This window comes from Danio aesculapii, chromosome 10 (assembly GCF_903798145.1).
Source record: "Danio aesculapii chromosome 10, fDanAes4.1, whole genome shotgun sequence".
Classification (NCBI taxonomy): Eukaryota; Metazoa; Chordata; class Actinopteri; order Cypriniformes; family Danionidae; genus Danio; species Danio aesculapii.
The window spans coordinates 33,944,451-34,088,629 of record NC_079444.1 but is presented as its reverse complement, the minus strand read 5'-3'; the positions used below and the strand labels follow the sequence as shown (position 1 = coordinate 34,088,629).

Here is a 144,179-nt window from a genome sequence, read left to right as displayed (position 1 = left end):
TAATATTTCATACCGAACTCTATGGAGTCACATGACCCGCCAGCCAGGAACACATCGACCGTCTCTCCACTGCGAAGCTGCGCTAAACTCTATAGTCTCTCCAGTTTACATCGCGCTGGCTCGGGGTTTCAGAGCACATCACCACTGCAGCAACCCCCACCCTCCTCCTCCTCCGCCACCTGCTTCCACATGCACGGCTACAGGAGCTCTGCATCCCTGCGCATAGAGCAACCGCTGCAGCATCCCTTCAGCTCAATCACTGCTGACTCTAAACTAATGATCCATTGCAAACTCATGACCGACCGATGCCTCCTATTAAAGAGTAAACGACCTTATCGCTGCAGCAAACACCGGTTGTGACCGTAAATTGAACGCTTATGGTGTATATAGTGAATGTAATTAGCAAGTAAGCGTTGTAAACACGTTTTGCTAATTCGTGGAACGGTTGCGATAGATGTGATCTCACGACGGACACAGTATGGGTTTACACAACGAAAAATTATTGAAGATGTAATGTTAATTAACTGACAGCCTACACCTACATGTTAAAATATTTCTGAAGCTAATATTTGTCATGAGGTAGAAGTGCATTACCTCAGAAAACCCGACCCCAGAGCGCATGCGCGCAGTAACGTTCCGTTTATTTCGTTCACTTAAACGCTCTTCCATCTACAACGATGATATATCAATAACCACAATTTTTAGGTGAACAATAGTAGTCATAGTAGCTGGTTGACAGATATTTGACATCATGCTATGCTTGTTTTGTTTGTAAACCAGTATAAATATAATAATACAGTATATATATATATATATATATATATATATATATATATATATATATATATATATATATATATATATTAGTAAAAAATAAATAAATCTAGTTTTAAAACTGAGATTCCAAGTTCATAGTGACCTGTGGTTTCTATAATAAAGCACATAAAGGTTTCTTGTTTTCTGGGCACCTGCTTCCAGTACAGCTTTAAGAAGGCCTGCTCGGCCGATTGTGATTATTGATAAGGACGTCGGCTATAAAAACTCCATCTCTTCCCTCATAAACAACGGTCCTCCCAGCATCCCATGCAGCGGGTATTATTGAATCTGTGTTAATACGTTTTCTAAGCCGTTTCATAACAAGAATTCAGTTAAAGCCCGCTTTAATCCAGCTCGCTCACCAGCCTGTGGCCTCCATGAGCAAAAACAGCAGCAGCCATATCTAACAGTGCACAGATGAGGAGATAACAGGTGCTAAAACACTCTTAAAACACACTATTAAAGCGTAAAAATAACGAGACGACACGTTAACTCGCTCTGAATATTAATTACACCCACACTACTGTACATCTGAGAATTAATCTACATACCCCTGCCTGTGTCGCGTAACATCAGTCATATTTACATATCAAAAACGGAACCTGCATTCAGAAATATGGTTTAATAGCATAAAGCAGCGCTTAGTACACCGTCTGGGCGAGAATAATTCATCCAACAGCCTTTTGGGCAAAAAGAAAGGATGCACTCCCTTATTTGGCGAGTCATTGTTGCAGGCCGGCGTGTTGATACACTGTCAGTTTTGCACAGCGAATAAATGCAGCGATCACCGAGTAACGGTGCTCTGGGAAAATGAATCATGACGTTATGTGCAGGATATTTTGTCGCCCTAAAGCGAAGCTGGTAGTAATGAATCTCACTGAGATGTCAACAAAAGACAGGGTGACATTCCTCCAGGGAATGGTTCTGGCTTTAATGCATTTGATCAAGAAATCAATTCTCATATGACATCATCTTATAACACCAAGCGCGCTAAATAAAACATGCGTTCAAGAGAATGTATGCAGATGCTTACCAGATTTAAAACGGTCTCCACGATGTCTCTGTTGCTAACCTCCCCGACCTGGATCAAACCGATGAGCACTGCGAATTTCATCTTGATATTCCGGATCGGAACCGAAGGGTTTATCACCCCGGCCGGTAGAACCACGGCGCCCGATCCAGACACCATCATGTCCCCGGTAACAGAGCCCGTTACGACTTGCTGCCCCGAACCCGGTGGTGCTGCTGCTGGTGGTGGGGCTTCTCGGTCCGTGAGCGAGGCGGAACCCGGTGCTAAAACCGGTCTCTCGCTCGACATTTCCGATCCGAATCCCAGAAAAGGAGCGGTCGCCTCGGTCTCACCTGCTTTTGTATCACCGAGCGCTGAGCAGCAGCATCAAATACAGATGAAAACGGAAAATTCTCGGTCAGGTGTCAAAAGCTGTCCTCCTCCTCTTCCTCCGAGACCTGCACATCCAAAGCCGATGCTTGCAGCCGTTCAGAGGGATGCACAGGACGAAATCACGTCTACACGGTCCCTCTCTCCTCCCGATGTCAGCCGAAGATCGGTGCGGCGTCGGGCTGTGTTGTCTTTCTCAGGACGCCATATTGACGCCCCCTGTCTGCGGGAGCGCTCACCACGCCTGCGTGCTGCTGCCCGACTGTCAATCAAAATCCAGAGCACGTGCGCGCGCGTCCCGTCCGTAGGTGTCCCGGCATTTGGAAAATCAGATTAATGTTATGTTAACGATAACCATCAGAGGGGCATTATTTTGGAGGGTTAGACAATTGTAAATGTAGTCCAATGATGTAATCGTGAGATTCTTTCGCACAGACCTAAATACAACTTCGAGAACAACTTGTTTTTAGCTCAATTTGTGTGTCAAGAGACAATGTGTAGACACAGACGAAAGACATGGCACAGGCTTTCACAAGTTATTTTACATTTTATTATTTGATTATTATTTATACTTAGATAATAAGCTTAGGGATCCAGGAAATCTGAAGGCCCCCAAATAAATACCTATAAGTATAAATTATACCTATAAATTATATATAACATCATTTTCTGTGATGTTTTGTATGATGAGGGTCTAAAAAAAATGTTTAATGTTTATTCCATCTGCGCAAATGCATCCCCCACCCTCGATCATGGAGAAGTCCAGCAGTTAAATTAGGTAAAGATTTAGTTTTAAAAACAAATTATTTTATATATAATTTTAGTTGTGAATTCATTTTAAGAAAACAAATCATTTAAAAAGTTTTATAAGCTGCTTTACATGTTCTTATCATTATTTTGCATTAAGACAAGTGATTGAGTGATATAAGAAAAAAAAAACAGCAAAATAAATCAATTAAAAATAAATTATTATTGAAAAGTTGCGTTTTAGAACTTTTGGGCCTCATGACTGGAATTGCTTAGGGTCCCCAATTCACTAAATCCCCCCCTGTACATATATACATATTATTAATGATAATGATATACATATTAATATAATCTTCAGAATTTATTTGTGTGTTTAAAATGTGTTTATGAACAGAGACTAGTAACTTTTGACCATTGGGATTTGAATACATTTCAAAACAAATCCAGTTGGAGTAAATACTCATGTGTATTTGGACTTTTGACCCTCATCACAAAAGGCACCGTGAAAAAATACATAAATCATTCATTCATTTTCCTTTGGCTTAGTCCCTTTATTCATCATGGATTGCCACACCGGAATGAACCGCCAACTTATCCAGCATGTTTTACACAGCGGATGCCCTTCCAGCTGCAACTCAGTACTGGGAAACACCCATACACTCTCACATGCACACACATGCACTACGGCCAATTAGTTTATTCAATTCACCTGTACCATGTCTTTGGACTGTGAGGGAAACCGGAGCACCAGAAGGAAGTCCGGAGAACATGCAAAATAGATAACTTTAATGGGTAAAATAAGCACAGTTCTGGGTTCATTAACAGTTTACAGTTCATTATTCTTAATATTATCAGTCACCCTGCTCTATTGAAGTAATCTGCTGAAGTCTGCACACAAATATGTCCACCCAATCACAAAGACTCGTAGTTTTTCTTCACTCTGCCATTGAAGAGAACCTTGCTATTGTGATGTTTTAATTTTAGCACTGCAGCAGAGAGCTGTGAATGGGGACGTGAGCTCTCCTTCACTCAGAAGGACACAAGTCCTGCCTCATTTTGCCACAAACCCGGATAGCGGTTTACAATCTTTCTGAATGAAAGTGAGCTTATCTTAAGCCCTCTCTTCTCCCTCCCTTTACTTCTTTATTTCTAGTGTCTCTTTCACTATCACACTCACTCGTTCGCCTTCTCTCAACATAGAACAGATTGCTGACACGCTAAATTCTTAAATAAGGTTTCGCTACTGCAAAATATTCCTTGAGCTCAAACTTTCCAAACAGCTTTTCATTTGGAATCTGTTTAAAAGCTGATGTGCAGATGCATAAAACCGTACATGAGTATATTAACAGTTTTAGATACGGAGTTCTGCTTATACAGTCATTTCCTTATAGGATCTCTCAAGGATAAAAAAGGGGGTAAAGAAAGAGGTACAATTCTTTATTCTGAGGTGGGTAGATGAATATGTGGAGGGAGGAGGGGTGGAGAGGGGGATGGGCTCTGTCACAGGAGGAGGGGAACAGAAGGGACCGGCAGCTGGATAGTGAGGAAGAGTCTCGAGCTGATACAATGGCTGACAGCAGGCTGAGTCTGCATTCGGAGCTTTACGTTCAGTCAACAGACTAAAAACCTGCTAAACTCTGACAAACCGAAGCAGCACCTACTGTAACATACAAGAGATTGAATGTAATTCAGTGCTTCAATATACTCACAACAAAGTTCTTTTCGTCAATGAAAATAAGGGTGAGGATTGTTTGTTGATGTCTTTTTTCTTCCAAAACAAAAGCCCTGTTCAGAATACACTATATTTATTGTTGTTTCCGACAATCAATGTGTCAGATTATGTGATTCATTCATTTTCCTTTGGATTAGTCCCTTATTTATCAGGGGTTGCCACAGTGGAATGAACCGCCAACTATTCTGGCATATGTTTTTGGCCCAATCCCAATTCTACCTATTAGCCCTTACCCCTACCCCTTGGTTTGCTCATTCACGTCAAGGGGTAGGGGTGTCCCAATTCTCTTTAGTTTATAGGGCTAAGGGGAAGGGGCAAATACCCCTTTGAACGAAGATTTTTCAGGACCACACTCGAAACCAAGGGGTAAGAAAATTTCCCAGAATACACCAGCCACAACAGCAGTATTGCTGAACCCGGAAGTAAGGAGATTTTTTGTCATTATTACGAATTTTTACAACAAACAAGCACATGTTTTAATATATTCATAAACACTTTTGTCTTTTACCATCATGATTAAAAAAAAAAAAAAAACTAAAATAAAAATCGCTAAGTTTCGTGATCTATAATCCATAATAATAACTCCTGTGTAGCAGTTCCACAACATTCTGACACTCAAATCCCCTGTTAGAAAAGTCTAGTGGCTGAGAATGAGCTTTTTACAGTGTCTGCTATAATATTAATGTTGTTTTTGTATTTACATAGATGAACATGGCCACCGTGTTAAATGCACAGTAAAGTTTTGATCTTATTGCCACATTAGATCGTTATGAGAACATAATATATGCCTTCAGTGATTTCCTGATGATAAATAATAAAAAATAAAGCAGTCGTGATTGTCTGATCTCATATGAAGCAAGAGATCGCGATGACATGATGACGTGTGCAGGTGCTGTCCCAATTCTTAGGGGTTAATTTTGAAGCCCTTGCCCTTAACCCTCGGTTTTAAGGGCCAAGGGGAAGGGGTAGGGGTACAAAATATAATTGGAATTAGGCCATACATACACCCATATGCCACATACACCCATACACTTTCTGTCATTCACACACACAATCATACACTACAGCTAATTTTGTTTACCCAATTAACCTATAGGGCGTCATGGTGGCACAGTGGGTAGCACAATCACCTGACAGCAAGAAGGTCACTGGTTCGAGCCTCGGTTGGGTCAGTTGGCATTTCTGTGTGGAGTTTGCATGTTCACGTGGGTTTTCTCCAGGGTGCTCCGGTTTCCCCCATTGTCCAAAGACAAGCGCTATAGGTGAATTGGCAGTGGTATGACTGTGTGTGTATGGGTGTTTCTCGGTACTGGGTTGTGGCTGGAAGGACATCCGCTATTCTGTGCCGGAATAATTGGTGGTTCATTCCACTGTGCCGACCCCTGATAAATAAGGGACGAAGGAAAATGAATGAACAAACAAAAATGACAATGATCAGAAAACAGCTGTTATAATTGAGACTTTAAATATAAGTTTCCAAGTTTGAAAAAATTTCTCTCTTTGTACGACACGAGTATACATTAACTCTTTAGGCATTATTTTAAGCATTGCTTTCTTGTTGGGCGAGAGGTTGTCATGAGCATTTTCTTAGCAAACATATATAAAGATCAGTCCACAGTCACAGACAGCATATAGAGGAAGTCTGGGAAAGACTCCATTTTTACATTTAGCTACAAGCTGTTCATACATTAGCATTAAAAGAGCAACTAATCCATGTAGCCTCTCTAATAAACAAATAAGTTTTCAGCACACTCCAAGAACATCCAGCCAAATCTCACAAGGAAATCTAATGCATGGTCAGAAAAGTGGCTAATTCAAAAATTATTCAAGTGGCTAAAATATACCATTTTTAAAAGGACCCCAAACCACACCCCTACTGCTCATTGGGGGATCAGTAAAACACACAAAAACATACAAATAAGATTGTAGAAACTAACACAAAATTAGTCACTAAATTGCTGTGACATTGCATTGGAACATCGGTCCTCATCTGACAGGACTGTCAAAAGTTAAATGAAGCTCTGTTTTCAACCCATTTCCCAATCTGAATCTTTTGTAATGGCCCGTTTCCACTGAGTGGTACGGTACGGTTCGGTACGCTTTTATGGCCGTTTCCACAGTCAAAAGGTACCAAAAAGCAAACTGACTGTACCACTTTTTGGGTACCCTTTCGAAAGGGTACCTAGCATGACAAAAGTGTACCAAAAGGCACAGCTAAACATGAAGCTGTACTCTAGTGCTTTACAGAGAAACGTCAGCAGCGCGTGCACAAGCCAGAAGAATGAAAACAAAGGAAGCGCCTATTTTAAATACACAGCAGAGACATTACACCGTACATATTTTAACACGTTTACATATAATAACAAACCTTGTAGTCGTCGTGATGAACAGCCACAAAGCCAAGTACAAAATCTGCCGCGTCCTGTTTTATGTTTTACGAGGCCGTCTAAAAGTGTGAGTGGTTTCACTTTCTCCAGAGAGCTCGCATGCACTCGCCGTGTGTATATTGGAAATTACAAACTTGAGCTATAGATAATAACTTGTGCATGATTATTGAAGTGCTCAGAATTACATTACTTTCTATCAGAGGTTACATGTGCTGGTGAAGATTAAAAATACAGATGAGAGGTTTGCACTGACCGTGGGCTACGTTGCCTGTTTTAAGGGCTAATAAGGACTGAATGTATGCTGTGTGTAGTTTTTTCTGTAATTGGTAACATATCGGAGACTGTAAGGGGCTGTATGTGTTCGTGTATTTTGCATTCATTTATTTATTTTATATAATTGCAGACGTTACAGTAGGCTGTTTCATTGATCTGCAGTTATAATCAACTCTTTATAATGAACATTTATACTCAAGTATTTATGTGTATAAAGCATCTGTTTTGTGAGAAGTGCTTCTCATATGATATGTGAACGACCCCTACAGCTTTACTTTGACATTTCCTCGAGCGAGAATGACGTAGACTGAAACTTTCTGTCGTACACCACAAACACCAAAAGGGTACCATTGGTACATTTTTGGCAGTGGAAATGCAAGCCTGATAAAGGTGACCCGTACCGACCCGTACCATACCACTCAGTGGAAACGAGCCATAAGTGAAATGTGAACAAAGGACTGCACTTTATCCATCAAGAATTGACTGGCTTGATAATAGTGGCTGGTTTATACCATAACAGATCCAAGTGGTTGAAAAGGAGAGGTTAAAAAAACAAAAGGAGAGATTTATCAGCTGAAAAGATTAAAACATTCTAAAACTTTAACTTCTGAAATGCTGCCTCAATTATTCAACGAGAAACAAAAAGTCACACCAGTTTGGAGAAAGTAAATGCCAGATTGTATCCCTTTAAAACTCTCAAAAGTGCAGAAGAACTGCTTTCCTGTTTAGGAACACTTTGAAACTTGGAGTACAAACACACTTGAATGGCGGAGGGAATGTCATAAACATGGCACTGTTCTGCTCCACATCTTCTGTCACCGGAGAGTAAAAGCCCCTTTATGGCCATATCAGGGATGAAAGAGCAATTCAGAAAGGAGGAGGGAGCGTTCACGTTTAAAATAGCGGCACCGTTCAGCACTCGCCCACATCTCCCTGCTCCTGCAGAGTGCGTGGGTTTGACAGACACGTCTGTTCTCAACTGGACTCAGAGCACAACAACGGGGGAAAACACAAGTTCATGACTTACACATTCACAATTTTACACTTATTCCTGCCAAACACTTTTGCACCATTTCAACAAGCCAGAAAGTTTTATGAACTACTCCAGTCTATAAGTGTCACATGATCATTCAGAAATCTGGCCTGTGCTGATGGTGCTCGATAGAAACATTTATTCTTACATGCATTTACTCATTTAGAAGATGCCTTTATCCAAAGCGACTTACAAATTAGGATAAAAGAATCACAAGAGAGAAGAAATTACCCAGCAGGCACAGAACATCAACATGACGTCAGATTGACGTTGTACCTCAATGTCGTGGGGATGTTGCATTTTGTTTGGAAATGAAAATCGGGTTGCCGTCAGAACCCAATGTGCAACCTAAAACCAACTAAATATCAATGTTTAATGATGTTACAGCTTGAGGTTGTATGGACGTTACCACTATGACGTCTATCAGACATTGGATTTTGGTGACCATACCTGACGAACAAGTATCAGTATTTGGATTAAGATGGTGGATCGACATTTAGTCACTTTCCAATACAACCTAAAATCAACCAAATATCAACTCCATTTGACGTCATTATTGGACGTCAAAATAACATTGTCCTTAGACGCTGGCTTTATATTGAATTTTGGCCACTTGACATCACGACCTAAATCTAACCTAATATTAACGCCTTATGACGTTGTGTGCCTGCTGGGTAGTGATGTTCAATACCACAGATTTCCTTTCCGATCTGATACAGAGTAAAATTTAGGCTAGTATTGGCAATACCGTTCCGACACTTGCAAATACACCTTGTGTGTCTAATAAATGTTAAAAAAATCTTAGCGTATTTCAAATCATAGCTTCAAAACAGAGGGATTTTTCAAATTTGCACTGTAAAACTCAAAAACTTAAGGTAACTCAAACCATTTGAGAAAATCGATTGCTACAAACCATTTAAGTTCAAAAACTAATCCTAATGAGTACTGTGAACTTAATCCATTTGAGTAAACAAAGCAATTTGAGCATAGTAAAATCCAATAAATAAAGAGAACTCAAACCAACTGAGTACTGTAAAACCCAATAGTTTAAGGCAACTCAAACCATTTGAGAAAACCGACTGCAACAAACCATTCATTCATTCATTCTCTTTACGGCTTAGTCCCTTTATTAATCCGGGGTCACCACAGCAGAATGAACCGCCAACTTATCCAGCACGTTTTACACAGCGGATGCCCTTCCAGCTGCAACCCATCTCTGGGAAACATCCATACACAATCACTCACACTCATACGGACAATTGAGCCTACCCAATTCACCTGTACCGTATGTCTTTGGACTGTGGAAACCCACGCCAACATGGGGAGAACTTGAACCAGTGACTTTCTTGCTGTGAGGCAATGATGCTAACCACTGAGACACCACGCCACGCCAACATGGGGAGAACTTGCGGAGGACTTGAACCAGTGACTTTCTTGCTGTGAGGCAACGGTGCTAACCACTGAGACACAATACCACCCATAAATCATATCATAATATGAATTTTTGCTTGACCAGTGCATTTAAGACTTAACAGTAGGGTAAAAAAGAAGTCTGTTTGTTAATCAAACTCCATCCAAACATTTCAGTTTTCCAGCAAATATTAAGAGCTTATTTTGTACATTTTCAAAGTTGTGCCTGTCCATGCAAAACCAGATATTGCTATGTGGTTTCTAGATAGTTTCTAACTGGCCCTATAATCAAACATTCCCATCCCCAGTCTCCATGATAATGTTTTCCTTGCATATGGAAATGCAAAGACACTGATGACATATTTGTGGTGTAATTTAGTAGAATTAATCATCAGGGTGTCTTTTTGCTGCTTGTTTTTAATTCGCCCTCTCTTATACTTGTAAACTGTAAAATGCTTTTGCCCAGAGGCAGTAAAACAAGAAGTATTAGCATCAAGGGCTTCTAACCTGGCAAAATTTATCTCTGGAAAATTAAAAATCTGCGTGAGCAAATCTAAACAATAAACCACTAAGCAAAGCATCTCGAAAGTAAATTCTTAATGAAGATCCAAATCGGAACTCTAAATGAAGTAATTTTAACATTTAATGAGGAGATAATCATTTTATGCGAGTGTTTATTTATTTGTTTATTACAAAACGATTTGTTATTTTTATTTTTTTTACTTATTGCTTGTTTTATCAATCAATCACATTTATTTTGGTATCATGAACATCTGTTGGCTATCATGGGTCAACAAAGTCCCAGTGGGCACAGCACTAATGTGTGTGTGTGTTTTAAACACTGTGTGAACAGCAGGGTCCCAGCTGCTGTTGTACGGCTTCATTTGGTATGTGAAAAGGAAGTGAATTGCCTTGTGCAGACACAGACGTTCATCATATATTTGTTTTGTATGCAACATTACGGCAAGAATATCATTTGCGGGTTTCTAGCAGTTGATAAAGAAGCTTTAAGAAAGCGTCTGTCAGCATAAAATAACACATCAGCTCTGAAAACCAAAAGTGAGAAAACGCAGTGACCAACGAGATATCTATCCTGGAGGAGAATAAAAGAGAGAGATTCAGACATGGGTGGGGGAGAGGGAGCGGGAGAGGACGGAGCGCTGTCACTTCGCCTTTTCACCCTGTCCCTGTGTGTGAGATGCTGAACACTGCAGGAGGAATGAACAGGCATGTAAGATTAAAAGTGACGGACTGCCACCACACACACACACACCAATTTGTTTCACTTTATTACTGAGAACATTACATTGACTTGTACTGAACATATTATATAAAACCATATGTAATACTTTATGAAATGATAATTATATTCTAGTTTTATTACACGGAATACTTAATTGATCACCACATTCTAAAGTATTTTATTCCCTGATAACAACCAACTGAACTTATAATCTTCTTTCTACAGTTTTGTGTTTACAGAGCTTTTATTGCATTTTTACAGCTAATTATTAATTATTACAGGTGAGATCATTATTTTGACTCTAATAATTTATTTTTGTTGCTAGTAGCCTTGTAATAATGCAGAATAAATGTACACCCAGCTGGCAGTTTCTCAGAAAAAACCCTTTAGTCTTATCCTGTCCGGCTTTATTCTGCAATAACAACCGGCGGGATGTACTTTATCCCTTACATATTAGATCCTTAAATTTTTTACAAAGGCATTATTTTGACCTTTTATGAACTGTTTTGTTACTTGTGACCTATTCAAACCTCACAGTATTAATAAATAACTGTACATGGTGATTTTGTTGTATTATAACTAGAGGTGTGAACCTACACTGATCTCACGGTTCCGTTCGGTTACGATTATCATGCCATCGATTCGGTTCAATTCGATATCTTGGTGCATCACGGTGCATTGACGATGCTTTCCATACAGTTTACATTTTACTTCACAGTCGCTGTTCACCGATGAGTGACACTGATAAACGGCAGCGGCGCAGTGTTTCCAGATTGGGTAGTTTTCGATAGGCATTTCGGCAAGTTTTGGATATTTTTTGGCCTGGAATCAGTCAGCTACATCTGGCAACACTGCAGCGGCGATCACAGCTGATCCATGATAGACGTGGTGGAGAAAACTCGCGCGCTCGTGTCTGTATTCAGAAGTGTAACAGCCGAGAGAAGAGGAAAAGTCACGCAGCCGGTCAAATGAGCCACAGTGAGAGAAATGGAGTTTACATTCATTTTCTCAATCGCAGTGAAATAGGGGCTTCTGCTGTTCAGTGTCAGTGAAAGACACACACACGCAGTGAAACTGTGCAGAGTTTCTGAGTTTTTAAGTTGTTGGAGCGTTGGTAATACTCTCGCTCACCTCCCTCGCCATAGTAAGCTACGGCGACATAGCGCATATGAGATCAGTACACAGTATATCAGTACACAATAACCGGTTATGATCATTACTGAACCGATACCGAATTGTACGCGTCTGCATCGTGGTGCACTGAAGAAACAATTAATTTTGACACCCCTAATTATAATCCTGAACTGAATATTTTATTAAGGCATTATAATAATTTTAGAATAGAACTTAAAATGAGGGCGACACGGTGGCTTAGTGGTTAGCACTGTCGCCCCATGGCAAGAAGGTCGCTGGTCTGAGTCCCGACTGGGTCAGCTGGCATTCTGTGTGGGGTTTGCATGTTCTCACCGTGTTTGCGTGGGTTTCCTCAGGGTTTCCCTCACAGTCCAAAGACATGCGCTATAGGTGAATTGAATAAACTAAATTGGCTGTAGTGTATGTGTGTGAATGAGGGTCCCCCTTTTGCCTTCATAACTGCATTAATCCTTTGTGGCATAGATTCAACACGGTACTGGATACATTCCTCAGACAATTTGGTCCATATTGACATGATAGCATCATGTTACAGATTTGTCAGCTGCACATCCATGATGCAAATCTCCCATTCCACCACATTCCAAAGGTGCTCTATTTGATTGAGCTCTGGTGACTGTGGAGGCCATTTGATTACAGTGAACTCATTGTCATGTACAAGAAACCAGTCTGAGATGACTCGCGGTTTATGACATGGCACGTTATCCTGTGGTGTTGACACGATGCTCAGTTGGTACTAATGGGCCCAAAGTGTGCCAAGACAATATCCCCAACACCATTACACCACCACCAACCTGAACCGTTGATATAAGGCAGGATGGACCCATGCTTTCATGTTGTTGATGCCAAATTCTGACCCCATCATTTGAATGTGGCAGCAGAAATTGAGACTCATCAGACTAGGCAACGTTTTTCCAATCTTCTGTTGTCTAATTTTGGTGAGCCTGTGCAACAAAGCATTTGCGCCTACAGAACTGCCGCTCACTTCTCTTTTTCTAACCATTCTCTGTAATCCCTAGAGATGGTTGTGCGTGAAAATCCCAGTAGATTAGCAGTTTCTGAAATACTCAGACCAGCCTGTCTGGCACCAACAACCATGCTAAAGTCACTTAAATCCCCTTTCTTCCTCATTCTAATGCTCGGTTTGAACTGCAGCAGATCGTCTTGACCATGTCTACATACATGCTTAAATGCATTGAGTTGCGGCCATGTGACTGGCTGATTAGAAATTTGCGTTAATGCACACACATGATATTCAGTACCTGTTGTTTACAACAATCAACCAACCCTCATTCAGAAATACTCTCATACACCATCATATTTCTGTCAAACATGAAGCAACGTCACTTTTAAAAATCCTAAATAAAAGTTTCATCTGCTTTCGGATGTGATATTGTACATATGAAATAATTCACTCAGGATTATATTAACTACTTTTAGAATGTTCTCACTTCAGAACTTGACAGACAGTCCGAGTTTTTTAAATATACAAAATAGCCACAATATATCGTAAAAAAAAGCTGCTTCTCCCCCAAAAGTCAGTCAGTTGGTCATACAGGTTTGGATTGACATGTGGAGATCAGTCCCAATGTATTTTGATATATGTCATTGATTAGGAAGACTTGTAAATGGTCTCAAACCGACTGAATAACAAAATGTACTAAAAGTACCCGTTAAACACCACATCACATGTATATTGGGAGTCATTGTAGACCCTTTGAATCCCATCATTGCCCATGTCAACATATTTTTTATGATGGCAATAACAAGCGCATCTTCTCTGAGCAGTCATGACAGCTGCATATATCCTCACATAATAGAGAGTGTAAAGCCGGTGAAAGTGGCATGCATACGTACAGAACACATGTGCGCGCACACACACATCTCTGTAGACTAAAGTACCTGCTCTGACAGCAGCTCACAGATGAAACCCGTCTGACTGACGGTGGGGAAGGTTTGTGCTGATGAGAGGTCGAAGTAATTGGTCACACAGCAGAGTGGATGCGATTCCCAGTATGTGTGTGTGTGTGTGATCCAGACTGAAAGCCAGTAATCAGAGAAACCGGCACAAGATGAAAGATGCTTCTGTGATGTACTTAAAATGGATGGACCGTTCCTAGAATAACACAGCCATTTCCGATAATGCACATTGTATCATTCTGAAATTGAAAGCATAGGGTCACACTGAATGAGGATTCTGATTCAAGATCTGTCACTGCTCAAGTATAATAGGTATTGTATATGTTCTAAAGCTTCCTAAAATGATTTGGAGACAGCCCACAGCCGTACAGGCCAGCGCTAAAGCTTGTATTACAATCAGCAAATAGCTTTACATTTCCTAGAAAATGATTTAATATTCGTCTTGCGTCACTGACAGCGTACAGCCAGAGTGTGAGAGACAGCGTGACTGTTTTTATCGAAGGGAGAAAAGTGTGTTCACACATACGCACACGAGCAGAGAGAAAGAGAGAGAGAGAGAGAGAGAGAGAGAGAGAGAGAGAGAGAGAGAGAGAGGAGAGAGAGAGTGTGTATTGTCTATTGAAGATTAGCCATCAGATGGAGAAAAAGGAGAGAGGACAGTGAGTCATAGGGCAGCAGATGAGATGAATCCTGAATTCAGTCAAATCACCACATCAGAACCATGTTCAGCAGACATGACTGGAGACCACAATAAGACGTGGTTTGGTTTTATTTAGCTGGAATAGCCCTGGCTACAGGTGAATCTCATTGGTCCACAATGCTGCATCTTAAAGGGCGTCTATTTTGCTGCTTTCACAAGATACTTCAGATAAAAACCACAGAGACAGACACGAATGAAGCCAGTTTGTGGGTCAAAAACATCACAGTAAGACTAAACCAGGAACTTTCCCGATGGTTATTTGCTGCATTTGTTGTGGAGTTTATTCAAGCCTTTCTGCAACGATGAGTCACACACAAGTGCCAAAGTTGATGCTTGGTTTCTTCGTGTTTTTTGGGGTATTTGACGTGCCCTCTGGCCTTCGTAAAAAATTACTGCAATTGTGCTTGACTTACAAGATGTGCATGGCAATCATAACTTTGCTCAGTAGAGATCCAGAGTCAAAAACACCACGGTAAGATTGAACCAGGAAGTTTCCAGATGGTTATTTGATGCATTTGTTGTGTAATTTAAGCCTTTCTGCAACGATGATGGTCGGTCCTAAGTTGATGGTTGGTTTCTTTTTGGGGGTATTTGACGTTTTCGTAAGAGCGCCCTCTGGCCTTCAGAAAAGTCTTACTGTACGTTCACACTGAAAGCGGTGAAAGCGTCAAATGTCGCTCTGGCGACAACACGGTCTCCCTTAAGCTCCAGCAGTGAGAGCGTTAAAATTCGCTACATTGATCTCGTATTTAAAGGGGCAGTTGCAGCATACCAGTTACATTCCTGCATACAACATGCTTTCTATCGTGAAAATGTTGCGCCTTTTTTATCAAATTCAATTAACAATGGAAGATCAAGTTGCATGTGGTGTGGGTTTGCTCCACTTAATTATCCAATGAGTCCATATGTCTAAAATATTCTGAAGCAGGAATACTGTTACAGTCTTGTGGACATGATTATACGCGTTAATAATAATAATAATTCCTTATATATGAGTGTTTTTCTGGACACTCAGAGCACTTTACACATTGGGGGAATCTCCTCATCTGCCACCAGTGTGCAGCATCCACCTGGATGACACAACAGCAGCCATATTGCACCAGATCGCACACCACACACCAGCTGATTGGTGGAGAGGGATGAAGCCAATTGGTGGAGAGAGTGATGAAGCCAATTATAATATGGGGACGGTTAGGACGCCATGATAGACAGAGGCCAGTGGGCAAGTTTGGCCAGGATTCCTACTCTTTATCGAAGGACATCCTGGGATTTTTAATTACCACAGAGAGTCAGGACCTAGGTTTAACATCTCATCCAAAAGACAGCACTCACTGAGCAGTATAGAGTGTCCGTCAATATACTGGGGCGTTAGGACCCACACAGACTGCAGGTTGAGTGTCCCCTGCTGGTCTTACTAACACCACTTCTGGCAGCAACCTAGCTTTCCGATGTAGTCTCCCATCCAGGTACAGCCCTGCTCAGCTTCAGGGGACGATCACGTGAGAGTTGCAGAGAGCGAGCTGCTGGCTTTACTACGAAGACATAATAATATGTGCCTATCAATCAAATCAGCGGACGGGGAAGCACTGCTACATCCCGTTGTGGTGGGCCTCAAAATCACTGGGATTTGAATCCTATTTTAATGGCAGGAAATTAAAAAAAAGAGACTTGTTGTGTTATATAACTCCAGTATGACTTAGGACACCTATACCTATACAGTTCAGTCCAAACAGCTTACAAAAGTTGATGGTCCCATTTATGTCCTTCTCATTTTTGATGACTTTTTTTAACAGCGCACCATCATTGCCACAGAACAGCATGACCGAACAGGACATACACCAGGGTATTTTCATATACGTATTTGTTTCAAATCAACATTTATAATGTTATAATTCACATCGTAGGTGGTTGGTTTTGTTCGATAGTGACTTGCTTGAAATCTTATTGGTTATAAAAAAGCAAAAACAAATTAAATCATCATTTTATTAAAGCAAACACCTGTAAAATAAGGCTTATTCTATGAGATACAAAACAACAAACCACTGTAAACAAGAAAAGCGATACAACAAGAGAGGTTGTGGGGTTCAGACTGGAAGAATAAAAAAAGATTCCGTGGGTTTTATCCAACTGCTGAAGAAAAAAAATGGACACTGAGCTTCCCTGCAATCCTGTCATCCAGATCGCTCATGTATTGTGTGGGAAATGGAAGAAGTAACAAAGAAAAGAAGAAAAGGCGATAGAGGAGAGTGCTAGAGGGGCCAGCAGATAGTGAGGAAGTCAGTGACATGAACAAAATGGTAGCCAAGGCAACTGTATTTCTCTCTTTTTCGTCTGTCTGTCTCTGTGGGACTATACGCAACTCGTGTAGTGTTTTTTTCTTCTATGTATGCATCTTTGATTCTCTGCATGTACACAGACATTATGGCCATATCCAGACACTCTAAAAGACTGAAAATAAACATGAGCTTTCAGAAGAAGGGAAAGGTGGAGAGTAATTAGCTGAAGGTTGCAGCTCCGCATTGCTAATTGCTGGCCGGAATTGTTCCCACGAGAATCAATCTGTCTGATTCCAGCTAAAGGTGCGCTTTATGAAATGTTTCACGCAGGTTTGGCTTTGCTAAAAGACTAGACCAGACCTCATCCTCTCCTGAGCCCAAAAACACACATAGTCTCTTTTTCTGTCTCAGACACAAACATCAATGATTCATGCATTTGATCTTTTATTTATTAATGACCTTATTGCTGCGCTTGGGTTTGTCAGAGCTATAGAAAGTGATTTTTTTTTTAGCTTTTATGTTTTGAGGCCAATCACCTTTGGAATTCAGTCTGGCAGACTTTGTAGGTCTGCGCTGAATCTGGAATGAAGTGAAAAATTTAGTCAGATGTCAACTGAGAAAACAAGTCTGGACGACATGAAGGTGTTATAAAATGATGATACGGTCAACATACAGCATTCTTGTCTGTATTTTTTTTTTGTTAGATGCACAAACGCATCCACTGCACCCGCTGTGTCATGCCTGCAGAGCAGTGGTCGATTAATGTGGGTTTTTCAATGGCTGATGCTAATGCAAGCCTCTAGAGAGCCGGTTGGAGGACGGATGATTTATGTGTGATATTACACAAATTAATGATGACAAGTGAGATGTGTGTGAAAATTATGTTCTAGTTAAATTAAACATTTTTATAAAAACTTTGGGCAAGATTTATATTTTTATATTGAAAGAGGTCAGTGTTTCCTCTAGGATTTTTTCCAGCTCCGGCGACAGACTCTGTTGGGCATTTTACACAGATCTACCAACTACATGTGGCGTAATTTCATTGACAAATGTCGTAAGCGTAGTATTACAAGTCGAGATCGCATTCATGTAATAGCCTACGAGCATGTCAGTCTCTGTGCTTGAGCGCCGATTTCCTCTGCTTGTGCAAAACTTCTTGCACTCCCTCGAATTCACACTGCTCAAGTGCAGATTTTCTTGCGCGCCCTCAAATAAACGCTGCTGAAGTGCGATTAAGCGCGTTTATGTAACAAATATGTCTCCAACATTTATTACATTTGCTAGGAATATTTATGAATGTCTCCAACAGACATACAGATGTGCATTAAAGTGAAACGGCTATACACTCCAGCAAGATAAAGTCATTGTATGCAGAACCACAGACCTTTATCTATGAATAAAGTATAATTATGGAAACTGTGTTCATCTTATCTGAAAGCTACGCCATGTTTGCTGGCCTCACACATCACGCAGCCCTGTCAGTCAGTCAGTACGTCACCTTAAAGGGTTAAACAAATAACGCACAGCACTACTACGGTTACAGAAAGGTTTGCACTGTTATAATTCATTCATCTTTTAATATGTTTTGGTGTGATTACTACCCGCTATTAAAAAAACGCGACCAAATGTTTTGAATGAGAAGCTGTAATGTAGCCGTGGCGGGATGAATGTGTGGCGCCCCGCCACAGACGAATGAATGTAGCGGAAACCATGGAGGTGTCTAATGCTTCAGACTTTGTGCGTAATTGATTAAAAATAAAGTCATTTTAGGAAATGGTCATGACATTTAAAGCAACTCTTTTTCTATTTTACTTTATATATAAGTGAAGTTTCACAAACTAATTTCGAGAGGAGCACGTGATATGATTGACTGCAGCTGGCCACCCATCTACATTCATTAGTTAGCCAATCAGATTAATCCCAACTCACTATAAGTAGCCTAGCTAGAACTACTCTCTTATCTTCGTTTTCCGAAGAAACCCCCCATCCACCCCTTCTCCTGCTTTATCACGGGGAGCTCTCGAGAACCACTTGATCTCGTACTCCCCTCACATGCTCTATGGACCAAGCAGGAGCCCTGGGCTCAACTATCTCCGAGCTCAGGGTTCTCTCCCGGGACAGCATGCCAAACCTGCTAACAGTTGTCAAACAATATCTAAGTGTGAACTCTTAAAAGTAATTCATATGATTTAAATCTGATTTTTCAGCATCATTACTCCAGCTTTGACATGATCCCTCCAGAAAAAAAAGAGAGAACTAAACTACTCAGAACAAAGGGAACATAGTTATTTCCAACATAGGTTCATCCTGAAAATGTAGCTCTATATAGATTTCTGGAGATCACGATTTATGCAGCCAGAGCTACGTATGGCTGCATTTCATCTTTAAAATGACCACTACGGGGCAGTATGATGCTGTTCCTTTTCTCGCTTAGGGAAGGGGGAGGGTGGGTCAGTCGATTGGTCAGTCAGTCAGTCATTTGGTCAGTAGACAGTCAGTTGACAGTAGCCTCTGATGGATTTACGTGAGAACAGCAGATGCAAATGAGAGAAATTTGAGATCTGAAAAAGCATACACAGCTGCCTCTGTTGGCTTTAAGAAAACAAAAACTACAAAAAAATGTAGCTCCTGGGATGTATTTTGCTCTTTCCAAAAATGTATATTGGGGTACGTAGTCAGAATGAGCCTGGGTTGGTTATTTAAAGGGATAGTTCGCCCAAAATTAAAATTCCGTCATAATTTACTCATCCTCCACTTGTTTCCAACTTGTTTGAGTTTCTTTCTTCTGTTTAACACTACAATATACTAAAAGAATATACTGAAGTAAAAAAAACACCTCTCGACTAACTATGGAAGTCAATAATTGAATTTTTCAATAGTATGTGGATGCAGCCTTGATGATGCAAGCTGAGACTGCATATCTCAGTGATGCAATGCAATGCAGAGACAAAATGCAATCAATGGGGCTAATGACATTACTGTGAGGGGTAGGCTTAGGGATGGGGTGGGTTGAGGCGAGCGCATTAAAAAGCATTGGACGCAGCTCAGTCTGCACTGCACCAGGTCTGCATCCAGACTGGGACAATGACCGGTTTCAAGGTTTACCGTGGTTTGGAAAAGTCAAGGTTTTAAAAACACTTACATTTTCGCTATACTGTTCCTATGGTATATGTAAGTTTTAAGTGTGTAAGTGTTTTTACGACTACTTCATTTAGCCCACAATTCATGAAACATTTAAAAAACCTGAACAGTGCAGTTGCTTACTTTATATCAACAGAAAAGAAAGATATCCGAAAATACCTTTCCAAAATCTGTATTTTTTTAACTATTGAAGACAGCAAAAGTCAATGTTTCATTTGAATTATGTAGCCTGACATGTTTTCTGTTCCGAAATACTTTAAATGTTTCTTAATATAAAATGTATTGTGTTCAAATGGGAGAAAACTTAACATTTAAAAAAAGCACATATTTTAGAGCAGTAATCACAATACCGTTATACCATGATATTTTTATCCAAGGTTATCATACCATCAGAACATTATATTGGCCCATGCCTAATCCAGACACCTCTCTTTTTTTTAACTTCTTCAGTTTATTCTTTCAGTATAGTGTATTGTTCAAAAGAAGAAAGAAACTCAAACAGGTTTGAAACTTACTATGGATATCAATGGCTCAGTCACCAAAATTCTTCATAATGTCTTGTTATGTGCAGTGGTGTAAAGTAAACTTACAAATACACAAAGTACTGTAATTGAGCAGTTTTCTTCTCAGAAATTATAATTTACCAAGTAGTTTTAAAAATGTCTACTTTTACTTTCCCTTGAATATATTTTAGTGCTGTATCTGTATTTTTACTCCACTACTTTCCTTCAACCTGCAGTCACTATTTTTTATTGTTAGACAAATCACTCCTGTGATTCCTGTCCAATCAAATCGCACATAGAAGATAACCCGCATCATAATGAACTACCTCAAGACATGGGCGCTTTATAATTGCACCAAACTGTTTAGAAGCATTAAAAGTGTCCAAGAAGATGTCCAAAACCTTTACACGCAATGACCCAGAGACTGTTTAGATGCATGAGAAGATTTTGGATGTTTACTATATGATACCGAAATAGTCTTAAACACCCAGCAGGTACAAGAGGTCAACATGATGTCAGATTGACGTTGTACCCCAACATTGTGGGATGTTACATTTTGTTTGGAAATGAAAATCGGGTTGATGTCAGAAGCAAACATCAGGCAGACGTCAAAGTCCATCCTAAAATCAACCAATTATCAATGTACTGTATAATTATGTTACAGCTTGACGTTACCACTATGACGTCTATCAGATGTTGGATTTTGGTTGTCATAACTGATGAATAAATGTCAGAATTTGACGTAAATATGACGTTGGTTTAAGATGTTGGCTCGACTTTGGATTTTGGTCACTTTCCAACACAACTTAAAATCAACCAAATATCAATGTCATTTGATTCCATTATTGGACTTCAAAATAACATTGTCCTTAGACACTGGCTAGACATTGAATTTTGTTCACCTGACATCACAACCTAAATATAACCTAATATTAATGTCATATGACGCTGTGGGGCTGCTGGGCAATAACTAAATGCACTACAGAATGTTACGTTTACACACTTCCACAAAATGTAAATGCATCAGTTTTTTACAGTGTATTACTCATTACCCTAGAGTACTTTAAAAAGGAGTAAAACTTTGAGTAATATTTATAACAGATACTTTTACTCTACTTGCACTACATTTTAGGCAAGTAATGGTACTTTTACTTGAGTATGATTTTTCAGTACTCTGGTTATGTGTTCAACTCATGAAGGAAATTCATGTTTTTGAACCACTTTAGTGTGAGTGAATTGTGAGAAATTCTTTTGAGGAAAATGTTCCTTTAAAACAACACAGAACATAGTTCTTGGTCACAAAGTAGCCTACTTATGAAAAGTTAGCATCTAAAAACGTTCATTCATGTAGTAGTAGATAAGGACGCTTCAAATAAAGGACGAAACCATAATACAAACAACTTCATAAACCGCAACATCTGAGAAGAAACCCTCAGAGCGAATCAAAAGGGACGGCTTGTAGTTGATAATATGCTTATGAAATCTGACCTTCTTTGGGATAAAGACATGCCACTGCTTTCTTGCTCCCTAATGATGATGTATGGACCGCAGCGAGTGTCCTCTGTGTATAAAGACGGCTTATTCAAATAGTGTGGATCAATAGTTCCCTGGAGACTCTCTCGGGTTCTGCAGACACAGGAAGAAAACACAACCACTGCTGATTACTAGCCATGTTGTTCAGAAGCAAATGAATAGTTCTGTGACCTCTACATTACGAAGTTTGTTTGTTAATATTACTGTAAACGCACCTGCACCCCTTCACACGACGCCACGCTCCCACAGTGTTGTTGCCTATACACTGCCATCTGCTGGTTAGAAGCGGACATTCTCTCTTCTTCTCTGCCTGTTTGCCTGTGTGAATCTTTTTCTTTTTTGTAGTTTCTAGCTGTTCGTTTTTGGGTAAAGATAAAAAAAAACGTGTTTGTTTCGGTTCCAGTTTTGTGTATAGATAATGTATATCAATTAAACCGTGTTTACCTGCAGCGACGTCGTTTTACAAGACGCAATAGCCATAAAATGTCTTTAAAAAACGACGACACATTTGGAAGTTTAATTAAAGACGATAGAATAAAAAGGGACTTTGGCTTAATTTAATTCCTGCAATCATTTGCGAATAGCCTAAATGTCCAACTGCTCGTTGTATTATTATTATTATTTTTATATTATTATCATTATGTTTAATGAAATTATTAGAATTGTAAGTATTGATTTATTTATTTGGCATACAGATTGTATAATATTGTGAAATTACGGTTAGTCAACCAAAAACCGTTTAACATGATTTAACTAGGCCTATTCAAACAGTATATCCTATGGTTTATTTAAACTGCGGTTAACTTTTGCAAGAGATGTAAATATCACTGTACAGTATACTGAAATAATTGAGTGAAGTGAGATTTGTGATTCCAATATCCCTGCTAAAAACACCAGCCTAAGCTGGTTGGCTGGTTTTAGCTGGTCAACCTACCTGTTTTAGATGGGGTTTGGCCATTACAGCCTGGTCTTCAGGCTGGAAAATGACCAGCTAAAACCAGCTTGACCAGCCTGGTTTAAGCTAGACGTAGCTGATTTGTAGCTGATCATCTTATATCTGGTCATATGAACAACTTTGTTACAGAAACATTCAAGAAAAAGATTTTTTAGGTTGTGCCAATGACATTGATATAAGGATTTAGCAGCAATTTTAGTGCATCATAGCATTTCTGCCAGGTTAATGTCCTGCTTAAAAAAAGGCTCTAGCTACACTCATGGATCCCACTGTTGACTTACAAACAATGTTTTGTGAAACTTATAAAGACTTCTCTATTTTCTACCAAATAGGCACGATTGTTACATATAGTTTATAGGTATAAGTTACACTTCTAGAAATTTATTGAAGTCCCCCAGCGGCAGCTTACCTTGCTTTTTGGTTAAATCCACCCCTGCTTCTTCTCAATGTGATCACGACTGAATCCAGTGGTCGACCGTGGCGTAATAAAGGCTTTGCTGTTTTCATGCTACGTCGCTCAATGGCTTTCAGCTTTGCTCTTCTTCATACTTCAATGGTAATAACTCTTGAATACCTTAGCTCATCCATGAAGACTATTTCTGCAGTCCCAGGATGTAACGAAGACACCACTGCCGTTGAAAATTACATACTGTGCCTTTAACTGTGCTGCAAAAACAAAAATCCTTGCCCAAATTGATGAATAAATTCTGTGAACAACAATGTCACATTCAAAGCGAACCATACATATAACAATTGACGACAGGTATCGCATTGAGGTTTTATTTTCCACATTTCCAAAAGATTGGAACTTCATTCACCCCGTTTACTGTTGAAAAACAGACACAACATCGCTTTTCCCTGCCTCTGAGCTCAAGTCAAAAACCAAACACACTGTTCCCATCAAAACAGCACTGAATAAGCCAGACCATCAAACTGGCCTGTGATGATATTTCAAGCAAATTATTGATATGATGAGGAGAAAAACATAACATAAAAGCAGATAAACCTGCCAGTAAGCCTGATTTATGTACAAAATATACAACCTGGAATTTATCTACACATTTACACACAAAACACACAAATGTACAGCTTTGTGAATACAATAGACATGCTTCTCAGAAGCAGTGAAATGAATTCATGTCCTAGACATTGTAGAGTGACACCGCAACATATAACAATGACAATAATAATATTAATAATAATACATATCTGCAACAATCATTGGCATTGTCTATATTATTTATATTTTTGATTTTCAATCTTAACTAATTAATTTAGCATTGCTGGAAGAGCACAATACTGGTGCATTTATAATAATGATAATACATTATTGCTTTCCTGGGACGAAGAAATCAATGAGAACAATGATAAACATTAAAATAATATGGGCTTTTCAGTAAATACTTTACATTAATACAACACCAGGGTACAACCTAATTTAAAACAACAGTCACTGTAACACTAGCGTCATTCAAATGAGGATAAACACCTAAATACAGAGTTTTAAATAATGTTTAGACACAGTAACGTACCTACATTTATTTGCAGAATGCAGTACTTTAGCTTGAAGTGCTCGATAAAAGTAAACCAGACCTGCTGTGTTTGGATTAGTGTGAGGTTGCTTGTCATTCACATCTGTTTGCCGTAAGCGAAGCTAGTTAAAACTGCGCTAAACATTGACAAAAGGAAGTAGTGTTACGGCTTTTTTTTTTAACAGGCATGGCTTCGTCGAAGTCTGTCTCCACTTCTCTGTCCATCTTTTAGTTACAGCGGGGGAAATAAGTATTGAACAAGTCACCGTTTTTCTCAAAAACTTATTTCTCAAGGTGCTGTTGACTTGAAATTTTCCCCAGATGTTGGTAACCACCAAAGAAATTCTGATATGCAAAGAAACCAAATCGAATTAGTTTAGAAATGAAGATATGTGTAATAAAATGAAATGATAGAGGGAAAAAGTATTGAACACATGAAGAAAGGGAGGTGTAGAAAGGCAGTGAACGCCCAGACAGCAGCTGAAAATCTCTCAGTAGTTCTTCAGCAACCCTCTGCCCTCCCCTCCTTCAGGCCAACATCTACATTATCAGGATGATGAAATGAAACCATAGTGGACATTTCAGCAAGACAATGATCCAAAACACAGCCAAAGAAACTCTCAAATGCTTTTAGAGAGAAAAAAAAGCAAGCTGTAGAATGGCCCAGCCAATCACCTGACTTGAATCCAACAGAAAATAATAACTAAAGATCAGATTTGATAGACAATATCTACAGAACCATCAAGATTTTTACACTCTGTTGAAGTCTGTGAAAAACCCACACCTGAGCAATTTATATGACTTCATTCTCCATATGAGATGCGTCTTTAAGCTGCCATTAACAAAAAAGCCTTTTATATAAAGTATTATGTATGTTTCAGTAGTTTAGTACTTTCTGCTTGTGTCATTCCATTGTTATTACACAACTCATTTTTCAGGTTTTTTTGTTTTGTGTTATTTTTATGTTTGTATCGTTTGGGTTTTTACCAAAATCTGATTCAATTCCATGTCAACAGCTCCTTTAGAAATATTATTCCCAAAAAAAAAACATGACGTGTTCAATACTTATTTTCCCTGCTGTATACCTCATCACATGCCCCAAAAACAACAAATGCCATCTCAAAAGTGGCAGTTTTGAACAGCTGCATACATTTATAGGAAATAAACCGGCTCAATCAAATGCCCTTTAAGGGGTAAAACACTAAAATGATCCACAGTTCATGAAACTAATATGACATGGCAGTTTGTTGTTCTCTAGGGGCTAAAAACGTTCATTTTATCTCTTTTTTTTTTACTCCAAAGTTCATTTTTTGGTGACCACCTGCCCTGATGATGAACTAAATCCCGGTTCCCGCTGCTCAGATTTTGGTCTCGGGGCCCTCAGGATCCAGAGTCTGGAAAGAGTTACGGATGCGGATGGCTTCGCTCGCACAGACGTTGCCGAACGCTTTGTTGTACCACTCTGGAGACTTTCCTCTGAAACCACAAGCAAACACACTCATCAATACAACATTCAGCTTATTTTTTCAGGATAATTTGTAGCATTCATTACACATGCTTTGAGGAAGCACTTAACAAAAAGAAATTTGTAATGAAATTGAGGAATAATTATCTTAAAATCCGGGTTATACTAGGAAATTAAAACCATGAAACTAAAATAAAAATTTTATGAAAAAAAAAATAAAACAAACTTATATTTTTCCACTAGTTTGCCAAAAAATATCTCTAATTTTCATTCATTAATTTTTCTTCAGCTTAGTTCCTTATTTATCAGGGATCGCCACAGTGGAATGAACTGCCTATTTCTAATTTTTAACCCCTAAAACTAAAATAAAATAAATAAATAAAAATAACAAAAACTAAACAATTAATAAAATGTAATAATAAATAAAAACTTATTAAAACTAATAAAAACTACAATAATGTGATACAGACAATGGTTCAATTATAACATCGAACAATTAAAGTACAACAAATTTACAAAACTGTAACGTACTTGAGGTCAGCTCTGCAGATGTGCGTGAGTCTGGATTTTCCAGATCCGCAGGGCTCCAGCAAATACTGAGACTCCAGCAGAACTGCTCTCACTCCGGCCAGATGTGGGCTTTCCTCATGCTCGATGGACACCGACACCAGCGCACACACACCTTTCGCTAGATCTGTCCTCCACGTCCTGAACAGAGGACAACAACATCAATCACATGAGGAAATCAGAGGAATCAACACACAACATGCAATGTTCCTGCCAACAGAACACTGCAATCTGACGGTGAACTGCAATCTTGCAGAGGCATTATCGGAATAACACAGATAACCTCATTTACTAGTTTAAAGTCTGCGTGAAATCAAAATTTACAACGTTTATTTTGCTAGCTTATATTATTATTCTTAAAGTGAATAATTAATTCATCAAATTAATCCACTGGAGGTTTTTTGGTAATCTACAACAAAAGTCTGGCCATTTGCTTCGACGTTTGTGGCGGTGATCCTTCTGCTGACGTCAACCTGAGGGCTTCCATAGCAACTGCATATTAATACCCTTAGTTTGCAATAAGGCAACAATGCACAAAATGAAAGCCCCTCCCTCTGTTCAATATTTAGTTTCAATTGGAGTCAAACATCAACAAATTAAAATAAAATTCTGATTCACATGGACTTTTAAACATTTTATGTTAAAGATCCTCTGAAGATACTGATATTCCCCTTGAAATGCACAGCTTTGTTTCAAAAAGTTTCAGTTAAAAGTTGGTTTGACTTCATCAATTTCATGAGCTTTCTTTTTGTTAATAAATTTTAAATAATTAAAAATCTGAGTCAAATTTATAACAAATTATATGAAGAAAATTTGAAACAATTTAGATTAAAATAAATGACAAAATGTGTTGATGGATGGATGAATGGATGGATGGTTGGTTGATTGGTTTGGTTGGTTGGAAAAATGGATGGATGGATACGTCCAATAAAGATGCTTTTTAGATTTTAGGATTAAAGTCTGTGAAAATGATCATATTCGGGAGTCTGTTACTTGTAAATAACTGAAAACCCCTGGATTAGACTGTAATAAAACATTTGTAAATGCTGTTTTTCTTTATTCCATTCATATGGCAAATGTAAAGCATTTCCCAAAATATGTTAAAATAGGATTTGCCACCAAAAAATCATTCCATTTGCTGAAACACAGAGAAAGTTGTGGCCAAATTAAGACTCAACAGCACCCCAGAGTGGATGAAAACGTAAGGGTTAATACTGCTATTTAAATGTCAGGCTCATAGCTTGTAGCACAATAGTGGGTAACCTTTTTTCAGCCATTTCTGATATTTTTGGCAAATACATTTTTTTAAAGAGAAATCGGGGTGTGTGTGTATATATATATATTATATATATATATATATATATATATATATATATATATATATATATATATATATATATATATATATACCCCGATTTCTCTTTTAAAAAATGCATTTGCCAAAAATATCAGAATAATATATATATATATGTTCATGCACAACTCAAAATAAACAAATATGAAGCATCACATGTTGAGCAAGTCTATAAATGAAGAAAGAACATTTATTTAAATTCTGGTAAATAAACTCCCTTTTATCGGAAAAGCAATACAATTTAAAATAAACATTTTTACTAATATAAAATTACATAGTTGCTTGAAATTATTCAAAATAAAGCATGCGGCAGTCATTTTTGCTAGTTTTAAAGAACATATATTATTGTTATTATATTAATTTTCACTTGTTTTGAAGAACAAAGTAATATTTTACAATTATTGAGTAAACAAAGGGCAAAACAATGTACATTTATGGTAACCACACACACGTTTGCCCTTTTTTGGTGTCACGATTAAAGTTATCCACAACATTGCACATGCATTGGTCGAAACATAAAATTGTAATTGTATTTTCAATAGGAAACTGATTTCTAGTGATGGTTATAATTTTTTAAACTGTAAAATATTATTGAAGTGAGAAAGCTGAAGAGCCACGTATTTTTGGTTGAAGAGCCACATGATAGGTTCCCTATCACTGCTGTAGCACAAGAGAAATGGATATGCAAATGGACTATGCGTTTTCATTTACAATGTGGCAGCCACTGCGCATTCGTGAAAGCGAAAATGCAAATGATAATGCAGGATTTGCAAGTACATTGTGATCATATTACAATTTATGCATCCACATACTGAAAATATATTGAAATACAATTTGCAATTGATTTTGAGAATTGTCTGAAAAACTGTAGCCAGTAGGTACTGTTTCAAAGGCCTCAAAACAGTGAATAATTCTGCAGAGCAGCTGATTGAATTGATTGAGAGACTGTAAAAGCTAGTTTTGACTGACCTGAGCACTACAAAGTCTCTGCTGGGATGCGGAGCCATGCTCTTCAGCTCATACTGATAAACCTCAGTCTGCTTGTCCAGAGTCTCCAGAAGCTTCCACTGTAGCAGGTCAGTGTCCCACAGGTGGCGCTCTCTCAGAATTCGGTTCAGCACCACTGACGGAGGAGCCTCCACCTCGGCAGACACTCTCCAGCGCCTCAGCGGTGTCCCGTCTCCAACCTGAGGACAACACACTACACTCAGACTCATTTACTGCAGGGGCTGGCGGACTTTTATTGGACAGAAGTGTCAGAGCTGATCGAATCACACTTCCACATTATTAGTAATAATATTATTATCATTATTACTACAACTACTACTTATAATAAAAAATATTATTAGCAATGTTATTATTATAAAAGCTAATACTAGATATTACTGGATTTTAATACTGGGCATTATTATGATAAATTATATATTCCATAAGGGTGTCACGGTGGCGCAGTGGGTGGCACGATACCTCACAGCAAGAAGGTCGCTGGTTCGAGCTCAGGCTGGGTCAGTTGTGTGGAGTTTGCATGTTCTCCCCATTTTGCCTGGGTTTCTCCGGGTGCTCCGGTTTCCCCCACAGTCCAAAGACATGCGGTACAGGTGAACTGAATAAACTAAATTGTCTGTGATGTATGTGTGTGGCAGTGATGGGTTTGCAGCTGGAAGGACATCCGCTGCGTAAAACATGTGCTGGATAAGTTGGCGGTTCATTTCGCTCTGGCAACCCCAGATTAATGAATGGACTAAGCCGAAAAAAAAAGAATGAATGAATAAATATATTCCATATAAGATGAATGAATGAAGTGTTTAAATTTATAGTAAAATTTTATGGAACTACTTTTATGGAACTAATGGATACTATCATTAACATTTTATTCCATTTAACATGAATGAATAAATCAAATGTTAAAATTTTATATGCTACTAATCAATGGTTAGTGCGTCGACACATAGCACTGAGGTGCTCAATGCGACCCGTGTTTAATTCCCGACTCGAGGTCTCTGCTCCCCACACTTTCAATATCTCTACTGTCCTATTCAAATAAGGTGAAAAACCCTAAAAAAGTAATAATTAAAAATTTAATTATATGCTACTGATACTACTACTAATAATAATTATATAAAATAAATAAATATAATTAATATATAATTAAAATAATAAATATATTGATAATGATGATGAGGATGATGAAATTAATAATAATATTAATAACAACAACAACAACAATAATAATAATTATTATTATAATTATAATTATTATTATTACAGCTAACACTAGATATTTGTGGATTTTTTACTAGGACATTGAAATAATAGAGAATGATGAATGATTGAATAAATGAAGTGTTTAAATGTACAGTAAAATTTTATGTGAAACTACTTTTATGTTAACTAAATGGATTTTATTATAATGAATAATATATATATATATATATATATATATATATATATATATATATATATATATACTATATACATACTATAAGCCATAGTACAGAATAAATGAATGAATGAAATTTTTTAAATTTATAATATAGTTTTACTTAACTAACACTGGATATTATTATAATGAAAATACATATTTAAAAAAAACATTTTATTCCAAACAACAAGAATTTAATGAATAAATGTTAAAGGGCACCTAGGTTAGCCCTTTTTTCAGATTTAATATAAGTGTTTTGCGTCTCCAGAATGTGTCTGTAAAGTTTCAGCTCAAAACAACCATCAGATTTTTTCATTATCCCTTTTACAAGATTCAATTTTATACATTTTTGCACTGGGGGCTGTTTTGTCGTACTGCGCCTTTAAGGCTAGTCCTCCCCACCCACTGTTTCTACGTGCCTTTCTGTCTCTCTGTACACACACAGACAGACAAGCGTGTAGCTTTGCACTCTTTGTGCACGCAAATGTGACAGGAGACAGGTTAATCTCCACTGCTGTATGGATATTGTTATGTTAATGTACAAAATAAACCTGATTTAACGTCCACAAACCGGGATTGAAGTGTCTTCCTTTATAATTGTTCTGACACGCGGCTGTGCTGATGAAGTAATGCTAAAGTAAATCGCTGTAATTATTACACACATGCACTGTTTTTAAAACATGTTAAATTTGTAAAACTCACTCTTGATCACGTTGATGATGATGATGATCCTAGCGAACTGAACAGACTTTTATTCCCGGTTTGCTTTGCCGCACGTCTGGTCTTGTTGATATGATTATACACGTGACTACCGGGACATGCTAATATGCAGCTGTCAATCAATTCGGTGGGTTGGGGGGACCGCACTTCCTACGTAAAGTTGCCGTCGGTCTGAACTGCTCTAATTGGTCCATCGTTTTATGTTGCTAAATGAAAAAAAAAAAAGGACTGGGTGTGTTTTATTTCACCCCAATATAACGGTCTATACACTATATCTATACATATGTCTGTCCAAACAGCTTGAAAAGTAGATTTTCACCATAGGTGCCCTTTAACATTTATTAATTACAGTTTTTTTTACAGACGCTAGGACACATTTCCCAATACTTAAGTTACTTTTGCAAAAACTCTTCACACAGTGAGCACAACAGAAGTCCTATGTGGGCTAAACTGAGGATCAATTCTCATTGTTTTGGCACAAAATGCATTAAATGACTACATCTCTCATTTCATGAATTCTTTTCTCACTCAGAGACCACCAACTGCCAAAATCTTTGTACGTACAGGACATTTTGCACATGCTTACATTACTGTTTTCAGAACTGTTAAACTTCTGTTCAAAACAATAAATCATGCAAACTGAATAAGACAACAAAATTCAACAGCAGTATTTATTGAAACATATTTCACATCTAAAACTGCAGTTAACCAGCCAGATAAGCATTACTGTTGTATCTGTATCAGTGGATGGTGTGTATACAAATTCTTATATTTTGGAATTACTAGTGCAAAAAATAAATAATAAGGACATAAAATATTGACGAATTCTACATCATGTCTTATTCATTCCATAACACAAAATGTGTTTGTCGGCTGGACACTTCGCTAGTTTTCTGAAAGAATGAGTTTTATTTGAGACCTGAATGAAGTGTTTAGGTAGTTGTAATGCCTTTGAATGTGAAATGAACTGCTTTGCCAAGCTGAAAGTCAGTTAGGAGAATTGTGCGAAGAGTTTTACAAAAGTGACCCAAGTATTGAGAAATGTGTCCTAGTGTCTGTCAAAAAACTGTAATAATTATTACTATTATAATTATAAATAACCATTTAAATGATATGATCCATATAACTACAAATGAATCAATATATAAAACAGTTTCTATCAGTAGTATATTTTCTATCAGTAGCATTCAAACCCCAGTACTCATGTCACACAAATCTTTCAACTTTAATTCATTCACTCATTTTCTTTTCGGCTTTATTAATCTGGAGTCACCACAGTGGAATGAACCGCCAACTCTTCCAGAATATGGTTTACGCAGCGGACCCCTTCTAGCTGCAATTCAACACTGGGAAAAACACCTATAGGACTCTTGCATTCACACACATACACTACAGACCATTTAGCTTATTCAATTCACCTATAGCGCATGTCTTTGAACTTGTGGGGGAAACCGGAGCACCCGGAGGAAAACACACGCCAACACGGGGTGAACATGCAAACTCCACACAGAAATGCCAACCTGACCCAGCCGGGGCTCAAACCAGTGACTTTCTCGCTGTGAGGCGATTGTGCTACCCACTGCACCCCGTGACACCCTTTCAACTTTCAGTATCTAATATATCTTCTCACCTTTTTGAAGGATAGCTCAGTGTTGTCAATGTTTGGTCGAGTCACCCAGCCTTTGGTCTTGTCTTGCTCTCCTTCATCAGATTCTGAATCAGGCTGTCCAGAAAAGATCGACATGTGCCTTCCTCTTCTTCCTCCTCCTCCTCATCCTGCTGAGGCTGTTTTTTACACAGCTCATCCATAGAGGGAGCCAGCAGCTCAGCCTCCATGTACGAGTTCCTGGACTGAGACACCATCTCCTGAGGAATCTGCACAACACAACAATTCAACAGTTCATTTTTTACCTTGTTTATTAACAGGGACAATACAATGGACATTGTCATACAAAAACAACCGCTGCTGCATACACAGGGCATACACCCCCTGCTCTCCCCACACTGAGCATCATGGACAGCATTGTGGCCAGCAGTGGAGTCATTCAGGTTCCTGGGCACCACCATCCTCTCAGGACCTGAAGTGGGACACTCACATTGACTCCATTGTCAAAAAAGCTCAACAGAGGTTCTACTTCCTTCGCCAGCTAAGGAAGTTCAACCTTCCAAAGGAGCTGCTGAGACAGTTCTACAATTCCATCATTGAATCAGTCATTGCACATCAATAAGTGTCTGGTTTAGATCAGCAACCAAATCTGACCTCCGAAGACTACGACGAATTGTTCGGACTGCTGAGCGAATCACTGGTACAACCCTCCCTACTCTTCAAGAACTGTACTTGGGGGGCTACCAAAATCCACTCCATATGGACCCTCACACCCAGCACACTGCCTATTTGAACTTGTACCCTCTGGTCGACGCTACAGAGCACTGTACACCAGAACAGCTGACACTGAGCCAGTTTTTTCCTTCAGGCAATCCATCTCATGACACTTGATGATAGTAATTATGAAACAACATCACTACTTTTTATACACATTACACTTATTTAACAACACACTTCACATGCCCATTTGCACATAACAGCTGCACATATTACATTGTATATAGTAATATACCTGTGCATACACTTGTCAATTAGTATAATTGCATTCACTATTTTAATTCTATTTTTAAAATATATTTATTATCTGTTTTTTGTCCTGTCTCTGTCATTCTGTTGCACTGTAGAGTCCTGTCATGAAAATAAATTTCTCGTATGTACGAAAATGCCTGGCAATAAAGCTCTTTCTGATTCTAATTTACAGTATTAAAACTGAAGCCTTCAAACACTGAAAGGGTTTACTGGTGCAAATATTGCATATTATTGCACATAAAGGTCTCCTACATTCACAAAGAGTGCATTTATTCATTCATTCATTTTCTTTTCGCTTAGTCCCTTATTAATCAGGGTCGAAACAGAGAAATGAACCGCCAACTATCCAGCAAATGTTTTTACGAAGCGGATGCCCTTCCAACCGCAAACCATCACTGGGAATAGAGTGCTTTATTTAAAAATAACAGAGTAAAATGTCATAATGTAAAGTGTTCTTACAAAATTTGTAATTACAAAAAAAGGAAAATCCAATAAATAATGTATAAAATAATTGTAAACAGTACATTACAGCTGTTAAAGGTGTAATTCAGAATATTCAAGATCATTTCTCCAGTCTTTAGTGTCAATTTATCCTCCAGGAATTATTGTAATATAATGACATAAGTTCAATATTTCTTTTCCAGTTTATGAGATCTTGTATTAAAAGCAGAAATCTTTTCTAACAATATAAAAACCTTTACTGTATTTTTTCATCAGTTTAATGCATACTGCACTTGCAGAATTAAAAAAAAATCCATTATAATGATCAGCTCAATGGTTTGCACTGGTTTCGAACACACTGAAAAATGATTCATTGGATTTACTAACATTTTTAAGGTAAGTGGTTGCAAACAATTTATATGGGCCAAACTTAAACATTCATTCATTTTCCTTCAGTTTAGTCCCTTTATTCATCAGGGGTCTCCACAGCAGAATGAATCGCCAACTTATGCCAACTTCCAGCATACATTTACACAGCAGATGGCCTTCCAGCTGCAACCCAGTACTAGGAAACATCCATACACACTCATTCACACTCATACACTACAGACATGCAGTTTAGTTCTATTTAATTCACCTATAGCGCATGTTATTGGACTGTGGGGGAACCGGAGCAACCACAGGAAACCCACGCCAACGGGGATAACATGCAAAGTCCACACAGAAATGCCAACTGACCCAGCTGGGGCTCGAACCAGCAACCTTCTTGCTGTGAGGCATCAGTGCTAACCACTCAGCCACCGTGTTGCCCGTATTAAGCTCATGTAAATTGTTTGCAACCACTTACCTTAAAAAATTAGTGAATCCAATGAATCTTTTTTCCCGTGCAGGATCTTACATAAAATCACAAATTTCTCATGGCATGCAGATTTATTGCAAACATGACAGAACATGCATCTCATACCTCAAATAGGTGATTGCACTCAGCAATCATGTGCGCTAGCCCTTGAGTGGCTGCAAGGTTCTCATTCAGGTCCTTTTGGTCTGGCCGCCAGTGGCATATTTCCTTTGAATAGACCTGAAACAATAGAAGGCATTATGGACATAATCTTCTATGTGATCCATGATATTTTCTTTATTTTTTTTACTTTAATACAGTAGCAATATTTTCCAGCAATCTGTAGTTTGAGTATTTTTGTTTTAAAGTTGCATACCAAAATGTTATATTTTTTACAGCTCTACATTTCATAAAAAACAAACAAACAAACAAACAATCAACATTAGTTCTTTGTAATCTTGAACCTGGAGAAACTGTCAATCTTTTTAATGGTGACGCTGAACAAGCTGGAAAGTCTCAAGGTAACAATTGGCTGATTCAAATGATCAAGTCAGAACAAATCTACAGTTAACGATTCACTGATTGAACTCTATTAATCCAATAGCAATGAAAACTGTATATTTATATTCTTTCTTGTGTCTCTTTATGATGGATTTTTTATTTTTGTTAATCTGGCGTTAATTTGGTTGTCTTATTTGTCTCTGTGTATGTAATTATTACTGTAATTGCTCTACCGATTTACATTAAAAAAAACAATTTCCTGATTCAAATGATCATGTCAGAGCAAGTATCCAGTTTAGAATTTCCTGATTCAAATGATCAAGTCAGAGCGAATCTCCAGTTAACGATTCACTGATTCAAATGATTTGCTCAGAGCGAACAGTGGGTTCCATTTGGAGGAGCTCATCATTGCTAAAATTTAATGCAATATGTGACACTAAACACCTTTTACTGCTCTAAGGATCATGGCCTGAAATGTCCAATCAGTTATATCCTTCAAAATTCATCATTTCAAAAAAACCTTCAAAGTGGCCACTTCAGTTTGGAAGGGCACTTCAATATGGTGGCATGATTGTTTTCACTCTTCGGAAGACAATCTCTCTTTGGAACACACAGCAAATCTCCAGTTAATAACTCATTGATTCAAATGATCCAGTCAAAGCCAATCTCCAGTTAGTGATTCACTGATTCAAACGATCCAGTCAGAACCACTCTCCAGTTAGTGATTCACTGATTCAAATGATCCAGTCAGAGCCACTCTCGTTAGTGATGCACTGCTTTAAATGATCCAGCCTGAGCCATTCTCAAGTTAATGACTCACTGATTCAAATGATCAGTCAGAGTCAAACTCCAGGTAATGATTCACTGATTTAAATGATCAAGTCTGAGCAAATGTTTAGCAAACTACTGATTCAAATGATCCAGTCAGAGAGAATCTCCAGTTAACGATTAACTGATTCAAACGATCAGGTCAGGGTAAATTTCTAGTTAAATACTATGGCATTTTTATTAAAACGCTGCCAGATTTTGCCCTGTAACAATTTTAGTGTGTTAGATCACAGAGATTTTGTTCTTAATATAATATTTTTTAAACATTATACTGTATGGTATGTTTTGATATACAGTATTTGCACAATTATCAGTATTATAAGCAGTACTTCAATGTTTTCTTGCTAAATAAGCATTAATCAGTTAGTACTTTGTAATTTTATTACTAAATACATTTTTAAAGTAACTACTTGTTATACTTCTATTATATTTAGACTACATAGTATATTTGGATATTTTCACTTGTTTTCAGAGTTAAATTGTTATCATTATCAGCAATAAAATATTTTTCTTGGTAAATAAACATCAGTCAGTAATGTTTAATCATTTTAATAATTAAATACATCAAAAAATCCAGCACTTTTACTGAAGTAAAATAAAAAGGCATAGTTTTACTCAAGTACTTGATTTGTGCATTTGTAATCTGTAAGATCACACCAATGAAAAAAACAATGTCTCAATGCACATTTTATACATTCACATGAAACTGCAGAACATCTGATGATTCTCGTGACGGCTCCAGCCTTCCGGCCAGCCTGTGTATGTCTGAGGTAAGCTAAACGGCCCCCTTTATTAAAAGCTCTCCACAGCTCCTCATGTCTATCGCCCTTAGGGCAGCGTGTCTGCTGCATGTCCAGCTCCCTAATGAACACAATGATGGGGGAGTTGTTTGTACACCAAGTTAATAAAATACTTCACACCTTCTCACGATACCTCGCGGTCCTGCAGTCATAATGACAAAGCACAGGTTTAATTCTACATAGTTCAAACACTTTTAAGTCTCATTACAAGATGTCAGTGTACTACAAAACATCCATTCATTTTTAAAACGTGTTAATCTAAAAACAGCATATATTGAAGTCGTTCTGCCAAACAGACAGACTGTGAAAGGTGGCTTTTTATTGTGTGGCTAAACCCCGCCTCCACAGAAAAACATCAACACAAGCAATTACATCATTTCCCCCTAAACCCAACCATAACTGTAATCAGAGGGGAATAATAGTTAGATAACTATCATGTAGAAGTATAAACCTAACCGTAAGGCTAAACTAAACATAAACTGCAAACATATCCCTTAATTCTGATTGGCTGATTGGAATGTTGCTCCAGGATCAACATAGATGTTAATTCAGGAATATGTCCTACTTGATGAAATCAGGTTGGCCCTTCCTTCTGTTAGAAAAAAAGTGGATGAATTTATTTAATTTATTTATTTTTTTTACTTTTAAACAACCCAGCATTAACTATAAAAATAATGTCAAACACAGATGTAAAGTTTACACCAACACTTTGGCACCTAATCTTGGAGTGCGCTCGCACTAGGCTACCCGAACTGTGGCAGGGTTGTTTTTTTTTTTTTGACAAGTGTGAGTGCTTGAATCGGGCCCATGCGCGGTTCAGTTGGCCAGTTGGTTGGGGTTTGGTGCGGTATGCTTGTAGTGTGAGTGCAAAGCGCGCATGAGTGCAAAACTGAAGATGCGACGTGACTTTTAAGAAACTGTACATATGGATTTATTAATCATTCTTCTTTTTCAATAAATGCAAACTGTCATAGTTGATTAATATGCAAACCCACCGCTGCACATCAGCTGCACCTTCAGCAAACCTCAAGCACGAGGATTTTTATGATAATTTATGAGCATCAAAAATTGTGGATCTGTTCGGCAAAATATTTGACGGTGTCACTGCATCCCAAACGACAAAAAATACAAAATGATATAACTAAAGCAATCTCCATTGTGCTGAGTGAGAGTGCTTCTCTTCCCGTTAAACTGAACAGCCGCATTATCAATGATGCAGCGTGCGCCGACTCTGAAGGTAAAAGTAGTGTGAGTGCAGGTGGTCATGGGAGAGGGGAAGGGGGACAAGGGTGCTTCAGCACATTTAAAGGCAACTGTGCCTGCTGTGAGCATGCCCTTAGAAGCAAAGAAAGGCTGGGTGATATATGGCAAAACTCTCATATCACATATGTCATCTCATATCCTGATAATGTTATATGTATTATGACCAGGGCCAGACGGATTCTGCGGACGTTTTTTTTGCTGTTTCTGCTGAGAATTTTGGTAAAAATCTGCGGATTTTTGCGGAATTATTTGGGGGTCATAACTAAAACCTTAATATGTGAAATAAAAAATTATACCTTTTAACTTTTATTTAATGTTTAAATTGCAAATCCAATTAGACTCACTTTATTTGGTAAACAAAGCAAGTCTCTCATATAATACATCTACAAAAAGACAGAAAATATTACTTTACAAACTGCATTGTACATAAATCAGATGAACATTTTTATATTAGACAATAATATTACTGAAATTAATTTAAAAACTGAATAAATATAGATTTACACACATTTACTCAGGTAAATAAACAGAATTAATGATGGGCTAAAAATCTGCAGAAATCTACTCAATTCTGCACGCGCAGATTCCGTGTGGGCCTAATTATGACACAGTATAATTTCTGTAAAATCAATCAATTATATATATATATATATATATATATATATATATATATATATATATATATATATATATATATATATATATATATATATATTGAACCACATGTAAAGGACTATTTCTTTTTTACTTCAAAATATTCTCATTCATATTTGATCATATTTCTCACAATATTTAGAACTTCAGGGCAAATGTTTGATTAAAAATGTAGAGATATAAAATAACCAAATATAAAACCCTTTTCAAAACTAATGATTACCGGTTTAACATAAAAATTCTACTTTAGTTTCTGTCTGCATCCTAGCATGTAATATTGAGCTCATATAAATTGTGAAAAATTTATTACTGCAAACAATATATTTTCTGGGACCACAAAATAAAATAAAGAGCATAATATGAAACTGTATTTTGTCCATACAATGTATATTGTCATATTGCACTGACATAAAGCAAAGCAATACGATTTTTAGATATGCTAAAGCTTGTATTCAATAATGAACATTAAGTTTAAAATCTTAAATCCACTACACCTTTTCATAGAGCTTGAAGGAGGTTAAAAATAACATATTACTTCTAAATTTGATGTATCTTGAAAACATAATAAGTGAACCTCAGAGAACAGTGATAAATAAACAAAAAGGCAGTTCATGACCTCTTAAATGAAACACTAGTTTCCATTCATGTTTGGAATGAGCTAAAAACAGCTCCGTTACCTGGGCGACAGGTTATCATTCTTCATGATGTTGAGGTGGAAAAGTGATGGAGCGAGGCACACAGCCAAGTTCATCGGGGTCATCTGGTTCTCCTCAACCGAGGAAGTGACATCATTTAGGAAGCACAGCAGAGTCTGCAAGACCTCGCGGTTTTCATCCGGCATCAGCATGATTGCTGCCTGCACAGCTTGTAAGCGTTGCTCTTTAGGGACATCTGGGTAGACAGACCAGTATTTGTTAGGGATCTGAAAGTGTTTTATCATGTTTTCTGCAGGTTTTTACCAACCGTCCTCCTTTAAGACCATTATGAATGAATTTTCAGACTTATAAGGCAAAACTCTAAGGGTTTTTTTCTAGTATTTTTTACTTGCTTCATTAAAATTCAAACACATACTTATTAGCAAATGTTCTTGTTATAAAGACAATTAAACCAGATTGGTAAATACAGTTAATGAATGTTTTTTTTTTTTAGATGGATTGTTGGTTGTACTGATTGAGTAGCTTTACACGGACAAAAAAAAAAAATATTTAGAGCTGTTTAAAATGATTTAAGACCTACAACACCATATTTCAGTGAATTTAAAACTTTTTAAGGACTAAAATGTTGTTTTTGAATTGTAAGATTTTTTTAAAGACCCTGCTTTTTTTTTTAAAGTTTATTTAACATTATTGAACACACAGGAGCTGCTCTTACACTGGTATATATGAAGGAAGGTTTCGCCCATTTTGCTTGTGAGAAGTGGCTCAGGTAAGTCTCTGAAGAACTGTTTGACCATGTCCGCCACATCGTATGCAGACTGATCCTCATAGTTCACATTTCAGGGGAGGTTTCACACATTTGCCTGAGAGCCTGGATACGAGACTTTACCCCCGATTTTCGGAAAAGTCCCACCTGTAAAGAGAAAAACATAATTTTCTCAGTTTTTTAGGGAAAATGTGTGTGGTGCTTACAATGCTTTGGCTGTTAGGATGTTTTTGGATGTCTGTGTATATGTGATCACATTTACCATTGCTTGGAGAAATTCCAAAAATGAAAAACTTAAAGGGTTAGTTCACTTAAAAATGAAAATTCTGTTATTAATCACTCATCCTCATGCCGTTCCAGTCCTCTGAGACTTTCAGCCATCTTAGGAACACAAATTTAGATATTTTATATGAAATAGACAGAGACAGCGATGGTGCCAAGAGGTTCAGAATCCAGAAAAGGACTAAAGACATCGTCAAAGCATTCCATCTGACTTCAGTGGTTCAACTGTAATCATAGGAAGCTCCAAGAAAACATTTCTGTGCCAATAAACTGTAAAAACCTTTGTTTGCTCATGTCTTCCACAGATTAGGGTGCGTCTGCTACTGCAAATATGACATTTGCATGTTGCACTGCTGACGCTAATGACAAGTACATTGTGCTGCCCGTAGTAAACATGCATCCTCACAAGGAAGACACTGGTAAACAGAACCATTTTTACTCATTTTTGGTGCACAAAACAGTTCTTGGAGCTTTGTATGATTATAGTCGGACCACTGTAGTCACATGGAGTGTTTTGGCATTGTTTTTTGGTTTGTTTTTCTGGACCTTGAGCGCTTGGATTTCATCTAAAATATTTTTATTTGTGTTCTGAAGATGAACAAAGGTCTCAGGAACAATATAAGGGTAAGTAATAAATAACAAAATTTTCATTTTGTGGTGAACTAACCATTTAAGGCTCTGATACATTCAATAGGAAGTCATTTTTGGTTAGATTAAAATGGTATATTGCAAGTGAACATCCCAAAAAGGGATGCTTGTAAATATGCTTCTTAATAACAAATAAATGACAGTGGTGAGAAACAATCGTGGAATTGTAATTATTTTTCTATTCTTCGATTGAACATTTTTTATAATTGGATTTTTTTTTGTGTGTATAACAAATGTGTGTTTGTGTGTCAGCATACGACAATTATATTTGTGAAATATATATGTACTGTATTTGCTAGCTGGAAATTATTTGTCATACTATTTTTTTTTTAACAAGTGTTTTTAGTGTTTTTTCAATAATTACTAAACAACACAACTACACAACTAAAACCTGAAATAAGAATAATAATACAAAGAAAATAATGTTAATAATAAAAATCTAAATAAAATAAAATGTAATTATTATAAACAATCAGGGCATATAAATTTTAATGAAAATCCAAAGAGTCAGACAACAGAGGCAGTGAATATATTAAGCACTACAATGCTGCATTATATTGGTCCAGGTGATCAAGAGATGGTTGGCATGTATTGTAAAACCTATCAAGGTTACCAATACCTCCATTACGGACTCTTATCATGTGCAATATTTGAGTGCGTTAAGTTAACCATGTCTTAAATTGAGGAACAAAATTTTATTTCCACAGTTTTAGAATGACACTCTTAGCGATAATCATTACATAAGTGCATTGTTTGTCATGCTAAATGACATGCAGGATCACACAGAAAACAGTGACACCATTTTCTTAATAAATGAAAAGTAATAATCAGCAGTACGCATTAACATGTGAATTGATTTGAATGTTTGAGCTTAACAGACCATAACCATTTAGAAATCCTGTAATGCAAAATCTGCTGGATTGGTTTGGTTAGTTTAACTAGTTCATTGACACATACTGTCTCAACTTGTTAACATAATTACTGCCACAATCACCAGCGATCTAGTCCATACAGATCGCTGGAGAACTACAAATCTGCCATCAAAAAAACTACAAACCCTGTCATGCACCCTGTTCCTGTTTCACCTTGATCACACACACACACACACACACACACACGCGCACGCACGCGCACGCACACATGCGTTTGCTTTGCCTTGCCGTGTTTGACCCTTGCTTTGTTCTTTTTGTTTACATGACCACATAAACTGGATTCTCTGTATGGATCTGTTTGACCCTGTTGACCATTGCCTGCCTGACCATTCTTGAATAAACCCTGCATTTGGATCCGCACCTCCGTTGTCCAGTGTCCATGACATTATAATTACAGTTGACCAATTGTAGTTCACCAGCCACAACAAACCTTTATTAAATTAAGTTTTAATGATGTCACCCCAGTTTGTTCATTGTTTTTAATCAAAGTTCCCTTAATCAGTGGCGGACTTAATAAGTAAGCGATATAAGCAGCCGCTTAGGGCTCCAGGGAATTAGGGGGCTCTGACCAATGCCAAGAATTGCCTAAATTATTCAGTTGCTCTTTTATAGATTTTCTATCATATGTTGTAAAATTAGTCTAAAACCATTAAGATTTTAACGTTATTACTTCTTTTCAAAACTGGGGGCCCCATGAATAGTGGAACGTTCCTTCCGTACTGCACATGCAAATATTAAAATCACAAATATAGCTAATGAACTGTACATATAGTTAGTTTGTGTACTTGTTTTTTTATTTGTAAATGTACTTAATTTAATTTTACATTAAGAAGATATAGTTTCCACTTACAATATATTTTTAAAATGCAGTTTATTTACAAAAAAACAAAAACAAAATGAATCTACAGAGGAAAAAAATATCTAGAAAGAGCGTGTTTTGCATTGTAATGATAGGGTCCCATACCTGAAATTGCTTCAGGCCCATAAAATAACTAAGTCCACCCCTGCCCCTAATACAAGGGCAAACAATTGTTGGCATACTGTAATCTGCTTAGTTTGAAAGTGACCTTAGTGTGAATCCTGCTTCATACATCACTACACTATCAACAATGGACAACAGACCTTTTTCTTTGCTTGATCTTATTAAGAGATCAACATACAGGGCAGAAATCAAACACTATGCGGGTCTTATAAGTGAAGCAGTGACTCGTCACAAAAACTAAACCTTGTAATCAGTGAAATGTGAATGAAACCGTGTACCTGGTCCAAACACTGGCTTCTTAAAAAGCGCAGGGCGAGCTGTAAGCACATGGGCAGAGGATGTCCATACCGCTGGACATGAACAATCAGAGGAACGCCAAAAACCGTCTTGTCCTTGTAGTCTGGTCCCTTCATTCTCTTCATGAATTTTGGCACTGACCTAAGAAGACAAGCAAGGAGATCAGTTTATAATCATAATTGTATAATACAGGATGGAGTGTAACTGGAAGAATGCACAGAGCTGGATTGTAGCAGTTTTTTTTTCAATCATAAGATGAGATTGTTTCATAACCTTGCTTGACGGAGGAGACTCTTTGATCAATGTTATTCAATAAGAGCAGATAAAAACCCCAATCGCATTCCAACGGGACTTTCCAGGACTGTTTTGTCTTATTGCCTCAGAAATCCCTTGAAAACTACATCTGAATAAGTGTGATACATTTAACTGATCAAAAGTGACAGTAAAGATGTTTATTTATGTAAGGATGTCAATTTAAAGGCTGTTCTTTTAAACTTCTTAAATAATCTAAGAAATCACAGAATCTACAAAAAATATTATTATTCAGAGGAAACCCACGCCAACACGGGGAGAACATGCAAACTCCACACAGAAAAGCTAACTGACCCTGTCGGGGCTCGGACCAGCGACCTTCTTGCTGTGAGGCGATTGTGCTACCCCACTGCGCCACTGTGACACCCAAAAACTTTTTAATATGAAGAAATGTTTTTTTAAAACCAGGTTGGCATATTGTTTTAAAACATGAAATAAATGTTCTCTTTGGTAAAAATAAGTGTCTTCTTGCCACAAATTTAAATAACTTCAAACTCTTAGACTTACTTTATAAAGCGTAATATAACAACAGTTGTTGACCATTGTGCTGTACACAAATTGTGTTATCATATAAGATCAAAAGGTCATCATACAATACATACATCATGAAACAGAAAACAACATGCTCAGATAACTCATGTATTAAAAGTCTTTTCTCCTAAATGGGGAATTTATAGTTTCCCCTTGAACATGGATTCAGAAGAGATTATTCTAACAGAGAGAGGTAGACTGTTCCATAATTTGGGGCCCACAAAGGAAAAGGTTCGGTTTCCCTTTCTTTAACTTTGATCTGGGAACTTTTAACAATCTCTGACTTGAGGACCTTAAACATCTAGCACAGTAGTCCCCAACCTCCGGTACCGGTCCGTGAAACAATTGGTTCCAGGCCGCACAAGAAATCATTCATTATTTACATTTTATTCATTATCTGAGTCAGAACGATCTTTTATTTTGAAAAAATTTCTTGGTTACATCTCGGTCACTTGAGTGCCAAAATTTTACCCAAAATCTGGCAAAATAAGTAAGAAACAGACGTCTTTGGAAAATTTCTTTGTGAAGAAAAAAAAAAAGGCCCAGTAAAGAATCCACGAACTGCATTCCTGGAAGGAATGCATCTGCAACCCATTTGTCAACAAATCAGGTGAATCCAGCATGTATGTGCAAGAAGATCAACTGCTAGAGATTGAAAATGATGGCAGCCTTAAAGGGCACCTAGGTTACCCCTTTTTCCAGATTTAATATAAGTCTTTTTGTCTCCACAATGTGTCTGTAAAGTTTAGCTTAAAACACCCATCAGATCTTTTATTATACCTTTCAGAAGTTTTTATTTTATAGCTCTGAGCAGCAGGTAGCGGTTTTTGTATACTGCGCCTTTAAGGCTAGTCCTTCATGCACACCATTTCCACGTGTCTGTCACCATGCCTTAATCTCCTCCAACTGCGTCAGACAACAGACAGACATGAAGGAAGAAGATCTCACGTAACGTTTGTGAGAAATACTACAGTAAGAACTTTACCAATGAGTATTTGATGCATTTGTTGTGGGGGTTGCAACGATGAGTCACATACAATGTCGTTACAAAGTTCACGCACACACACACAGAGCGGACACGCACACACACAGACAGCGCGCACGTTTAACTCTTTTTGCAAGCAAATGTGACAGGATACAGGTTAATCTCCACGGCTGTATGAATATCTGTTATGTTAATGTATAAAATAAACTAAAACTTCTTCTATATTATTGTTCTGACAAACGGCTGTGGTGATGAATTAAATTTTAAAAAGTTAATCGTTGTAATTCATTACACACATGCACTGTTTTAAAACATGTTAAATTTAAAAAACTCACTCTTGATCACATTTGATGATGATTGATGATCCTAGCAAACAGAACAGACCTTTTATTCCCGGTTGCTTTGCGCACGTCCTGTCTTGTTGATATGATTATACGCGTTACTACGGAGACATGTTAATAAGCAGCTGTCAATCAATTCGGTGGACGGGGGGGATCGCACTCCTACGTCAAGTTGCAGTCGGCTGAAAACCGCTCTAATTGATCTGCCATTTTTATATTGTTAAATTGAAAGAAAAAAAGGACTGGGAGTGTTTATATCCCCCCAATATGCACTATTTATATACACATACATTATACCACATCTATACACTATACCTACTCATATGTCTGTCCAAACAGCTTGAAAAACAATATTGCCGTACATATTAGAACTGAACCTGCAACATACATATGTCTGTAAATCATTCATAAAATTGTTCAATTTAAAAGACATATTCAGGAAAAAAAAGATTTAAAGATTTTTATCAAATTTGCTTGACAGATTTTGACAACTAGTTCAACATTTTTGTATGTAATGACTCAAGTAATGAAATTAGGACTATTAGTTTTAAATGGACTGACTATTCAGCATTCACAAGTTTATTTAATTTTGACTGACATGACATAAGCAAATGATAATGTTAAAAAAGAGCAGAGAGTTGTATGAAAGCAGTTGATGCATGTCCAAAAGCATTTGCAATTTGTCGGAAGGAATGAGAAACTGCTACTATGATGTGCACTAATTGTTTTGAGAAATGCATTAACTGTTGTGCAAATGTAAATAGTGTTGTGAGATATGCACCAAAGCGACTGAGAAAACTGAACATTAACAAGCAAGCAATTCTACGTTGGATTAAACCAAATATTTAAAAAACGTGTTTTATAGGTAACTCACCAAGTCCATCCATGCTTGTTAGACATGGAGTATTTCTCCATGATTGCAGTGAGGCGCAATAAAGAGAACTTCTGCAGCAAGCTAAGCTGGCCCACCGATTGGCTGGATATCTGCAGCGAGATTCCTGATTGGCTGAGCAGGTTGACATCCTGAAGCTCGGCCATCTAAGGCTGTAAAGGTAACAACAAGAAGAATATGAATAAAAATCCCTTTATTCATCCTCATGACTTCTTAAAATCTCATGAACCATAAATGCACAAAAATTAGGTGCATACATCATTTTTATATAAGAAGCTGTGTGGAGGTTTAGGGCTTACAAATAAATGTGAGAGTTAGTTCACCCAATATAAAAATTTGGTCACAAGTTATTCACCAAATAATTCTCCGTAAGGTATTTCTTTCTTCTGTTAAACACAAAAGTAGATATTTGATAAATGCCTGTAACCAAACAGTTGACAGAACCCACTGACTTTCATAGTAGGAAAAATTACAATTAAATGTTACTGTCTTAGATCCCAACATTTTTCAATAAACTGTTCTGTGGTTAAGCAGAAGAAGAAACTAATACGGGTTTTTGACGAAGTAGATGGTGAACAAAGGACAACGGAAATCTTAATCAAGAAGCATTTCCAAGACAAGTAAAACATTTTGTTTTATTTTATGAAAAATACGACAAATTAAATTGAGTTTTTCTTTAAATCAACCTAATTAGCAAGTGGAGTAATATTTCAAATTAAAAACAATTATATCTTGGTTTAACCCAGATTGTTTACTTTGTTTAATGAAAAACTCAAGATTATTATACATGTTATACATAAACTAATTATTTATATACAGTTGAAGTCACAAATATTAGCCCCCCTGAATTATTATCTTTTCCCTATTTCTGTTTAACGAAGAAAAGAAAACTTTTTCAACACATTTCTAATCATAATAGTTTTAAAAACTCATTTCTAATAACTGATTTACTAAATCTTTGCTATGATGACAGTAAATAATATTTGACTAGATATTTTTCAAGACACTTCTATACAGCTTAAAGTGACATTTAAATGCTTAACTAGGTAATTAGGCTAACTAGGCAGGTTAGGGTAATTAGTCATTGTATAATGATGGTTTGTTCTGTAGACTATTGAAAGAAAATAGAGCTTAAAGGGGCTAATAATTTTGATATTTAAATGGTTCTTAAAAAAATTAAAAGCTGCTTTTATTCTAGCCGAAATAAAACAAAAAAGACTTTCTCCAGAAGAAAAAATATTATCAGACATACTGTGAAAATTTCCTTGCTCTGTTAAACATAATCTGGGAAATATTTAAAAAAGAAAAAAAAATTCAAATGGGCTAATAATTCTGACTTCAACTGTATATATTGGGTTTTTTTGGGTTGGGAGGGGGGGGGGGTTGTATTAGTTAATGTTAGTTAATGCATTTACTATAATTTTCATAAATGCTGTACAAGTATTATTCACACTTAGTTCATGTTAGTAAATATGGTAAAATTTAACTAATGAACAGTTTTGGATGTAACACGTTCCACAGTAACATGTTACTGCTTTAAATTACATTTTTAAGGAACACAGTCATGTAATGAATTACATTTTAAATTTGTGTAATTTGATTACAGTTACTAAAGTCAATGTAATTGTGTTACTTACGTTACAAATATAGATTTTAGAAAAACTGTTTTCCACTGCAGCGTCAGATAATAAGCATGCAATTTTAAATTGCTTGAGAATGCGAGCTGAAATGGTTGCTAACGAGAGTGCTTCTTCAAGTGGAAATAAAGACTACGTTGATTTCACTGAGCGTAAAAACAAAAATACAGCTGTGAAATGCAGTCTATGTCCAGTCTCTAAAGAACTTTCAACTGCTTTTAACTCGACCAGCAGCTTGTTCAAGCACTTGAATAGAAAGCATTCTACTGCCCTACTCATCACCAAGGAGGACACCGGTGCCCAAAAACACAGCGGCCCAACTCACAACAGGCTAAATAAAATTTTTGTGCAGGATCGAAAGTGAAGGTATTTTCTGAACGTGAAAAGAAGCATAGCTGCTTATGGGGCCGTTCACATATCGCGTCTTTTGTGAGCGAAAGTTTGTTATTTGGAGTAACTAACCCCCACCCATTTATTCAATTCGAGATCGCTCACCACCTCCACCTGGGTCTTCACTTTGAGCACTTGCCTCTCGAAAAGTCTCTGCACGGCCCTGATACCATGGATGTCAACGGTTACAGGTCTCCAGTTTTCATCATTTGTGTTTATTGTGTTTAACAGGTTTGGAACAAGTGAATGATGAGAGAATTTTATGTATTGGGCTCTTAAATTCTTTAAGTCTTTTTAATATGTCAAGCTGCTGTGATTAACCCATTGTTATGTTTTTCAGTGAATATTAAATTACTGAAAGAGCTGCAGCTTATTTTGTATTTTATATATGTATTTTATTATTTTATATTTGATATTTTTTAAAGTAACCTTAAAGTAATTATTAATCTGATGACATTTTACATTAATTAATTAGTAATGTAATCAGATTACAATTTTCCAGTAGTAGTCAGTAATTTGTAATCCATTACTTTTTTTAAGTAACTTACCCAACACTGCTAATGAAACCTTACTGTAAAGTGACCATGTTTTTACTAGTCTAGAAATTGCTTCTTTACATAAGATTTTTTTGATATTTGGACTAAGGAACAAGACAAAAAAACATTTCAAGTGTAAGCATATGCATCCTGAAGTCTCACCGCGGTCGTGTAAGAGAAGCTCCGACCCCTGAGTCCCTCCTCTCTCTGGTGCTGGAGGTGTCCGTGTCATTTAACGAAACCCCGTCCCTGTTGCCGTCACTCGGTGTGGTCAGGCCAATAACAGAGGTGCCCTCAAAGTCCAGTGTGATCTGACTGGAGGACTGGCCGTCAATCATCGTCTGGCCCCGCCCTCTGCCACCATCCCCCTCCCCTTCGCTCTCCGGCAGCACATTTTTAGACCAGTGGTCCACGATCTGCTGCAGGCCATTTACATGCTGCAGTATATCATCCAAATGTGGGAATATATCCTCCTTCTCGAGGTCCAACAAGTCCCCTGTGCTTGCATACAGATGCGAGCCGGGCACGTTATCATACACGCTGATCCTACTTCCCCGAGGACAGCAGCGTGTCACGGGACGAATTTCCCTTCCGCCAACTTTCCTGCATTTAAACGGCTGTGGCTCCGAATCCAGAACCTTCCAGTTTCCGTGTTCCTTATTGGCCAGCGTCAGACTCTCAATCGACAGCGCTTTGGGAAAAGTACCAGGTTTGTGATCTTTTGGGATGTGCACTAATAGCTCGTCATAAGAGCGAAACTCATTTTTGCGGCTCTGTTCAACAGGCCTTCTCCTCTGGGGGGCGCCAGCGAGAACATCAATGTCCTCCAGGTAAACACCCGCACGTTTTCCAGGAGGATACAACTTTGAGAGACGTCCCACGTTGTTCGGTGTGCTTCCGGCACTGCCGCTGGTCTCCGATTGGCTGCTGGCCTCACTGCTGGCCAGCGAATTTGGCAGGTTATTAGAAGGTGGTGTGTTTTCGGCATTAATAGGTGCACCGTTGAAAATCTGAACACATCGTAGAGTCTTTAGAGCTTCGGGCTCGCTTTGCAAAACTGGGCTGCTAATAACTAAAGAGCGTCGTTCTGAACGCCCCATCGATGGCCCCCATGTCCGACCCAGCGTCTCCATCCTCCTAAGGAAGTCTTTGGCGCGTGTATGTCCCCGTCGCCTGCTTTTGGCAGGGAGTGAGCCGTAATGAGGCAGCTCTCTAGGCAAGTGCAACGGGGTGAGAGAGGCAGAGTCTGGCATGGCAGCCAAAGAGTCTTCGCTGTGCAGGGAGCAGATCTCCGGCTCACTGAGGTCTGTCAGAATGCTCTCACTGCTTACGGTGGTCCGCAGGCCCTCACCCACCTCCGAGGGGCTCCGCTCCTCTGCTCGACCCAGGAGGTAATCGATGTCTTGCAGACGGGACCAGCGCCGGCTGTTCCACTCAAATGTCCATCTATTGCTGATGGCCAACAAGTCCTCCTCATCAGAGTCCTCACTCTGCAGGCACCAAAAACACACACAGGATTAATCTTAGCTTCACATAGTTTTCTTTTTGAGCTACTGAACTTTAGTTCTTAGACATCATTCTGTGGTGAAATTAAAACTGATGTACAGTTCACAATCAAGCAGAATAATGTTTCCCAAATCTGAAGTGACTTTTCAAGAGGGCATCTTTCTAACTTTTTTGGTCTCTAAAAAGACAGACTGCAAAAAGAATAACTAAAACCATAATGAATTCAGAAAATATTTTGATATATATTTCTATTGTTGATATTTAATATTGATATGTAATATCATCCATCTATCCATCTATCTATCCATCTATCTATCCATCTATCTATCCATCTATCTATCCATCTATCCATCTATCTCATTCCATTCATCCATCCATCCATCTATCTATCCATCTATCTATCTATCTCATTCCATTCATCCATCCATCCATCATTGCATCTATCATTTCATTCATCCACCCTTCCATTGTTCCATCAATCCATCCATCTACGTATTGTTCAACCATCCATCCATTTATCCATTGTTCCATCCATCCATCCATCCATCCATCCATCCATCCATCCGTCGTTCTAATATTCCATCCATCCATCTATTGTTCCATCCATCCATCATCCATTCATCCATCCATACATCCATATATCTATTGTTTAATCCATCCTTCTAATGTTCCATCCATCAATATATCTATATATCTATCTATCTATCAATCAATCTATCGTTCCATCCATCTTTCGATCTATAGTTCCATCCATCCATCCATCCATTTATTGTTCTATCCATTCACCCATCCATACATCCATCATTCCCTTCATCTATCCATCCATTGTTCCATTAATCCATTCATCTATGTATTGTTCCATCCTTCCATCCATCCATCCATCCATCCATCCATCAATCCATTCATATATCTATTGTTCCATCCATCCATCCATCCATCCATCCATCCATATATCTATTGTTTAATCCATCCATCCTTTTAATGTTCCATCCATCAATCTATCCATCAATATATCTATATATCTATCAATCAATCTATCGTTTCATCCATCTTTCGATCTATTGTTCCATCCATCCATCCATCCATCCATTGTTCTATCCATTCACCCATCCATACATCCATCATTCCATTCATCCATCCATCCATTGTTCCATTAATCCATCCATCTATGTATTGTTCCATCCATCCATCCATCCATCCATCCATTTGTCTATCGTTCCATCCATCTATCTATCTATCTATCTATCTATCTATCTATCTATCTATCTATCTATCTATCTATCTATCTATCTATCTATCTATCTATCTATCTATCTATCGTTCTAATGTTCCATCCATCAGTCTATCTGATGTTCCATCCATCCATTGTTCTATCAATCCATCCATCCATCCATCTATTCATCATTCCATCCATCCAGCTATCATTTCATTCATCAATCCTTCCATTGTTCCATCAATCCATCCATGTATTGTTCCACTATCCATCCATTTATCCATTGTTCCATCCATTCATATATCTATTGTTCCATCCATCCATCCATCCATCCATCCATATATCTATTGTTCCATTCATCCATCCTTCTAATGTTCCCTCCATCAATCTATCCATCTATATATCAACCTATTGTTCCATCCATCTTTCGATCTATGGTTCCATCCATCCATGTATTGTTCTATCCATTCACCCATCCATCCATCGCTCCATTAATCCATCTATCTATGTATTGTTCCATCCATCCATCCATCCATCCATCCATCGTTCCATCTGTCTATCCATCCATCCATCCATCCATCCATCCATCCATCCATCCATCCATCCATCCATCTATCTATCTATCTATCTATCTATCTATCTATCTATCTATCTATCTATCTATCTATCTATCTATCTATCTATCTATCTATCTATCTATCTATCTATCTATCATTGTATTGTTCTATCCATTTACCCATCATCCATCCACCATCCATCCAGTCCTCATTTAAAACCATAATCTATTAAAGTTTCATTGTACAGATGTTACCAATATGTTTTATGAATGGTAAAGCCCAGACGCGCAAGCTCACAGCACAGGAAATCCCTGTCACCCTCTTAACACTATATAACCTTCACAACCCATTTCCTATTTAAAAAACCACAGACCGCATATGTTTACCCTGAACGTTACAGTCATGATGTCAAAAGAGACTCGTGGTATTTGAAAAATGTCAAAAGACAATTTCCAAAACATCCCCTAAGTCATTCTAGCTGGTGTGGGGATTTCTCAAATATCATCCAAACAAGAGGACAGGAACATAACAGGTATCAAATCACTGTCTAGCTGCATTTAAGACAGCAACACCCAAAGACCCCTTTCACATGCCCGTAACGTCAGTAAATAGCGTCACAAACGACCCACTAAATGAGACCCACAGCTTACAATCATAATTAGGCTGAAATAGGAGCTCTACGTAAACAGTCAAAGAGTCTCGACTAAAGATTAAACCAACGCTTCAGTGCTGAAAGCCAACATCAATGCTGTTCACAGCTCACGACTGCTACTTTTAAAGCATCTGCTTTGTTATAAGCAGTTCATGTGTCAGATGATCCGTTTTGAAAACCCAAACAGAAAGATTTAGTCTATAGATGTTTTCTTTATATCATTGACATATTCAAAACATGTTATCCATCATAAAGCAAAGCCATTACAGTAATAGTAAAAACATTATTGTTATGTAGATTACTTCATGGGAAAGACATGTTTTTTGTTGACATATAAAAAAAATGTATGGAATTTCATGAATGGGGCGGCACAGTGGGTAGCACTGTCACCTCACAGCAAGAAGGCTGCTGGTTCAGGCCTTGGCTGGGCCAGTTGGCATTTCTGTGTGGAGTTTGCATGTTCTCCCCGTGTTCGAGTGGGTTTCCTCCGGGTTTCCCCCAAAGTCCAAAGGCATGTGCAATAGGTGAATTGGGTAAGCTAAATTGTCTGTGGTGTATGTGTGTGAATGAGTTTGTATGGGTGTTTCCCAGGGATGAGTTCCAGCTGGAAGTGCATCCACTGTGTAAAACATATGCTGTGTAAGTTGGCGGTTTATTCCACCGTGGCAACCCCTGATTAATAAAAGGACTAAGCCGAAAAGAAAATGAATGAATGAATATTTTTTTATAATCTGAACATTTATTTTGTTTTAAGAAAACATTAAAAATGTTGAATGTGACATCACTTACTTGTCAATGCAGACCATTCCCTCCAAAACTCCCAATAAAAGATCAATTCTAATGTAATTATTTATTTTTTCATTAATTTTTCTTCGGCTTAGTCCTTTTATTCATCAGGGGTCACCACAGCGGAATGAACCGCCAACTTATCCAGCATATGTTTTACACAGCAGATGCCCTTCCAGCTGCAATCCAGCACTGGGAAACATCCATACACACTCATTCACACACATACACTACGGACAATTTAGTTTATTCAATTCATCTATACCGCATGTAATTGGACTCTATGGCAAACTGGAGCACCCGGAGGAAACCTAGGCTAACACGAGGAGAACATGTAAACTCCACATAGAAATGCCAACTGACCCAGCTGGGACTCGAACCAGCGAGCTACTTGTTGTGAGGCGATAGTGCTAACCACTGATCCACTATGTCCTTAATTATTTTTATAAATATAACATTTTAAAATATATTATTTAATGAAGTATATCTATTCTGGCAGTGTAATTCACATTTATAACAGTATTGCTATTTACTCTGTGCACTACCCACAAGTATCCTGGGTTACAATATGTTGAAAGAAAGAATTTTTTTTCTCCCAAAACATGACAATTAAAAAGCAGGTTTATTCCACCAAATATTGATTTCTTAACTCTTCTAAAGTTAAAAATTTGGTAGTGTGTTATCAAAATATGTTTAGAAATAGATTAAAATATGCCACCTTTTTTTGGCTATTTTAAGCAAAAACAAATAATAATAATTATATATATATATATATATATATATATATATATATATATATATATATATATATATATATATATATATATATATATATATATATATATATATATATATATGACATTTAAAGATTTTTAACACAACTACAATTCATAAATCCAAAGAAACTAAATTATATATACTTTAAAGTCTGAAATTATTCATACCCCTTGCAAATTCTCACTTAAAATTTTTGTTTAAACGTAAATAAAAGCTGAGAAATATATTTTTTTCACAATAATGCCTCTTGTACATCGTCTTATTATCTTTTGGAAAAAGTCTGTGTTATGGGCTACATGCACACGGACTTTTAATTTTCAGCCAGGCAGCCCAAAGGCTTCCTGTGAATTGTTTTTACATTACAAAAATGTCACGTTTAAGATCTGATGTCTGATTTCTTTAAAAATCTGTGATCTTCACTGCCTGTTAGATATACGATATGAAGTGGGTCTCAGATCGGACAAGAAGCACTGCATTAAATTTCCCCCGCCATGTCTTTAAAATATGACAGTTTCTTTTACCCCAGTATTTTCAATGGAATTTATCCGCTAGCCTGTTGCTACTGACAGCGCTAGCGGTTACACAGTCTTTCATCTCGTTTTACGCTTGAACAACTAAATAAATGCTTAAGTCTATTTAACTGAATGTATTGTAATTACATTACAACATTGATGCTGTGACAACCTTGTGAAATTGAAAATATTCACATTAAGCTTTTACCGGACGTTTATCATTGGCTTTAGAACTCGAGCTGTGCATAGAGCCCATTTCAGGTCAAAAAAACTCGCTGGTTAAATAATAGATGGAAAGATGATGTTTAAATAACAAATGTTATCATTTGTTGTGATTGAAAATCAGGGTTATTAATTTCTTCTGAAGTTATAAAATTGGAATTGTGTTGTAAATTGTTTTTATATGAACATACAAAAACATGCCAACTTTTTTTGTTATTTTAAGCAAAAAAAACTGTATAAATTACTTTTTTAAAATAATTGAACAACTATAAATTATAAAACCAGAGAGACAGAACTATATATACACAGTCAAACCCAAAATTATTCATACCCCTGGCAAATGTTGACTTAAATGTTTTGTTCAAACGTAAATAAAAACAGAGAATTTTTTTTTTACACAATGATGCTTCTTGTACACAGTCTTATCATCTATTGTGAGAAGCCTGTGTCATTAACAGTAAAAAAAAAAAAACAACTTTTTGTTGGTTGGATAAAAGTAGTTTTAAGTCAAAATTTGCCAATAATTTCAGGCATATATATATATATATATATATATATATATATATATATATATATATATATACACACACACAAATCTACAAGAATTCAATTTAAAAAGCCACTTACTTTCTTCTTAGGGAGGCTCACGTCCAGTTTCATGGAGGCACACTTGTTCAGAGTGTTGAGTCGACTGGAAGAGAAGAAGACAGTCACTGGTGAAGACATCCGTCACTCTCATCTCCACCACAAAGAAACCACAGAGAAACCGAGAGAGAGAGAATCCACTGCAGATCCTACACTCCTCTAACCTCTGTTTGCCTCTCTATGCACAGGTATAGATTTCAAGAAAACTCTCACTATCTCCGTCCTGATTGGCTGCCGGAAAGAGTGACGGGTTCAACTTGGCAGCCGTGACTTCTAATCTCTTTCAAGACATGGCCATGAATGAATGAGACTCCAGAAGGAAAAAACAGAGGGATAAAGAGAGCGAGAGAGTGGCCGATCCACCTCCGCTTTGATCTAACCCTTCAGTGGCCTTTAACGTCCTCATCTGACTGATCTTCACCCCTAAAGAGCTTCTCTCCACCCCTTTAACACACACACACACACACACATACACGGTCCAAACAAGACTGCAGACCCCTCACTTTATATACATTCCAGACACAAACAATCCATTATTTCACCTATAAAACCACAACATGTTATTTTTTGATGCGCTGAAATGTTCCGTCATTACACCAGTAGGTCTTTTTTATTTAATTTTGGCTCCAGTACATTTAAACTAAAGAATGTTGTGGCGCAAATCTGAAGTGACTTTTTTTATGACTGTTTTTATTCAATCTAAATCTGAGGATACAGGTCAGATGCTTTTGCAATGCAACTTAATAATGGAATTAATTGGACTTGGCTACTGTGTTTACCTTTTTAACCTGGTTACTGTATGGTTAATGTTCTTTTCTTCATGTAGGTGAGATTATGATAGTGATCAGTTCACAATGCAATCTGATTTAGCCTTTTTTCCATGTTTGTAAAAATGTGAACACTAAAACAAAGAAAATTGGATATTGATTGTTATATGCAACATCAGAATGGGCTGTTTTTCCTTCACTACTGGAGAGATTTTCTCCACCCCTTCAACACACACACACACACACACACACACACACGCACACACACACACACACGCGCGCACACACACGCAGTCCATACGAGACTACAGCCCCTTAACTTTTTATCCATTCCAGACACAAACAAGCCATTATTTCACCTATAAAACCACAACGTGTTATTTTTTGATGCGCTGAAATGTTCCTTCATGACACCAGTAGGTCTTTTTTTATTTTGGATACAATACATTTAGAATAAAGAATATTGTGGCCCAAATTACAGACTGTATTAAAAGCACTAGGGTTGGGCTGATAGACGATACCATCGTCCATCGCCGATGGCCGATAGATAACACGATGCTGAGCCGGCATCGCAATCCTCCACCCCGCCCCCGTTGCAGCAGCAACCCGCTCGCGGAAAATACACACTCAGGCCCCGTTTACACTAATAAATCTTAGTTTCACACACACAAACACACACACAGGCATGCGCAGCAGCATATGCGCATGTCTGAGCTCCAGGCAGTCTGTGGATTCATAAATAATTAATTCATTGCCGCCTACAAAGAGGATGCCATCGTCCATCGCGACGTTTCACATTAGACATCGTACGATGTCAAATTGGTCGACATCGCCCAACTCTAAAAAGCACAAACCACATTACATTAGATTCATTCTAAATCTGATCCCAGCAGACACACAACATCATAAGACATTAATATTAGGTTAGATTTATGTCGCAAGAACAATGTTACTTTTACGACCAATAACGACGTTGATATTTGGTCGATTTTAGGTTGTGTAGGAAAATGACCAAAATCCAGAGCTAAGTTCTTAAACCAATGTCATATTGACGCCAAATACTGACATTCGTCAGGTATGGCAACCAAAATCCAACATCTGATAGACGTTATAGTGGTAACGTCCACTCAACGTCAGTTGTATATCATTAGACATTAGTTGATATTTTGTTGTTTTTAGGGTTGCATAACCAAAATGCAACGTCTGTTTGATATTAGGTTCTGACGTCAACCCGATTTTTATTTCCAAACAAAATTCAATGTCACACAACATTGGGGTACGACGTCAATCTGACATGATGTTGACGCCCTGTGCCTGCTGGAATGATATAGGTCAGATGCTTTTGCAATGCAATGTAATACTGGAATTAATTGGTCTCTGTGTTTACTTGCATACTGTATGGTTAATGTTCTTTTCTGCATGTGGCTGAGATTAAGATTGTGATCAGTTCGCTTTGCAATCTCAAATTGTCTCTTTCATTATTTGTAAAAATGTGAACAACTAAAACAAAGAAAACTGGATACTGATTGTAATTTGCAACCTAAGACCTCAGAATTAGTTTTTTTGCCTTTTTAATTCAGCCCTAAAGAGCTTTCCCATTTTCACACAAGCAGACCCTTCATTTTATATCCATCCCAGACACAAACAAGCCATTATTTCACCTATAAAACCACAGCGTGTTGTTTTTTGATGTGCTGAAATATTCAGCTCACACACAATTGTTTCTTTTATTTTGGCTACAGTACATTCCGACAAAAGAATATTGTGGTGCAAATGTGAAGTGACTTTTTTATGACAGTATTAAAAGCCCAAACTACATTGAATTAGATTTATTCTAAATCTGATGATCCAGGTCAGATGGTTTTGCAATGCAACTTAATATTGAAATTAATTGGCCTCTGTGTTTACTTGCATATCCTGCATACTGCATGGTTAATGTTGTTTTCTGCAGGTGGCTGGGATTATGATGATCAGTTTACAATGCATTCTGATTTTGCCTTTTTTCCTTATTTGTGAAAATGTAAACACTAAATCAAAGAAAATTGGATATTGACTGTATGCAACCTCAGACCTCAGAATGCGGTCTTTTGCCCATTTTTTAAAATTCAGCTCTGAAGAGCTTTCCCATTTTTACACCATAGGAGACTTCATACCCTTCATTTTATATCCATTCCAGACACAAACAAGCCATTATTTCACCTATAAAACCACAACATGTTATTTTTTTGATGCGCTGAAATGTTCCTTCGGCACACCAGCATGTTAATCAGCTGTTCTTTTTTAGCTACGCTCAGACTACATTTATTTATTTAGCAGATGCTTTTATCTAAAGCGAAGTGAAGATAAAAGTAGCACTTTAAATCATCAGAGAGCAGCAATATATAAACGGCATGGCAAGTCTAAATTAGTTTGGTAAGTCCGCTCACCATTGTTTGGAGTAGGGCTGCACAGTATATCGCTTCAGCATCGATATCTCAATGTGATCATTCGCAATAGTCACATCGCTGGATATGCAATGTTTGTATTGTAATTTATCATTTGCATGTGTTTTTGATTGTATAATGATTTTAAAAGCATTCAGGTATAAGAAATTGTCACATTTGTGACCTTAACTAGGACTCATTTTATTGAATTATTTTTATTTTTATCATGCAGTTACTGTACTTGAATACTGTAAGACTCAGTAAATGATAAAACACTTTTTCAACTGTATCTTTTTCTTCATTGTATTTACAGATTGTTATGCATGAAAATACTCACAACATGTGTAAATACAGAAATGTACTGCGTATAGCACAGACCACAGCAAAAATGTGTTGAGGGATTGTTTATTAGATTATATGGAGATGCACTCCCACTGCAGAATCATCCCAGTTGATATAAAATTACCAATTCTTTCCAAATAGAGATATTATGTCACGTGGTAAAATTATATCGCAAAATAAAAAATATCGCAATGTTTGATTTTTCCAGTATCGTGCAGCCCTAGTGTTAAGCGCACTCAGAATTGCACAATGTCTTCTAAGTTTGGGGTGCTAATAAGAAGGTGTCTGGTGCATATGGAGAAGATAAGTCTGTGTTCACACTGAAGGCGGCAAGACTGTCAAAGTTAGATTTCAAAGTTAAATGCTAGATTTATCTCGTATTTAAAGGGGCCATTGCAGCATATCCACAAATCACTTACATTCCCGCATAAAAACAAGCTTTCTAGCGTGAAAATGTGCACGCCTATTATCAAATTCGTTTACTATGGAAGATCAAATTGTGGCGATGTGGTGGCGCAGTGGGTAGTGCTGTCACCTCACAGCAAGAAGGTCGCTGGTTTGAGCCTCGGCTGGGTCAGTTGGCGTTTCTGTGTGGAGTTTGCATGTTCTCCCCGCGTTTGTGTGGGTTTCCTCAAGACATGCGGTACAAGTGAATTGGGTAAGCTAAATTGTCCGTAGCGTATAAGTGTGAATGAGTGTGAATGGGTGTTCCCAGTGATGGGTTGTAGCTGGAAGGGCATCCGCTGCGTAAAACATGTGCTGGATAAGTTGGCGGTTCATTCTGCTGTGGCGACCCCAGATTAATGAAGGAACTAAGCTGAAAAGAAAATTAATGAATGAATATCAAATTGTTGCGTCTGGTGTGGCTTTGCTCCACTTATCCAATATGTCCATATGTCTGAAATATTCTGGAGCAGGAATACTGTTTTGTACTGTCGTTATAGTTTGCATGAGGTTCCTGCTTTTAAAAAATAAAATAAAACATTAACGCAGATAACTCAGCAGTAACTTTTTTTTTTTAGTTCATGTCCCTGTAGGAAAATGAGCACATCGTAAATAACTGGAAATCCGACGACCGCAATATTAAAACCCTTGGGAACAACTGTGATCCTCTCAAGCGGTGGACTTCTTCATTTCTATTGGTTGCCGACAAACCGCGTCATAGTTCATTACCATAGAGTTGATTTAATTCAACTCTCCTCAATGCCCACACCGGCAAAGATGTGCTGCGGCACTCCTCGTCACGGGCTTCCATTGAAAATAAATGAAGCTCTCGCCGTCTTCGATGTGAACATGTGAACGCACAATTACAGTGTGTGTTTTACAGGTGGTTTGTCAAGTCCACTCATCTGCGTGAAATTGCATGATATTTTTCAGTGTTGACAATAAAGTGTCTGGTGCATATAGAGAGGAGAGATTTAAGATAATTAAGCCCAAATCTATATCAAACACTGAATCGGATCTTTTCCATTCTTCCATACGTGCTCCTAAATCTGATACAGGTCAAATGTTTAAATTACTTATTTGACTGTAGGAATGCAATGATTAAAGATATATACGATTCTGATGATTTGATAACCTTAGATAAAAATGTCACGATTTCGCAGTAACATGGTATTGTGTTTACTGCTCAAAAAGAAGTCATTTTTAAATGTCTGGGTAAAAAAACAACAACTTTTCCCGCCCCTTGAACAGAATATATATTTTTTAAGAAACGTTTAAAATATATATTTTGCCTTTATTATTTTTAAACATCATTCATTCATTCATTTTCTTTTCGGCCTAGTCCCTTTAATAATCTGGGGTCGCCACAGCGGAATGAACAACCAACTTATCCAGCATTTGTTTTATGCAGCGGATGCCCTTCCAGCCGCAACCCATCTCTGGAAATCCCATACACACTAATTCGCACACATACATACAGTATGGACAATTTAGCCTACCCGATTCACCTGTACCACATGTCTTTGGACTGTGGGGGAAAACCGGAGCACACGGAGGAAACCCAGGCAAACGCAGGGAGGACATGCAAACTCCACACAGAAACGCCAACTGACATAGCCGAGGCTCAAACCAGCCACTGCCACTGCTCTGTTCAGGTCTATAGCATGCTGGATGTTGGTGTATAAGCCACTTGTTTTTCAGATTTTTGCTGAATCGTGGGCTGCCCAGTAGCTTTAGATGTGGAGTCCATTTCTCTTAGGCCTTAAAACTATGTGAAAAAAGTTTTTGATATTTAAGCATAAGAAATCATTTTAAACTGAAAATAAAATGTCAAAACAATGAATAAATAAATAAATAAATAAATAAATAAATAAATAAATAAATAAATAAAAATAAGAATTTTAAAAGTAGTATTTGTCTAATGTAAATCTAAGCTACATATTAGCTAAGTATTTCCCTTTTAAAGACAACAAATCTTGTCAAAGTCTGCTGAACCTCTGTTTTTTGATCAATTATATTACAATATTTTTCTTTTTGGACCGGAGTAGAAATGTGTAAATCCATACAAAGTATAAAGATGAGCTGAGCGCATCCATTGGAAATAACGACCTTGCACACGGAACCTTAAACTAGTGCACAGTTGGCATAGCTTTGTTTAGTTGCAGCAGAAACACGGTGTAGAAAAAAGCCTTTACAATTAATTAACCATAACGAATTAAAGCGTGGTTATTAGTGATATTGGTTAATCCTTGCATACCTAATTGATTCAAACTTCATACTGTATTGTATTGTTCTTTTGTGAGGGTGAGTTTAGGATTGTCATGAGTTCACACGGCAATCTGATATTATTGTTTCTTTTATTTTGCGAACGGCCAAACAAAGAAAATCTGATCTGAGCAATAAATCATAACTGAGCGCTAACACTTGCATTGTGAGCGTAACCTCAGACGTGTGAATGGACTCTTTTTTTCTTTTCATTTTATCTCACCCTCGAAGACCTTTCCCATTATTACAAACACACCGCAGACCCTTCATTTTACACCCATTCCAGACAAACAAACAAGCCATTACTTCACCTATTAAACCAAAATGTGTTGTTTTCTTGATGCGCGTGACATCACCACGGTTTAATCAGCTGTCTGACTGCCTTTTTAAATCAAGATTCCCTAATTAAACTTCCAGATGGTCCCGTAAATATGCATAAATATCGTGTCTGCTGTGCGATAATGAAACGGCATTCTCATTCCAGCAGTCTGGGTCCTGAAGAGCAGTGTGTGTGTGTATTCGGTGACAGTAAAGCTGTCAGATCTCACTAACGCTGTCATTAGTGTCATTAGGGAACCTGCTAGAAAGCCTCAACGCCTCAAAGTCCAGGCCTGGATTCACACACACACACATGCAGACAGACACACACACAGCCATCTGTTAGAGCCCTCGGGCCTTTGAGAGGGACTTCAGAGCGACTCCATGGGGGCTGAACTGGGGATCAAAGCGGCAGGGAACGGGACAGACTTTATGGAGGACACGGGTCAGACACATAGAGAGGTGAGGTCGCCACTGGGAAAGAGCCATTTACTAAGCTTTCTCGCACTTCTATAAGCAGTAGAGATGGTTTGATCTGCTTGGGTACTGGACTTTGAAGAGAAAATAAGCTGAAGTTTCTTTGAACATGTTTGCCCTTAGGGAAAACTAATGTACTGTATATACTTTCATCCATACATCACCCAGTGGTAAATAATAGCAATTTAATTAATTAATTAATTAATTAATTAATTATTATTATTAATACACAGTAAACCCAATAAGTTAAGGCAACTCAAACCGTGAGAAAAACCGTTTGCTACAAACCATTTAAGTCAAAAATCTAATCTATATGAGTACTGTGAACTTACTGCATTTAATTTGAAGTAATGAGGTATTTCATTAACTCATTACCTTCAACACTAAGTTCAACACTTTTCAAATGAGTAGAATTAACTTTTAGTCAATTTTGAGTGAACTACACTCATTTCATCTGATAAAGTTGACCGGTTTTAAAGTGTAGCAATCTGAAAAAAGCTGGAATTTCTTTGAACACGTTTGCTCTTATACTCAAAACTTGTTTGCTGCTTGTTCAAACTACTTATTTAAAATGAACTGAAATAGCACAATTATTATGTTTTTATTTGGAAAAATTGTTTGATGTTTAATCCATTTAAATTTGTAAAAACAATTAAGTTAACTTAATCGATTTGTGTTGGGACAACATGAAGGAATTAAGTTAACTTATTAGTTTTTTTACAAATTTAGGTGGATTGAACAAAAAAACAAAAAACAAATGTATAGTATACTTCATACACCGCACAGTGGTAAACAACACCAATTATAATTATTATTTATTAATTATTATTATCAACAGAAAAATCTATCTGAAAAAAAAAGCTGAAGTTATTTTGAACATGTTTGCTCTTACACTGTAAAAAAATGCTGGGTTCCACACAATCGATTTGTGTTGGGACAACATGAAGGAATTAAGTTAACTTGATCAAGAAATTACACTTAGCTCATGTTTTATACATAACTTGTTTGGCATGCTGTCCCGGGTGAGAGCCCTGAGCTCAAGGGATCCTTGGGCCCAGGGCTCCCTCCCTTTCGCAGGGCAAGGGGAGATTGAGCTCAGGTCGATCTCAAAACTCCCCCGCTGCCGAGGCTAAAGTGAACTTCCTGAGAGTAAGACATTTAGAAAAAAGAAACGGGGGAAACCCACACGGACACGGGGAGAACATGCAAACTCTGCACAGAAAAACCCGATGGCCCAGCGAGGACCCAGCACCAATGGTATTCTTGCAGTGAGGCAACAGTGCTAGTCACTGGGCCACCGTGCCACCCAAATTTAAGTGGATTGAACATAAAACAAATGTATTGTAAATACTTTCTTCCCTACACCACCCAGTGGTAAATTCATTTATTCATTCATTTTCTTTTCAGCTTAGTCCCTTTATTAATCAGGGGTCACCACAGCGGAATGAACCGCCAACTTATGCAGCATAAGTAATGCCCTTCCAACAGCAACCCATCACTGGGAAAAACCCATACACTCTAATTCACACACATACACAACAGACAATTTAGCTTTCCCAATTCACCTACAGAGCATGTATTTGGACTTGTGGGGGAAACCGGAGCACCCAGAGAAAACCCACGCCAACATGGGGAGAACATGCAAACTCCACCCAGAAATGCCAACTGGCTCAGCAGGGGATCAAACCAGTGACCTTCTTGCTGTGAGGCGACAGTGATACTCACTGCGCCACAGCGCCTCCCACATTGGTAAATAACAACAATTATTATTATTATTTATTAATTATTATTATCAATAGAAATATCAATCTGGAAAAAGCTGAAGTTATTTTGAACATGTTTCCTCTTACACTATAAAAAAAAATGCTGGGTTCCACACAATCGATTTATGTTGGGACAACATGAAGGAATTAAGTTAACTTGTTTTAACACATTTAAGTGGATTGAACAAAACAATAAAGCTACATATATCAAGTATTGATATAAGTGGCTTGAGAAAACAGGAAACATAATTTTTAAGTGTAAGGAAACAAATATACTGTATAACCTTTCATCCATAAATCACCCAGTGGTAAATAATAGTAACTAATAATAATAATAATTTATTATTATTATTATTAATATTATTAATGATAATATAGAGCCTTTTGGTGTTAAACGTGTATCCATTTTCTACAGATTGTATGATTATAGATGTACTACACACAAAATAATCTGGCGATAAATAATTGCACTATAAAATAAAATAAAATAAAATAAAGCCAGAAGTAATAAAAGAATAAGATAAAAACAGAAGAAATTGAAATAATACAAATAGAATCAATGAATATAATTGTACACATAGTACCGTACATACAGCACAAAACACCCAGTGAAATATAATATATTCATCATAAAAAATAATAATTACAATTTTAGCAATAATATAAATGAAGTACTAATAATTGTAGAAATAATAAAATCAAATAAAATGTTAGAAATAATACAACAAAAATTTCTATAACTCCAGAAAAGAAATAACACCAGAGTGAAAGAATAACATAAAAACAGAATAAGAACTGTAAATAACACAAACAAATCAATTAATATAATTGTACATACATTTACATAAAATTTAATTACAGTGTTGACAAAATATAAATAAAATGCAAAACGTTGCAGAAACAATATAAAAATAATAAATAATAAATAAAAAATAATTTAAGAAAACGAACAAAAAACTAATTAAACAACTAATGAAACATAAAATAAAATAAAATAAAATAAAGCAAAATTAAATTAAATAAAGTTCTGTCAATAGTAACTTCATTTTGTCTTTTCCTTATATTGATCAACACTGCACAACATAAACGATCAGAACAGCATGGCAGTCAGAGCACTAGTGATTGACAGTAAAGCCTTTCATTTCACAGCTGTCATTTGAAGTAAAAACAGAGTATCGTGTTTCTCACTACAGACTCTCAATCTCTACATAATCTCTGCATTTGGAAACTCACCGGCAAAGAGGCTCCACAAGGTCTTTATCCAGAAAGTCATGGTCCCTCTTGACGGCGGATATTTCAATGGGAAACTGGGAATCTGTGGACAGAGACAGAAAGCAGATGACTTACAATGTAATGTTTAATATAAGCAATATATTCAGAACCAGCTTTCATTGCAATTCTCATATGGACCATCTTCCAGTATATAAAGAAATTCACAATCATGAATAAAAATGGAGGGAGATAAACAAATAGGGAGATAACTGAATGAAATACATCTAGTCCATGAAGCTAGACGTCTTCTGCATAAAATCACAGATGTTTTAGAGCGAACACAATCTCTGGCAGGCGCTGCTTCACTGATTACATTACACAGATCAGGCCGGCTATGAAACTCGGGTTATCACAGAACTCACTCCAACTGACTCAAACTAATGTAGACAGGTACAGAGAAGAAGAGGGAGGTTGGACTGTCACGATATCTGTTTTTTTTGTTGTATGATATATTGCACCAAAATATATAGTGCAATAGACAATATTATTGTCATTTTAATTGCCATTTTATGCCACTCATTATTTAATGCCAGAATATAATATCATCACGATGCAAATACACTCTACCAAAGAACTCATAATATTTTATTCTTAAGCATATTTCATTTAATTATAGCCGTTTTAACAATTTAACATCAGAATGTGAAAATGCAATCATAAATAAGTAATTATACATTTTAACAAAATTACAAGGTAAAAAGTAACAGTGGCTGCGATATCTGCTACTAGATCTGTTTTCAGTTGTCAGCAGAGATGTATAAAGTACTAGAGACCCAGACTTAAGTAAAAGTACAAGTACTCTATCAAAAAGTGACTTGAGTAGAAGTAAAAGTGCTCTTTAAGCACCATACTTAAGTGGAAGTACTAAAGTATTCAACATTTTTTGTACTTAAGTATTGCAAGTAGTTTATTTCAAAATTTACTACTCAAGTACTGAAAGTAAAAGTACAAGTATTGTGTAATGTAGTTATTAAAGAATGCAATCAAAAGACATCATATTGTTTTGTTTATTTTAAATCTCTTTTTTGGGGGCACGTCATTAAGCAGAACGAAAAGAAACATGACTTACAATACTGTTTTTCTCTCACGCTTGAACCACAGATCTGACAGATTATAACAGCTTTAACACACACCTTTCAAAGTTGTGTGTCACAAAAACAGTCCATAATCCACTCAAAACGCTATTGAAACCCAATTTCGGAGCACAAATTACTGGTTGTAAACGCTGTAAACGAACGTTCTAATTCACTTGATTTTGATTTTATTGTAAAAAAAAGAAAACGTGTATATGCTAGCATATCTGAAGGACATCACTGGACCCCTGCTGGACCCCCTGCAGTTCGCCTATAGAGCAAACCGGTCTGTGGATGATGCAGTCAACATGGGACTGCATTATACCCTACAACATCTGGACAAACCAGGGAACTACGCAAGGATTCTGTTTGTGGACTTCAGTTCTGCCTTTAACACCATCGTCCCATCACTGCTTGAGTACAAACTGACCCAGCCCTCTGTTCCTAGCTCTGTCTGTCAATGGATCACCAGCTTTCTGACAGATAGACAGCAGCTAGTCAGAATGGGCAAAATCACATCCGACAGCCGCACCATCAGCACTGGTGCCCCCCAGGGATGTGTTCTTTCTCCATTGCTTTTCTCCCTGTACACCAACGACTGCACTGCAAAAGACCCCTCCATCAAACTCATTAAGTTTGCAGACGACACTACTGTTATCGGCCTCATCCAGAACGGTGACGAGTCTGCATACAGACAGGAGGTGGAGCGGCTGGCGTTATGGTGCAGATACAACAACCTGGAGCTGAACACGCTCAAAACAGTGGAGATGATAGTGGACTTCAGGAGAAACCCCCCTGCACTCCCCCCACTCACCATCATGAACAGCACTGTGGCTGCAGTAGAGTCATTCAGGTTCCTGGGCACCACCATCTCTCAGGATCTGAAGTGGGACACTCATATAGACTCTATTGTGAAGAAAGCCCAGCAGAGACTGTACTTCCTTCGTCAGCTGAGGAAGTTCAACCTGCCACAGGAGCTACTCGTACAGTTCTACTCAGCTGTCATCCAATCCATCCTCTGCACTTCCATCACCGTCTGGTTCGGCTCAGCTGCCAAAACTGACCTCCGTAGACTACAGCGAATAGTCCGGACTGCTGAGCGAATCACTGGCACAACCCTTCCTACACTTCAAGAACTGTACTCTTCCAGAGTGAGTAAAAGGGCTCGCAAAATCACTCTGGACGCCTCACACCCAGCACACTACCTGTTCGAACTGTTACCGTCTGGTCGGCGCTTCAGAGCACCGAGCACAAAAACAGCCAGACACAGGAAAAGTTTCTTTCCTCAGGCTGTCTACCTTATGAACAGTTAAATATTCCCCTACTGTGCAATAAATATGTGCAATACTTTCTCATACGCACTTGTACACAGCACCTTATATCAATATACAATGCAATACTTTCTACATTCGCACTTGTACACAGCACCTTATAACCTGTATATTTATAACAATCTGTACATACAACTCACATCCAGGTTTCTTCACTAACCGCATCTGTTTAATGTTCATCATTTTTTATTATTATTATTTTATTTTTTCAGATTATTTTGTGTTGTCACTTGTCACTTTATGTACACTGGAAGCTTCTGTAGCCAAAACAAATTCCTTGTGTGTGTGAAGCACACTTGGCAATAAAACCGATTCTGATTCTGATTCTGATTCTGATTACTGTGTTAAATGAAAATCTGAAATATTTTATGGCTTATGGCTATGATTTAGTATTCAAAAATGTTTCATTTTGATTATGTTTTAATTAAATTGGTCTTAAACTTCATATTTCTATACTATATTTATTCATTCTGGTACTTTTACCATAAACCAACATCTCAACCATTTGGTAGAGGCTGATATTTTAGAAATTATGGGATGTGTTGGGGGAAAATGTATTGATTGTGTTAACAAGCGACATTAGGAGTTAAGAAATGCAATAAATAAAAAAATTCTATTGGTTTTTTTCTTGGTGTGACAGTTAAATGGTTACTTGTAATACAATTGTGTCCTTTAATACAGCAGTAAGATATATGAACTGTACCCTTAATTTGACCCGCTAAAGAAAACACTCTTTCTGAATGTATCAAACAAAACTCATGAACAGAAGACAGCATGAGCATTTATAGCAAATAAACTCATGTAAATATTCTCCCGCCTGCTTTTTAAACGCTGACAGGCGAGGTCTTACACCCCTTTGATTGGTTATTGTCTTCACCTTCTCAACAGAAAGGGCTGCTATCGGCTTTAGAAATGAAAGCGTTGTTCACTGATGGCGGGAAGAACAGCCGCGGTTACAGTCTATGTATGTATAATACGCGGTTATCACAGGTAATCTATAATAGACACAGTGGAGAAAACTTGCACCTCATACACGCCTACCAGGCCAGCGGGTCAAATCTCCAAAGTGAGAGAGGCAGAGATGGAGTCTCACAACATTTCTCTGTAGCAGTGAAATAGCGACTCATGTGCTGTGCCGCCTTCACTCGCCCTCGCGCCTCCGTCCTTCGCCATAGTATTGCGACACCGCACATAGGAGATAAATGACGTCAGTACGTAATAACCCGTTATGATCTATTACTGAACCGATTTCGACCATTTTGACACCTCTAGTAACGAGTAACGATGCAGCTCATAAAAAATCTATCGGAGTAAAAGTAATAAACTCATCGTAAATATGTACTTAAGTAAAAGTGGAAGTAGGAGAAAAAAACAATACTCCAGTAAAGTACAGATACTGCCTTTTAGTACTTAAGTACAGTAGTGAAGTAGTTCTACTTCGTTACTATACATCTCTGGTTGTCAGACACCCACATAAAAATATACTATAGTTATTTATAGTAAATGCTATGGTGTATTTTAACCATACTGACACTGACACCTTCAATAACTAATAGAGATGTTACACAATCAGCTGAAATGTTGCAAAAATTGTTTTTATGTAAGGGCGATATATATTGCATCATCAAAAATGATTGAGGTCATGTCCATGTGTTGTGCGATAAGTCATATTGATTATTATTATTGTGACAGGCCGAAAGCGAGGAATTAAGACAGGGCCCAAAATGTACAATGGCTAAGCATCAAATGTGAGTAAAAAATTTTTAAAAATATATAAATTTTATACATATATATATATATATATATATATATATATATATATATATATATATATATATATATATATATATATATATATATATATATATATATATATATATATATATATATATATATATATAAACAAACAACATTGATTAATAGTTATCAGGTAACTTTTTGATTCCTAAATTGACTTTTAATTCCAACAATTTTTATTACTAATATATAATAATTACAACTAATAATTAATTATTAATATTGTTGTTGTTGTTGTTATTATTATTATTATCATCATTATCACTATTATTATTAAGAAAATATCAATTTTGAAAAACTTTACATTTATTAGCATTATTACTGTGATGTTTCTTTAGTGATTTATGGATTTTTTCTAATGATTATATACTACTAGTAGTTTTAGCAATTTCAAAAAAATTGCAACTGGATGTGTTTTCTTAATTAATTCTAACTACTTTTAATAAAAAAAATAAGTAAGAACAAATAATGAAATAACACTAAAAGTATAAAAAAATCAAAAGATATTAAAATAAAATACTAATGCGAGTAATAATAACAAAAGTTACTACTATACTTGTATATATATATAGTTTAAATATATATTTATTCATTCATTTTCCTTCGGCTTAATCCTGATTTATCAGGGGTTGCCACAACAGAATAAACCGGCAACTATTCCGGCATACGTTTTACACAGTGCCCTTCCAGCCGCAACCCATAACTGGGAAACACCCATGGACTATGACATTCACACACACACTCATACACTATGGCCAATTTTGTTAAATTTTGTTCAGAAACACCAACTGGCCCAGCCGGTTCTTGCTGTGAGGCGACAGTGCTACCCACTGATAATAATAATATTAATTATGTCTTTATTTAACCAGAGGTCTGCAGCACATGACTAATAAAAAAGATTAATAAAAGAATACAAATATAAAAATACAGTTTGGTTATTCAGCCATACCACATTACAATATTAAAAAAACACATACATTGAGAAATGGACTGCTGTTGTTTGTTATAAAGAATAGAGCGAAATGATTTAATCGAGATGAGCTCAGACAATTTCAGTTCAAACTGAAGAGCATTCCAGGATGAGGGGGCGGCATGATATTTTTTATTTACACGTAATGAAATAACGAAATATAATGAACACTAAAACTATAAAAAAAAAATGAAAAGATAATGAAATAAAATACTAATGTAAGTAATAACAGTTACTATACTAATAATATTGTTTCATTTACATTACATTATATATATATATATATATATATATATATATATATATATATATATAGAGAGAGAGAGAGAGAGAGAGAGAGAGAGAGAGAGAGAGTAAATTATTATTATTATTATTATTATCATTACAATGCAATTACAACAATAACAATAATAATAATAATAATAATAATCATAATAATAATAATAATAATAATAATAATAATAATAATAATAATAATAATAATAATAATAATAATAATAATAATAATAATAATAATAATAATGTGATGGCTGGAAAAAACATTATGGTTGGTAAACTTACTTTTTGCCCATTGGGAGGTGTGACAACTATATAAAGATGAACACAAATGTTTTTCCCAGTGGAATCTACAGTTGCAATCAGAATTATTAAAACCCCTGAATTATTAGCCCCCCTTTTTATTTTTTCCCCCAATTTCAGTTTAACGGAGAGAAGATTTTTTCAGCACATTTCTAAACATAATAGTTTTAATAACTCATCTCTAATAACTGATTTATTTTGTCTTTGCCATGATAACAGTAAATAATATTTGACTAGATATTTTTCAAGACACTTCTATACAGCTTAAGTGACATTTAAAGGCTTAACTAGGCAAATTAGTTTAACTTGGCAGGTTAGGATAATTAGGCAAGTTATTGTTTAACGATGGTTTGTTCAGTAGACTATCGGAAAAATATATAGCTTAAAGGGGCTAATAATTTTGACCTTAAAGTGGTTTTTAAAAAATTAAAAACTGCTTTTATTCTAGCTGAAATAAAACAAATAAGACTTTCTCCACAAGAAAATGTCCTTGGTCTGTTAAACATGATTTAGAAAATATTTTAAAAAGAAAAAAAATTCAAAGGGCGGGCTAATAATTCTGATTTCAACTGTTTGTTTGTTTGGTTGTTTGTTTTTCATCATTAAGTCAAGTCATCTTTATTTCTATACTGCATTTTACAATGTAGATTGTGTCAAAGCAGCTTAACACAGATGAAGAGAATAAAAAATTATACTATTTCAGATTGTGGAAGATTAAATCAAAACTGATTCAGCTTATTACAACGTGATGACCTCATGAGGCCAAATGCAGCTTCTTCCACTTTATGACTTTCTCACGAGAGCACAGCTTTGAATGTACAGAGCATTAAATTTAGCATTGTTGACATTTTATCGCTGGCTGACGTAAAGCTACATAAGGAGGAGTCAGAGGGGAACAGAGAAAGAGAGAACAGTCTCCTCTCGACCCTCCGCTGCTCCGGCCGGAAGACTGAGGCAAAGACACTGATAATGAAGACTTCTTCCCATGACCTCTTCCTCCCTTTGGATAGAAACTCCAGCCTGCAAATAGCTCACTGCAACCCCAAAATGACCAGAAAAGATAAAGAGGGGGAGAAAAAAATGTGCTGACAAATGAAGCGCACAGCTGTGTAAATGTGCTTTTTATTCTATACATTAAAAAATAAATGTATAACGATAAAAAAAATCATTTTAAAAAGTTTAGAGCACAGCTATAAAGATCTAGAGAAACATTTTTGATTTGCTTTCAGAGGTTTTTTTTAGGATGACCCATAACTAATTGTACTGTACTGTACTGTACTATATGTGAATGATTGGGTAAAGCAGACTAGAAAACTCATAGTAGGGCCAGAAAGAATCTGCGGCCATGTTTTGCTATTTCTGCACAGAATTTTGTAAAAAAAAATCTGCAGATTTATGCAGAATGATTTTGGAAGTATCGTAATTAAAAGCTGAATATATGAAATAAAAAAATAATACCGTTTTAACTTTTATTTAATGTTTACAATATGAATCCAATTAGATCCACTTATTTGGTAAACAAAGCAAGTCTCTCATATAATATAGTTACTAAAAGACAGAAAATATTACTTTACAAACTGTCTTGTAAATAAATCAAATGAACACTTTCGTTATATGTCAAAAATATTACTGAAATTAATTAAAAAACTGAATAAATATGAATTTACACACATTTACTTAGTAAAGTAAATAAATAGACTCAATGATAGGCTAAAAATCTGCGGATTTCTGTGCGCGCAGATTCTGTGTGGGCTTACTCATGAGTTTAAAGCATAAAGGTAGGGCTGGGCATTATGGCAAAAATGTAATCTCGATAATCATTTTCCATATTGAACGATAGTGATAAATATTTCGATATCAGTTGTTAATGCTTCCAGATTTAAAAGAGTACTCCAACAATGACTGAGGCCACAAAAATTAGAGCGTCCATTAAATAGCATAACATATTTTCAGCCGATAAATTTTCTGTGGCCAAAAAATCAATACATCTCCATTATGATGAAGAGCCTTTATTTGTCATAACACTGTTGCATGCAGTGAAATTGGACCCCTCCGACCATACACAAACATCACACATTTCAGGGGAAGACAGATGTCAAGATGTAGCATAGAAAAATAGGAAATAAGATACGCTGGGGAAAAAGGTGAAAAAAGCCCCTCCCGGACTGTCCTTAAAGTAGGGCAATATCAACACACTTTTAGATTTTCGTTGTTGCACAATTCTGCTGTGGTTGGCTCTTAGATCACTATAGAAAGTCCAAAGCTCATCATTGTTATTGACATAAATTTGATCGCAATTCGATATAATATCGTTTATCTGCCCAGCCCTACATAAAGGTATCCTTATTCCGCTGCACTGATTATGATTGCTATACTGTTATTAATGATTATTTCCTCATAAAACAGGCATCTGTTAAATGTGCTAAAATACAACAAGAACATCAAAAAAGAAACCTGGTATTTACATTAATCTACGCATTTAGGATTTCTACCATCATTTAAAGAATCTCATCTTACCAATAGCATCTGTTTTTTCCTTTGTGACTTTGAAAAACCTAAAGAGTCAATTGATCATAATCATATTGAAAATGCAGTCTGCAGCTTAAAGAGTCACGAAACACCCAAACACATTTTATGAACATTGACAGTCATGCATGTGTCTCACGTTGCTAAAAACACTATTAGGACACATTTATTTCACTAAAAAGTGAAAATTGGTTGTTTTTGTGTTGTTTTTTGCAAATTCGTTTTCAGTTTAAAAAGAAATTTTGAAGCTACATCACGGCCAAGAGATCATTGTGTAAATTCCAGCATGGAGATTGGCTGTCTGTACCCGCTGATACAAAGTGACGTCATTGAGTTTTCAGCATTAATTAATAAGAAAGACTTGGATCAAATCAATCAGTGCTGTTAGAGTGTTCAGAGAGACGCCACGTTGTGTTGCCAACCGTAATTAAAACTAGTAGAAGAATTGTTCAGAGACATGGGTTATCAGTGTTGTGTTTATAAATGTGCCACAGTGTGGGTTTTGTTTCCATTTGCCAGCGATGAGAGCACAGCTGGTGCGTGGACCCAAGCAGTTGGATTACAGTGGTCTGCTAACAGGCGACACAATTATGTTCATAAGGATTTTTTTTTACCCGAGAGCTTCTCGAATCTGGAAATGGTGAAATCCAGATTTGCCACTCGTCTTCTTTTAAAAAAACGATGCGGTTCCAGTTCAAGTTGATTGTCCTGTCTCTACGGATTTGGTAATTGTGTGATCAATGTTAGTTGTTTATGTTTCTCCAGATGGCAAAGTTAGTATCGTCAGCAGTACTCTTTCAGTTTTTAAATACATACCTTAGTCAAAATGCTTTAGTTACTAAGTTTACAGTAATTTTACTACAATATTCGGATAGAGAAGTTTAGATTATATTAGGTTTGGGTCGATAGACGATGCCATCGTCCATCGCCAATGGCCGATAGACACCATGATGCTGAGGCGGCATCGCGATCCTCCGCCCCGCCCCTGTTGCAAATCCGCTCGCGAAAACTACACACTGAGGCCCCATTTACACTAATACGTCTTAGTTTTTAAATGGCATTTTAGAACGAAAATTATCCACGACCACTCTAGCGTTTCACCTAGCATTTCTGAACAGCCCTCCCGTCCACACTACCGCTGAAAATGCACATCACGTGACCACACACACACTGTCATGCGTTTGGGACAGTGGGTCCAGTCAGTCAGCGGGTCAGTACACTGCTTCAATCTTTCGCTTTCACGCTTGTACTTAGTAATTTTAGTGAAAACCTCAAATACTGTTGGTTGGTTGCTGTTGGTCGTGCACCTTTTTTACCAACAAAGTTTGTCGACACCATTATTACGACACAGATCACTCTGTCTGTTCATGCCAGAGTCCCGCGGAAAAAATGATTGACAGGTGGTCATTTGTGTGTAACTTCTTTATTTATGATTTGATTATGGGTAAAATAAAGACCATGCGGGTCAGATAGTTGATATGGTAGGCAACAAATAATGAATTCGTTATGAATGAATTAATTATTCATAAGTAATTAATTCACAACCGCCTGTGACAAAGATGCCATCGATGTTTTATTTTAGACATCATACGATGCCAAATTGGTCGACATCGCCCAACCCTAGATTGTATCGTCAACAGTACTCTTTCAGTTTTTGAAGACATTACTTAGTGAAATGACTAAGTATTTTACAGTAATATTACAACAATATTATGGTCTGAAAATGCTTTGTTTTAAATAAATAAATAAGACTTCAATATTCGCCTCGTCATGAGCTTCTTCACTTTCACCTGCATTCATGGGCGTGATTGTGTTGAAAGGTTTAAACTAATAACGCAGTGGACCTGCACTGTCATCAACCAAATAATGTGACTGAGGGGAATCTGGTAGAGACAAATCCTCCACTTCCACACAGCTCTCAGATCCGCTGTAAACGCTGCTCTCCGAATGGCTGTCCATCTCCCCTGTGTCTGTGTTTGGGTTGCCGGTGTGCAAATTAGCCTTTTTATGTACAAAATGAAACACCCCTTTTCATGCAAACCCTTCCCCCTTTCACTGCTGGACATTTCCACCCAAACAAAGCTTGACACTCTCACTTCACTGACTTTTTTAAACTAGAAGTGTGAAAACACCCTGCAGAGACATGGAGGGGTTCACCCAAAAACGAAAATAAAAAGAAGTAATAAACCTTTGTCATTTTTTTTTCTGTTGAACAAAAAACAAGATAATTGATGAAAGATGAAACCCTGCAACCAATGACGTCCATATTAGGAAAAACAAATATTATGGAAGTCAATGGTTACAGGTTTTCAGCTTTCTTCAAAGTATCTTCTAACAGAAGACAGAAAAAGGCTTTGAACAAGTAAATGGAGAGTAAAAGATGACAGAATGTTTGGTTGAACTATCCTTTAAAATAAACAGATCACTCCCAACAGTGTGGACTTAAATACATTTATCTGTATATTTATCATTCTTGAAGTGATCGGGAATAATCGAGCAGAGGATGGGATGAGGTGTGACCTCCAGCTCGAAGCAGAGGCAGTCAGCTCTTGCTCTTGACCCACCGCATTCCTGATTTTTTACCCTCACTTAACCTCACAGCTGCAGCGCAGAATCAACCAGAGATCCTTTGACATCTGTGTGTATGTTTATAGATATTAATCCCATTTCTTACCCTCATAAAGTTGGGCATACTGTGGGAATCCCGCCGCCCGCAGCCAGTCACATGCCTCCTTTGCCTCGATTTCTGAAAAGACACAATGATATGATTCTTCAGTGTTTTTTATTGATCTGTTACAATCTGGGAAAAAGATATCTGAGAAACAAACGTTTTATTTGTTTTAAACCGATTTGACTTTCTTTCATCTGTAAATACAAAATAATTACAAAATAAATTATTTCAGAGAATGCTGGAAACCTGTAACCGTTGACTTCCATAGGGTTTGTTTTCATACTATGGAAGGCAATGGTTACAGGTTTCCTGCATTCTTCAAAATATCTTTTGAGTTTATCAGAACAAAGAACCAAATAAAGGTTTGAAAATGCTTAAGGGATAGTAAATAATAAGTAAATGTGCATTTTTGGGTGAACTATCATTATTGAACAATTTTATTGCATTGTATTGAATAACAATATTCACGATTATTGAACAATTATTTTATTTATTTATTTATTTTTTGCCCTCATAATTCACTGACAAGTTTTTTGCCGTCTAAAGGCATCTCTGGCGCAGCTTCCAATCTTCGTCAGTGTAGTGTAAAGTAAGGCTAAAGAATGAGTCCATCGTCTTACTTGATCAGGGATCAGATGTGGCTGCAGAAGTACAAATCAGCCACAGCCTTTAACAGAGCGTGGTCACGTGACACGTGGGGAAAGTAAATGAAAAAAATCATCTCTGAAAATAATATCGAATATAGAATCTGAATTTCGATTTTGATTACTTTTCGATTAATCGCCCAGCCCTAGAACTATCCCTATAGGAATCCCAGTGAGGCTCCAAATGAAATACACACACATACACTACGGACAATTTAGCTTACCCAATTCCCCTATATCACATGTCTTTAGACTGTGGGGGAAACCAGAGCACCCGGAGGAAACCCACACAAACACAGGAGAACATGCTAACTCCACACAGAAACGTCAACTGACCCAGCCGAGACTGGAACCAGAGACGAATGTGCTACCCACTGCGCCACCATGCAGCCCCCAAATGAAATAATTTGTCATTTTAAAATCTGAATCATTTAACATTTTCCTTCTAATCACTAGGTTTTTATTTATTGTCAGCAAGGACCCTTTTAAATGTATTTAAATAGTCTTTATTAACTTGTGTTTTTATACCCAAATTGAAGCAGACACATTATTCAAACATCAAAACTTTTATTTTCTCTCAAAGACTGCAAGTAAATAACAGGAATCTCTCTTTATTGAGTGAACCTCTCTTTTAAAATGCGAACCCTTGCATTTTTCTGTTCTGTCAGAATCCTTTCACACCACAGTTCATTGAGAATAATCATTAGGACAAAATAAGGCTACGTTCACACTGCAGATCAGATTTTTTTGCATAGCTGTTCACACTGTTGTTTTAAATATGGCCGATATCAGATTTCCAGTGTGAACAGATTATGGTCCTAAACTGATAGAAGTGTTACTGTAAAGGCTGGTGCATGCCGGGTCAGTCCTCATAATGATATTGTTTGCTGAGTCTGATGAATTACTATTAATTCATTTTAATTTGTCATAAACAACATAGACCATTTCCTGTCAAAAACTAATCAAAATGAAACTGAAACTTTAACATGAACGGTTTAGTTAATGTATTATTATTTACGTGAAATATATCATGTATGCAGTATTTTATTAATTTTTATATATGAAATTTTATTATGGTGGTATAAATATTTATTAAATCTAACTGAACGGTGTTTTCTTTGGTTAAAGGTTAATGATTAGTAATGAGCGGCAGCTGTAGTTGTAAAAAAAAATTAGCAAAATGATCAACCTTAACCCTCTTAGGCATGAATTTTTGTTTTAGGAGGAAAACAATATTTTTAGGTGCTTGGGGGTCCCATATAATAAATCAATCATAAAATGTGCTCCCCCCTAGCCCACCCACCGGATTTTGGATTGTTGCCTCAGGGCAACAACATGCAATTATATGCAATTAACACCAATGTTTTCTGTATATTAATATATGTGAAATGAGGTACAAACAATCCATAAATGCATTAGAAAAAGTGTTAATTTAACATAATATCAGCAAGCAATATCAATCCAGATGCACATCAAACTCCACAGCAGCCCTAAAGAGTTTAGTTCCCTGCTTCAACACACTAACTGTAGGTTTTAAATAAGCCCAAAGAACTGAATTAGTTTAATCAGGGTTAAAGATAAACTGTGCAGAACTATGGCTTACTGCAAGTTTAATTTGCATCTTTGAATGGAAACATGGCTAATGTGACTCTTCAAGCTGGCTGTCAGAAGGAATGAGCCTAATAGCTCAATTTTGTTCTTTACCTCCGTAAAATGTTTCAACATCCATGTCCTGCAAGTAATAGTTTACAGTAAAAGAAAAAATATATATATATATGTATACTGCCTTACTGCACAATGTTGCCCTGAAAACTACCATTTTAGTATATAGATAACAAAAAATGTCTTTTCTCAGTCAAACATGCTTCCTCACATATCCATGCACATCTTACATATTTTAAATATAAAGATATTTAAATTTAAAAATGTAAAAAAATTAAATCCATCTTACATTCTACTTGCAGTGTGCTCAAGCTGGCTATGGTCCCAAATTGGCTCTTTTGCCCCCAGAGTACAGATCCAATCCACACTCACCTCAAATTTCATAGGTCACCAACTTATTAGACTTTTTTGTGATATTACATTTTTTAAAAATGTAAAAAAAAAAAAAAAAGGGGTTTTGTAGGCCAAAAAAATGGTTTGTTGCCTAAGGGCAACACCATGCCATAGAGGATTAACTTTCTTGGGGTATTTGCCCTGTGTGCCATTTCACTACAGATTAACTGCCTGTTTGTAGTAAGAGCCAGAAATACGAATATCGACCTAAAACTAGGAAAAAATGCAAAACATCAGATGGGTATCATATTTAATACCACATATGAAAGTGACACAAATCAGAATCGAAAAGATCAGAAACCATGCAGTTTGGGCTGTTCACACTGCCACGACAGAAATGGATCTGAGTCACATGTGGGCAAAAAAAGTCAGATTTGGGCCACATTAGCCTGCAGTGTGAAAGCAAGAGAAGGAAAACAAAGCATCTCTCAAAATAAGCCCTCATAAAAATGGACAGGTCAGGAAGTGACCTCACCACAATCCGACAATTATATCCTATTCACACAAGATTCTCTGCATACTTGAGCTAAATTACACATTGGCTGAATGGAAAGCAGTCTGCAGAAAACTTTCTCAAAACAAAACACTCAACATGAAACACAAACACACTTACTGGTTGTTCTCATCACTTTTTTATGCACAGCAAACATGCGTGTGTCCCCCAGATCAGAGAATCCCCTTTCCTCCAAGCTCTCTTAAAGTCCAAAATGGTGTTCAGTCAGCATTGGGTCCAGTTGTATCCTCCTCTGCCTTTTTCTCTTTCTGCTGTCCTTTCTCTCTCACTCTGTAACATCCTCCCTCTCTCTATGATGTCATCGCCCTGCCCTCATCTTCCTATTCAACACTTGATACTTTTTTACATCAGTTTCTCTCTTGATATTTTTTTGAGCGTTATCGACTAATCAAATGGCTTTCACACGGAACAGTTATAGGAATGCTGTAGCTAAAGAAACTAGCCACCATACCAGTTGCCCAAGAACTAAATTTTCCCTTCTGTCCATTTATTTGCATTGAACTAACTCTTAAGTTATCCGGCTGACAGCATTCAATGCAGGACCCCATGTTTGGATCTATGTTTTTGTGGGATATCATGGGTTGAATATTGAAAGTAGAATCAACCGCCACCGAAAATAATGTAACAGATATAAAAATTGTTATGAAAAATTACAATGCAATTTGGAAACACTACAAATGATGAAAGAATAATTCAACATGTCTCAATCAAGAACAGCGTATGTTTGATGCATAAGAATGAAAATGCACACCTATAAATAATCCTTCTTTATTAAACGTAAACAGGCCTATAAACTACTGTTTATAGCAATGAGTGTATTTAGATTATTAAATATTCATGTTAAAAAATAAAGTTTTATTTATCTAATAATTCCAGCCAGCTTTTGGTGAATTTACAATACAGTCAAAACAGAACTTTCAGTTGTTATACATGTAAAAAGGCCTAAATACATGCAGGACCATTCAAATATTTTGCTGGTCTCCAACTATTGACAGCAGATCTCTCAGAGAGGGATTTGCACTAGCTATATCTTTACTGCTCTATTCATTTAACATAAGAAATGTAATACTTAGACCATCACAGTGCCTCTCACAATCTGTTCTCTTGGATATATAGTCTCGTCGCCATGATTTCTGAGTATTTTAATTATTTTGGGGATCTCGAGCCGGTATAAAAACCGATGGGTGAGACACTAGATAGGAGCAAACACATCACAGCAGTTCAAAACACTGAAGATACAATGGCTGCAATTGCAACAAAGAGAGCATCACTCACGCGAGTCGCACCAATAAACTAAACAGAGCTGCTGTGACGAGCGAATTACGCATAATTATTTACCTGTCTTGTGGGTGCTGTAGGCTATGCATAATGTACAGGAGCGTCTTTGGTCCTGTCAGATGTGGTGTGAGCACTCTCATTCCCATACAGCAGAGAGTGGCTGTGTAGAACTCCACCATGTGCGATTCAGAGAGCAGAAATGTGTAATCGCGCACCCATGTAGAGATGGAAATCCCATGTTGTTGTGTGAAGTTGTGATCTGGCTCTATATATAAAACACAATTAACTTAATTTCAAGGGGGCGGGGAAAGCCGTTGTGGGGGCGGGGTGCCCCCCTAATATGGTGGTCAGGGAAACACGGATTATATTTAAAATATAATCCACATAAAGTGCTGGCAGCTCATTACACAGTTTTTGACCAATTATTTACAAAACAATTTACAAATCTAACATCAAAAGTTGTCAGAACAGAGATCAAGATCCCATAATGTAATTCAGAAGCGAAGATAAATGGAAAACACAATTTAACCATGAGCTATTTATTTACCATTTCTTTAACAGTGTGCTGTACGTGTATCTGCATAAATCACCATGATGTGGAAACAACAGCAGGCTGAGACGATGAAAGATGTTCTCGATCAGTGTTTTTGTGTACCAGCAGAAAATGCCAACATGCTGTTCCGCTAACTACCATTTCACACATGACTGAGTGTAAAAGAATAAAAACGAGGCACAAAATCTGTTTCTGAAACATGTGGATGTGTCGCCAACCATATTTCCACAAGAACAATATGTTAAAATCCCTGCTTGTTTTTTTTGTTTTTTATTCTGTATGTTTCCCATCCAAAACTGTCTGAACAGTTTGAACCCGTCGCTGGCAGGGGGACAGGAATTCCTCACACTTTGGTCTACCATACAATCTCCAGTGATTAGCTTTCCCTTGAGGGGTATGAATTACTGATACACAATAATACCACTGACAAACACAGAGTCCAAGTCTGAGAGACAAATTCTCCTCACAGCACACTCATGTGTCACATAAATGTCATTTCCTCTGCTCCTCTGAAGCTTGCATTAATGGGACACATGGAAAATAAGACCGCTCTTCCTTTTTTAAAGTCAGTTTATGCTATGTAGACACATTTCCAATGCATAGCTTATTTTAAATAAAAAACTTTTGACAGATGTCAACATTATGTTCCCCGCCGTGCTTGCCGTTAACAAGTTTAATGATTTATGAAGGAATTACTGTATAATGCTTTGTTTCTTTATTTCATCTTCATTTACAAGAAGCAGGGTATTTTACAGCTACTGTATTTTTCTTTTCGTTCGCATCCTGTCCCTTTGTGCCCCCTGGCGGCATACTTGCAAACTGCTGTTACACCTAACAGCATGTCTTCAGTAGAACATTAAAGAAGATTTAAACTGAAATTGTAATGTTGATCAGCAACTACTAGCATTATTGAGAGTCAGTAAATCATATACATTCAAAACTAATTATCCCTGTATTACTAGATATTGTAGATTATAAATATTGGACTAATGTGCAAATCGCTACAGTTTTGACCAGTAGGGCTGTGCGATTAAAACGTGGCAATTAGCAATTTAAAACGTGGCAATTAGCTAATCGCAAGAGGCTATGACTTGAAATATATATGTATTGTTTAATTTCCCCCGCCCACTGCTGTCTGTGTGTGAGAGAGTCTTACTAGCCAGTTGAGTGAGCACGATTTCGTTCTGCCCAATTAGACATTTGCAGCTTTAGAAGCATTAATAGACAAATTAATATCAAAGAAAGACAGGACATCAGTAATATGGGAATATTTTGGTTTCAAAGTCACAGACAGCGAACAAAAACAGGTCTTTTGTAAGAGCTGTCGTAGAATTATTGCACCACAGACAGCTTTATGAGGAGTGTCTTGCTAAAAAGTCAACTAAAAGTATTACAAGTGAAACTCCATCTAGTAGCTAGCAACAGCAAAGTACAATTTTTAGAGTTGTTTCGGCCAAGTTAGTTTGCTGAGTGTTCTGTATTTTTATAATTATTATTCTTTTGTTTTTTGCATCTCTTCTTTTGAGCTCAACTTGTTTACATAAAGGTAAGGTCATTTTATTTGTGTTCACTGTTTGCTCTAGATTAAAAATGAGTGTTTCATTTCTGAATATATAAAACTTAATTTCAATAAAGGTTTAAGTGAGTTAATATCTTTTCAGTTCCCTTTTTTAATTAACACTCACTGCATTTTAGCAGTAAGAAGCTACGATACAGATTATTGAGCTGAAACTTGACTACAAAATTAAAACGCAAATCAAATCAAAATACAATATCAGTGAATATCAAAAATATCAAAACACAATATCAAAAAATAAATAAATAAAAATAATAAATAAATAATAATAATTTTAAAAATATATATATCGCAATTAGATATTTTCCCCAAATCGCACAGTCCTATTATTTAAATTATGCCAAATTATTTAAAAGTCAATTTGTTGCATTTTTGTTAATGATTTTTTGACAAGTCTACGGCAGCTAGCACTTTGAGAGTAAAAAAAAAAACTAAAACAAAAAAAACATGTACGACAAAAGAATAGGAATAATACTAATATCTTCTGGTGGTGATAGATCGATTCATGAAGCAAAACGCACATTTTATGCAAAGAACTGAGATTATTTACAACATCATCAACTTTAATTCACAGCCTCAGCATCAGTACATGTAAACAATGTTCAATTCCTTGCATAAATTGTCCATTTTACTTCATAAGAACTTCATCTACAATAATCAATAATACCGTAATGTAACTGTTTTTTTAATGATACGCATTATTATTTGTTTCAGAGCAATGTTTAGGTGATTCAATCCAGAACAAATCTATTTATGAAGGAATCACTGGCTCATGAATAACATTTATCACAGTCACCAAGTTGACTGCCCACCAGACACAGTAGAGTGCACTCTACACATAACATCTGCCACTGAACGGAACTACAAATCTCATCATGCTTTGCAGTCACACACCGGTTTTAGGTCGCCTCTTGACTACACGCACACAGCTGAAGCTCATCATGACTGATTACATGGACATATACACACCACTCACACTCACATCCTGACCGAACTCTAGTGCGATTCAACCGAACTAAATAAGGCAGTTGTGAAAGCACCCTTACTGTTTATGTTTGTTTTGCTGCCTGCCTCGACCTCTCGCCTGTTATTACAGGAAACGTAACAATTTCAGTTAATGGCTAATTTGTACAAATTCATACAAGTTCAGTCACACAAAAATTTATGATTTTTAAAAGGAGGCATGGCACCAAACCCCACCCCTAAACCCAACCATCATTAGGGGATGAGCAAATCATACTAAAACCTATGAATGAGATTGTACGAATTCAGATTAATTATCCATTAAATCAAAAAGTTACAAATTGAGGTAAGATAGTGTTGGTTATTACGACCACTCTACCTTTATGCTACCGTTTGCTCCTGTACTACCTTGCCTGCCAGACTACTCATAAATAAAGCTGCATTTGGATCTGACCCCTTATTGTCAACCCCTCTGCGTTACACTTTGAGACTATTTTAATTAATTTCCCATAATCACAATGTTAAATGTGTTAGTGCTTTTACTGCCCCGGTGTTATTTTTAGCCCCAAACTGTAGCGGATTGTATGTACAGAAGAGGTGTGCAGTGTTTATTGTTAACAATAATACTCAACCTTAATTACTGTTATAATCATTTGCATTATTTTTTGTCTCAGAGCAACACTGTGGTGTTTCGATCCAGAACAAATATTGGTGATAATGGATCACTGGCACATGAACAATCATCGAACAATGGTTTGATTAAAGAGTCACTTGCTTTGTTTCTAAATGAATCAGATGTTTTGAATGAATCAATTGAATGATTCAGTAAACTTGCTGCCACCTACTGGCTTGTTGTACTTTCACATTTTTAATCCTGACAAGCCTAAGCAAGTCAAGACAAGCGCAAAAACACTCAGCAATATATTGTCTATAGCAGTGTTTCCCAACCCTGTTCCTGGAGGCACACCAACAGTACATATTTTGGATGTCTCCCTTATCTGACCCATTAACTTCAGGTGTTGGCGTCTCTTCTGATGTTATGATAAGTTGATTCAGGTGTGTTTGATTAGGGAGAGGTTGAAAATGTGTACTGTTGGTGTGCCTTCAGGAACAGGGTTGGGAAACACTGGTCTATAGTTACCCTAAAGTCCACACAATCCGCAATTTACATCCCAAAGATTCTAGGTAGCTTATAGAAGTTGCACATATACTAATCCCTAGTTCAATAAGTGGTCAGTGTGTTTAGAATCACACTCACACAAAGAAACAATCAGAGAAAGACATGATGAGGTCTTTTTACTGAGTGCAAAGGCTGCTATCAAGAAACAGCGCTCAGCAGGGCAGCCAAGCATGCTGTCATAGGCAGGAAAAGCCCCACGTGTCACAACTGTGGATGTTTGTTCGGTTTGTTTGCTCGCACCGACAGAGTTAAATAAAGCTTTGGGCTTTCACCTCACACAAAGAGATGATTAACAACAGACAGGTCCATGCAAGCGGCAAAGGAATTAAAAAAATAATAATGCTGTGCAATTATTGGCATTAGCGTGCATGCAACATGACATTACATGAGTTTTTATGATTGTTTGTGAGGGTTTAAAAACTACTAAATTGTTATGATGGTAAATTTCTAGTAAATGTACTATATTAAGATAAAATAAATTGGTATGATTTTTTCAGTCAGCAAATGTTGTAGGATTTTTTCAGCTAACGCCATCAAATTCCTACACACTGGTCAACTTGATGTCAAAATAAATTAAAAACACTTTTTTGACGCCATTGTTAGATGTCAATTTGATGTCATTTTTACATCAAGGTAGTTTACATGCACTATGGGGTAGGGCTGGGCGATATGGCAAAAATGCAATCTCGATAATTATTTACCATACTGAACAATAGTGATATAAATTTCGATATAAGCTGTTAATGCTTCCATCGTTAAGAGTTTCCCAACAATGACCGAAGCTACAAAATTTAGAGGGTTCATTAAATAACAATTTAAAATATTGTTATTGACAAAAACAGATTACACATTACTCAGATTTTTACAGATTTCTGCTGTGTGATTGGCTCTTGGATCAATATCGAAGAAAAATGTGCAGAGCTCATCAACGATATCGACATCAATATTATTGCGATTCAATATTATATCGTTTATCTGCCCAGCCCTACAATAGGGATACTAAATCCAGTGTAAAATTGTAATTTGTAATTGAAGCTGATGAATAAAATGTTTCTTATATTATAATTTTTTTTGAGTCAATATTTTGGTGGTCAAAATGGCATCAATGTGTGAACATCAAATAAACATCAAGGCTTTGACATCAAATTGATTTGAATTTTGATGTGTTTTTGAACGTGTTTGTTTATGTCGTTTTGACATCAAGATGCCCACTGACACCTGTTTCACACTGCAAGCGCAGCTCATTAGCAGCTTTTGCACAGATCAATCTATCTCTGTCTATGCTATCTAGTAACCTATCTATACTGTCCTTTTTTTTTTTTTTACTTTCATCTGCACAAGGCCCACAGCAACTTCCTCCTATGCTGTTGTTTTCTTAATCTGCAAGTCTTTATTTTACAAATTTTATAGATCCTAAAGAACTGTATGCTTCTCAAGCTCTATGAAAAGTGTCATTCATGTCTGGTGCACTCAGAGGACAATTGCCTGTGATTTCATGTCATTTTGTTTTTGATTGTCAGGATGTTTTAGGCCTACAGTTATAATAATATGTATACAATATTATAATAATATATATACATGATCAAACTAGTGTGCAAAAACAAAACTAATACTAAAGTTGTTTTACATTTGGTTTTGTAGTTTGGGCCCAAATAAATATTTGTTGTAGTTTTAAATTGTTTAAGTTCATTTAATTGAATATATAAAAATCAGTGTATATTATTGATGCATTTATTGGCCAAAAATGCTACTTTTTACTGTCATTTAATGTGTTTTTGGTCATATTTAATGCATTGTCACTTTAATTGAGCGCGAGTCACTGCTTCTTCAGCGGCGCTCACACCTCGCACTGACGCGCTGCTTCTGCGTGCGGTATGAAAGCTCTAATCTGTTAACATGGACACCGAAAAAATAATGCTCATGCTCTGCTAACACTTGCAGTGTGAAATAGGCTTGAGAACCCTTCACTTATTTTAGCACCTCTTATTAACATTTTTTCAGCTTAAAGTGCAATTTAAAGACTTAACTAGGTTAATTAGGCAAGTAAGGGTAATTAGGCAAGTCATTGTATAATGATGGTTTTTCCTTTTGACAATCAAAAAATAGCTTAATGGGGCTAATAAAATTGACCTTAAAATGGTTTTAGCCAAAATAAAACAAATAAGACTTTCTCCAGAAGAAAAAATATTATAGGAAATGTGAAAAATTCATTTGGGAAATGATATGCATTATTCTTTGTCTCAGAGCAACACTGTGTTGTTTTCTGTAGTGAGCATTTCAGATGTGTTTTCCTGTGTTGTCTTACAGTGTTTTGACATTTTGTTTGTTTTACTGTTTATGTTTGTTTTGCAGCCTGCCTCGACCTGTTGCCTGTCAAACAGACATCAAGGCTCTGACATCAAATTGATTTGCACTTTGATTGGTTTTTGGACGTGTTTGCTGATGTCATTTTGACATCAAGATGCCCACTGAAAACCCTTCATCCATGGTAGCACCTCTTACTAACATTTTTTTTCCTACAAAATATTGGCAAAACATGATAATAGATTTTCTAAAGCAGCCACTGAGCACTGAGCAAAAAGATTTCTGAAAGATCATGAAAACTGGAGTAATGATGCTGAAGAATTTAGTTATACACACATTAATAGATTAAATGAATGACTGAAATAGAAAAGTTCTATAAAAATAGTTCACAATATTTCTGTTTTAACATTTCTGATGAAAGAAAACTAACCTTGAGGAGTTTTAAACCTCAAAAATTTGCACAATAACATACAGTTCAGGCGATGCGTTGGAGCAGTATGTAGTGCTGTCGCCTATCAGCAAGAAGGTGGCTGGTTCGAGCCTCGGCTGGGTCAGTTGGTGTCTCTGTGGGGAGTTTGCATGTTCTCCCTGTGCTCGCGTAGGTTTCCTCCGGGTGCTCCGGTTTCCCCCACAGTCCAAAGACATGCGGTACAGGTGAATTGAGTAGATTAAATTGTCCGTAGTGTACGAGTGTAAATGAGTGTGTATGGATGTTTCCCAGAGATGTGTTGCAGCTGGAAGGGCACCCGCTTTGTTAAACATGTGCTGGATAAGTTGGCGGTTCATTCCGCTGTGGTGACCCCTGATTAATAAAGGGACTAAGCCGAAAAAAAAATTAATGAATGAATAAACAGTTGAAGACTGAATTATTAGCCCTCCTCAATTATTAACCCTCATGAATTTTTTTGCCCAATTTCTGTTTAACGGAAAGGATATTTTTTTTTACGAACATTATAGTATTCACATTTACGAACATAATAGTTTTAATACTGATTTATTTGATCTTTTCCATGATGACAGCACATAATATTTTACTAGATATCTTTCAAGATACAAATATTTAGCTTAGAGTGAAATTTACAGGCTTAACTAGGTTAATTAGACAAGTTAGTGTAATTAGGCAAGTCATTGTATAACAATGTTTTTTCCCGTAGACAATCACAAAAAATACTGCTTAAGGGAGCAAATATTATTGACCTTAAAATGGTTGAAAAAAATTTAAAAAAGCTTCTTCTAGCCAATATAAAATTAAGACTTTCTCCAGAAGAAAAAAATATTATAGGAAATACTGTGGAAAAATTCCTTGCTCTGTTAAATGTCATTTGGGAAATATATAAAAAAACATAAAATAAAAAATAAAAATTACAGGAGGGCTAATCATTTTGACTTCAACTGTATGTATAATTAATGAATTACATCAAATATATTAACAACTGCTCTTTCACAATGACTTGCATTTAGTTAACCTCAACATCCTGCCATTCTTCAACATTACCAAAAATCAGTACTGTTCTCAGTTCAGTAGTAGCTAATGAAGTCCTCACAATGAGCCCAACCACTGGGCTTGTTTTGCAGAACATTAAAGTGACCTTCTATAGCTCAGAGGGGATTCTGGGTAGGCCTGAGTGCGAGGCGTGGGAATAAGGAACTGCTGTGAAGTCGCGACTTTAATTAACACATACCGCTAATATCTGATGATCCCCGCAACAACCAAAAGACTGACCCTACACAAAAGGTGCCAGAAACAATAAAAAACCTTGAAGCAAAATAAATCACACAACAACAGAATAAAACAAAAAAAGCCCCAAACAAACACACAGCGATCACCTCTGCATTGTGTTACGCTGCTATGGCATCTAATCCTTTCATTCCTGATCACCTCGACGTGACAACAGGCAGTGCGCCATGAAAGAGAGCAGCAGCAGGCACGGATGCCACGGGGCGCAGGGCACAATCAAAGGCATTCTTGTTTTGATTGAGCAGGCAAGACCTCTGATTATATAAAAACACAGGTCATGTGTCCTTAAAACTCACCTCAGCCCGCAAATGACTCTCTTAGATCTGCATCGGCTGCTTTCATTCTGATGTTATTCCTGCATTCCCGGCTAACAGGGAACGTTTTTTAGAATTCTGTATAACGTTATGAACCTTTTTTTTTCTGTGACAATAAAGTGCCCTGTACTACTTTTACACTGTAAAAAAATCTTGCTGACTTAAAGGTGCTGTATGTTTGACACCCAGTGGTTGAACTAGGTTTTGCATTCCTGGATCAAAACACACGCGCAAACGCAAGCGCAGGTTGCCAGATTGACGACATCAACAGGAGTGAGTGACTATCGAGCCTAAAGGCTGATTTAAATCGTGTTCTAAATAAAAGCAACGGCACGCAATAGAAGGAATATTTTTCATATTAAAAGGAGTTTTTGTTCTAAACAACTCCTCGAATTAATATATTAGAAACGGCATCTGTTTCTTGCAGCTGAACAACAAAAAACTAACAATGATCACCTCAGGTACACCTCATGTGCTTTATTCAGTGTTAAATGCTAATAATGTGAGTTTGAATGAACATTTATTGCCAATTTACGGAAAAGCAGCAGCAGATGGTTCACCTCAGATCTTGAAAAATATAAAAAAATATGAAAATTTGAAATTGAACTTTAGATCTGTGACTTAGAAAGGTTTAACATGTATTAATTATTTTATAGACATTACCATTTCGTCAGTGAATGCATATTCTGTGCTCCTGAATGGCTGTGTTTTAATTTGTGTCGTGTTTCGTATGGTGCAAACAGCCAAATTGCTCATCACTGCAAATCTCGTCCCGTAGTGTGTTGTTAGACAGCCGTTCCGGCACGTAACTCACATTTTCAAAGCAGAATATCTGTCTTCAGCATTGTTTTTCAGATAAACACGAATATTGACTTAACATGTTTTTTAAATATCTGCAAACATATTATGCTATTTTTATGCTTTAAACAACACCTTTAACTTTTTGAGTTGAATCAAATTAACTTTTCAAGTCATCTCAACTTACATTAACCAAACTGACTAAACATATTAAGTTAAACTTTGTATAACCTAAAAACTGTAGTTGAACCTGATTAACTTATTAAAATTAGTTGAAGCAACATAAAATATTTATTGTGTTGTCTGTCATTAAAATTTTTACACTGTACAAAAGAGACTAGTTACTTTACTAAAAAAAAGTGAGTACATCCATTGTAACTTACTAAAGTCAACATTAAAGTTAGCTTTATTCTCAATTGTACTGACGTACAGAGAATTGAAATGATGTTACTCTTAGATATTGGGTGCATACAGATACATCATTTTATTCACTTATTTTTTATAATTATGCACATAGTTCATTTGTGCATTGTTAAGTAATTGGATTATTCACTTAAAAAGTGAGTGAACACATTGCTTTTAAAGTAATTGGATGACTATTTTAAGTAGTCAACTAATTAGTTTTTACAGTACAGTATATTATGGTGTGAAATGTGAAAGGTTAAATTAAGTCACAGTCTCTAAAAACCTTCCAAGTATTCCTTCCTAGCATTCCTGAAGAAAATGTATGCAAGTCTTTATTTTTAACAAATTAGCTACATTCTGCCATTCGGTGGTCTTCAATGACAACTGTGACTCTTATGGCAAGAATGAAATCATTTCCTGTCCATTTTCTGCGAAAAGTGATAGGGTTAATGTAGAAAACAGGTTTTAAAAGGGCTCATTTTTGGTGAACTATTCCTTTAATAAGAATGGTGACCATTGCATCATTTGTAAAGCTTAGAGCTGCACAATACCAGGAAAATGCTTAAAGTTTGGCTTAAAGAAAATCAAATATGTAAATCACTGACTTGATTTCATTTTACTGACTATGATGCATTGTATGTATGGTTCTGTAAGTGTGTATTGTACTTTTTTGTTTTCTTTTTTTAATATTGTTAAATTTGTCACAAATTTCTGCCCAGGTCAGATTCGGATAAACAACCTAACAACAATACAATTAAAATAATCAATCAATTTAAAAGTGGTTTTAAGACTTGTTTTCACAAAGGACAGTAACTATATATGTTTAATAATCTTTAATAATCATTTCTATGACAAAAGGAAAGTCCAAAACTGCAACAAGAAAATGCTGAGAAACAGAATCCATCAAAAACTCATCTGAAGGGGATATACTGTATGACAAAACCCGAGAGCACATTTATAAGAAAACAAAATTCTGTGTAGCATTGATGTAGTTATTGTAATAGCTAAAATTATTAAAGTGAACATGCCACTGAAGTATTTCTCAACAAATTAATATTAAATACTTTCTCCAAGTACTGTATATATTCAGGTAAACGATATTACAATAAATAAGAAAAATAACATGGTGAAATGTACAAGCAGGATTTAAACCCATTGCTCTACCAAATACAATTAATAAAAAAAAAAAAAAAAAAAAACATTTCAAGCACACAAACATTATGCAGAGTGTTATCTCAATCTACAGTTCAGATGTCATACTATTTTAGCTGTATCTGAATCATAAATAATGACGGTAAACCCATAAGGCAATGTGTACACAATATATAGGCACGCAATGCCTATGGACAAATGCTTGATAGATTAATAGACCAAATGTTTAGTAATCCATCCTGAACATCCTTGATGAAATGGCTAGATAGAAAAACAACTGCTGTAGTGCTATTTCATTCATGGTGAACATGAATTGCACCACGGTTTACTTACACAATGCAAAAGCTGCATGATTATTAATTGATATATAGCGATCTCAATTCAAAGGCGAACTTGATGTTATTCCTAAGTGAAAAAGATCTATTTTTGTCTATTAATAAACCACGACAAGTATGATCACATTCAGATCTGCATATGAACCACTGGGTACATTTACAATTATGCAACAGCTTCAATCTTCAGTTATTTCAACCACAGTATTGCTATTTTATAACATTGCAAGTATTACAGAATTACTTAGATCCAAGTTTATAAGTCATATATAACTACTGATGTGTTTGACAGCAACGATAATAGAGTACACTACCTTTTGAAAGTAATTATGCTCTATAAATAAAGATTGCATTGATTACATCAACATACCAGTAAGTGGCAACAAGTAACTTAAACATAATTGTCATTGAATCATTTGTTCAAGCAATTCGATCAAAGATGCTTATTCATCCAGTGCCAAAATCCATTGAATCATTCTTTCAAATAGATTTTTCTTACACAGTGATACAATTAACAGAGTCAGAACACTGTTATTCATTTCTGCCAAATCATGCAACTTTAGTGTAGAAGCTGTTTGTGTATCCATGCTTTGGTGTCTATGTGCGCATGTTTTTAACAGTGTGAACTCTACTTTCAGACCACCAAGGCAGTAAAACTATGATCCTTTTTGAGCTTTATAATGCACACTCTCCCACAAATATTCAGCCTCTGTTTACTCTTTATCTCAGCTATTTCTACCACAACACACATACACACATCTCCCATGAGTTTTCTACAGACAGTTCCTGTATTGCTCATCAGAGCATACAGAGTTAATACAGACAAATACAAACACACACACACACACACACACACAAATACTTATGGACCACTGCCATTTTCCCACACATGCTAAAGTGATTTGACATCCATCCACTGGGATCATGAGGAAGTTCCTTGTTTAACTAAACATGACTCTGAAATTCCATCATTACAGACCATGTTTCTTCCTATACTCTGTCACAGCAAAGAAAAATCACAAAGGAAGTCCTTAAATATGTTTCTCCAAAGCAGCAGTGAGTTCAGATGGCAGGAAAATGGACACTTTAGCTTAAAACACAGATTTTGTTCCAGGGAAAATAACTCAAACAAGTGAAATAAAGATAATACTAAAATAAAACACAACTAACATAAAAGAAGATGGTTTTAGCAATCTGTGTATACCCCAAAAGAAGGAACAGTAAAACAATCAGAAATTAAAAGAAATTATAATAATAAATATATTAATTAATGACTTGATTAACTAAAAAAATTCACTTTAGTTAAGTCATTTGGTTTTTTACTTATTGGCAAAACAACGTGGGTACAAAACAGCAAATACAAATAAAATAATAGATAAAATAGTTATCACCATACTATTCAAGTTGAAGGATTAGATTATGGATTATAAACATTTTGTTTTTGTAATTACAAGTTTCAACGTGCGCATGTTCAAATAATGCAAATGAGTCAACATAAGGCATGTGACGACAACCATTATCATGGTATACTGCTATTGGAAAAGTTAAGGTTTTAAAACCACCAACATTTTCTGCTATACCGTTCCTCCGATGTTTTTATATTATTTTTCTTTAGTTTTTTTTAGGACAACAGCATCTCTAGCAGTAAAGATATCTAACGATGCCATTTTAAAATATTTTTAAAAATCTGTGTTTTTGAAACTAATCAAGACAACAGAAGTCAGTAGCTATGTTTCCATCATTAATTCGCATACAAATGCGAACTAAACGTATGCGCAAAACTGCAATATCGCATAAAAGACGTGCGATTAAAGCAGCGTTTCCATCCAATGAGTCAAAGAGAACAAAATCGTCACTTCCTGATTAACTGGAGCCAAATATCAACAGTAAAAATGACCAAAACAACATTTCAGATGTTTTACAATGTGCTCAGCCTGCTGGTTTGTCCATTCACACACATTTTTATCATCACATGTTCTCTTATAACAAAATCACATGACTTTATTCAATGCACATACTGGAATTTGTTTCATCATAGTGTTCCATCACAGTTTATGCGCATCTTTTCTTATCAAATAAAAAGTTTATCCTACTCAGTTATGCGCATATTTTTCATGAGCATTTTAAAAACCTATGCGCATCTTGGCATATCCATCAACTGATCTTTTATGCGCATATTCAAAATGCACATAAAATAGGTGGATGGAAACATTTATTTAGCCTGACATGTTTACTGTTCCAAAATATTTAAAATGTTTCTCAAAATAAAATATGTTGTGTTCAAATGGGAAACAAATTGGTTGTTTTTTACCCAGACATTTAAAATGAACTTATGTTAGAGCAGTAATCACGATACTGTGATTTTTTTTATCCAAGGTTACCATACCATCAGACTCTTATACCGGTCCATGCCTAGTCAATATTTCACGAAAAATGTGCCAAATCCTACATTTGTTACAAAAACAATGAACGAAGTCCAGCTCAAAATTACGGTTCCATTTTGTTTTTAAAGGTTTTTTAAAAGTGTGATTTTAACAATCTGTTAATCACTCCATAATTCAGAAATTACTACAAACAGCTAGAAAAAATACTATATTTTAATATATTTTCTTGTAATAACATGTATAGATTAATAAATTTTAAAATACATTTACACTCTAAATTACGCAGTGCAATTATCTAATCTAATTATCAAATAAATCTACAGAATCAAATTACTGAAGTGTGGTAAATGTGCAGTTTTGATGCATTCTTTGGATTAGAAAATGTAATGGAATTTTTTAACATTGATAATCATATATTGGTGATTGATAATTATTTATTGATATTATAAATTAAGGTTTTGCTAAGGTAAAGATCAAATGCATTAATCATTGGGCTACTACAGCCATGTGTTATCTCCTGGTTGTTTAAGAGTTAAGAGCTATAGAGAAATTATTATCTAAAACTTTGTAACATAGTCTTTAATAATGCCTGTGAACCCGTGCTTGGGATCCCCTTTGCTCATCATTCTCTGGAGAAATAAAGCAATCAAAAGACAAACTTTGTCTGAGGTTATTTAATTTCAGCCTTCACAATACTAACCTAAAGGTGCATGCAGTGTCTTCCCTTCAGCTTTTTAAAAAAAAATCACAGAATATATCATGTAACATTAAGTAAAAATTAGCTTTTTGGTCTTAAGGGAACATTTAAAGAAGCAGTTGGATTTCTGTACCTCTAAGCATCGGTAGGCAGCAGTGGTTATGGGTAAGATCCTAAAACCATAACAGAGTTTCCCATCAGTGAGATTTATTCTGTCAGTCTCCAAGAAAAGCCCGTTCCAGAGCTGCTCTTCTGCGTAGACTTCAGTATGTTGCTCCTACTCTGCACTTCAGCTCCTGACTGTAATGCTGATGTGCCAATCCCTCTTCACCCTCCCCTCGCCCCAACAGCTGGAGTATGTACAGTCTTCAGCCCCCGTCCCCCACCTCACCGCGCAATATGTGAGAAAATCAACATGTGCTGCTACCTTCAGGGCGCCATCAATCAAACCCTCACATAGACACACATGCACACACAAACACACACACACACACACACACAGCTGGAGATGCAAACTGTCCAAGAGCTAGTTCCCAGTTTCAAATTCACATAGATATTTATTTTTACCTGGAAAGCAATTGTAGTTCAGTTCTCATGGATTGTTTGGCTTAGTCTAAAAAAATAAAATAAAATATAAAAATAAATATGAAATAAAATATATTTGGGCCTGGTCCATTATTGTTAATATTTAAGACCAAATCAAGAGATACAGGAAAAATAAATGTATATCATTTGATATTACAGGATGGAACTTATAGTACACTTTAATACACAATGTAAAACACTGTATTGTACATTAAATATACAAAAAGACATTTACAATAATATCATATATGTAATTACAACGTTATGACATAGTAACTGTAATGTAATGACATAGTAATTACATAGGTACTACGCATATTTTCGTATAAATACTGTACATGCAATATAGAAGAAACATTTAAGTTTATAAATATTATCTTGGAAGTAATTACAATGTAATAGCAATGTAATTACATAGTAATTAAGTTTGTAAATACATATCTACTTAGTATATTTACGTATACAACTATAAAGAACCAAATACTGTACATGCAATATACAAAGTAACATTTACATTTATAAATATTATCTTGGACGTAACTACAATGTGATGACATAGTAATTAAATCCAAGATAAAAGTTTGCAATTACATATTACATGTTTATTGTGTATATTTACGTAAATAACTATAAATACACAAATACAGTACATGAAATATACAAAGAAACATTTTGGTTTATAAATATTATCTTGGGTGTAACTACAATATATTTACAATGTAATGACATATGTAATTACAATGTAACAACAGTAACCACACTTGTACAAACATGTTTATAAATCAAAATTAAAGTTTGTAATTGCATATTACATATATATATATATATGTACTGTGGATAAGTATATAACTTAATACACACTGTATATGTATGTTTGTAAATCTTGAATGTAATTACAATGTAACGACATAGTAATTTCATCCAAGATAAATGTAATTACGCATTACGTGTATATGTATATAACTATAACGCGAGTACTGTAGATGAACGATACAAAACACATTTACAATACTATCATAGATGTAATTACAATGATGTAACAACGTAATTACAATGTTATAACATAGTAATTACTATGTTATAACATAGTAATTACTATGTTATAACATAGTAATTACTATGTTATGACATAGTAATTACTATGTTATAACATTGTAATTGCTATGTTATAACAACGTAATTACAATGTTATGCCATAGTAATTACTGTGTTATAACATAGTAATTACTATGTTATAACATATTTATTAAAATGTAACGACACAGTAATTGTGCACAATATAAAAGTTTGTAATTACATATTACAAATTTAGATGTAAATACAATGTTGTAACAATGTAATTACAATGTCATTACGTCCTTAATAAAAGTTTGTAATTACTTAGCATTGTCTTAGAATTATAAGGTTCTAATTGCATTCTAAATGACTGAGATATTGAGTGTCAAAGATTTGCATTCCATATAGCAAACAATACGCGTGTAACAGTTCTCGTTCATACATTAACATGACAGAGACCATAAACGTACTCTAAATGTAAATTATCAAATTTATCTTCAACTTGCTAATTGGGGTTAAAAAAAAACAACAACAGGGCAAAAGCAGATAGAAGCTTCTAATTCTAAAAAGTCATTTTCCACTTGGAATTATAAGGTTCTATCTGACAGATCATAATTTGAAGCTTTGCTTTTTAGAAAATACAATCAGTCTGCTTATTAATTTATTTTAAAAAACAAAAATTGGTGTTGTAACAATGTGTGGATGTTTGAGAAAGTAAAATGTTTTACTTTCTAAAACATTTAATGAGAGAGAGAGAGAGAGAGAGAGAGAGAGAGAGAGAGAGAGAGAGAGAGAGAGAGAGAGAGAGAGCGCAGAGGGTCAAGTGTGGTTTAAGTGGCGGTGGGCAAACCAGAGTCCTCACACATTCCCTTCTGGAACAGGACGAGGCTGCACGTGTGTCTGTGTGTATGTGATGGGAAGAGAGACAGCAGTGGCACACAGAGGAATGCAGGAGTCCTGCGGCACGAGAGAATCAGCGGCCAGAAGCAATCTATTAAACAGCAGGCTGCTTTCAGTAGACCACTTCAGCTTCTGTATTTTTTGAGAAAGTTAGGGCTGGGTGATATGCCTGTTTTTGGCTGAACTGCAATATACAGTATACATCTCAACATTTTCTTTTTTTCCTAATTCTTTTAATTATATTTTAACATGTACATACACATTTACATATACCAGATATAACATAAATCAGCAAGCAAACAAGTGAACAAACAAAACAAAAGGCTTCTCAGTATTTTACATCAGAATATAATATCACCTCTTTTACTGATCTTCAAAACATTTCCAACTGCACCACTTTTTAAAAACAACATATAAGTTCCCCAAACTCGATCAAAAATTATGTATTTATTTCTTAATATAGAAGTTATTTTTTCCATTGATATGTTTGTTGCCATCTCATTCAGCCAACGGCCTATATTTGGTGCTCATATACTTTTCCAATTGAAAGAAAGTCGTGGTGCTTGTAGAATACATCTATTCATAAACGTATGCTCCAATTTATGCTCTGTCTTTTTTAACTAGATCTCTTCGGGATATAAATTAAATATAAAGATTTAAGGAGACGTGAAGTATCGGATAATTAATAGATCACCGATTATTACGTACTGACGTCATTTATCTCATATCATATTTAAAAATGATAATTCAAGAATTCTTGTGTTGTGAAGAAAAAATATAATTGTTTATGGAAAGCATCATCAATGCAACATGATGCCCCGAGATATCGAATTGAACCGAATCGATGGCATGATATTCATAACCAAACCGTGAGACCAGTTTAGGTTCACATTCCTAATTTTAATAATAATTAAAAGATTTCCACAGATTTTTGAGTCCGTCTATTTATTTACGTGTAAATATATATTTATTAAGTTTTAAAATTAATTTTAGTAATATTGTTGAATAATATATAGATGGTTAGATGATTTGTGTGCAATACACAGTTTGTAAGGTAATATTTTCTGTCTTTTAGTAAATGAGAAACTCCATGCAAATGTCAACCTTACCATAAAAAAAAACACGTTTTTTCACCAAAATAGAGGAACCTTTTTATATTTTCTGTGTACGCAAGTATTTTACAGTACTTTAAAAATACTCAAAAATGTCTCTTTCAATGTTTTCAAACTGTTATAATAGATTTACAAAAGTTACACAAGTGGCAATTTCACATCTGGCACATCCATGTTGGAGAGATGTCACATCCATAACCAAGCTTTTTCCTCATAAAATGCAAAAATGTCAAATTATACAAAATCAATCATTTTTGCTCTATAGTGAGCCAACTCTTATTTTTTTGATGAGCATTATTTCCTTTGGGCTGTGCGGTTTAATTCACAGAATTTCTACAAAGTATGTTGTATACTGTAAACTTGCAGACATTTTTTGGTCACACCCAAAACACGTTTATTTCCCTCATTTAAAATATAAAAAATGCTTTCAGATTGATAATTTTCTAATCCTATAACTCTGTGGTTAATTGTTTTGTAAAATATAAACCGATGTTTCAATATAATGTTAACATTGACTTTCTATGTGAATTTATGTTTTCACTGCAAATGTGTGCAGTTTTTACAGCATATCTAAAAAATTGGAATTGCTCAGATACTTTATATGAGAAACTTCTTTTGTTTACTAAATGAGTGTTTGTAATTGGATTTGCATCATACATCTTAAATAAAAGTTAAAAATTATTATTATTTTTTTATCGAATGTGTTACGTTTTTAGTTATTAAACTCTCAAAATCATTCTGCATAAATCTGCTGATTTCTTTTTACAAAATTCTGCACAAAAATAGCAAAACATGTCAGCAGATTCTGAACATTATATCATTTATATCATAAAAGCCCTCTCTCACTGAATTATTATGTTACATTGCAAGTCATTTTGGATGTACCTTTGTTCCCAAACATTGAAAAAACAAACACCTGTGCAATCACACAAACTACATGCATTCATCTATCAGTCATGTCTGTTGCACAGATGTTTAGAACAAGCTAAGTGCCGGATTATCATGCTTAGACTGGGATCTGGTTTAAATTATTTGAGCAGTTGTAATCCTTGCCTTAATAAACAACATTATGGAGTATGGAAATATTCTGTGCGAGTGACCTGCATGATAATACCTCTTTTACCCAAAAGAGGGCAACAAAGAACAAAGGAAAACTTTTAAGACGTCAACCCACTGAAACATCCACCCGAAGGGCTCTTAAACCCGCATTCTTCCTAAAACAAATGTCATAACTGCAAATACCAACAAGCAGCATGCTGAATCACCATAGTGTTTGATTACATGTGTGTGCTGTTCACACAATTACTCAATTTATATAGAGAGTTGTCTTGATACTTCTACAATCCACTTTCCTAATAAAAAAATCAGAACAGTGCATTCATTCATTTTCCTTCAGCTTAGTCCCTTTATTCATCAGGGGTCGCCACAGTGAAATGAACCTCCAACTTATCCAGCATATGTTTTACTCAGCGGATGCCCTTCCAGCTGCAACACGGTACTGGGAAACATCCATACACACTCATTCAAACACATACACTACGGCCAATTTAATTATTCAATTACCCACAGTATACCGCATGTCTTTAGACTGTCGGGTAAACTAGAGCACCCGGAGGAAACCCACACCAACATGGGGAAAACATGCAAACTCCACACAGAAATGCCAACTGACCAAGCTAGGACTCGAACCAGCGACCTTACTGCTGTGAGCCGACAGTGCTAACCACTGAACCACTGTGTCACCCTTAGAACAATGCACACGTACTTATTAAAATAAAATGCCATTCCTACAATTACCAACAAACAGTTTACAGATCCACCATAGTGTTTGATTCATTCATTCATATATATATATATATATATATATATATATATATATATATATATATATATATATATATATATATATTTGTCTCAATATATCTACAATACATTTTCCTGTTATAAATTTAGAACAATGCACTTGTCTGAATAATTTTCGCTTCAAACCTTCATAATATGAACCTTAAGGGTGCTTTTATAAAATGTTAATTTGAAGAAATATAAGGTTCAAGTTTAAAAACCTGCTCAGAACATTAGAATAAATGAATGTTTGACATTCCAAATTCATTGCTAAAAATGATCAAGGGTGTAAAGTAACTAATTACAAATACTCCAATCACTGTAATTGAGTAGTTGTTCTCAGGAATTGTACTTTAAGTAGTTTTAAAAGTGTGTACTTTTACTTTCCCTTGAGTACATTTCTAGGGCAGTATCTGTACTTTTACTTCACTACTTGCAATCAACCTGCAGTCACTACTTTATTTTTTTCTTGTCTATGGGGATTAGAAAAATCAGTCCTGTGATTCCTGTCCAATCAAATCGCACATAGAAGATAAACCGCATCATAATGAACTACCTCAAAACATGGGCGCTTTATAATTGCAGCAAACTGTTTGGAAGCGTTAGTGTCCAAGAAGATGTCAAAAATCTTTACACGTGTTAGTCCAGAGACTGTTTAGACTGTTGGTCATGATGAGAGGATGATGGATTTTTACTGTACGATGAACGAAATGGCCTTAACCATCAGGCACAAGACATCAACAAAACATCAGATTGACATTATACCCTAATATCATGGGGACGTTGCATTTTGTTTGGAAATGAAAATCGGGTTGACGTCAGAACTCAACGTCAGGCCAACGTCAATGTCCAACTTAAAACCAACCAAATATCAACAACTAATGTTGTTACAGCTTGACGTTGTGTGGACGTTACCACTATGACGTCTATCAGACGTTGGATTTTGGTTGCCATACCTGATAAATAAATGTCAGTATATGACGTCAATATGACATTGGTTTAAGATGTTGGCTCGACGTTGGATTTTGGTCACTTTCTAACAACCTAAAATCAACCAAATATTAACATCATTTGACATCATTATTGGACATCAAAATAATGTTGACGTTGAACTTTGGTCACCTGATGTCACAACCAAAATCTAACCTAATATTAACGTCTTGTGACGTTGTGTGCCTGCTGGGGAATAACTAGATGCACTAATAACTAGGTACTTTTACTTGAGTAAGATTTTTCAGTACTTTTCCACCACTGAAAATTGTCATACAATACAATAATGTCATAAAAGCCCGGTGTTCTGTCCATTTGTCCTACCTTGTCAGATTGTTCTACCTCCCATTCAAAAAGTAGGTGGCACATTTTGATGACACAATACGCTACCCATCAGATTTTGCTACCAGTGTAAATTTTAATGTGGAGTAGTGTGATATGAAGCTGTAATATTGGCCTAATCTACCTAATCCCTAACCCCAACCTCAGAATACAGTGTTGGTAGCATAATCAGATGGATTAGATAAAATGTCAGAACACTGGCTGTTTTCTTCGACAATCATTTTTTGGGATTTGTCTAAATGTTGTGATAATTCTACTGTAAAGGACTACAAAACAACCATTTTTAGTCAAACACAAGGTGTTCTTCTTCAGGGTATAAAAACAAAGGCAGTTCCCGCCTTGAGTGTGTCATTGTTTTGATAATGCTTAGCTGTATGGACAGGAGAGGATTTTTGTTGGATTAAGGGGCTGAACTGAATCACTAAAGCTCAGCCCTGATGTTCTGAATGCCGCTGATCAAACACACACATGCCACAGCAGCTCATGATGTGACAAATATACAGATTCACCATCCAGAAATCCACACACAAGAGCTAGAGAATGGATTATACTTAAATTGATGTAATTACATTCGTTTTTATTCTTTAGTTTGTCTACTACAATACAACAGGTACTTTTTTGTTGGGAAATAACAAATAGATCTAGTATTATGGAATATTTAATTATGTCTACATACAGTCAGGAATCTTTAAGGCATGTTGTGTGTTGGTGAGGACTGCTTTCAGGTAAAAGAAGTTGGCAGGTTTGTACATCTGTCACAGCTTCAAACCCCAAATTCACCATGTATAAATATATGGATTAATTATTTGATGTTTAGGTTCATTTTATTTAAACAAAAATGAACAACTCATACAGCTGACGCATTCAACCCCTTAGTTAGAATGAATTGATGTTCATTTTGACCTGAGGAATGATTTAGATTTGAGAACTAAAAGTATTAGTATAATAATAATACCCCAAATAATCATTATTATTATTTAAAGGCACAGTTTGTTATATACACTGTTGGAGGGCATGTATTCACAACAAACAAAGCTGTAGTTTGATGACACTGTGACTGAGCATGGAATCATGGGAGTTGTGGTCTTCATTATATCCTAAGACTCCTGTAGAAACCATGTTCATGGATGAGCTGAAGTATTAGTATCAATGGTAGTATGTTTTCATTCATTCAATTATTTTCCCTCGGCTTAGTACCTTTATTCATAAGGGGTCACCACAGTGGAATGAACCGCCAACTTATACAGCATATGTTCTACACAGCAGATGCCCTTCCAGCTGCAACCCGGTACTGTGAAACATCCATTCTCACTCATTCAAACACATACACTAAGGCTGATTTAGTTCATTCAATTCACCTGTACCGCATGTCTTTGGACTTGTGGGGGAAACTGGAGCACCCGGAGGTAACCCACGTGAACACGGGGAGAACATGCAAACTCCACACAGAAACTCCAGCTAGAACCAGCGACCTTCTTTCTGTGAGGTGACAGTACTAAACACTGAGCCACTGTGTCGCCTCAGTGCTGTTTAATTATACTAGATATATTTTTGTGTTCTGTATACACACTTTGGGTGTCCTGGGTTCGAGCTTGGCAATAGCAGACAGGCATGGGCTGGTATAATGTGGCGGTATGATAACCTTGGATAAAAATGTCACGGTTTCTCGGCATTGTGATTACTGCTCTGAAATATGTTCTTTTTTAATGTCTGTGTTTAAAACAACAACACAATTTATTTTAAGAAACATTTATAATATTTTGTAACTAAACATGTGAGGCTAAATAATTTAAATAAATGATTGACTTCTGCTGTCTTCATTAGTTTCAAAAACAGAGATTTATTTGCAACTTAAAAAGGCATCTTTGGAGATCTTTCTTTTCTGTGAATATAAAGTAAGCCACTGCACTGTTTAGGTACATATTTGGTCTATAAGATGTTGCCTGCTGGAGATATTGTCGCCCTAAATAAATCTAATTAAATAATCTTGGACAACAAAACAATAACAAATTACATATACCTTGAAAGGGTATAAAAAACTATTTTAGTGATTTTAAAACCGTGACTTTATCAAACCACTGTAAATCTTGAAACCAGTTATCGTCCCATGCCTAGACGTGATTCCATCTGTCTTTCTCTCTCTCTCTCCAATTTCACTACTGTCCTGTCGTATATCCTGTATACATTATTAGAAGACATGGGATCAGCTTTCACTGTTATGCAGATGATACACAATTATATATTTCAACTAAACCTGATGAGATGTCTAAACTGTCTAAGCTAACTGAGTGTATTAAAGATGTTAAAGACTGGATGACCAACAAATTTCTTCTCTTATATTCAGACAAAACAGAATTATTACTTATTGGGCCTAAATCCTGTACAAAACAAATCTCACACGTTGACCTACAATTAGAGGGATACAAAGTTAGTATAAGCGCTATTATAAAAGATCTGGGTGTTATATTAGACAGCATTTTAACTTTTGAAAATCATATATCCCATGTCACAAAACTGCTTTCTTTCATCCGAGAATTATCGCTAAGTTACGAAGTATGCTATCCATCTCAGATGCAGAAAAGCTAGTCCATACTTTTATGACTTCTAGGCTGGATTACTTTAATGATCTGTTTGCTAGTTGCCCTGCATCCTCTATTAACAAACTTCAGCTAGTACAAAATGCAGCAACCAGAGTTTTTACCAGGTTTAGAAAATATAATCATATCACCCCAATTTTATCCTCCTTACACTGGCTGCCTGTTAAGTTTTGTATTGATTTTAAAATATTACTTCTAACCTATTAATCTTTAAATAATCTAGCTCCTGTTTATCTTTCCAACCTTTTGTCTTGCTACAATCCAACACGCTCTTTAAGATCTCAAAACTTAGGGCTTCTGGTAGTACCTAGAATAGCAAAGTCGAGTAAAGGAGGTCGAGCCTTCTCATTTATGGCTCCTAAACTCTGGAATAGACTTCCTCATAATGTCCGAGGCTCAAACACACTCTTGCAGTTCAAAACTAGATAAAAGACCTATCTTTTCAGCAAAGCATACACTCAGCGCATCACACATCGGTATGATGCATGAATGTGCTCCACACATCTCGTTTATATACAGATGAAGTCAGAATTATAAGACCCCCTTAGAATTTAGTTTTCTTGTTTAAATATTTCCCAAATGATGTTTAACAGAGCAAGGAAATTTTCACGATATTTCTGATAATATTTTTTCTTCTGGAGTCTTTGAAAACTGAACTGATACGGTTTCAATTCACTATAATCTTCTATGTGAAGCTGCTTTGACATGATCTACATTGTAAAATCACTATACAAATAAAGATTAATTGAATTGAATCGTAATAGTCAAAATCGAAAAAAAGAAATCAAATTTAAATCAAACACAGAGCTAGTAAATTAGGTTCAACACCTTAACTTGTTTCAAACCTGTTTGACTTTCTTTTCTTGAAGAAAAATCAAATATATATATATATATATTGAAGAAAGCTGGAAACCTGTAACAATTGACTTCCATAGTATTTGTGTTTCTTATTATGTACTGCATACCAATGGGTACAGGTTTTCTGCTTTTTTCAACATATCTTCTTTTGTGTTCAACAAGAAAAGAAACTCAAAGTTTTGCATCTGCTTAAGCATGAGTAAACAGTGAGTAAATTGTCATTTTTAGGTCAACTATCCCTTTAAATTTGCAAATGTGTATCAAATCATAATGAGAACTTGATCTAAATAAAGAGTTGTAAATATGAAGAGCTAGCAAACCATAGACACATCTTTTGAGTAAGAATTCAAAATATTTTGACACCTCGCTGATTAAAAACCCCCTCCAAAGACACATTCATGGCACATTAGGTGCAAATAAATACAAAAGACCCATAACCAAGTAAACTCAAAGTAAGATACTCGTACTTTGGTCTTAAGCATTCACTCCACATTTAGCTCAAAGCGCTTGCAGTGGCAGACCTGCTTTATCAAAATGCTGTGCATGACAGGCACCGGGCCCAGTTTTCGATGGAATGGGGTATTCTTGGAGCTGATTCGCGGTACAGCTGCTAACACTTAGTCTGCAGTCAGGCAAAAGAAGGTCAGATAATGATTTGAGACACAGGCAAAGAGAAAATCTTCCTCATAACAGCTGAAATGTCTGCATTTTTGTGTCTCACCGTTTAGAAAAAAATAAAACTCCCAGCTGTCTCGGAGTAGTGGGGGTCAAACTATCCTAAGTGTGAATTAGGGCTGCACAATATATCATTTCAGGATCGATATCGTAATGTGCGAATCTGCAATAGTAACATCGCAGGATCTTCAACTTCAAGTTGGGATTATAATGACCCAGGAACTACAGTTCAGAGCACATGATTTGATTGCAAAGTTTAACCCCAATATAATAATGTGAAAGATTTTTATTTTTATGTGTTTTTAAAGCCTGTGACTAAGGTGACTAAGTAAATTTAAACCATTTGGACACATGGAATTATAACTAATGCCACTGGAGACTAGAGACAGCAAACAAGTATTAATGGAGTGGGTGTTGAGAGTGTTGATCAGCACAAGTATTTGGGTACTGTTTTAGGTAATAAATGTCCAAGAAGAGGGAGCAAAGATTGTACGGCTTGCAGAAATCAAGAGCATTCAATGTAGATGAATGACTGGTGCATGTTTTACACCATACATTCAGTCACTGTTATTTTTTTCTCTGCTTTGTTGGTTCAATTCTTTCAAAGTGTGAAAAAAGGAGTTGTTTGAAGAGAATTGTGAACCTAGGAGGAAAAACAACAGGGAGTATAACAGATGACTATGGCTCCGTTATACCATAGGCAAGATTTGAGTAAAGCTCAGAGCATTCTGTCAGATGATTCCCATCCTATGCACCAAGAGTTTTATCTTCTTCCCTCTGGTATTCGATACAGAACTCCTATTAGTAAAACAAATTGGTTTAAATTTTCCTTTATACCCTCAGCTGTAACGTTTTGAAATTTGGAGTAGATTTGTATTGTACAGTGTGTTTTTGGGTATTACAGTATGTGTGACATGCTTGTATGCTGCAACCAAAATTCCTTCTGGAAATGAATAAAGGTTAACTAACTAACTAACTAACTAACTAACTAACAGGTGGTGTTATTCAACATTTGATTAGGCAAGACAAGTTTATTTATATAGCTCATTTCATACACAGTGGCAATTCAAAGTGCTTTACATACACAGGAATGAAAGAGACAAGTGTAAGAAAATAAAAACAAAGAATTAAATTAATTAAAAACAGGTTATGAAAGAATGAAAAAGAAAAGAAAGACATAATAGTGCGATCTGTTGGATGTAGCACAGTGCTCATTCAGTAAAGACACAGCTAAACAGATGTGTTTTTAAGTGTTTTAAGTCTTGATTTGAATGTGCCCAATGTTGGAAGCTTTCTGGAAGCTGATTCCAGCAGCGAGGGACATAGTACAGTAGCTTAAAGCAGATTCCCCCTGATTAGATTCAACTCTTAGAATTTCCAATTTATTTGATCCTAAAGATCTGAGTGATCTGTTAGGTTTGTATACAGTGAGCATATCTGTGATGGATTGAGGTCCTAGGCCATTTAGTGATTTATAGACAAGTATTAATACTTTAAAGTCTATTCTGAATGTAACTGGGAGCCAGTGTAAAGACCTGAGGACAGGTGATCTGATATTCTGGTTCTGGTAAAAATCCTGGCCGCAGCATTCTGGATGGGCCGCAACTATCTGACTGTCTTTTTGGGAAGGCCAGTGAGGAGTCCATTACAGTAATCCACCCTGCTGCTGATAAAAGCATGAACAAGTTTCTCTAAGTCTTCACTGGAAACAAAGCATCGAATTCTTGCAATGTTTTTGGGATGATAGTATGCTGATTTAGACATGACTACTGAAACTCATATCTAACTCCAGAATAACACCAAGATTCTTGACCTTATTTTTTGTTGTTTGACCCTTGGAGCCAAGGTACGCATTCACCTTGAGAACCTAATTTCTGTTCCCAAACGCAATGACTTCAGTTTTCTCTTTGTTTAACTGAAGAAAGTTTTGGCACATCCAACTGTTCCAAATTAATCCAATTTCATCAATGCATTGGCAAGGGGTGTCAATGGGGCTGTAGTCATTGGGCAGTAAGGTTAAGTAGATCTGAGTGTCATGAGCATAGCTGTGGTAGGAGAATTGATTCTTTCTCATTATTTGGCTCAGAGGAAGCATATAAAGTTTGAACAGGAGAGGTGCCAGAATTTAAACTTGTGGGACTCCACATGTCATGGGTGTCCACCTTGACCTATGGTCACCTATACTATATAACTTCTACCTTCAAGGTAAGATCTGAACCAGTGGTGTCTAAAAAAAAAAAGTGTTGTCCCGGGCCAAATTTTACATTTGTACAGGGTTTCCAGTGCTGTGCGATTAGCTGAGCTAACTAGCCAGTGTAGAATTTTCTTGCACTTTATTAGCACGAAAAAACTGCTGTTGTTGAGCTGATAGAGCAGCTGCTACTTGTTTTACTTTTTGATCTCGTTCGGCACCAGTGTAAGAGCTGAAGGCCTGATGTTTTGTTTCATAATGTCTTCTAATAGTATATTCCTTCATTGCAATTGATCCCTGGCAAATTAAACAGACACATTTCCCGCTGACCTCTGTGAAGAAATAATCTTTGTCCCAACGTGATTGAAATTTCCTGCACTCACTGTTGATTATCCTATTTCTTGGTTGCGCCATGGCTCGCCAAAACGTGATTATTAATTATGTTTCCTTCAGTTTGTTCGGTTCATTTTATGTCATAACAGGAACTGCTGCCTTATTAAAGGCATGTCATAGTGACACCCGGTGGTTATTTATTGAATTACGTTCATTTTTGTATAGCGGGCCAGATTCTATTAAGGGGCGGTCCAGAATGTAATTTTAAGGCTCGGTTGTGTTAACAAGATGCAAAGCAATGTGTGATCATGTTTCACTTGAAGGAAATCATGTTATTTTTTCATAAATTTTATAAACTTTGATTATACACAGCTACTCAGCTAACTTGAAAACGACTGATATATTTCCTAGTTCCTCTAAAAGGCCCACCCTCAAGAGGCTCTGATTGGTCATGTTTCATAATCTGCTGCGATTCGTGGATCGGCTCCACGTCACGCCCGTACAAGCATGGGCTATTTGTGTAAACAGTCAGTCAATCTCATGCCTGCTGTCTAAAATAACATCTGATATGTGTCTGTAAGGAGTGAAAATGGGGTGCGACTCCTTTAAGATAGTTTGCCATTGTGTGTGTGTGTTTCTATGTGTGTGTGTATGTGTGAACTGTCTGTAGACGCGTGTAACACGAGAAGCGCATGTGCGCGGGACCGATGTTTATTTTTATTTTTATTGTGACGTCTTTCACATATATTCAGAATATGCATGTGTAAGTAATATGAATCGTTCACATATCTTTTGCGAGTTCATCATCTGAGATATAAAACGCACAGAAAAGCTGTCTATAGAGAGACACGCACGCGCTGGCAAAAAGTGTGTGTGTGTGTGTGTGTGTGTGTGTGTGTGTTTACAGCTGTATGATTGATAAATATGAATTTGTAGATAAATCGTTAGCGGTGCAAAACAGCATTTCCCATTGTTTACATCTCTGCTACAGCATACCATTAAGGCTAGACACTGTACATGTCATGATCAATTTTAACAAATAAAAACACTTACAGGTTGTAGCTCAGAGTCCACAGCTTCTGCTTGTTGGAGCAGCTGCTCCTTTGAGGAGATTTTAATCGAATCCAGCACTGAACTGGAAGAGATTCTGGAAGCTGTGTTTTGTCAAATCATGCTTGCTATGCATTTTACAATTCTCTGGAACATAATTAATATTGAACTGTAAGCACTTCTGTCTTTGTGTCGTGTCATTTGGAGGCCCAAATACAGAAACAGAAGAAGCTCTGTGGAAATAGCAGGACGGCATTTTCTCCCTCTGCTGTAACATTACAGTGCCTCTGGCCACGCCCCTTAGCTGCGCAGTGTGTGCGGTAAAAGTACGTTGTGATCTCACAAGGCCCGAAAGTATTTTTTTGTAGTCACCAAAATTTGTTCACTGTAGGCTTTGCTAAGCTAACTCTGTTAAAACCAAAGTCTCCTTTGCATTGAACTTTGAGCATTTTACATTCAGAGATGCTGTTTATGTTCACACAGCTACATTAACTAAAGTTTCAAATATGATATCGTAGTGGACCACCCCTTTAATATTTATAAATAGCCTCGCGGGCCGCCACAAAATTTATTGCGAGCCGCAGATTGCCCGCAGGCCGTAGTTTGGACACCCCTGATCTGAACCATTTGAGGACCGTCCCAGACAGCCCAACCCAGTTTTCCAGCCTATCCAGAAGTACGCTGTGATCAACAGCATCAAATACAGCACTGAATTTCTGTACCTTAATACTGTAAAACTCCACCAAAAACCATAAAGCGATGGTTATTTTATTTATTTATCATTGTTCTATTGTTTTCATCCGTGCTTTAGTTTGTTGATTTGATGTATTTTGGGGTCATTTTGTATATTTCATGAATATACAATATCCTAGTCAAACTCCCAATCAAAATAATTGGTGAACTCTTTCCAAATAGAGTTATTAAAGTTATCTTGTGAAATTAGATTCATATCACAATATAAAAATGTTAAAAAAAACATATCGCAATGTAGGTTTTTTCCCAACATCGTAGTGTAAGTGTGAAAAATGTCTAATCATTATTATTTTAAAAGCTGCACAGACAGGGATGAATATATCCTGCAACATGATATGCATTCACATGCCACAGTCGTGACTGGACAAGTCAGACAAGCACTTTCCAGCCACTGAGACCTCAGCGAGCCGAATGACAGATTCACTGGCATGCAATCCAAACATTCCTGCTGCCGCGTGAGAAAGAAAGTGTGTGTGTATGTGAATAGATTCCAACCAAAACTAAAGCTACCACACAGCGCAATTCTACTGACCACGAAAGCGTTTCACTGTCAAAGCAAAGCTAAACACCAGTAGTAGTACTATTATAAACATATCCGACAAATCACATTTGCACGTTTATATATGCTTCTCATCTTGCTAATGTGCAAGCAAACCAAAACAAACTGTCCAGTCAGACCCCCAAGAATGAAATACAGTGGCGTTAACCTTTAGAAAACAAGTACAAACACACACTCGTCATGTGCCGTGGCATCATACGCTTGAGGTATAAAAGGGGTTATTCATTAATAATTCTGTGGATTTGTGGATAGTGCTTAGGATTTGGACTAGCTGTTCTCTAGTGCTTGAAACACAAAGAGTCTTTACATCTCGAATACACAGGCAAACTTTGTACTGTAGCTTGTATTGCTATTGAAAACAGAAGATCTGGTAAGAACATCAAAAGCTGAGAGCAAAGTGCTAAATATTCAAGTAAACATGAATCAAAAGTCTCTGTAACGCTGAATAATTCATCTGTTTGGCTTCAAGGTGTCACTGACATTTCAAAAACCAATTAATAATGCGCAAGTCACTTGTATAATCGCAATTATTTCTCCAATAAATGGAGTTTCCACAAACAAAGACCCAAATAATCTCACATGACTTTCAGAAAAATCAACATTCCAAGATCTCAACAAAAAGTTAATGTTTCTTAAGGAAATGTTTCTCATTATCATCTCCAATTCACTCCAATTCAAGAATTTATTTTAATTTGTCAACATTTAAGGAGGATCAAAATGACTGTCCTAAAACTGTTAACAGTACTAAAAAAAACACCAATTCTTGTCTTTTAAAATGACGATTTGAAAATGTAGATGTAAAATAACCTAAATACAAAGAAAGACGAGTCTAAACTGCTACCCTGAGTGCCTCGCATACCTTGGGATATCTTCTTCAGCAGCTGCTGTCTTGCAATAATTCGGGCCAGGCGTAGCCCTGACCGCCTGTGGTGGCTGTCCAGCCTAAGGTATATATCTTGAGTCTCTGGAGTCATGCTTCCCAAGCACTTGCTGTCAACAGACTCATCCGAGAGGTCAGTCAACACTTCGTCCATCTCGCCAATGTCCGCAGGTACAGAGCCGCTCAAAACCGCTTTCCTCAAACGCATCATTTGGTCACACTTTCACACTGAAATACACTAAAAAGCGTACCTATTTTATCATATACCTACTAAACACTGACAAACATAAAAAGCCAAACACACCTAGGCATGAAGATAGTTCTGATCTGAGTGCACACTTTCATCTGCACCACCCACTTAAGGGTCGTGTGACCGCAAGAGGAGCCAATAGGATTGGGAGGGTAGAACGAACCATGCAGCCAACTGAAAATCTGCCAAAATCCTGCTTCAGAGAGAGTTTAGACGGTGTTCTGTGTGCATGCGTGGATGTTTCAGCCAAAGAAAAGAAAATGAATAGCGCACCTTGGGGGAAAAACAACATACCTTGTGCAAGAAATCTTAGTCGAAACCAAAAAGCAAAAGTGAACTAGATAGGGAGATATTACAGCTGCCAGAAATGAAATCTACAGGATAAGCAGCTGTTACAACCGGTTATTAGAGATGTCTCAATTATCCCTTCAATATATATATATATATATATACATACATATACATTTATTTTTTGTCAACACATTTCTAAACATAATAGTTTTAATAACTCATCTCTAATAACTGATTTATTTTATTTTTGACATGATGACAGTAAATAATATTTGACTAGATATTTTTCAAGACATTTCAATACAGCTTTAAGTGGCATTTAAAGGCTTAACTAGGTTAATTAGGTTAACTAGGCAGGTTGGGGTAATTAGGCAAGTTATTATATAATGATGGTTTGTTCTGTAGATAATTGAAAAAAAAATTGCTTAAAGTGGCTATTAATTTTGACCTTAAAATGGTTCATTAAAAAAGATAAAAACTGCTTTTATTCTAGCCAAAATAAAACATATAAGACTTTCCCTAGATAAAAAAAAATATTATCACACATACTGTGAAATTTTCCTTGTTCTGTTAAACATCAATTGGGAAATATAAAAAAATAAATAAATTAAAAGGGGGGCTAATAATTCTGACTTCAACTTTAACCTCCTAGGGCTTGAGTGTCCACATATGTGGACAGCACATTTCAGCTCTTAAGTGGCTATTTAAAATACTTTAAATGTTTTATATTTTGTTACAGACATACAGTCCTGCCACTGTTTTGCAGCATATGAAATGTCCCAAACCTATTTTTAACTGTCAAAAATGGGCAAAAATGTTGTTTTTACTCTCTGATAGTCAAAGCAAGTAAAAAAAAAATCGATGTTAAATATGCATTAAAAACATTCAGGAAAAAGTGTTTTATGTAAATTCGGACCACGAGTCCACATTGATGGACATCATTTTTCTCTAAAAGTACATCATATCAAAAGATGATACTTAGATTTTTATTCTATTAGGTTCCAATAAGCCCAAATAGCAAAGAGAAATAAAAAATTCATGTTAAAAAAACACCTTGGGCCTTAAGAGGGTATATATAACAGTTTGATGCGAGAAATTGTAAATGATAACAGTAATGTCAAGTAGGGATGACAATTTCTGCAAAATCCTGTGATCGATGATCATTTAAATTAACAATCAATTAATCGATTAATCTTTATGAGTGGGCAGGACATTTCAGATACTAGACAGCATTTGATTGAGAAAATAAAGTTTGAGGTGAGATGAAAAAAAATGTTGATCCATTTAGGTGGAAGTGACACAGTTCACAGTTCGGTATGTACCTTGATTTCGAGGTTACAGTTCGATACAAGTATGGTACAACATGAATAAGCAACAACTCCCAACAACTTTTAAAGGTTGAGCCCAACCCTCTTTTAACAACAGAAATAAATGAATTGTGCATAGATTGCAAACAAAATTGCCTTTTAATGGAAATGCAAGCACTGACTGGACGTCCATTAATATCAGAAGTGTGCAGCGGACAAGTGTTCAATCTTGTGCGTATGTGTATAGAGTAAAGATTTAGACTTGCATGAGCACGAGATGAGACAGAATTATATTTCCATTGTTCTTTTATGTTAACACGGTTGATGAACGTGTGTAACCACTCGCTTCTTCTGCAACACCTCACACATGAGCACTGCGTTTATTAGACATGGAGTATGTTTAAATGAACACCAATAATCAGATTTGAAATACAATTAAGACAATACTCTGATTAAGAGTCTAGCATGTAAACAGTGATTTCTGATTAATTTAATCCGATTAAAGTCATAATTGAACTAAACAGAAACGGAATTAAGACGTGTGGAGTATGCCGATTTTAGTCGCATTATTGAAGTCAGTACAGACATGTAAACACCGCAATCAAACTGTTACCATCGTGTAGGATTTTCACAGCATTTTGCGACAGGATAGTCCATACAAACACAGCTGTTTTGCACAATTCTCTACACCTACCGAGTCAGTAAAGGACCACAGACACACACACCACGAAATGCTGAGTTTTTTCTCCCATATGGCGTGCGGTATAAAATTCCATTAAAACTACACTTTTCCAGCAGTGCATACTCACATCCAATATCTCGTTTGTCACAGGGGGCATGCATGAAATGTTCCTGAATGAAAGTGAAAGTGCCAAACTGCAGTTAAAGTCTTCAAATTAAAAATGAAACACCCGAAGTTACACGAAACTCCACAGGAAACATGGATGGCGTGGTGACGCAATGGTGTTAATCGAATTATGTACTATAACATGTAAAAGAGGATCATGAAAGGAACATTCAAAAAGCAACTCATATAAAAACCTTAATTTTATTACTGTCTTATTCAGATTAAGGCAAATAATTTAATTATTGATGTCCATGTAAACGTAGCCATTGTGTGAAAATAAAACAGTTTTAACTTTTACCACGGTGGTGCCAATATCAGTTATACAACAGTGGACCAATCAGAAGAACTCGAAGGTGGGGCAAAACTTGCAAGCTTCTGTGTACCGAGTTGACATGACAACGACAACATGGTGGAACCATTTCGGAGCGCTGCATCTTGCATTTTCAGATGCAAAGACACGTTCTTTTGCTGCACTGCTGTGGTATTTTCTGCCTAACTCCGATGACTGCACATATGGACAAACTGTAATAATCATATGAGCACATGAACTGAACTGTTACTTCCCTACCATCACTGTTCGGAGTCTAATCCCCCATTACCTTTAAGAGTTAGTTGCATTTGCAAAATGGTGCATTAGCTACTTACATGGCGGACCTTGTGAGTGGAAAAACTGAACACTTCACTGGTGAGGAAAATGATCTGCTCGTACGTGAAATTATAGCAAGCAGACCATCTACAGAACAAGCCAGATGCCTCAAAAGCCCCCTGGGGTGAAGAAGGCTTGGGAGGAGGGAGGTTGTAGTTTTATATTTATATAAAAAATAATAGTCATTTACATACTTTATTTTACCCCTTGAATATTTAAAGAAATTTCTCTGCTGCTGCACATCCATGTGTGTGTAATAAGCGACGTGTATGCATGTTTTGGACCAGCCTATCATTAACGCAATCTTTAAATAACAAACAAACAAACCAAAACAAAAACTGTGCTACTGACTTTAGACCAGGGGCCTGTTCCATAAACCAAGCTTACAGGAAAAACTCAGGTTTATATTTGTATGTCAGTTTTATTAATGCCAGATTCAGTTTCACAAATCAAATTAACAATAGTTACGCAGTTACTTTGCCACTTATGCTGGGAAACTAGCCAGGGCAGGTTAACTCTCAGGTTAAGTCTTAAGTTCAAGCTTAATCAAAGTAATGTTAATACTCGCCTGCCATAATTTGATGCTATTATAATTCACTTAACCTTGTTATAATAATTAAAACTTTATAGTCACTTAATAGTAAATATACAGGGTGATTCAAATACAACAGCACAACTTTCGGGTTGATGTCACTCGAGAGTTCGGAGGGGGTCATATTGAACATCTATGAACATGTACTCTTTACATTGATTAATTACCCAAGGTTCCATCATGCTTCTTTGATTAAATACAGATTTTCAAAGTTGTGGTATTTTTTTAATCAACCTGTATATCCACCAAACATCTTTAAGAATAGAATGATAATACATTTAAATTCAAATAAGTTATTGCAAACAAAACAAATACAAACTACAACATTTCAACTAAATTTAATGTTTTTATGTCTCTGTAAAAAGAAATCCTGTTTATTAAAATGTTATTTAATATTTTCCCCCAACATTTTAATTTGGGTGTACTAATTTTTGGATTGTGATCAGAGTTTATTTTTTGTTAGATTAGTTCCAAATTTTGCTTATGTACTCAATAATCTAAAGTATATACCACAAAGATATTGTTGCAGAGCATTCTGTAGAAAATATTACTTTTCATTTATCTGAGTGGAATAATCAGGAGATGGATCTGGGCTGAGCTGTAGCCTCACTTTAATGTAAGGATATTTTCCCACTCATGGGAAAAACGAGTATCAAAGGAAAAGCAGCAATTTGCAGCGTTTTCCAGAGCAAGTTAAAAATCCTGCCGCTTGTGATTGCACGGCTCTTTGTAGCCATTATTTTAAACTTAATGTGCTGACGTTAAGCACATTTTGAATGTTACAGTGAGCCTGCAATGCATTAAACTTTTCCTTGCAAGCAACAATTGGCAGCATTCTCTCTTTCTCTCATGCGCGCAAGCACAATTTCAATGTATTATGACGAATATTTAATTTAACGTTAATAGGCCTAAATAATAGCCTGTATTTTAAAATCTGCAATTTCCTGTCAGCCTTCTCTCTTGCTTTGTTGCAAGCCATAGGTTTTGATTATTATTAATTAAGCTCAAAAATCAAATGCTACTCACTCACTGTGAACATAGCTGTGTCTCTTTTCAGAGCTCTTCCTTTCATCGTAGCTGCCATGGTAGCATACAACATAATCCATTCATCTATGCTCGACCTCCAGGGACTCACGACAGTAACGTGCACGAGCAGTTATCTAGATTATTTAAACTGAACTCAGATTAGTTAGATTAAATTGCTGTTATGGAACCAATTTAAGCGTGGATGTTTAGTTCAGCTCATTGAAGTCCGGTTTTTGTCTTTAATCCCCGCTTTTCTAAACGACTTTTGAGAAACAGCTCCCAGCACTCGTTGGTCAATAGTGCAGTCTATTTCAGTTGCCTCAAAATAGCATTGCATCAACAATGCACCTCAACACACCTTCTCAGACCAGCTTTCAGACCAACACACCCATGAACGCAAAATATCAAAATACAAAAGAAACAAACAAACACTTGCATTGTGCCTGGTGCGGTATTGCACCGGGTGCATAATAGGCCCTGAGAGTTGATTGAACTAACAGAACTCTGTGGTTCTGAAAACAAAAATGCCAAATGTTTCTCCAATTTCATTCATTTATTCATTCATTTTCCTTCGGCTTAGTCCCTTATTTATCAGAAGTCACTACAGTGGAATGAGCCAACTACTCAAGCATATGTTTTACGCAGCGGATGCCCTTCCAGCTGCAACTCAGTACTGGGAAAAACCTATAAACACCCATGCATGCAAACTCCAAACAGAAAAGCCAACTGACCCAGCCAGGACTTGAACCAGTGACCATTTTAAGCGTTTGATTCAAAACATGTTACATATTCTTCATTAGCCTTGTTAATTTAAGCATACATGAACATTGATATTAAAGAAATGAAAATTGAGTGGCATTGGCTTGCTTTAAGGTTGAAAAAGAAAAGACCTTGTTGTCATGAATTCTACATTGTGAAGATACAAAGTATCACATGAAGCTTGGAGAAGTCAGCAGATCCAGACCTGGCCCAGTGCTTCACCTGAACTGCATGAGATATTGAAAACACAAAAAAATTCTAAGAGGAAAAATGGAAAACCTCCTAAAACAGCAAAATGTTCATTAAAGCAGATTTTCCCATCTTGAATCCTTGAAACGTGCACCGACAAGCCTGGAAAGATGCTGTTAAAGCATCCCTGAGTGAGAACCTGACAATGATTGCCTCCTGGTGGTCATGAAGTGCAAAAAGATTTTGAAAAGCCATTCATAATTCATTCAGTTCAACTGAGGACTTCCTTTTGGGCTGCAGAATTGCTGCAGAATTCAGTCCAGTCAAGACACCCACATAAGGGCCTTGCCAAAATTACCTAAACATGAACCTGAGCCATGAAAACAAGCCCATGTCATTACGGGCATTCACTTATGAGCTAAATTCAGCACGGGTCACCAGGAGGTGAGTTGTTCATGGTCTAAATTGGGGGAACGCTGCTTACAGTAATCCCTTATGTTTTATCAGTAACAAGAGTCCACAGGCTCAAAACAAACAAAAAAGCTACCAAACACGGTGATTTTAATGTATACATTGTTGTATGCAATGTTTAACCAGGAGGTATAAAAGGTCTTGAATGCTAAGGCAGAATCGAATCCTTGGGTTTTAGAGAAAAATGAGGTTAGTGGGTTGAAGAAGAAGGGTTGAGTCCAGATTGCTTTTAAATGAACTTTTCCTGTCATTTCCTCACTTAAAGCCACACAGGAATAAGCAGTGGCCTGCCATTCATGTAATATGGACTCTGTTTTACTTGAATTACTTTATTCCCCATGGTGGAAAACCAACGGAAGTGTCCAAAGATTTTAAATACTAAATTATACTATACACAAAACCAAGTGGCCGTTAAAAGCAATTTAAAAAAGCATCCTTAATATGCTGCATGACATAAATATTGAACTCTACACTGTCATGAATGTCTTCAGGACAGATGTTAAGGCGGAGTATTTAATAATGCTATAATGTTGTTTGCAAAGACCAAACGTTTCACTTCAGAAGACCTCTATCTTCCTTCAGGAGCCACAAAGATTCCTTATATTTTACCAGCTTTTTGGAGGACATTCAATGCATTTTATGAATCAGCAAGAACCACGGTTTCCACAAAAAAAACTTCTGAAATGTTCTATACTAAAGAGGAAAAGTTAAAAAAAATTTTGGCGCGAATTGGAAACAACTTAATATGTTCAAAATCTTACAGGCATAGTTCATCCAATATTCTGAAAATGCTGAAAACCTGTAACCACTGACTTACATGGTGTTTGTTTTTATTACTCTGTGTTTCTGCAGGTTTCACCAAGTCAATTTTAAGACTTTTTAAAACCTTTTCAAAACCATTATGAGGACATTTCAGACTTCTATGGGGTTAAAAACTAAGCATTTTTTGGAAAATGCTTGGCCAGTTGAAAAGATTTTTAATGGTCGCACATACTTCGCACATACTTCGCACATACTTTCAATAATGTATCAAAACAATCAAACTCTGATTGCAGACATAGACTTAAAACAATTGAGTTACTACATTTTACTTTTGTTAATGTTTTTATTGAGATGTAATGTTGATGATTGGTTGAGTGTTGGCCTGATTGGAAAATTAAGACCCGTTTAAATGATTTAAAACTTACAAACAGGGTACGAATTATCCATTGACGATCGGAAGGGTCAAGTTTTTCAGTTATGTTCAGTAATATGCCTTAGTCAAACTTTTTAAGGGATACTGAGTGGTTTTCAATGATATTTGTGAAATTAAATAAACAATGCAGGTTTGCATTCCTGCATCTATTAATAGATGACCATAAAAGTCTGCACATATTTTTTTTATTTTACAGTTTAACTTTCATGTGTGAGCAAGTGTTTAATAACATACAAACTATGCATCTAGTTTTATAAACAACTATAGCCCAAACCCCTATTTTAAAAGCACTTAAGCTGTCTAGATTTGCCGGCTAAATGAATATTTTTGATGCAAACATGCATTCACAATGGTATAAACCATTATAGGGGTGGTCAAATGTATATTTACTTTATCTATAATTTTAATTAGTAATATAATTTAAAATACAGATCAGAGAAAACTATTTCTTAACCATTAAAAGGCATACCCCTATACATCTTGTTTTGCATCATGTTCTTCGCGCGGGATCAAGCGTTAATTAGGGGGGTCAGAGCTCCCCAAAACCCCCTTGTACTTTGCACCCTGCATACAAGACAATATTTCAGTGAATTTAAGACTTTTTAAGGCCTAAAATTTAGTTCTTGAAATTTAAGACATCTTAAGATTTTTCAAGACTCCACAGACACCCAACCCACTATGAAAATCAATGGTTATATTTTTCGATAAAATCTCCTTTTTTTGTGTTCAACAGAAGTTTGGAAACACTTGAGGGTGAGTAAATAGTGAGTAGATTTTCATTTGTGTGTGAACTATCCCTTTAGGCTGAACAAGCTTCATGACTTAAACATCATACACTTTCTAGCACAGATAAGCTACTTTTTCAGTGAAGGACAATCACATATCTGCAAAACAAGAGAGATATTTTAAGGAGCTGTGAAGCTACAAACATATCAAACTGACGTTAATAAACCCAATAACACTACTAACAAGCTCAACTACAGTATAGCCACCTAAACACCACCTTGGAAGTACAAACCAAAACACTGAAACTCCATACACAGAAAAACCTCCCCAATCTACCACTTTGTGTTGGCCATTTAAAATTAGTGATTTACTAGTGTCCGATTTCATTTTTGTAAAGGAATGCAGTGCATTTAATCGAGTTGAGAGGCAGCAGACATCAGCTAATGACATTACAGCAGAACTGCGGCTTCACGCGCGCACAACAGACCGCCGGAGCGCAATGTCAATGTTGATTTTGATTATTTATAGACACCAAACGCATTCATCACATGCAGGCTTAGAACATTCACCCCAGTCAAAAAGCCACACATTGACCATGACCTAATAACTTGACATTCTCCAGACTCATGTGACAGAAGGTCCATCATTAATGCATGATGATGCTCTGTTGTTTATTTGGAAAAGTTGATTGGCGTCCTGTCACTGACCTGCCAGCCGCTTCTCCCGTATGTTTCTCCATAGTAAATCCCAAGCTTTCGACGTGGAGTCCCGCAGCTGCTCGCTGATGGACCGCCGGAGCTGCAGTTTGCTGGACTTGCGCCTGGTCGTCATTGTGAACGGTGACACATATCAGCGCCGCGCCCGGGATCGCCCGCTCTCCGTGATCCGCCGCTCTCCTCGCCCGGGTGGCTGCTGGGACGCGCTCCGGTGCCGCAGTTTTCGTCACTCCGCCGGGTCTGCGGCGCTGCGTCACCTTGCAGCAGAGCAGGAGAACGAACGGAGAAGCGTATTTATATTTCGTTACGGGACGAGGGAGAATCGGACGCAGAATCCACCGGGGTGAGCCTCATGCTCTCTGAGGTTTTCCCGCGTCTCTAATCAGTGCGACGTGACAGCGAGAACAGCTGTGTGAAGTTTCCAGCACCAATGCAATGCAGAGGCGCACGATTCTTTCTCTCTCTCTCTCTCTCGCTCGCTCTCTCTCTCTCTCTCTCTCTCTCTCTCTGATGTATGGGAACATAGTGACACTGGATCTCTTCTTTCAATGTACTCTTTTAAAGTCAATAAAAAAAAAAACTTATAATAATAAACACATAATTAAAATAAATGTAATTTAAATATAATTTAAAAAATGAATTTCTGAATTAAAATTACTCACACTGAATCCCGCAGTCAACGAGAGAATGTGTTCATTATTTTGAACGCATCAAAGAAAAGGGGATTATAATCTCAATGGACAGTGATTATATAGACAAATAGTACAAAAGCAGCAAACACATTGCTCTAAACTACGGCATGTATAGCTCTGGGGTCAGGAAGTTTTCAGATAACAACCTAAAATATGTCTTTTTTTAAAGATAAATCTAGGTATAGGTTATACAGTTTGTTGTTAATTACAAAACTCCTCTATTAAAAAAGAAAGGAAAAATAAACAAGTTCTGAAAGATATCAAGCATCAGCCAGGTAATATAAAGTAACGCAAAAGTAACGTTACGCATTACCATAACAAGTAACTAAATAATACAACTAGTTCCTTTTTTAGTGAGTAACGCAATATTGTAGTGCATTACTTTCTAAAGTATAACTTTCCCCAACAATTGCATCACAGCAGTTTTATCTCTGCTGACTTTTGATGGTGACGATTCAACTCTACAGTTCAGCAAAGTGACTTTTATTGACACTGATTTTTAGTAGTTTAAGACAATATATTATTTAGGAAAATATAGAGAAAACTCTGGTTTCCCCACAGTCCAAAGACATGTGAAAGAGAATGTGAAAGTGTATGGGCTTTTCCCAGTACTGGGTTGGGGCTGGAAGGGCATCTGCTACATACATATGCCAGAATAGTTGGCAGTTCATTCTGCTGTGGCGACCCCTGATAAATAAGGCACTATGAGAAAGGAAAATGAATGAATGAATATAGAGTGAATTTGGCTAAATCTGTTAAATAACAGAAAAAAGTACTGGCAGTTTGTTACCAGGTTTTTGTACTGTAATTTACAACACAAACACATTCAACATTTCACTTTAAACTATTAAAAATGTCAGCAAAATTAACTTTTCAGATGTTTTACCATCAAAAGCTTTTATGGAAAATCTCAAGATCCCATAATGTAATTCAAAAGTATAAACAAGTGAAAAAACACTAATCACCAAATACGGAAAACTGCTAATTTACAAATATCTTTTACAATGTAGATGTAATTTACCACACTGTTTCTTCCTCCACTTGGCAAAATAAACTGATAAAACTTCAGACTATGCAACTATTCTCACTATTAACTACTGGCTTATAACTTAAAATATTGGGTTTTTGTTAGCTGAGAACTTACAAGGAATGATCTAAGTGGTACGGTATAGTTCGCTTTTTGGTACCTTTTGACAGTAAAAATGGCCACAAAAGCGTCCCAAACCATTTCGAGCTGTACTGTACCACTCAGTGGAAACAGGCCATTACTCCACATCCCTAATCCTACCCAATACCTAAACCCAACTAAAAATATTGATAAAGCAAATTGATAAGCAAATTAGCACTTTATTAAGTAATAAGTCTTAAAAAAATTTAATTGTGACTGATAAATGAACAACGATAAATGCACAAGAGATGTTTTTGTGCAAAAATAAATAAATACTAAAAATAAATAAATAAATAAATACTCTTGCGATCATGAAAAGAAAACATTAAAGGGACTATATTTAAGAATTAGCTTTGTTCCGTTTTTTTGTTAAATACCAACTGTAACACAAAATAAGACCTTCTAGATGTAATTTATGTAAGATTATAACAATTCTCACTATTAATTACTGGCTTATTAGTTATTATTGAAATATTGGGTGTTTATTAGTCTAGTGTATACAAAAAAATTATCTTATTCTACAGTACATCCCTAATCCTACTCATACCTAAACCCAACTACATATATTAATAAAGAGCAAATCAACACTTTGAGCAAAAAGTCTTAGTTTAATTTAGTCTTGGTTAAAAGTGGGACTGATAAATGTACAAGAGATGTTTTTGTGCAACAAAAATAAATAGATTGAAAACCTAATGTAATAGAAATGAATTAGTGCAACAATAATACACTGTAAAGAATGCAGGGTTCTACACAATTCTTTCAAGTTGTCCCAACACAAAGTTAAGTCAATTAAGTTAACTTAATTGTTTTTACAAATTTAAGTGGTTGAAGAAAACAATTAAGTTGTCCTCCCAAAATAACTCAAGAATTGTGTTGATTCAGCTCATTTTAAATAAGAAGTTTGAACTAGCAGCAAAAATCTTTTGTGGAGTGTAAAATATAACAATAAAAACATAAAAGATAATAAAATATCTATAGAAATTGAAATGCACTAAAGAAAAACTAACATTTATGGCAAATGTGTGACCATTTAACACATACAAGTCAGGGCAGTCTCTTATGCTTCTGAGACTGGATGAATTTCGTGAAAATAGTGTTTAATATAGTAAAGCACTAATAAATATTATACAGTTGTATTAAATGTAAACGTAATGTAACTTTGTCTGGTGACAAATTAATCAATACCAGTCTCATAATTTTTAAAAATAATGTTTGTAAATTAAAAATTTTTAAAAATAATGTTTGTGTCGGCGCCAGTGGTGTAGTGGTTAGTGCGTCGACACATGCACTCCGGTGCTCACAGCGACCCGAGTTTGATTCCGCCTCGCGGTCCTATGACGATCCTTCCCCTCTCTCTGCTTTCCTGTCAATACTCTCTACTTTCCTATCAAATAAAGGTGAAAACCCCGAAAAAATAATTATAAAAAAAATAATTATAATAATGTTTGTAAAAAGAAATAATGTTAATAAAATATTTATTATTAAATAAACCAGTTGTGCTGCTTAATATTTGTGTGAAAACCATGAGCCATTTTTGTGTCAGGATTCTCTGATGAACAAAGTTTAAAAGGACAGCATTCGACTTTGAAGTGTCCATGTTAAATAAAAGTATTTCATTCATTCATTTTCTTTTCAGCTTAGTCCCTTTATTAATCTGGGGTCGCCATAGTGGAATGAACCGCCGACTTATCCAGCATATGTTTTACACAGCGGATGCCCTTCCAGCTGCAACCTATCACTGGGTAAAACCCATACACTCTCAATCACACACATACACCACGGACAATTTAGCCTACCCAATTCACCTATTGCGCATGCCTTTGGACTGTGGGTGAAACCAGAGCTTGGGAGGAAACCCACACCAACACGGGGAGAACATGCAAACTCCACACAGAAATGCCAACTGACCCAGCTGAGGCTAGAACCAGCGACCTTTTTACTGTGAGGCGACATAAAAGTATATATTTTTTTTCAAAAAACGTAATATTTGTGATATGTGATATTCAGATGTATAATAAAACATGTATTCGATCATTATTACTACTGTGATTATGGGAAATAATGTATATAAATAATGTAATATGTTTGCAGTGGTGATTATTTAATAAAAACAAAAATTTTACATACAAATATATTTCTAATGACAAAATACTGACCCCAGATTATAGTTTCGCTCAATTAACGTGAGAAATGTTACATGCAAATGTTTAATTTTTTTGGGATTAGAGGCCACTTATGGTTGTTGAAGCTGGAAAAATATTATTCAATATAATATTATTTTTGAATTACAGCAGGTCACCCTGCAGGACATTACTGATACAACCTTATGTCAACTATCCAGTTACACTTGAAGTCAATTCATAAGCCCTGTCTTTCTTTAGTGTTCACACACACACATTCCAGTGTCTGTGGGTGTCTGGCATTGAACTGGCTCAGCTCTCAGACGGGGGTATTTCAGTTTTGCGTTGGAGATTTATGTCAGTAGGTTACAGCGGTGACATGACCGGTGTGAGGTGTGGAGAGAAAGGGAAAGACGTGAACATAGAGGTAAACACTTAGTCCAATCAACACTTTCATCCTGAGCGAGTTGCAGTTACACCGGATGCACAGCTGTAACAGAGCCTGAAACGCTCTCAACACATAAACTGAGGGGAAAAGTTTGTTACCGCAACTGAAACCTCAAAATAAAACGCTGAAGTAACCCTATACATGCAAGACAGCGGCGCAGGAGCCAGTCTGGCGCTGAAAGGGTCTAGCATTTCAAGAACTGTTAACATTTCTGTATATATCCCTTGTGAGCTGATTTATGTTTCACACACTTTAGAAGGACAGGGACATTCATTAAGAACTCAATATGTAGACTTGCGTGATTAATCATTAAATCATTAATACATTTCTGTGAAAAAGTGATCAGGCGGCATCTCTTTTATTCACTAACTGTGCTCCAAACATTTGAAACCGCCTTCCAAATGAAGAGAAAGAGTCCCCTAGTGTTCATGTTTTTAAAATGTGTGTAAAGACATACCTCTTTAAAATTGTGTATTAACATAATATTGAGAGAATGTGTATTACACATAATGTGTAACGAAACAACTGAAGTGTCAGTGAGTCTCTGAATCATTTGTTCAAGAGATTCATTATGAAAACAGAATCACCCAGTAATGAAACAACTGAAGCCTGAGTGAGTCTCTGAATCATTTGTTCGAGAGATTCATTATAAACACAGAATCACCCAGTAATGAAACAACTGAAGTCTTAGTGAGTCTCTGAATCATTTGTTCGAGAGATTCATTATAAAACCTGATTCAAGCAGTAATGAAACAACTGAAGTGTGAGTGAGGTTCAAAATCATTCATTCAAGAGATTCATTATAAATATGAATTCATCCAGCAACGAAACAACTGAAGTGTGAGTGAATCTCTGAATCATTTGTTTGAGAGATTCATTATAAAACCTGATTCAAGCAGTAATGAAACAACTGAAAGTCTCAAAATCATTCATTCAAAAGATTCATTATAAATATGAATTCATCCAGTAATGAACTGAAGTGTGAGTGAGTCTCTGAATCATTTGTTCACGAGATTCCTTATAAAAAGGAATTATCCAGTCATAAAACAACTGAAGTCTGAGTGAGTCTCTGAATCATATATTCAAGAGATTCATTATAAAACCTCATTCATCCAGTAACAAAACAACTGAAGAGTGAGTTTCTGAATCATTTGTTCAAGAGATTCATTATAAACAGAATCATCCAGTCATGAAACAACTGAAGCCTGAGTAAGTCTTTGAATCATTTGTTCAAGAGATTCATTATAAAACCTGATTCATCCAGTAACAAAACAATTGAAGTGTGAGTGAGTCTCTGAATCATTTGTTCAAGAGATTCATTATAAAATCGGATTCATCCAGTAATGAAACAACAGAAGTCTTTAAATGAGTCTCTGAATCATTTGTTCAAGAGATTCATTATTAATATGAATTCATTCAGTAATTAAACAACTGATGTCTTAGTGAGACTCTGAATCATTTGTTCAAGAGATTCATTATAAACATGGATTCATCGAGTAATAAAACAACAGTTGTCCTTGTTTGAGTCTCTGAATTACTTGTTCAAGTAATTCCTTATAAAACCTGATTCATTCAGTAATGAAACAACAGAAGTCTTTAAATGAGTCTCTGGATCATTTATTTAAGAGATTCATTATAAACATGGATTCATTCAGTACAGAAACAAGTGAAGTCTTTGAATGAGTCTCTGAATCAATTATTGAAGAGATTCGTTATAAACATGAATTCATTCAGTAATGAAACAACTGAAGTCTTTAAGTAAATCTCTGAATCATTTGTTCAAGAGATTCATTATAAAACTTGACTCATCCAGTAATGAAACAACAGAATTCTTTAAATGAGTCTCTGAATCCATTGTTGAAGAGATTCACTTAAGAATGCAGATTCATCCAGCAATGAAACAACTGAAGGGTTTAAGTAAGTCTCTGAATCATTTGTTCACATGATTCATTATAAAAACAGATTCATAATGAAACAACAGAAGTCTTTAAACTATTCCCTGAATCAATTGTTTAAGAGATTAATTAGAAAGAAGAGATTCATCCAGTAAAAAAAGTGAAGCTTATCGGTAAGTCACTGAATCATTCATTTAACAGATTGATAAAAAATTAAGGTCATTTACATTTACAACAATTAGTAAACAACTTGTGGTAGTTGGTGGAAAATGTAAATAATTTCTAATGTTAAACTGAAATAAAATATAATAATTAAACAAATAATAAAAATAAAAGAATCTACATGTTAAATATTAATAACAATGAGATAAATCCGGCAGCTCATGGCCTGCAAAAATTCAACAGCAAATCTGTATAAATGTGTAACCTGTGTCGGGCCCCAAACGTCACTCCATGTTAGCGTGGTTATCACACAGCTAACTGCTCATCTGTGTGAAAGAATGAATTCATACCGAGTCACCGGGGCCCCTCAGGAGTCCCTGATGAATATTCATATCAGAGGCCACTGGGCGTCAGAGGGAGTCACTGGCCTCTGGCATCTTGTACCACTTTCTTAAAAAACAGCCAGATTGCATGAACATATCACAAAACATGTCCTTCACATGTCCCACTAAAATAAATCAGGACAAATCAATCCCCGAATGCCTTACACTGAGCAGCCAATCATAACAGCAGACCTGTTTCTGTGAGCAAACATGCCATTGAGCGCGGGCGTGTAATGGGATAGAATCAGGACAGACAGACATACACTGAATCGATGGCAAACAGCATAAGAACACTTAAGAACAGCAAAACTCTCATCTGGATGAGACCAATGCTTTCCCCCAGTGTTTTTTTCATTTCAAAGTAATCATATAGAATTTAATGCTTTAATCACATAATAACGCTGATGCTAGGGTTGTGATATTTGGAAAGAAATCAATTGATATGTTTTGCTTTTCTGCAATAATTATTGTAAAATAAAATCTATTTTACCTGATGGCTTGAATAAACTGTGAATTATTTGTTGTTTTAGAATGATTGCTGGGATTTGTGGTACAGTGCATCTGCATAAAATATAATAAACTACACTGTAAAATATTCCCAGAATTTCACAACATGTTGCTGTAATTTTTCACAGTAAATTACATTAGTATCACTTTACAGGATTTAACTGTGAATCTTTTTGTATTCAGAATTTTATTGTAAAATGAAGGCAGGCATAATGATTACAGCAAATTACTGTTAAAAAGGGCCTTTATCTTTTGCACGTTAGTTTTAGGAATTTCAACACACTTTATTTCATTCAACATAGAAATTAATACACATGAACTTTTATGTTATTACAGGCACTTTTTTTATATTTAGAAATAATAATTTACAGCCAGTAATTTACTGTAAATGTAAGGTTGAATATTTTACAGTGTTGATAAATATCCCCCAAAAAATATTAAACAGTGTTTTAGTTTGGGGGGGAGGGCGGGGTCTAAAAGGGATAGTTCACGCAAAACTGAAATTCTGGTTAGCGTCAATGGCCACATGCACTCTGGTGCTCATGGTGACCAGAGTTCAATTCCCGCCTCGAGGTCCTTCCCCTCTCTCTGCTCCCCACGCTTACCTGTCAATACTCTCTGTTGTCCTATCCATTAAAGGTGAAAACCCTGAAAAAAATTATTATTAAAAAACAAAAAAAACTGAAATTCTGTCATCATTTACCCATTCTACACTTGTAATAAACATTTGTTTATTTTTTCTGTTAAACACAAAATGAGTTATTTTGAAAAATGTTGGAAACCTGTAACTACTGAGTTTTGTAAGTCAATAGTTACAAGTTTCTAACATTTTTCTAATTATCTTCTTTGGGTTCAATTAAAAAGGCAAACTCAAAGGTTTGGAATCAGTAGATCACGAGCTCACAAACGCATTTAAATCCGTAAACAAAGCGGCATGCGTCGCGTTTTCAACGTGGCATGAGACACGATATGAAAATATAAAGAGTTAACCAGATACAGTACAAGCGGTAGCAAGTAACAAAACACAATTAAGTACATGATTTGCAAGCAAGAGAAAACAAGGAGGCAACCATTTTAATCGCATTTACTTACACTTGTGATATGGAGAAAGGAAATGGTCCATGAATTGTGTACCGATAAAGTTCCTGTCGAGCTCTGACAAAGTCTCATACATCAATAGTCTTTTCTGATCCTTTCTTTAACAAGCAGCAGACAAATCCCCCATTGTAAGGATGTAGATTAATGAAGCACTCGTCAGAAAACGAGGGCTATAATGCCGAGGTAGTTTTGCAAGAATAAACCTCAACCACTGACTCTTCACAGTTTCATCTTTGGGTAGAGAAAATAACACTAAGGCCCAATCCCAATTCTATTTTTGTACCCCTACCCCTTCCCCTTGGCCCTTACAACCGAGGGTTAAGGGGAAAATTTACCCCTAAGAAATGGGACAGCACTACATCACCTGCGCACGTCATCATATGTCATCACGATCTCTTGCTTTATATGAGATCAGACGATCGTGACTGCTAGTTAATCCAGTTGTGCTATTTTTTGGTATTTATCTTTAGGAAATCAAAACTCATGAATATTATGGATTTTGCAAATAATCTACATATTGCATACATCTGTTAACCTACAGTACAATCACTACTTGATATCGCACTTCCTGCGATGTGACTATTGTGGATGTTTATGCTGAAACCATATATAATGCAGCCCTAGTTGATGCAAAAATGAAAATGTAGAATAAAATAACAGAAGTATAAAACCCTTTAATTTTACCCTTAAGGGAAACTTTTAAACACGTTTTAACAATAACTGATAAAATGTACAGTGCATCTAATAAACATTAGTATTCATGCTGCCATCCATCTTCAAACAGGCCAAACACCTGCAGCAGAAAACACCACTAAACCATGGCTCTCTTCCTCCACTTCTGCACAGACCTTCGCTTCAGTCTTTCAGTTTGATGATCAACATGTTTCTTTTGGACCCAAAATAGCTCTTCTCTCATGACAACTCTCTGAGATTTAGTATGGTAATAAATATGTACAGTTAAAGTCAGAATTATTAGCCCTCCTGAATTATTAGCCCCCTATATATTTATCCCCAATTTCTGTTTAACGGAGAGAATACTTTTTCAACACATTTCTAAATATAATAGTGGTAATAACTCATTTCTAATAACTGATTTCTTTTATCGTTACCATTAGGCAAGTTATTGTATAACGATGGTTAGTTCTGTAGACGATCGAAAAAAAATATTGCTTAAGGGGGCTAATAATATTGACCTAAAAATGTTTTTTTTTTAATTAATATTAAACCTGCTTTTATTTTAGCCGAAATAAAACAAATCAGAGTTTCTCTAGAAGAAATAATATTATAGGAAATACTGTGAAAATTTCCTTGCCCTGTTAAACATCATTTGGAAAATATTTGAAAAAGAAAAAGAGGGCTAATAATTTTGACTTCAACTGTTTATAGGCAATTTTGATGTGTTTGGTCTTGGTGGCATATACCTGCTATGATGCTGCTGCTACTGCTGCTGCTTAGATTATTACGCGAGACCAAGTATGGAGACATGCTAGTGCCAGCATATTCACAGACATACAGTCTGAGACTATAACACACTAATGCTGCAAACATAATATACAGTGGGTACGGAAAGTATTCAGACCCCCTTAAATTATTCACTCTTTGTTATATTGCAGCCATCTGCTAAAATCATTTAAGTTTATTTTTTACTCATTAATGTTTACTTTCCAACAAGGCAATGAGCCTAAGCACACAGCTAAAATAACAAACAAGCGGCTTCACAACAACTCCATGACGTTCCTAAATGGCCCAGCCAGAGCTCTGACTTAAACCCAATTGAGCAACTCTGGAGGGACCTTAATATTGCTGTCCACCAACGTTTACCATCCAACCTGACAGAACTGTGGATCTGCAGAGAGGAAATTGGCAGAGGATCCCCAAATACAGGTGTGAAAAACTTGTTGCATCTTTCCCATAAAGACTCTTGGTGGCATAAGATCAAAAGGGGGCTTCTGCTAAATACCTAGCAAAGGGTCTAAATACTTAGGACTATGATATTTCAGTTTTTCTTTTTTAATAAATCTGCAAAAATGTCAACTATTCTGTGTTTTTCTGTCAATATAGGGTGCTGTGTGTACATTAATGAGGAAAAAATGAACAAATGATTTTAGCAAATAGCTGCAATATAACAAAGAGTGAAAAATTTAAGGGGGTCTGAATACTTTCCGTAGCCACTGTATATGTAACCCCTGTTGCAGATCTAAACACAAGTGGAGCTGGGGTGGAGGAAGGTCTCCGAAAACAAGCTGCATGTTGCTAGCATAAAACAACACTGAGGCATTTAAAAATATTGAAGGGTAAGCTCATTGCAACCAATCACCTACACCACGTAGCTGATGATGTAGAAGCAGATTAGTAATGACCTGTCAGGCTTCAGAGTTTCACAACAGAACTTTGTAATTATCTTTGAAGTGAACTTTGGTCCAACTGTCTGTCCACACTACATGCTATTCAGCAAAGGTTAGTCTAGGGCCTGTCCGTTTGATTCTTTCTGCTGATAATGGTTTGGTCACTGCAGAATGAGCTTTAAGTCTAAATTTTCCTAAATGTTGAAATACTGCATGTTGAAATACAGATCCTTACTCTATGGTGATCAATCCAGCAGTAGTGTTTAGCCGCTTACCCTCTGAGATTCTCCACATTATACTGTCTTTTGTAGATGACTTCTCTTGGTATGGCTAAAATGTTATTCCCTTTGTCCTTCATCCGGACAACATGTAGTCAAGGTTTCAGTCACTTTAGAAAGGCCAAACGTCTTGCAAATTTAAATACAAACAGGAAAGTTCAATAATTAAGTTAAATAACTGAATAATAGTCTAATTAGTCTGATAAGCTATAATGGTCTTAAAACATTTAGTAAATAACATGTTATTTTGTTGAGTTGACTATTTAGACTTTGGTGGAAAATTGAAATCTCTGTTCAACTTAAATTCAATATAAGAATTAAATGAATAAAAAAATAGGAAAACAAGTGTTAAATCTGATCTTAATAAAAATCCTGCCAGTTTAATACAAATGACAGCGAGGCTCAATGGTTAGCTAAGATATTGTGCTTAAGAATAGAAGTTATAATGTATTCTTAATAATGGCTATTTCATTCCAGCTAGGATAACTTCAAATCACAGTGACCTCATTCATTTTTCTTTGGCTTAGTTCCTTATTTATCAGGGGTCACACAGTGGAATGAACCACCAACAATTCCAGCATATGTTTTACGCAGCGGATGCCTTTCCAGTGGCAACCCAGTACTGGAAAACTCACAGTGACCTCGAAATGTAATAAAAAAAAGATACTGATTGTTCTGTAATTTTGATTTTCACTGTGTGTTTGTATTTGTAATGGATAATCAACAGATTGCCGTGCATTAAAGGATTTTAAATGCATTCTAAAATCCTTTAATGCATGGCAAGCTGTTGGTAATCCCACTAATTCCCTGGTCAAATTATAGACATGTTAAAACTAGTACTGCTCTTTGCAGTGCAAAAATTGACCGAATGGGTAAAAATTATGTTATTTCTGTCAGTTATGACACTTTGAAACTGTTATCTGCCTACTTCGAATCATGCAGGTCACAAGTCACAAGCAGGCAAAGAATAGAGAAAGAGAGAGAGAGATTGTGTGTCTATGCATGACACGGGCATATCTAATAGCTCATAAGCTACCTATGTTAGCTACCTCTTTGCATATTTTTGAGCATACACTCTCAGAAATAAAGGTACTTAAGTTGTCACTGGGGTGGTACCTTTTCAAAAGGTACACATTTGTACTTAGAGTCCATACTGGTACCTCAAACATTTATATTCATTCATTTTCTTTTCGGCTTAGTCCCTTTATTAATCAGGGGTCGCCACAGCGTAATGAACCGCCAACTTTTCCAGCACATTTTTACACAGCGGATGCCCTTCCAGCCGCAACCCATCTCTGGGAAACATCCATACACACTCATTCACACACATACACTACAAACAATTTAGCCTACCTAATTCATCTGTACTGCATGTCTTTGGACTGTGGGGGAAACCAGAGCACCCGGAGGAAACCCACGCGAACGCAGGGAGAACATGCAAACTCCACACAGAAATGCCCACTGACCCAGCCGAGGCTCGAACCAGCGACCTTCTTGTTGTGAGGCGACAGCACTTCCTACTGCGTCACCCTAAACGTATATATTAGTACCTTAAAGTTAAGAGGAACACTTTTGTACTTTTTTGGGTACCAATATGTACCCTTAAGGTATTAACATAGACCATTAAGGTACAAATATGTATCTTTTGAAAAGGTGCCACCCCAGTGACAGCTCGCGTACCTTTATTTCTGAGAGTGAATATTGCTGAGGTGTTTGTTCTCTTCCTTTTTGAATCACATATTGGTGTCCTTAAGATTACACAAGTTTCCAGCAATTGTCACGATTACTGGTTGGTTACAATAGTCATGCTATAATTTGAGGGTAACACATTTAACTACCTGATCATTAAACAATTTTTTGCACACATTCCAGACAATCAAAATCAACAATTTCAACAGACTATGGACCAAATGGGTGCTTGAACTGTAGCTCTTTCCTTCATTAAAGTCATTAAGGGCACAGTCTTGTACCTTTATCTTCTGACCAATTTTAATGAACATATTTATTTGCTTCAAATTGAAAATAGTAAAAATGTGATTCTTCTAGTTCATGACTTACAGAATGTTTTAAGAAATATCTGGAAAAGTGGGCACTAACACACTCAAATAGGTGTGTATAAAGTGACAAACCCAGGCTCATTGCAGATACGTACCCAGGTCTACATTTCTGGGCACAGTCAAATATGTAACCTTAGGTGCATCTGCTTGCAGTTTTTGTTTTTGCAAATCCACCAGAGGCCGCTGTGTAAGATTTTTGATTTTCACAAATTCCTCTCGCGCGTCCTCTTTGCGCGTTACCATTCTTCTGAAGTAAATTCACCAGAGCTGTTGCTGTTGACTGAATGACTGACCGGCTGACCCACCCAAACCCTTCCCTTAACCCAACTGATAATGTTCTCAAAAGCAATCTAAAAACAATGCCATTGTGGCTGTGTGATTTCACCATTTTTTTAGCCTGTTGTTTAAGTATTTATTTACTTATTTATTTTTTTCTGTCGCGATCAACTCCGCTCTGCATCCCAAGTCCAGTGATGTATGTGGCAAGCTACTGGGCAAACTAGTAACACTGGAAAAAACATCCGTACAGAGGTAAGCGGTCAGCTGGTAGCAGTAAAACAAACAGAAGCTGTCGTCAGTGTCACACTGCCCTGTAGCGTTCATTTTAAAGACGAAATGCAGCTACATAATATGCGCTCTCCAGAAATGTAGACAGGGGTATGTATCCACAATGAGCCTGTGTTGCAAGTGACATATAACATCAAATCAAATCAGACCTGCAAAATTACACAGCCAAAAAACTCAATCATCAATTGTCAAATGTCTACTGTGATAGATGAACAGAAGTCATTTGAAATCCAGCATCTTTCTGTTGGTCATTCTGTTGGAATTGAAGTGTTTTCCTCGCTGCTGTCGCCACTGGCTTGCATTCGGGACCTGTAGAGCTGCGCATCAATGGATTTGCTCTTCAGTGTTTGGACTCTCAGTAGTGAATTTTAAACCAAGCTAAACTGAACTGAACTTAAACACTGAAAACTGAACTGACACTGTTTTAATTTACTATGATCTTCTATGTGAAGCTGCTTTGACACAATCTACATTGTAAAAGTGCTATAGAAATAATGGTGAATTGAATTGAATTGAATTGTGACCAACTGAAATCAAGTATACAAAATCTTTAGCCTTAAAATGAAATTCCCAATCTGGATTTCACCCATCAAAAAGTGCTTCTTTGAGTGTGTTTGGAGTTCAGTGTGGGTAAATAATTACAGGCTTGTGGTGGTTCAGTGACGACGAAGGAATGCAGGGCCGAAAGGTCAGATGGACAGAGTCACTGATCTGACTTTCAGCACAGGAGCTTCTCGCACATCAAAGGTCATCCCTGTCAAAGCAACATCTAGAGGGAAATCCCCTTCAATTTCCACTAAATACAACACTATTTACTTCTGAATTTACACATCGTATGGACAAAACAACCCCCCGAAAAAGTCTTGCTTTAATCCCGAACATGCTCAATTATCCTACATTTGACTTTTCCCTTCTGTTTCCGAACTTCTGCAGACCCCCTGTTGCTCTGGAAGCATTTCCCTGACCACAGCTTTAAAATGAGCGACATCTAGATTAGGAAGAAGCTGTCTGCCAGATGGTGCCGTTTTCATTGACCTTATTTGTGGGTTTGTGGCTGCTTCTCTTCTCCGGTGGGGAATCTTTTAATCTGGGGCCTGGTTCATCTGAGTTTCTGAGAGGTGATGAAAATCAGGGACAAATTTGGCTTGTTTTGCAAAACCAGAATTTAGAAAAAACTAGTTTGAGGTATCAGTGGCATCCTGATATTCTGAGGATTTAGCAAGGTTGTTATTTTGAGGTTGTTGTTTGGAGCGAGCGGTCTGTAAGTGAAAAGCATTTTATTTTTTTGTTATTTTATTCAAATGTAATTCTAATCATTTTGCATTCCTTATTTTATTTATTTATTAATTCCTAATTAGAAAATTATCAGAAACATCTGAATAAAAATACAGAACGTAGCTGTAAACACTATAAATTATCAGACAATATAAATTTATATGTAATGCATTTGAATAATTTTGTTATATTAATTATATTTAATTATATTGAGTATTATTAGTTTAGTTTATTAATTATTCATTTATTTATTATTTATTTAGTTAGTTTATTATTATTATTATTATTATTAGAATTGCAATATTTCATATTTATATTATACTTTTTTTGTATTTATACATTTACACATATCATTTATTTATTAATTCCTAAAAGTTTAGAAAAATTATCAGAAAACATTTGAAATAAAATACAGAAGCTATATAAATACTATAAATCATCAGACAATATTAAATTATATGTAATGCATTTTAATAATTTTATTCTTAATTAGATCATTATTATTATTTTTAGTTTATTAAATATTATTTATAATTTTTTTATTTAGTTTATTAATTATTATTATAATTAGAATTTATAATTCTACAAATTTTGCAATACTTATATATTATTAATCGTTCATTCATTCATTCACTTTCTTTTCGGCCTAGTCCCTTTATTAATCAGGGGTCGCCACAGCGGAATGAACTGCCAACTTATTCAGCATATGTTTTACGCAGTGGATACCCTTTCAGCCACAACCCAACACTGGGAAACACCCATATACACTCACTGGGAGAACATGCAAACTCCACACAGAAATGCCAACTGACCAGTGACCTTCTTGCTATGAGGCAATCGTGCTACCCACTGCGCCACCATGATGCACTTATATATTATTATATTATACTTAAATATTCATTTATTTATTCATTCTTTTATTTATTAATTCCTAAAAGTATTGGAAAACGATCAGAAATAATTTGGATTCTTCTCACAAATTTTCTAATCAGCTTCTAGAATAGTTAAGTTCAGCTTCTTGTAGTCTTATCATTCAAACAATGTTTTCAGGACACATCGAGCAGCACTGAGATCAGTTTCATCAGCAGCAGTCGAGCTGCTCTGTGAAATGGGTCAGAGTGAGTCTTCCTGGAGCCTCACTCAAGTCCTGCCCTGCCCAGAGCGTCCCGTCCTCATCTGTCCTCCGCAACATAAACACACCAAATACATGTTTTCATCCCTGGAGTTGTTTTAATTGGTTTCTAAAGCACTTAATAACATCGTGAGATTATTATCGTAGAGGTGAGGCTTACTGGGGCTGAGGGGGAGGACTGGACCAAACAATGGCTAATGGACACAGAGGAAATGTGTGTTTTTGTTGGCCACCCAGAGCTACTGTTTCCCCCTGAGGCTGAGTGGGACAAAATATCCTGCTGGATCACAACCTCCTAAATCAGCCGCCGAAAAAAAAACACTCAGAGGAGATGATGGTTCTCATGTGAAGCCCACTCAAATAAACAATACTGCAAAAACTGTACTTCTTCATCATTAGGTTTGTCTGGTTTCCGCTAAAATATCGAGAACATTCTTAAAGGGACAGTTCACCCAAAAGTGAAAATTTACCATTTACTCACACTCAAGAGATTTCAGACCTGCAATGTGTATCTTTTTGAACAAAAAAGATATTTCGAAGAATGTTGGAAATTGGTAACATCTGACATCCTTAGAGGAAAAACGAATAGTATGGAAGCCTGTGGCTGTGGTTTTTGTGTTTAACAGAAGAAACTCATATAGGTTTGGGAGAGAAAATTGTTATTTTTGGGTAAACTGTACCTTTTAAATGTTGTTATTCATTTGTGGTATAAAAATCAGTGGCATAAAATAAAAGTGGTACAAAAATCAACAAAAAAACTGGTATAAAAATCAATGCAAGTCTATATACATTTCTGGAGATTGCGTATTATGTAGTGAGAGCTACGTATGGCCGCATTTCATCTTTAAAACGAATGCTAGGGGGCAGTATGACGCCATTCCATTTCTCACTTACCAGCTGACCGCTTACCTCTGTTGGATGGCTTTTCCGCTGTTACCAGTTTGTCCGGTAGCTCGACATGTAGAGTATGTCGTGGAGATGCAGAGCGGAGTTGACCGCGACAAAGGGGTTCGAGTCTGGTAAAGAATGATTCCAGAAAGCGGGTAAGACAAAAAAAATAATAAAGTAAAAAAAAAACAGTAAATAACAGGGTGAGAATGTGGTAAAATCTGAAAATGTGGTAAAAATCAGGTGAGGGCTTTTCTTTTTCTGGATTGCTTTTTAAAACACTGCGATGGGGATAGGGAAGTGGGTAGGCAGTAGTGCTGTGCGATTAATCGAAATCGAATCGCAATTGCGATTTGATACGTTGCAATAAACTGCACGAGGTTGCAATATGAAATATATATATGTATTACTTAATTTCCCCCACCCAGAGCAAATGCATGACTGCCATCTGTGTGTGACAATCTTACTAGCCAATTGAGAATTGCGCAACTGAACTATGCAGAAAGCCCACAATAAAACAAACAAACAGGAAAGTGCGGATAAGTGGGATGATGGCACCTGCTGCTTCAGAAGCATTAATAGACAAATTAATATCAAAGAAAAACAGGACATCAGTAATATGGAATTATTATATTTTGTTTTCAAAGTCACAGACGCCAAACAAAAACAGGTCTTTTGTAAGGGCTATCGTAGAATTGTTGCCACAGCATGAGGGAATACAACGACTAGCATCTAAAAAAGCACCACAGGCGGCTATATGAGTGTTTTGCTAAAAAAAGTCATCTGAAAGCATTGCCAGTGACACTCAATAGCTAGCAACAGCAAAGTACAATTTCAGAGTTGTTTGCAGCTGTATGAAAAAACACAAATGCACTGGGAGATAACTAACGCCATACTACTGTTTGCTCTACAGAAAAATTAGTGTTTCATTTCTGAATATTTATAAACAAATCTGAATAATAGTTAGCGTTAATTAATATCTTTTCAGTTGCTTTTTTGACTAACACTCACTGCATTTTAGCAGTAAAGAAGCTATGAAACAGATTATTGAGCTAAAGCTTGACTACAAAATTAAATCGCAAATCATAACAAAATCACAATATCTGTCAAAAATAAATAAATGAATAAATTGCAATTAAATATTTTCCACAAATCGCAGAATAAACAGGAATAAAAGAAACAATTATAAGAAAATAAAAACAAATAATAAAAACACATTAAAATGTGTTACACAGGTTATAAAAGAGTGAAAAAGAAAAGAAAGACATAATAGTGCGATCTGTCAGACGTAGCACAGTGCTCATTCAGTAAAGGCACAGCTAAACAGATGTGTTTTAAATCTTGATTTGAATGTGCCCAATGTTGGAGCACATCTGATCATTTCTGGAAGCTGATTCCAGCAGCGGGGGGCATAGTACAGTAGCTGAAGGCCGATTTACCCTGCTTTGACTAAACTCTTGGAATTTTCAGTTTATATGATCCTAAAGATCTGAGTGATCTGTTAGGTTTGTATTCAGTGAGCATATCTGTAATGTATTGAGGTCCTAGGCCATTTCGTGATTTATAGACAAGTAATAATACTTTAAAGTCTATTCTGAATGTAACTGGGAGCCAGTGTAAAGACCTGGGGACAGGTGTGATGTGCCCTGATTTTCTGGTTCTGGTCAGAATCCTTGCTGCAGCATTCTGGAGGACCTGCAATTGTCTGACTATCTTTTTGGGAAGGCCAGTGAGGAGTCATTACAGTAATCCACCCTGCTGCTGATAAAAGCATGAACAAGTTTCTCCAAGTCTTCACTGGAAACAAAGCATTTAATTCTTGCAACGTTTTTGAGATGATAGTATGCTGATTTAGTTACTGCTTTGACATGACTACTGAAACTCATATCTAACTCCAGAATAACACCAAGATTTTTGACCTTATTTTTTGTTGTTTGACCCTTGGAGCCAAGGTACGCATTCACCTTGAGAACCTCATTTGTTCCCAACCACAATGACTTTTCTCTTTGTTTAACTGAAGAAAGTTTTGGCACATCCAACTGTTAATTTCATCAATGCATTGGTAGAGGGTGTCAATGGGGCTGTAGTCATTAGGCAGTAAGGTTAAGTAGATCTGAGTGTCATTAGCATAGCTGTGGTAGGAGATTTGGTTCTTTCTCAATATTTGGCTCAGAGGAAGCATATAAAGATTGAACAGGAGAGGTGCCAGAATTGAGCCTTGTGGGACTCCACATGTCATGAGTGTCCACCTCGACCTATGGTCACCTATACTGACATAGTAACCTCTCCCTTAATCCAAAAGTAATCTAAAGCAGCTCATTTTTCATAATGATGCAACACAGTCAAACATCATACAAAATATTCACACCTTTTCTTTGCTTACTTTGAGTATACAGCTATATTATCTATCTATCTATCTATCTATCTATCTATCTATCTATCTATCTATCTATCTATCTATCTATCTATCTATCTACATATATATATATATATATATATATATATATATATATATATATATATATATATATATATATATATATATATATATATACATATATATATATACATATATATATATATATATATATATATATATATATATATACATATATATATATATACATATATATATATATATATATATATATATATATATATATATATATATATATATATATATATATATATATATATACATACACACACTGCACAAAAAAATAAATGGAACATTTAAACAACACAATGTAACAAGTGTTGCCCTTATATATTAACATCAATGCTGCAAATGTCAAAAGTTATTTCAAATGTTGTGCTATTTTTCTGCAATTTTGTTGAAACACAGTATCCGACATTTCTAAAAGATTAAATCAATGTCCCATTCATTTTGTACCACTTATAAAAGAATAAGATGAAAAGGCCCAGAAATGTAAGTAGTTACTAATTTCTTTCCCTTTCTTTTGTTGTGGTAATCTGAGATCAGTTCATTCCCAGACCACGGCATCCTCTTGCACAAATGAAGATAAATGTCCACATAAACCAGAACATGCGTCACACACACACACAAACACACACACACACAAATGCAGATAAATGTACACTGAATCCATTAGTGAATATTACAGAGAGTGCATTTAAGCATTTACCAGGCTATGAGGGAAAGAGGACATTTAAGCTCAAGCTGCATTTCTGGAGAGGATTTACTGATGTCTGGACTATAAATAGAAACACAGTCTCACACAGACCACAACCGCAAACACAGCATACACTACAAAACACCCAGCAAGAGGCCAAAACAGAGACTAAAAAAGTGTGTGTGTCTTGTAAACATCAATATTTCTGGAAATACATGAATACATGAGTCTTTGTATGGTCCAGCATGTTTGAATCTGTTAGCGTATTATTAGACACTTTATAATGCAAATAGCAAAAGAACAAAGAGATAACCCAAAGATCACCTAAGAAATATATTAGGGTGGGTTAAAATTAACACTACAGTGAATGAACTAATGCTATACAATGCATAAGTAGAATTATAGTAAATCATATTAACATATTAACAAAAACATAAGTTTTAATATAATTCTTTAAACACCTCAATTTATATTTTTCATCCTAACTAAGAATTTAATGTAATAAAGTAATGACTGCAGTGTAAACACAATTGCTATAAGAAAATGGATAACATTGATAAAAAAAAAATATATATTAAAGATAATAATAATAATTATACAGTAAGTCAGAATTATTAGCCACCCTGTTTTTTTCCACCAATTTCTGTTTTTCAGCATTTTTCTAAACATAATAGTTTTAATAACTCATTTCTAATAACTGATTTATTTAATCTTTGCCATGATGACAGAACATAATATTTTACTAGATATTTTTCAAGACACTTCTATACAGCTTATAGTGACATTTAAAGGGTTAACTAGGTTAATTAGGTTAACTAGGCAGATTAGGGTAATTAGGCAAGTTATTGTATAACGATGGTTTGTTCTGAAGATTATAGAAAAAAATATAGCTTAAAGGGGCTAATAATTTTGACCTTAAAATGTTTTTTAAAAAATTAAAAACTGCTTTTATTCTAGCCGAAATAAAACAAATAAGACTTTCTCCAGAAGAAAAAACATTAAAGGAAATACCATTAAAATTTTCTTGCTCTGTTCAACATAATTTGGGAAATATTTAAAAAAAGAAAAAAATTAAGAGGGTTTAATAATTCTGATTTCAACTGTATATATACACTCTAAAAACGTTGAGTTATTTATTCATTAAAAATATTTGGTGCTTTTGGGGTTATTTTTAACCTTTATTAGGTTATTTATTTAATAACTCAACCAGTTGGGTTAAAATTTTTGAATTTCAACAGTCAACTGATTTAACTGATACAAAACAGCTGTATTATAGTTTTTTCCAACTGTTTACACAAAATATTTTCTTGTCACACGATTTCTGAAACATCTCACTCAAAAAGCAAAACTACACCTCAAATCTCTAAAACCAGAAACTATTTCTCAGCCTTGAACTTAATTTTCAATTGCATAAAAGACTTTTTTCAAAACTCTACACACAACTCTCTACCTAAAACACAAAAGTCTAACAGGAATCCACTTGCTTTCCTTTTCCAAACACAATAATACTGTTGTTTTTTTTAATTAAATTGTCTCTCCGTGTCGGGATTTTTATATCCGTTTTGCCAGCACACTTAATTATTAAAAATTATATTATTGAATTATATAACCCAATGCATTGGGTTAAAATAACCCATAGTTGGGAAGGTGCTGTAATAACCTATAGTTGGGTTATATGTTGTGGTATTTTTAACCCAACCATTTTAACTGAGTATAGAAAATTTAATAAAAAGTATTTTAAGGCATTTTATAACCATAAAAATGACTAACATGTATATTTTATAATAATAAATTAAATATTAAAATGTACAAGTTTATAATTTTTTTAAATAATTAAATAATTCTGTGTAATTTATATAAAATTTATATTTCAAAATGTATAAAAAACATATAAAGCTAATACATATTCTATTAAAATGTATTAAACTTTAATTTTTTTCAATAAACAAACAAATAATAAAGGTATAGTTCAGCTAGAGTTCTTTTTGTTTTAGCACAAAAGAAGATATTATGAAGAATGTTGGAAACCAATAGCCACTGACTTCCATAGAAATTATTAATAATAATAATAATAATAATAATAATAATAA

General features: G+C 36.2%; 2 protein-coding genes across 13 annotated transcripts in view; both read right to left on the bottom strand.

The window, feature by feature from the left end:
• nbeaa (neurobeachin a) overlaps nucleotides 1–2,415 on the bottom strand; it is a 299,982-nt gene extending 297,567 nt beyond the window's left edge. For all 12 annotated transcript variants that reach the window (XM_056467451.1, XM_056467441.1, XM_056467443.1 and 9 more), the window contains exon 1: nucleotides 1,850–2,415. In XM_056467451.1, the coding sequence (XP_056323426.1) occupies nucleotides 1,850–2,134 (285 nt within the window). In that variant the 5' untranslated portion in view covers nucleotides 2,135–2,415. The remainder of the gene's footprint in view (nucleotides 1–1,849) is intronic.
• Nucleotides 2,416–25,668: 23,253 nt separating this feature from the next.
• On the bottom strand, nucleotides 25,669–113,240 carry stard13a (StAR-related lipid transfer (START) domain containing 13a). Its single transcript, XM_056466528.1, is given in 18 exon segments — nucleotides 25,669–26,228; nucleotides 26,749–26,925; nucleotides 29,108–29,325; nucleotides 32,911–32,978; nucleotides 32,981–33,155; nucleotides 35,321–35,406; nucleotides 35,409–35,434; nucleotides 39,918–40,131; nucleotides 40,612–40,737; nucleotides 40,740–40,809; nucleotides 43,785–43,944; nucleotides 46,847–46,991; nucleotides 46,994–47,016; nucleotides 49,590–50,917; nucleotides 56,280–56,343; nucleotides 66,330–66,411; nucleotides 77,319–77,390; nucleotides 112,905–113,240. Coding segments are annotated over 18 exon segments (3,384 nt in total). The 5' UTR covers nucleotides 113,137–113,240; the 3' UTR covers nucleotides 25,669–26,110.
• Between the last annotated feature and the right edge of the window lie 30,939 nt (nucleotides 113,241–144,179).